General features: G+C 42.1%; 1 protein-coding gene across 3 annotated transcripts; it reads left to right on the top strand.

The window, feature by feature from the left end:
- The first annotated feature begins 31,982 nt into the window (after nucleotides 1-31,982).
- Nucleotides 31,983-134,312, top strand: LOC140185576 (ectonucleoside triphosphate diphosphohydrolase 4-like). Of its 3 annotated transcripts, none has more exons than XM_072238931.1 (13): nucleotides 31,983-32,062; nucleotides 36,047-36,215; nucleotides 40,755-40,934; nucleotides 75,856-76,061; nucleotides 84,554-84,704; nucleotides 94,017-94,120; nucleotides 99,861-99,920; nucleotides 102,371-102,489; nucleotides 115,594-115,760; nucleotides 120,687-121,011; nucleotides 122,157-122,242; nucleotides 126,714-126,875; nucleotides 129,386-134,311. In XM_072238931.1, the coding sequence occupies exons 2-13, from the start codon at nucleotides 36,208-36,210 to the stop codon at nucleotides 129,591-129,593; spliced, it is 1,776 nt and encodes a 591-aa protein (XP_072095032.1). In that variant the 5' UTR covers nucleotides 31,983-32,062; nucleotides 36,047-36,207; the 3' UTR covers nucleotides 129,594-134,311. The 3 variants fall into 3 exon arrangements, with proteins under 3 accessions (XP_072095032.1, XP_072095031.1, XP_072095033.1); XM_072238930.1 differs by having other exon boundaries at nucleotides 102,371-102,525; XM_072238932.1 differs by lacking the exons at nucleotides 31,983-32,062; nucleotides 36,047-36,215 and adding an exon at nucleotides 47,583-47,661 and having other exon boundaries at nucleotides 40,855-40,934; nucleotides 102,371-102,525; nucleotides 129,386-134,312.
- Nucleotides 134,313-144,179: the final 9,867 nt, after the last annotated feature.

Genomic DNA, 144,179 nt, shown 5'->3' with positions numbered 1-144,179 from the left:
TGTGTAGGGATTAGCACAATCGCTTTACAGTGCTAGCGATCATTGGCCAGGGTTCAATTCCTGCTGCAGTCCGTAAAAAGTTTGTATGTTCTCCTTGTGACCATGTGGGTCTCCTCCAGGTGCTTTGGCTTCCTTCAACATTCCTAAAGATGCATGGTGAGGGTTAGAGTTAGTAAGTTGTGACACGCTATGTTGGCACCAGAAGCATGGTGACACTTGCAATCTGCCTCCGGCACATCTTTGGACTACGTTGGTCATTAATGCAACACGACACATTTCACTGTATGTTTTGATGTCTCAATGTATGTGTGACAAATAAAAACAATTTTGTCTCCTCATTCTGCAAGCCTATTTATGTCTTCTGATCAGCTACGTGTGTCACCCCTCTATTTGCCAGACTTCAAAGATCTGTGTCAACCACAAGCTTGGAAATATTATCCCAAAGCAGACTCAAGTCTGTAATAAACGTAATAAAAACAGTGGACCCAACTCTGACCCCAGGAGAATACTGCCGCCTCGTATCTGCCGCTCTAAAAGTTCCCATCCTTTGTTGCTCTTTGCTTTCCACTTTTTAAGCCAATTTCCTCTTCATGCTGCTGTGATTTTTTAAATTCCCAAGATCTCAGTATTGCTACAACACACAAGATGCTGGAACCCAGGGGATCAGGCAGCATCTATCGAGGGAACTGAATGGTAAACATTTCAGGTCGAAACCCTTCAGCTGGACAGCTGATTTACTCTAGCATCCTGTGTGCTGTTTCAGAGTCTTGTATCTGCAATGCCGTGCGTCTCAGTACAGCTAACCAGCATCTGTGACATTATCAAGTGCATTCTGAATTGCCTTTTGGACTCTCTGTAACTGGTAGTGAATGAACTCATTGGGAGCACACAGAAACTCAGTGTAAATGGCAGTTGGATGACACCACCTCCCAAACTCGTCATTCACCCACCCCTTCTAATACGTCCTGTGGTACAAATAACAGTGTAACAGTCGGTCCCATGTCAAAATCATTGGTCACTTCACAATCCACAGTACCGCATGTCACCAAACATCCTAACAAACTTCTACAGATGTTCTGTTGGAAGTATTCTAACTGGCTTCATCAAGGTCTAGTACGGCAATTCAAATGTGCTAGCTGTAGAGAGTGGTGGACTCAGCCCAATACAACACAGGCACATCTCTCCCTACCATTAGAAGTATCAACATGAGACACTGCCTCAAGAAGGCAACTTCCATTATCAAAGATCCCGCCATCCGGGCCATGCCATCTTCTGGCAGCTACCATTGGACAGGAAGTACAGAAGCCCGAAGTCCCACACCATCAGCTACTTCTCTTCAACCATTCTGTTCTTCAATTAATCTTCACAATCCTAATCACTATCTCAGTATAGCAACACTATGATCAAGTTGACTACTTTGTACAACAATGGACTTTGTTTTATTTTGTTCTAATTGTAAAAATAACCCTCAAAATCTCCAGCATCTGAAGGGCGTCTTGTGTTTGAAAAGTGTATACTTTATGTTTAATTTTTTTTCTTGCCTCTGATGCTGTGTTCCTGTGATGCTGCTGTAATCAGGTTTTTCATTGCACCAGTTCTTTAATGTGCTTGTGCATTTGGCAATAAACTCAACTTTAATTTTAACATTGACATGGGAATGAGAGTGTGCCATTACCGGCCCGAAAGGATTTCTAAGAAAGGCTTACTGTACAAAGAAGTGATGAGGGCAGTGGGTACAGATGAAGACCCTGTTGTCTCTGTTGGGTAAAGGAGGAGGCACAAGAGCCCTGAGCTGGAGAAATGGAGGGTTAGCGTTGGTTTGAGGTCCGCTCAGCGTGAGTGTATATAGTGCTCCCTACCTACAGTGTGTGCACTTATCAGACCGTCAAAACCAATGCTGTAAAGAAAATATTCAGTTCCTAACCTTTTTAATGAAACCAGAAAATTGATTACATAGTGTCAATTAGAAAAGAAACATAAACTTTGAGCGGTTTGGCCCAGAAATTGAGAAAATAAATATTGGATTTTAACACATACAGTCCAAAGGAAGAAAGTAAAAGTATTTGAAATTTACTACATGCAGTAAATTTCATGGTGGGCTGAAGAATATGGCTTTTATTCATCGCACAGGGCTATCTTAGACTCACAGAGAATCCATCAAAAAATACACAAGATGGTTCACTTGTTGACCCAACTACACAAACAAATATATGCTTCAGACTATTGTGAAGGGTCTCTGACTATTTTCCAATCAGTTGACTGGATTCTTCCTTTCTGAGACTCAGGAGTTAGTTCCTACATTCAGCAAGATGTTTAACAAATCATTGCTTTATTGAGTCATGTTGGTCATATTTTAACCAGCCTGTTCAAAGGGTTCCTTCCAGCTTCTTTCTTTCTCTTTTTGAAGAGTTGACTTAGAAAATAAAACTTCCACTTATATACTGTCTCACATGAATCAGGATGTCTCAACATGTTTTACACCAACAAAGCATTTTTTAAAAATATAGTCACAGTTGTAATGGAGAAAATAGTACAGCAAGCTTACAGTAGGTCTAGCGAGCTTCTATAATAGGGCAGCATGATTATTATTAGGGCAGTATTTCAGTCATCAAAAAAAATGGAGATGCTGAAAGAACTGATGTAAGAGCTGAAAATGCTGGAGGAACTCAGCAGGTCAGACAGCATCTATGATAATGAATACACAGTCGATGTTTCGGGCCGAGACCCTTCATCAGGACTGGAAGGGGGAAGAAGCCAAAAAGCGTCGGTGGAAGGGGAGGGAGTACATACTGGCAGGTGACAGGTAAAACCGGGTGAGGAGAAAGATGGCATTTGGGTGGTTTCAGCAACATATACCAGGACTTAGGATCTGCTCATGTAAACCTTTGATAAATTATGGAGGAGCAATTTTCAGGTGCAGCACATCTTTGCCCAGATGAGTGGCTTGTCAATGGACAGCACTACACTTATTCCGGTGGTTGCCTGAGTTACTGTGCTAAGTCCCCAATTTTCCTTACCAAGCATCTTTCCATAAAAATTAGTTTCTTAGTGCACATAAATGTTGTCCTAAGTGTTTCGATTTCTATTTTTGTTGTCCCAGGTGTTGCAAACTCAGCTTTTTGTGTAAGGTCCTAAATACATTGACACGGATGGGCGGTTTTGTCTTGGCTGGTCTGAAAGTTCAAAGTTCAAAGTAAGTTTATTATCAAAGCACATATATGTCACCATATATGACCCTGAGATTCATTTTCTTGCAGGCATTCACAATAGAACAAAGAAATACTACAGAATCAGTGATAAGCTCCACACAAAAACTGAACAACCAATCTGCAAAAGAAGACAAACTATGCAAATGCAAAACAAAACATAATAAATAAGTAAATAAATAATACTGAAAACATGAGTTGTATCCTTATAGACTTATGGAGCTTGCTGCTTTCTGAACTTATTCCTCAGTTTGTACACTCAGCGGCCACTTCATTGCATACGCCTGTTCATTAATGCAAATATCTAATCAGCCAATCATGTGGCAGCAACTCAATGCGTAAAAGCATGCAGACATGGTCAAGAGGTTCAGCTGTTTGTTCAGACCAGACATCAGAATGGAGAAGAAATGTGATCTAAGTGACTTTGACTGTGCAATAATTGTTGGTGTCAGACAGGGTGCTTTGAGTATCTCAGGAACTGCCGATCCCCTGGGATTTTCACACACAACAGTCTCTAGAGATAACAGCGAATGTTGTGAGAACAGAAACATCCAGTAACAGAAATACCTTATTAGTGAAATAGGTCAGAGGAGTGTGGCCAGACTGGTTAAGCTGAGAGGGCGGCAATAGCAACTCAAGTAACCATGTGTTACAATAGCGGTGTGCAGGAGAACAGCTCTGATTGCACACCATGTTGACCCTTGAAGTGGATGGGCTACAGGAGCAGAAGACCACGAACATACACTCAATGGCTACTTTATTAAGTACAGGAGGTACCTAATAAAGCGGCCACTGAGTTTAGCCTAGCATCATAAGGATTCAAGAATCCAACTATTGCAATGCCAGGATCACTGCTCAGCTTAGCCAACTAGACACTTGGCAACTGAACTATCAGAAAGAGCATCTTGCCACCTTTATTTACCCCTTTCACTCAGGATTTTATTAAACTGCTCTTGCTATGATTAGGAATTAAAAGGAGAGAGATCCTTTCATAATCATTTTCCATCACCCCTCTGAGCAAAGGAGTCTGCCTGTCAATTTAAAGTTAAAATACAAAACTTTTATAAGTCTATTGTACATCATAAAAAAGACATAAATTAAGAGTCAATGGCAGTTTGTGAATATAGGCTGTTCCAGGAATATCATGTGTAGGCGAAGATCTATAATAGGTCAAATATACAATGTTTCCTGTCATAATAAATTCATATTAAACAAATATTTTCATATTCCAACTTTCCAGATTTATCCAGATCACTATAAAGACACAGCAGTGTTAAAATGGGAACTTTCACAGTCCTGCCTCTGCCAATTATGGCAGGGATGGAAGTGCTGGTGTGAGCATTTAAAGTGACAAGTGACGTCGGCCCTTGTCCAAAGCTTTTCACTGACAAAGGGCTAGCTTCCCTCTTTCTTTAAATAGTGGGGCTGAGGAGAGTACTATGGTAGGGATTGGCTTGTCTCACTAATATTCATTGGCCTCTCCACAAAATAGGCAATGAATTTGTCCATAGGAGGGGAGGGCAGCAGAGATTTGCAGTTAGTTCTCCTCCTGTGTTTTTCAATGAATGAAACAAAGGGAGTGAAAACCCCATTTGTCGGAAACTCTCTACTCAGATTCTTTTTGAGAGCCACTGCACTCGGCTGCCTGGCATTACAGGAAACAGCTCGCTGAATGTGATGCTAAAGACCCGGTTACTGATGGTCGTATTGATCAGGAGTCGGGTTGCAGTTAGAAAGGCTTACAGTTCTATAGTTGCACTCGGGCGTGAGCCTCATCCTAACAAGCAGCCAGATTTCCCAGCACAGTATTGGAACCAGTGATCTGAGACGCAGAGAGAGGAAAATAAAGAGCAAACTTACTTGGAACGAAGATCTAAATGTTGCCTTGGTTGGAAGAAACACATCAGAAGGAGACAGAAAAATGTCAGAGATTTGACCAGATGTTGACTTTAGACTCTGCACTTTACAGTTCTGATTTCAGTATATTATTACATTGATTAATTCATTTTCTATTCACCCCGGATAGATCCTTTATCCAAACATAACAAATGTGTTGTGTCATCCCCGTCCAAGTGTTGAAATAAGTTCTCCCAATTATTTACGTTCCATTCCCACGTACACTGAAAGAATACTGTCAACTCCTTGTCTAATCCCACGCAGACTCACCACTTGCTTTGCCTGGTTAATTTTTCCCACATTGATACTTCCCTCTAAGGGACTGTTTTGTTGAAAGCATCCTGTTAAAAGGCCACTCTGTTAATGTTATTCATGCCCAGGGTGTGGGCGTCATTGGTGAAGTTGGCATTTGAGGACAGGTCCGACTCCATTGTCCTCAATATGGTGGTGAGACACCATCTTAAACCACTGTGGTCAGTGTGGTCAACATACTCAAGCAAAGTGTGGCACTTTATATAAGGGAATGGCTTGCCGACCCACTTAGCAGGGCAATTAACAATAATTTCTTTGGCTCTGGAACTGGAAGTCACATACAGGCTATCCAGGTAATCACAGATTTCCTTCTCTGAAGGATATGAGCATCAGAGGTTGATTGAAGTTTATAATCTGATAAAAAGTATAGATAGGGTACAGAGTCAGAATCTTTTTTTCTCAGAGTAGAATAGTCAAATACTAGAGGACATTATTTTAGGGTGAGAGAGGACAAGTTCTTTACACGGGGAATGGTAGGTGCATGGAATGGGCTGCCAGGGTTAGTGATGAAAAACAGATACTGTATAACAGTTCTGTTTAAGAGGCTGTTAGATAGGCACATGAATATGTAGGGAATGGAGGAATATGGATTATGTACTGCAGACACAGCTATGGGTACTTCAGTAAAATACATCATTTTAAGACATTTATAAAATCTATTTATATTGAAAATCAACAAACTCAGATAGCAGACTTGGGTCACAAGTGCAATTCCCTTTTATGAAAATAAATGCAGGGATGCCGTGCTGGTTGAAGCTTCAGATGCTCACTGCTGACCATCCTGCTGGAAAATGTACAAACTCTGGAAAATAAAACTGAAGGCCTTAGAGCAAAATTGCTCTACCAGAGGGACATCAGGGTCTGCTGTGTATTTTGCTTCACAGAAACGTGGCTACCCCACCCTCAGCTATTTTGGACAAAGAACTGCAGCCTGATGATTTCACCATTCTCTGCAAAGACAGAACAGCTAATGCCTTCCCTATCATTGTGGGAGATTTCAACCAGGCCAACTTGAAGAAATCATTGAACAATTACCGCCAACATACCTATGGAACCAAAGGAGCCAACACACTTGACCACCAGTACACCACCATCAAGAGTGTTTTGGAAAGCCCAATTACCAGGCTATACTTCTACTCCTAGCACATAGGCAGAGACTAAAAACTGCAGCACCATGGTGAGGACCAAGAAGATATGGTCAAGGGAGGCAGAGGAGCACTTACAGGACTGATTTGAGTCCGTATTCTGAACAATATTCAGGAATTCACATCTTCAAATATGAATAAATATGCTACAGTTGTCATCGACTTCATCAAGACCTGTGTGGATGTGTGTGTGCCTTTGATATCATACCAGTCATACCCAAACCAAAAGCTATGGATGAACCAGGAGATTCGTAGTCTGCTGGGAGCTATGTCTGTGGCATTCAAGACCGTTGATCTATAACTGTACAAGAAGTCCAGATACGACCTATGTAAGGCTGTTTTAAAGGTGAAAGATCAATTCTATTTGAGGTTAGAGACAGAATTGGATGCATGTCAGCTCTGGCAAGATTCTTGCAAGCCATTACTAGCTGCGAAGCAAAACCTGATTTTATGAATGGCTGTGATGCTTCATTCCCAGATGAACTCAATGCCTTTTACGAGCTCTTTGAAAGAGAGAATAAAACTACACCTGCGCAAATTCCTGCAGCATCTGGTGACCCTGTGCTCTCTGTCTTGGAGACCAACATCAAAAACATCTTTCAAGATGGTGTACCCTCGCAAGTCATCAGGCACTGATGGTGTACCGGGTAGGGTTCTGAAAACCTGTGCCAATCAACTGGCAGGGGTGTCCAAGGACATCTTCTTCAGTCTCTCACTGCTGAAGTCAGAGGTTCTCACCTGCTTCAAAATCATACCAGAGCCTATGAAGAACAGGCTGAGCTGCCACAATGACTATCACCCAGTGGCACTCACATCTCCTGCGATGAATTGTTTTGAGAGGTTGGTCATGGCCAGAATCAACTCCTGCCCAAGTAAGGACCTGGACCCATTGCAATTTGTCTATCACCACAATAAATCTACAGTGGATACAATCTCACTAGCTCTCCACTTGGCGTGGATCACCTGGACAATAGTTATACTTACATCAGGCTGCCATTTATTGAGGACAATTCAGCGTTCAACACAATCATATCCTCAGTTCTAATCAACAAGCTCCAAAACCTGGGTCTCTGTATCGCCGTCTGCAGATGGATCCTTGACTTCCTCATTGGGAGATCACAGACCATGCAGATTGGAAATCACTGACAATCAACACTGGCACACCTCAAGATTGTGTGCTTAGCCCACTGCTCTACTCTCTCTACACCCACGAGTGTGTGGCTAGGCACAGCTCAAACTCCATCTATATATTTGCAGACATCTCAAATATTGTTGGCAGAATTTCAGTTGATGATGCCAAAATGTATGGGAAGGAAATGGATCTGTTGGTTGAGTGGTGTTACAACACCAACCTTGCACTCAATGTCAGTAAGACCAAAAATTTGATTATGGACCGGGAAGGGGAAGTTGAGGGAACAAACACTAGTCCTCATTCAGAGAACAGAAGTAGAAAAGGTGAGCAGTTTCAAGTTCCTGAGTGTCAACATCTCTGAGGATCTATCCTGAGCCAAAATGTTAATGCAAGTACAAAGAAGGCACACCAGCTCATATTTCATGATGAGTTTGAGCAGAATTGCTATGTCACCAAAGACACTCACATATTTCTACAGATGTACCATGAAGAGCATTCCAACTGGTTGCATCAGCGTCTGGTATGGAAGGGCCACTGCACAGGATCAGAAAAAGCTGCAGAAGGATGTGAACTCAGCCAGCTGCATCATGGACACCAGCCTCTCCAGCGCTGAGGATATCTTCAAAAGGCCACGTCTCAAAAAGGCGGCATCCATCATTAAGGACCCCCATCACCCAGGACATGCCCTCTTCTCATTGCTGCCATTAAGGAGGAGATACAGGAGCCTGAAGCCATGTGCTTAATGTTTCAGGAACAGCTTCTTCTCCTCCACCATCAGATTTCTGAATGGGAAATGAACCCATAAATATTACCTCAGTATTTTTGTCCTCTCCTTTTGCACTACTTATTTAATTTAATTTTCTTTTTTATATATATATTTCTGTTTGTAATTTATAGTTTTTATTATGTATTGCAATGTACCACTGCTGCAAAACAACATATTTCATGACATATGTCAGTGATACTAAACCTGACTCTAAACATACAATATAACATGGGCCGATGATGTTGTGCTAACTTTTTAACCTACTCCACAATCAATCTAACCTTTCCCTCCTACAAAGCCCATAAACCTCAATTTTTCTTTCATGTTTGTGCCTATCTAAGAGTCTTTAAATTTTCCTGATGTATCTGCCTCTATCACTACTCTTAGAAGTGTGTGCCAGGTTTATTGCTCTCTGACTACCTCTGATATCTCCCCTGAACTTTCCTCCACTCACTTTATAAGGATGTCCTCTGGTATTAGCCATTGCCACCCTGGGGAAAAGGGCACTGGCTGTCAACTCTATCGATGCCTTTAATAATCTTACACACCTCCATCAAGCTGCCTCTCATTGGCATAGTGGCATCAGTGCTGGACTCTGGGGCGAGAGGTCCCGAGTTCGAATCTGGCCAGCTCCCTTGCACGCTTTCCATTCGTGCTGGGTTAAGAGCTGGTGATCTCTTTAAAGAAAACTCACCTGGCAGAAGGCAATGGCAAACCGCTGCTGTAACTTGCCACGTACACGATTTCCCAATATGTCAGAGCGGCGTGGAAGGAAATCGTCCGCCAACTGGAAATTCCAGGTGCGACATACCAACGACGACCAAAGAGAAAAGCCCTAGCTCACTCAGCCTATCCTCACAAAACACATTCTCTAATCCAGGCAGACTCCTGGTAAAACTCTTCTGCACCTTCTCTGAAGTTTCCATATTTTCCTAAATTGAACACAATACTCCAAATTTAGTCTAACCAGAGTTTTATAGATTTTGCGGATCTTGAATTCAATCATCTGATGGATGAAGGCCAACACACCATATGCCTTTTTAACCACCTAAAGGTCTGTCTCTGTGCTGTATAGTTCTATGTTCTATATCTGTGCTCTATGTTCAACAAGATGAGGTTTTAACATTCATCCATTAGTTCTATCCTCCAAGAGGACCACAGCCTTGCTGTGGTTTGGAGGCTTGTGTGCCTCAGTGACCCAGAGAGCAATGTTGGCTGGAGTCAGGGCTTTATGCTTTTGCTCTTGGAATGATCACCCATAACAAACAGATCAAAGAGTAGAGGACAGAACAAGAGTGGTCCACTGATCCTCCAGGTTCAGAGGTTCAGCTCATTACTAACTTTACTTTACTTTATACTGTACTGTCGCCGAACAATTGATACTAGAACGTACAATCATCACAGCGATATTTGTTTCTGCGCTTCCCACTTCCTGGATTACAAATATTAAATATTAAAAATAGTAAAAATTAGTAAATATTAAAAAATTAAATTATAAATCATAAATAGAAAATAGAAAAATGGAAAGTAAGGTAGTGCAAAAAAACCGAGAGGCAGGTCCGGATATTTGGAGGGTACGGTCCAGATCTGGGTCAGGATCCATTCAGCAGTCTTACCACAGTTGGAGAGAAGCTGTTCCCAAATCTGGCTGTATGAGTCTTCAAGCTCCTGAGCCTTCTCCCGGAGGGAAGAGGGATGAAAAGTGTGTTGGCTGGCTGGGTCGTGTCCTTGATTATCCTGGCAGCACTGCTCCGACAGTGTGCAGTGTAAAGTGAGTCCAAGGACGGAAGATTGGTTTGTGTGATGTGCTGTGCCATGTTCACGATCTTCTGCAGCTTCTTCCGGTCTTGGACAGGACAACTTCCATACCAGGTTGTGATGCACCCTAGAAGAATGCTTTCTATGGTGCATCTATAAAAATTAGTGAGGGTTTTAGGGGACAGGCCAAATGTCTTTAGTTTTCTCAGGAAGTAAAGGCGCTGGTGGGCCTTCTTGGCAGTGAACTCTGCTTGGTTGGACCAAGTCAGGTCATTTGTGATATTTACCCCGAGGAACTTCAAGCTTTTGACCTGTTCCACTTGCGCACCACCGATGTAAATTGGGTCGTGTGGTCTGCTACTGCTTCTGAAGTCAACAACCAATTCCTTCATCTTGCTGACGTGGAGGGATAGGTTATTGTCTTCGCACCATGCCACCAGGTTCTTAATTTCCTCTCTGTACTCAAACTCATCATTACCCGAGATGCGGCCTAACAACTCTGACTGGTAAACAAAATTGTTATGCAAACAGCAAAGAAGAACTCTTCTACATCTGAGTGTGACGTTATTCCTGAGTCTCCACCCGGGACTTGCATGACTGATGGTAGTGAAAACCGAGAGGAAGCTACTGACATGATGAAGGAAGCCCTGAACACCACCAGAGATGGAGGACCTTCATTGCTGCCCTAAACACCAGTGGTGTAATGGACAGTAGGTATGTAAGTAGTTCCATGACAGCAATCCTTAGACATGCTTTCTTATTAAAATTCCAGCTTTGTTTAATTAAATTCAAGTTCCTTGGCTGTTACGTTAGAATTTGAACATATTTCCATGTTAACCAGTAATCTAATCATTATAGTACCATAACCAATATATATGACTTGTCATGGTCCAGTCCATGAAGTCCACATTCCGGTTCACGATCTGGTTCATTGACCCTTGTTCCAGGTTTTCCTGTTTATCCCGTTTCTGTTGAGCACTCTAATTGAACCACATGATTCAAGTTTGGGCAGATTCATAAATACCTCCAGAGACCAGGGCTGGGTTGCTGGATTGTTCCTGTATGAATCCCTTCCCTTCCTTTCCTTCTCTCGCCTCGCCTCGCCTCGCCTCGCCTTGCCTTGCCTGTGACCCTTGCTTGCACCTTGTCAGTCTCGCCTTGGAGCAACCCACCGGTGGAAGGCTAGTGCAGCCTTCGAGATATGGATTTGGCTGTTCTGTAGCCTGCTGAGGTTACCGGCCGCCTTGAGTCCTATAGCCACCCAGGACCCAGCTCCTTTCCTGTCCCCTGCCTCCGTCGGGTAAGCAGGTTGTTTGCCGTTACCCTGCAGTTGGCTCTGTCCCTCCCTGTCCATTGCCTCTGTCGGGTAAGCCAGGCCGTTTGCTGTTATCCTGTGATTGGTTCTGTCCTTTCCTGTCCCTTGCCTCTGTCAGGTAAGCCAGGCCATTTGCCATTACCCTGTGGTGGGTTCTGTCCCTTCCTGTCCCTTGCCTCCGTCGCCCAGGAGTCCCGCGTCCTGCCCAGGAGTCACCTCGAAGTACCCTTGCCCCGTCATGTCCTCATCTGGCCTTCAAGACCCCAGCCTGTCTCCTAGCCTCTAGCCTCTAGCCTCTAGCCTCAAGACCCAGACCCCAAGCCTGTCCCCTAGCCTCTAGCCTCAAGACCCCAGCCTCCAGTCCTGCAGTCATGTCATGTCCTTGCCTGGTTCTGGGGCCCAAGCCCGAGGCAAGACCCAGGTTCTGGGTCTTTGTCCAGTCTCTGGCTCGGGGTTCAAGCCCAGGCTCCTAGTTCATAGTTCCTTGTCCAGTTTCCCTGTCTAGTCCATGTCCTGCGTTCTTGTCCCTGCTCGTTGTCTGTATCCTGTCATGTCCCTACTCTAGTCAAGTCCTGTTCCTTGTACTTCAGTGTCTGTGTCTTGCATTTGGGTCCGTTCCAAAACGGCCCAATTGTGACACCACTAGGTTTTCGATTTGATATCTTGGAGATGGAGCTGGTGATGTGAAAAAGAAGAGTTTCCATTTTACCTTGTAGTTTTTTGCATAACAAAAAGAGGCAGATCAATATTTGAAATCTGAAGATTCTGCCTCTGATCCCTCCAGGTGCTTGTCAGAGGATTACCAGTGTTAGTACCAGAACTTGCAATAATCGCCTCCTTCAGCTGGCACATCACTTCAGAGTATACCAGTAGCCATCCCAGCAGAAGCCAGCAAAAAAAGGCCACTTTAACACCCTACCTATCTATGTCTCCCCTCTACACAACCTCTCGGTCCTCACAACCTAGTATACTATATTCTGACTATAGACCCAGGTACCTTACTCAGGGTGAGTATGATGCTTCAAATTTGGAATAAGTCTTCCTGTCTTCCTCTGAATCTTTTCCAAGTGCTCCCTATCCCTTCCAATGTGAGGAGATCAAATTAGACATTGTATTCCAAATGAGACATCACACTGCCTCAGGAAAGCAGTTAACATAATCAAGAACATCACCTACTCCAGAGATTCTCTCTTCTCCCCATCCCATCAGATAGAAGATACAAATGCCTGAAAGCATGTACCACCAGGCTCAAGGACAGCTTTTATCTCACAGTTATACTGAATGGACCTCACCTCACAGTCTACCTCATCATAGCATTGCACCTTATAGGTCCCTGGGTAAGATAAGATGGCCTCTTGACCTCACAATCTACCCTGTTGTAGCCACAGATTTTATTTTCCGTGTGCAGAAACTCTTGAGCTCGTAATACACAATTCAAGCAGAATGGAGACCTGTAGGTTGTCAGAGGGGAGATGACGCTGATAGGCAGAGATATCCTGATGCTGATTCGAGTGGGACTGAAGGAAAGATTTATAGGCATTGGGGGATCAGTGGTTGCTTTGTTGCACTCCAGAGAAAGAACAGCTAGACTATGCCAAACAACCACAGTGAAAGAAAGAAAAAAATTATCCTATTCTTCATATGCTGTAAGTGATAGTTTGCACTGAGTAAGGGATTATGTTTTGGGCAGCAGTTAATTATTACTCACAGACAATGAACAGAAGCTGAGCTGAGCTCTGTCACTGTTTTATGTACTGAGACATAGAAGAAAACTTCCTCTATATAATGTTTTATCAAACACACCCTTTAGGCAGGGACAGCATGGGAATTCTCCTGCATGGCTTCTCTTATACATTCTCCACTTCCTCGCCCTCTATCAACCAAACATGCCATGGTGATCCATTCTGACATCAGGCAGCAGTGGGGTCCCAGTGGAGTCTTTCCCTTTTATATCGGGGACCACGGGTAGTGAATATTCCTCAGAGCAGTGACGTGCAAAGGAGGCTCACAATTTCCAGGTTATTTCTGAGGCATGGAGAAGTCTGTCTCCTATGTATATATAAAGTGTGAGAGGCTGCAACTGCTTCCTTGATCATTTGAAGTGGCTGCTCCTTAAGTTCTGGTTTCAGATTTCAACAGGTACGTTCAACAGATTCATTTAGTTATCACATATTGATCAAAACACACAGCGAAATGTGTCATTTGCATGCACCTCAACCAACCAATACAAATTAAGGATGTGCTGGGAGCAGTCTGCAAACGTCGTCACACTTTTGCCACACCCTGCTGAATTTTGGGCATTTGCAATAGGAGTGTGAGGAGGACCAAGTCGGTTAGGGGACCTTCTTGTCAATTTGCTCTTGGCACTGGCCAAGGTGGCTATTCACGGATCCAGGCACACGGCCTTCAAGGGTTCAGCCCATGTCAACTGCCTGATTATCTTGCGAAGATATGGACATGGTGTAGGTAGGAGGGATTAGTGTTTGGGTGCTTTTGATTTGCTTTTAGCTGGTTTGGCACAACATTGTGGGCTGAATGGCCTGTTCCTGTGCTGTACTGTTCTATGTAATACAGAATATAGTCATTCAGACAGTTTCAATGGAAGGAAATAAAAAGCCAACGTTTTGGGTTGAGAAGAGTTCCTCCAACATCATGTGTGTGTTGATCAAGATTTCCACCATCTGTAGAATCTCTTGTGTTGTCGAAGATCAAGTCGGCGTGGCCTAGATGGGCTGAAGGGCCTGCTTCTGTGCTGTCCTTCTCTGTGACTTTAAAACTAATTATGTACAGTAGGTAATGATGTAATATAGCTTTTTTGTAGATTTTTAGCTCCAAACTAATTGGCCACCTTCTGCAGTATTGAAAAGTTGTTTGGGTTGTAGTCTGCCTTACGAACTTTCCTCTACCCAGTTGTTTATACAGGGAAATTACTGATACGGTATAATGAAGTCCTGAAACAACTGGGTAGAGGAAAGTTCATAAGGCAGACTACAACCCGACTGTTTCCATAGATGCTGCCTGGCCTGTTGAGTTCCTCCAGCATTTTGTGTGTGTTGATATAATGAAGGTGATCTGTAAAAAAGCATTTCAATTCCATGTCAATTTTGCCTCACAGTTTCAACTTTTGAACTCTTCACCACCATAGCAAGCATAAAGCTCAAGAAAGTGGTGTGAGAATTGCTGGATTTGAAGACATCAGATTTTCATAGGAGATAAACTGCATATACAACAGGCAGTGTGTACAACCATCTGCCCTCTGCTGGGCAAGTATTTATGTGCAATTAGAGGGTCAAATAATATAACTGATGAACAGCACAATGCTACTCTCTGGAGGCCAACTCTAGTATGAATGGTATGCGCTCCACATACACGTGACACATAGGAGAAATTTTAACCCAAGCCATCCAAGAAGAAACTGAAAGGCTCGTTCCACGTTTTCCATTCCTGCCTCATTTTAGTAACTGGACAGTTAGTTTCCTGCTGAGCACGCTAAGTTAAAATTAGTTTCCTATTCAAGAAGATATTGGCTTGAATTCTGAAGGAAAATACTGGTAACGTAACACTGAACTGGCATTTCTCTGCATCAATGACACGATGTCTATGGTTTCTGTTAATGCACACAGAAATGTAAGGTCTCAAACTTGCTTGCAGCTCGTATCCCAAATGCAATCTGAAGTTAGCTTCCTCATGGAGTCCCTTGGTGGATTGCATAGCTGCAACAATTCCTCATCGCTTACACTGGGGAATCTGCTTTTTTTTAACATTCAGGATCCAGCCTTGTCCATGCTCTCCCACCACATGGTGAATGTTTATTCCTCTTTCTTAAGTGCCCTGGAGAAGGTGGTGATAAACTGCCTTGTTAAATTGTTGCAGTCCTTCAGGTGAAGTTATTTTGGCAGTGCTGTTGGGCACGTAATTTCAAGTGATGATGATGCAAAGGTGAGTGAAACTCCCCAGGTCGGCAGGTTCCACTGGGTATGCAAGCCAGTGAATCTGGATTTCGAGGTCTGGAGTTTGGAATTCTGCCATCAGCAAGTCCTAAGGTTGAAAAATTGAAGATTGAAGGTCAATCGGAAGTCCAAAAGGCAGAACCCCAATGGCTGAAACCTTGGGTCTGCGAGTCTGCAAAGCCACTGAGAAAGTCAGAGGCATCCAATATCTGCAAGTCCACTGGAGGTCCTGGAGCAGCTAGCCCTGGGGATGGAGGAGTGTGTGAGTGAGTGAGTGTGTGTGTGTGTGTGTGTGTAGGGAAGTGGAATACTTCGCTGCTGTTACTATGTTGCTGTCATTCTGTTGTTGTTCTTGCTTGTGTTGTTCTGCTGAACATGGTGAGCATGCTATTTTGGTGCCAGAATGTGAGCTGACATTTGTGGTCAGCCCCAACACATCCTTGGTTGTTAATATGAATTATACATTTCACTGTATATTTCAATGTACATGTGACAAATAAATTAATCTGAGTGACTGGCAATAAACGTTTGTATTTCTAAGCCAGATTAGAATGGGATTTGGAGGGGAGCCGGCAGAAAGAAGTGCTCCTTATGGACAGAGGTCATGGGTTTACAAGGAATTGCAATGGAGCAGTTGGAACAGCCTGAGTGAGTATCTCACACGATGAGCCTTGCCATCATTGTAGATGGGCATATTACTGGAACTTGTTCTTTTCCCTAGCTCTCCACTGCTCTCATATGGATGTGGTAGAACTGCAGATCTTTGATCTGATCCACTGGTTGTGAGATTTATGGATGCTGTTTCTGTTGTTTTGTTGTCTCATACTGTAGCATCAGTAGCCAAGCCATACATCCATGTTGTACAATGAGAGGCGGCACGATAGTGTAGCAGTTAGCATAACGAGATTATAGTGCCAGCAACCCGTGCTCAATTCCCGCCACTCTTTGTGAGGAGTTTGTACATTCTCCCCATGACCGCATGGGTTTCCTCTCACAGTCTAAAGACATAGCAGTTCGGGTTAGTCCGTTGTGGGCATGTTCTGTTAGCGTGGAAGCATGGCATCACCTGGTGCTTCTTATTGGTCATTAATACAAATGACGCATTTCACGGTATGATTCTATGTTTTCATATGGTGTGACAAATAGAGCTAATGTTTATCATTTAGAGGTATTCCTGGTATTGCTCCTAGCATGTCCTTTCTCCCTCTACATTGAACCAGGTCTGCTCCCCTGGTTTGATTACAACAGTGAAATGAGGAACATGCCAAATTATGAGTTTGCTGATTGTGGCAGTGTACATTTGTGGTGCTTATGATGACCCATACTGTTCCATAGATCCTGGTTTTAAACTACCAAAGCTGTTCTGAGCGATCCCATTTAGCACATTTACAAACGTTTGTATATACAAGAGAAAATCTGCATATGCTGGAAATCCAAGCAACACACATAAAATGCTGGAGGAACTCAGCAGGCCAGATAGCATCTATGGAAAAAAGTACAGTTGACTTTTCAGCCGAGACATTTATATTGTCACATGACATGCTGGAGTGTGTCCTTCGGTGTGAAACAGAACTTTTGCTCCATTACAATAAGTGCAGTGGTCACTTCTACCAATGTTGTCATTGATAGATGTAAATCCCCACATAGACTGGTGAAGGTGAGGTCTTAACATTCTGAGCTGCATTTGATCTGAATTTAACCTGCATTAGTTTGACTGGAAAGGAATCACTGCTTGGAAAAGGCAAGCTTTAGGAAAATACATTTATTTGTGACAATTGATAGATAGATTAGTTTTATTTTTCACATGTACAGTATATCAAAACATACAGTGAATTGCATCATTTGCATCAACATCTAACACAGTCTGCGGATGTTCTTGAGGCAGCACAGAAGTGTCACAAAGACAGCATGCCCCAAACTCACTAACCCTTACTAACCAGTACATCTTTGGAATGTGGGAAGAAACCAGATCTCCATATGGTCATGGGGAGAACGCAGAACCTCCTTACAGACAGTAGCAGGTCCGCTTAAATATCTTCAATTGCTTTAAGTGTACTTAAATTATTCAGTTACTTGGCTTTCATTAATGTTTTAAAGTTTAAAATTGCTTGACTAATTTTCAACAGATTTTGAATGGCTGTGAAAATCACAATCACAAAACATTCTTAGGTATTCAAAGCTTTTGACAGATTTGAAAGCCGGCTACACCAAGGGATGTGACTTAGCCAGCTGTTATATTTTTTTCAGCCGTTTGGTAGTTGAGGCTTGACAAAGATCTCTTCTTGTTAGCACAATTATGTCATTAGGCCTTTGCATTCAAAGCCTCACTAGTGTGAAAACTAAGGACTGCTTTCAGCCAATTCAAACTATCAGAAACAAATTAGCCAGTCTGTTTGTTATACAGAGACTTATTGCAAATATAGGTTATTTGTCACTTTCTAGGTTTTTATTTCACCAAGCAGTTTTTATCTCATCACCTCATAGATCCAGTGATCCCAGGACACGCCCTCTTCTCATTGTTACTGTAAGGAGGTAGGTACAGAAGCCTGAAGCCACACACTCAGTAATTCAGGAACAGCTTCTTTCCCTCTGCCATCTGATTATTTCTGTTTTTGCACTATTTTTAATTTAACTATTTAATATACATACATATTTACTGTAATTGATTTACTTACATTTTTCTTATTTATCATGTGTTGCATTGTACTGCTGCTGCAAAGTTAACAAATTTCACAACATATGCCAGCTATGCTAAACCTGATTCTGATTCAATCCTGACTTCCAGAGTTGTCTGTGTGGAATTTTGCATGCTCTCCCGGTGACTGCATGGATTTTCTTCTCATAATCCATTTTCTTCCAACTTTTTAATCCACCAGATTAGTAGGTTAAGTGACCACTGTAAACCGCCCTTAGTGTGTGTAGCTGAGTTGTGGAATCTGGGGGCAGGGGAAGTTGATGTGAATGTGCAAAGAATAAAATCAGTGAATGAAGGGTGAGCATAAATAGGTAGCTGATGATCAGCATGGAATGGGCTTGTTTCCTTGCTGTACCTTTCTAAGAATATACATAAAAAAAACTATTTTACAGGCTATTAAAGTTATTATTTGTGACTGAATTCAGTGATACCTGCACTTAATCTGTACTTTATGGCCTCAACAATGCTTCATTTGCTACACCCTCGCACACCATAACACTTCAACAGCCCAAGGTTCCTACGCTTCTGACTTCACGCACATCTGTGATTTCCATCACTCTAACACTGGCAGCTGTGCCTTCAGCTGCCAAGGTCAAAGCTCTACAATTCCCTCCCTAGGTCTCTTCAGTTCTTCTCTTATAACAAGCTCCTTAAAACCTTACTCATGTCAGAGTAACAAAAACAGGCAATAATGGAATCACTCAGCAGGTCAGGCAGCATCTGCGGAATGAAAAACATGCAAAACTTTTCAAGTTGAAGAACATTCCTCCTATTTCAAAGCAACACAAAATGCTGGAGGAACTCAGCAGGTCAGACAACATTTATGGAGGGATACAAACAGTCGCTGTTTCAGGTTAAGACCCTTCATCCAGACATTTAATTATTAGCATATTTAGATACTTAAGCACTCATTCATTTCCATAGATTCTGCATGACCTGCTGAGTTTCTCCAGCATATTGTGTGTGTTGCTCTGGATTTCCAGCATCTACAGAATCTCTTGTATTTACCCTATTTCAGTGACTTTAGGTTGTCTTCCTGGTGAAGAAACTCTGATGCGCTTTTCAATGTCAGAAGTGTTGTGGAAGCTGATCTTGGTGTTAAAAAGTAGCTTAAGTTCCTGCCCCAGTTTATGATAATGTATTTCCAATATCTTTTGTTTTACATAAATTTTTGGCTGTTATCCCAGCCAATGAAGCAGCAGGCACAGAATCACTAATAGAAGAAGATTAGCTTTATTTGCCATTGAAACATAGAAGAATCAAAACATACAGTGGAACACATCAGTTCTGTCAATGAGCAACACAGTCAGAGGATGTGCTGGGGGCAGCCCGCGAGTGTCGCCATGCTTCCAGTGGCAACATAGCAGCTCACAACTTATTAACCCTAACCTGTCCGTCCTTCAAATGTGGGAGGAAACTGGAGTACCCAGAGGAAACCCATGCGGCTACAGGGGGAAAGCACAAACTACTTACAGACAGTGGTGGGAATTGAACTTCTAACCGCTTCGCCACCTAACGAGCCAGATAGGTATTGGTTTTAGCATATCATCCAAAATAAGGCCTCTCTGACACCACTGCAGACTGCACTCTAAATTGGGTTCTGATGCAAGACTCTCTTCTTAAATTTGGTGCTATGGATGAAGTTTCCTCCTTTAATAATTGTTAATTGGCTTGTTATTGTCACATGTAGCAAGATGGAATAAGAAGCCTTTGTTTGCATATCATCTAGACAGTTCATTCCGTACATAAGTACATATAAAAAGGAGAAATAGAATGCAGCATATGATGTATAAGTTGCAGAAAAGTGCATTGCGGATAGACAAATAAAGTTCAAAGGTCATAATGAGGTAGACTAAGAGATCAACAATTCACCTTTAGTATTTGAGAGGTCCATTCAAGTGTTTGGAAACAGTGGGATAGGATCTGGTGGTATATGTTCTCAAGCTTTTTTATCTTTTCCCAAATTGAGGGGGGTTAGACCATGGTGTGAGGGGTCCTTGATGCTGTAGCCTGCTTTCCTGAGGCAGCAGGAAGTGTAGGATCCAGATTTGTGTTCATACCCTTCCCTAAAGTGTGAAATCTCAAGACTCCACACAACTCTCTTCAGCTCAGGTCACCTTCCTTGTAGGAGACTCAGACATTGAGTATGTCCTGTGTTCCAGCAGAGGTCAGATTTCATCATCCGTTACAACTGAGAAAATGGATGTACTGACAGATAAGGGTATTTGACCTTCCCATGTTTCTCTCAAACAATCGGGAGACTGGAAGCAGAAACACTTCGGACTTCAGTGAAGCTTGAGATTTCCCAGACCGCTGTTGGGCTGTGTCTGTTTGCACTAAGCTGAGTTGTCTTTTACTGCTATCTGGCTGTGCATCTGAAGTGTAAAATGAGATATTTCTTACATACTTTGAGAAATGCAGATACCAGGCTCACTTGTCGGGGAAATACGTGTCAAGTAACAGCTAGCTAAAACATTCAGCATTAACTTTCTTTAAATTTATTTTTACCTTTGGGATTAGGTAAGGTCGGAAAACATGCCGTCTGGTCACATAACCGTAGCACCGTGGAAGCAATAGAATTCATACTTTTCCTGATAAATGGAGAATCCGAAAGGATAATTCCTGTTCAAAGGCGTAAGGCTGAAGATATTTTCATAATTTAGTCTCAAACAAAAAAAACAGGAACAGGATGAGGACGTTCTTCTTTTTAGGGCAGTTAAATTGTCTGTTGGTTTTTACTACTCAGCTGACACTGAGTAATCCACCCAGGAGCCTGAAGCATTCTCTCAGTTTCAGTATCTCCAGTGAAATGCATTTTTAGCCCACCTTTCACATTCTCAGGATGTCTCCAGACAAATGTGTACGTTTGAAGTCCATTCGCCATTGGAATATATGACGTAAAGCAGCCAAGTTATGCACAGAAAGCTCTAACAATGAGATAGATCATCTGTGTCATATTATGTCAATAAACAACACAGTCCGAGTGTTGTGCTAGGGACAGCCTGAAGGAAGTTGCCACAATTCCTTCATTAACGTAGCCTGCCCACAACTCACTGACCCTAGCCATATGTGTTTGGAATGTGGGATGAAACAGGGGTACCTGTAGGAAACCCACATGATCACAGCGACAACATAGAAACTCCTTACAGATAGCAGTGGGAATTGAACCCTGATCGGTAATTGTCGGCACCGTGAAGCAATGCACCTACCACAATGCTAATAATAAACTAATTTACCCATTTACTTCACTAATAATTGGAAATAGACTGAATGAGCAGTGGAAGCTGGTTTGAATTTCTCCTGCTATTTGAGAACAGGACACAGCCCGACAATTTTCCATATTTTTATTTTACCTATTTGCTTAAATATAGATATAGCTCGGAATGGGCCTTTGCAGTCCATTGAGCCATGCCATCCGGCAGTCTCCCGATTTAATCTGAGCCTAATCACAGGACAATTTACAGTGACCAATTAACCTGCCAACCGGTACGTCTTTGGACTGTGGGAGGAAACCAGTATACCCGAAGGAAACTCACAGGAAGAATGTACAAACTCCTTACAGACAGCAGCAGGAATTGAACTCGGGTCTCCTGTGCTGTAAAGTGTTGTGCTAACCACTACACTACCATGCTGTCCTAATTATGCAGATGTCAGTTTTTATTCCTGAAGCAGCAGTATGCAACAGCTGGCCCGCAGGATGGTTGGTTCAGACTGTTACAGTAGTAAACTACTACTGAGATAGCTGTGCAGAATGTAGCAAGCTACACTCTGCACAGCCATCTCATTTCCTGAAATCAGACCCTGGCTGGGTTATTCCTGGGGAGCACACGGTCCTCCTGTCATAAAAACCAACTTAGAAATTGTTTGACAGTGAGTTAAGCCACACCCTGATTTACTGGCTGTCAATACTGTCAAAAGATTTTTAATCGTAGTTAAAATAACCAACAACATAGTTCATTTCAAAATAGGTAAATTCCTTGAAACTACCTACTTCCTTTGGAGTTGTTTCTCTTGGTTGAATAAATGGAGTCAGTGGATGCAATAATAGAGAATGGTGGAAATGCTTAGATCAGGCAGCATCTGTGGAGAAACATAGAACATAGAACATAGAACATAGAATAGTACAGCACAGTACAGGCCCTTCGGCCCACAATGTTGTGCCGACCCTCAAACCCTGCCTCCCATATAAGCCCCCACCTTAGATTCCTCCATCTGTGTCATATTATGTCTTCCTGTCTAGTAGTCTTTTAAACTTCACTAGTGTATCTGCTTCCACCACTGACTCAGGCAGTGCATTCCATGCACCAACCACTCTGAGTAAAAAACCTTCCTCTAATATCCCCCTTGAACTTCCCACCCCTTACCTTAAAGCTGTGTCCTCTTGTATTGAGCAGTGGTGCCTGGGGAAGAGGCGCTGGCTATCCACTCTATCTATTCCTCTTATTATCTTGTACACAAGAGTTAACATTTCTGTACTGTGATAAGTTAGGACTACGAGGGAAAGTGGCTGACAAAGAATTGATAATGGTGCAGTTTAGTGCTGAGATCTCCTTAATTTTTGCATATTTGACCTGACTGGTGGCATAGTGGCATCAACGTCGGACTTGGGGACGGAAGGTCCCGGGTTCGAATCCAGCCAGCCGGCTCCCCTGCACGCTTTCCATCCATGGTGGGTTGTGAGCTGGTGATCTCTTTGGAAGCTCAGCCAGCAGAAGGCAATGGCAAACCACTGCTGTAACTTGCCTCGTACACAATTCCCCACTACGTCAGAGCGGCATGGAGGGAAATCATCTGCTAACTGGAGAAACTCCGGATGCGACGTAATTTTCCTTTTTTCCTTACAACATTGAAGCAGGCCATTAGATCCATACCGACTCCCTGAGGAAATTTATTTCCACACTCAGATCCTCGTTATCTATCTTCTACACATTTTCATTAGCCCCCACATGATTTCCCCAGCAGTAACTTACACAAGGAGTAATTTTTAGCAGCTAATTGGGCTCCCAACCAACACACAAAATGCTGGAGGGACTCAGTAGGTTAAGCAACATCTATGGAAAGGAATAAGCAGTCGATGTTTCGGGCCGAGCCCCTTCTAAAGGACTGGAACAGAAGGGGACAGAAGCCAGAATACTACCAACAGAACATTTTGCAACGTGAAAGGAAACTGCAGTACCCGGGGCAAATCCACAGAGTCAAAGGGCAAGCATGTAAGCTCCTCAAAGATAGAGCTGGAATCCAATTGTAGAAAGCTATCAGACTTCATGAGGAGTCTAACTCTGGAATACGATCAGAATTATAGCAATGATGAAGTTTCAGGAAATCTGTGTGTTCTGCAAAAGCAAATGGCAATCTATCAAATGTCAATCCACTTTTCCTGCAAAAAAACTTGTCGTCACTGTGGTAGAACCTACTAGGGAAGTGTGGTAGAATCTCACCACTGAAAGACATTGCAGTTTTAATTTTATTGGTAACTATTTCTGTATCCTTTTAGAGGGGAAAAGAAACAGACCAGCAGATGAACTGTTCTGGCAATGCTTCTCGTTACAAAAGGCCAGGCATGCCATTATTCAGGAATCTTAAAGAGGAAGAGACTGACATGGAGCAGACAGAAAATGCCCAAGGCATATAGGTCACTTCCATTGGCGGTCATAGGAGGAGTCAGAAAATAACAAAGTAGTTGGGTTAAATCCTGCAGTCGCTCTCCCTGTCATCAGTGTCTGATGTTGTTTATATATCACTGGAATTCAGCCAATGGGAATTCATAATCTTCTATCAGCTTCAACACAGACATGACCAGATCAAGCCATTTGGAAAACACAATGTCAATCCAACATTTGAGACTATAGGTCTGTCACTGAGAGGATTGGCACCATCCTAATACAAAGCAGCTCACTTGACTGATGCCCATTCCACACCCTCAACATTTAGTCACCAGCACATCAATGCTGCAGTATGTACCATTTACAAAATGCACTGTAGCAGATGATCAAAGATCCTTTTAACAGCTCGTCACAAACCCACAGCCTCTACCACCTATGAAGATGAGGAATCAGATCCTCTTCACGTTACACAACATTAAATTGAATGGGCTCAGACTTTTTTTCTCTAGAATGCAGGAGAACGAGGGGAGATTTAATAGGTATAGAAAATTATGAGAAGCGTAGATAGAGTATTGTATAGCGAGTGTAAATTCAAGCACTGAGTTTGGGTGAGATTAGAACTAGATGTTATACAGTAGGTTAAAAGCAAAAGGTAATATATTTAAGGGGAACCTGAGGGTGAATTTCTTCACCCAGAGGATAGTGAGGGTGTGGAATGAGCCGCCAGAAGTAGAAAAACTGCTACAGTATTATGCAAAAGCCTTAGGCACCCTAGCTATATATATGCCAAGGACTTTAGCACAGTAATGTATTTACATACATTTCTCATTCTATAGTTTTTTAATGTATTGCACTGTAGTGCTGCTGCAAAACAACAATATTTCACAACATATGTCAGTGATATTAAACCTGATTCTTATTCGATAATTTCTCATATTATGATCTGCCCGCCTGTAATATACAAGGTCCTTGGAGTCTGTCTGCTCTCTGCCAGATGACTAGCTCTCTTTTCATGGTCTCCCTTCATAATTTTATTTCCTTGATATTTGATATTCAATTTTAACCAAGTAGTTCAGTAACTGTGGGTTGTTGTGTGCTCTGCAGACCTGGTGGGCATGCTATGTTGGCACCCGAATGTGTGGCAAAACTTGTGAACTTTCCCCAATTCATCCTTAGGTAGTGTTGGTTGTTAACACAAACAACACATTTCACTGTATGTTTCAATGTACAAGTGATAAATAAATGAATCTGAATCTGAATGTACAGTAAACCCAAATTAGATCATATTCTAGACCACAGGCTGTAGCTAAAACTTTGTAGGCTGATTTACAGTACTTGGGAAAATAGAAATATGGGAAAATTGAATCCTGAATATTGGATATCAACAGCAAGGGCAGCATTTATTGTCTATTCCCATTTTGACTGGGGCGGGGGCAGTCACATTTGTGGAGCTGAAGTTACATTGATGCAAGAATGGAGGATTCCCTTCTTCAAGGGGCATTAGCAATGTGCAGTGTGGAATCATTCAGGTATCACCAGGAATGAGGTAACACAGGACAACTTAAGAACTTACAGCTTTAAGACTATAAAGGGGTATAGCAAAAATTGAGAAAGACTCCTTATGGTGGTTGGTGGATGAGATATGGCAGCTACATTAGGGACACTTATGAAACTCACAGATAGGCACATGAATGATAGAAAGCTGGAGGGCTATGTAGGAGAGAACGAATAGATTGATGTTGGAGTAGGTTAAAAAGTTGGTACAAGTTCACGGACTGAAGGGCCTGCACTGCACTTTATTGAAACTAAAAGCACACATTTCCATAAAAATTTAAGGATAGTTTGGGAAAATATCCCCACATTGAGGGTGAATAGAATACATAACACATGTCTTAAACTTTTAACATCATTTTTAGCATCAGACTTTGAAAACATGAAGCAGCAATTAAACAATTGTGCACTGGAACACAGGTTAGATCAAGTGGGAAATCTCAAAGATCAAAGTAAATTTATTATCTAAGTACATATATGTCATCATATACTACCCAGAGATTCATTTTCTTGCAGGCATTAACAGTAGAACAGTAGAACATAGAATCAATGAAAAATTATACATTGACAAACAACCAATGTGCAAAAGAAAACAATCTATGGAAATATAAATAATAATAATAATTATTATAAATAAGTGAATACTACTGAGAACATGAGTTGTAAAGTCCTTTGAAGACAAGATGCTGAAAAAAATGGCACCAGAATGAATGAGTCAAACAGCATTTTTTATGTATTTCTACATATGGTGCCATAGTTCACTATTATTGTGCATCAGTTTGCTTAGAACTGTAGCATAAATATGGGCTCTTTCTTCTGCCACATATTGTTTATGTTTGCTGATTATGGGTGTCGTTATTCCATGCAACTTCCACATTGTGGCGCTACTCTTCATAATAGAAGAAAGCATTATTATATGCAGAAGGCTGGAGATTCATCCAGCTCATTCATGGGCTCAACCCTCCCAAACATCAAGGACATCTTCAAGAGGACGCAAGAATCCTCACTGAAGACCCTCACCATCTGGGACATGCTTTCCTCTTGTTACTACCATTAGAAAGGAGGTACAGTACAGTGAAGGCACACAATTAACGATTCCAGAAAAGCTTCTTCCTTCTCCTTTCCGCCCCGCCATTAGATTTCTGAATAGTCCATGAACCGAAAAACACTATTCCATGGTCCGTTTTCGCCCAATATATTTACTTTTGTGATTTATAGCAATTTATGTCTTTGCAGTGTTGCCAAAAGCAACAAATTTTATGCCATATAAATTAGTGATAATAACTCTGATTACCAAGCCTCCTACTATGACAACCACCATCTCTTTCATAATTTAAACACCTCTAACAAAATCTTCTATTAACCTTTTTTTGCATAAATCTTTAGGCAGATTCATTAGGGATATCTAAGAGACTCTTAGATAGTCACATGGATGAAAGAAAAATGGAGGGCTATGTGGGACGGAAGGGATAGATTGATCTTAGTGTAGGTTAGAGGGTTGGCACAACATCCTGGGCCAAAGAGCATATACTGTGCTGTCCTAGACTAGCGATTCCCAACCTTTTTTATGCCATGGACCCTTACAATGAACCCCTGTCCTAGACTTTTTTTTTCCTGAAAACACACACACATAGACATATATATATAGTTATATGTTAAATAAATAGTTCAAAAAAGTAGCGAGGTAGAGTACATGGGTTCAATGTCCATTCAGAAATCCGATGGCAGAGATGGGAAAGAAGCTGTTTCTGAATGATTGAGTGTGTGCCTTCAGGCTCCTGTATCTCATCCCTGATGGTAGCAATGAGCATGTCCTGGGTGATGGGGGTCCTTAATGATGGATGCTAACTTTTTGAACATAGAAAAGTACAGCACAGGAACAAGGCCATTCCGTTTATAATGTTGGGCCGAACCAACTAAAAAGCAAATCCCTCCTGCCTGCACCATGTCCATGTACATATCCCTCCATCTTCCTCATATTCATGTGCCTATCCAAAACTCTAATGTATTTGCCTCTACCGCAATACCAATACCAGCACATTCCAAACATCCACTGCTCTCTGAGTAAAAAACTTACCCCTCCCATTACCCTTGGACCTACCTCCTCTCACCTTCAATGCATGCCCTCTGGTATTGGACATTTCAACTCTTGGAAAAAGATACTCTCTGTAACCTTTATCTGTAACCTTGTAAACCTCTATCAGATCTTCCCTCAGCCTCCAACACTCCAAAGAAAACAACCCAAGTTTATCTAACCTCTCATGATAGCACATGCCCTCTACACCAGGCAGCATTATGGTAAACCTCTTCTGCTCCCTCTCCAAAGCCTCAACATCCTTCTTATAGTACGGCATCCAGAACTGTATGCAGTACTCCAGGTGTGGCTTAACCAGACTCTTATAAAATTGCAACATTACCTTCTGACTTTTGAACTCAATGCCTTGACTAATAAAGGTAAGGATTCCATTAAGCCTTCTTAACAAACTTATCGACCCATGTAGCCACTTTCAAGGAGCTATGAACTTGGATCTCTCTGCTCAATAACACTGTTAAGGATCTTGACCTTAACAGTGTACTGTCTCCTTGCATTTGCCCTATCAAGGTGCAACACCTCATATTTATTTGGGTTAAACTCCAACTGTCATTTCTCTGCCCATATCTGCAAATGATCTATATCACACTGTATTCTTTGCCAGTCTACTACTCTATCCACAACTCCACTAATCTTGGTATCATCCACAAATTCACAACTCACCCATCTACATTTTCATCCAGGACATTTATATACATTACAAACAGCAGAGGTCCCAGCACAGATTCCTGTGGAACACCACTAATTACAGACTTCCAGCTCGAATAAGTCCCTTCAGCCACTACCCTCTGTCTTCTATGCACAAGCCAGTAATGAATCAAAGCAAAGCAACGAATTCCTGTGGATCGCATGTATCTTACTCTTCTACATTATCCTCCCACAAAGGACTTTGTCAAATGCCTTACTAAAATCCATGTAGACAACATCCACTGCTCTACCCTCAACAATCTCCCTTGTCATATCAAAAAATTTAATCAAGTTGATAAGGCACGACCTACCGCAGACAAAGCCATGCTGGCTCTTCCTAATGAGGCAATAGGGCTTCCAAATACTCACTGAGGCATCGTGTTCTGAAGATGTCCTGGATGACGAGGAGGCTAGTGCCCATGATGGAGCTGACTGAGTTTACAACTTTCTGCAGCTTATTTCGATCCTGTGTAGTGCCTCCCTACTCCGTGCCAGATGGCAATATAGCCAGTTAGAATGCTCTTCACAGTACATCTGTAGAAATGTGTGAGTGTCTTTGGTGACAAACCAATTCTTCTCACACTCCAAATGAAACATAGCCACTGCTGTGCCTTCCTTATAACTGCATTGATATATTGGGCCCAGGATAGATCCAAGGAGATGTTGACACCCAGAAACTTGAAATTGCTCACCCTTTCCACTTCTGATCCCTCTTTGAGGACTAGTGTGTTGTCCCTTGTCTTAGTCTTTCTGAAGTTCACAATCAATTCTTTGGTTTTACTGCTGTGAAACTACTCAATTGGTTGATATATCTTGCCCCTGTACACCCTCTTGTCACCACCTGAAATTCTGCCAACCGTAGTTATCAAATGTCATCAGCAAATTTATATATGGCAGTTGAGCTTCTGCCTGGCTGTATAGTTATGGGTGTAGAGAGAGTAGAGCGTGGGCTAAGCACACATCCCTGAGGTACTAGTTTTGTGTCATTATCTAAAACCATTCCCACAATTTCTTACATACATCTTTTGAGTAACAGTATTGAGGAAATGTTCTCTCTACATCTACACTCTGGTTGGTACAGTAGCACTTTATCTGCATTACAAAAATGGTTTAAAAAGTGGTTTACAGCAACATTATCAAATATAACTTTTTGAAAATCCAAGTAGGTGATTGTTCCAGTCAAGTCTTATTTGCTCTGATACTCCCTTGCACTACGTTTCAAATATTATCTCCTGCAAACTAATTTAGATAAAACACTTCTATCTATTCCAACACAAATCCCAATTACCCGCTTCATTCTCAGTTACCAATGTCTCCACTTGTACATTTTTGGTTTCTGTGCTTGTCTCCATGGGTTCATCCCTCTTCTCCATCGCCGCAATTTCCTCCAGCTTCACAATGCTCAGAGGTTCCTCCATATCTGAGTCCCTGAACACTCATCACTGGATTCACCATCAGCAGCCATGCTATTTAGAAACATAGAAAATAGGTGCAGGAGTAGGCCATTTGGCCCTTCGAGCCTGCACCACCATTCAGTATGATCATGGCTGATCATCCAACTCAGAACCCTGTACCAGCCTTCCCTCCATACCCCCTGATCCCTTTAGCCACAAGGGCCATATCTAACTCCCTCTTAAATATAGCCAATGAACTGGCCTCAACTGTTTCCTGTGGCAGAGAATTCCACAGATTCACCAATCTCTGTGTGAAGAAGTTTTTCCTAATCTCAGTCCTAAAAGGCTTCCCCTTTATCCTCAAACTGTGACCCCTCGTTCTGGACTTCCCTAACATCGGGAACAATCTTCCTGCATCTAGCCTGTCCAATCCCTTTAGGATTTTATACGTTTCAATAAGATCCCCCCTCAATCTTCTAAATTCCAACGAGTATAAGCCTAGTTGATGCAGTCTTTCATCATATGAAAGTCCTGCCATCCCAGGAATCAATCTGGTGAACCTTCTTTGTACTCCCTCTATGGCAAGGATGTCATTCCTCAGATTAGGGGACCAAAACTGCACACAATACTCCAAACAACAGGAATTCTGCAGATGCTGGAAATTCAAGCAACACACATAAAAGTTGCTGGTGAACGCAGCAGGCCAGGCAGCATCTCTAGGAAGAGGTGCAGTCGATGTTTCAGGCCGAGACCCTTCGTCAGGACGAAGGGTCTCGGCCTGAAACGTCGACTGCACCTCTTCCTAGAGGCACAATACTCCAGGTGTGGTCTCACCAAGGCCTTGTACAACTGCAGTAGTACCTCCCTGCTACTGTACTCGAATCCTCTTGCTATGAATGCCAGCATACCATTCGCCTTTTTCACCGCCTGCTGTACCTGCATGCCCACTTTCAATGACTGGTGTATTTGATGATGAGGCCTCGAGATCTAAACTACCCTTCCTAAATCTCTCCAGCACTCCACCTCCCTTTAACTCATTAACCTACCATTTCTCCATGAGACTCGTATAGAACATGTAGCTTCAGCAAGAGAAACAATGCCATCAATCTATGGCCTATTTGGTGATGAAATCCTATCCAAGGTCACAGATCACCGCTAGACAATTCATGTCCTTGATAAACCTTTCTCATGCTTCCTATCTGGTGTTCAGCATTACACTATTTTGGACAATGTATACACTGGCATTTGAAGCAGATGTTCACACCATCCTACCTTTTCCTTTTGGTAAAGCAGTCAGTTTTGTCCTTGAATGCAACATTGAAGATACAGTATTGTGCAAAAGGTCTTAGGTACCCAAGATTTTTTTAATATGGTTCCAGATGATATGGCCTCCACAGAGCCCTGATCTCACCAACATCCAGGCTCTCTGGGATTACTTGGAGAAAAAGAAGCAAGCGACACAGCAAAGTCTGCAAAAGAACTATGGCAAGTTCTCCAAGATGCTTGGAACAACTGACTGGCCAATGTTCTAATAAACTGCACAGCAGTGTACCTAAAAGAATTGATGCAGTTTTAAAGGTGGTCATGCCAAAGATGATTTAGTTATTTTTATTGTTTACTGCTCTTTGAAGTACTTTTTTGATATTTAGAAACTTTTCATTTCATTATTTTTAAAAATATCTTCACTTAGCAGATTTTTGAAAAACATGTGCCTAAGCCTAAGACTTTTGCTGTACTTTTTGACCAGAAAATTAGTTTGTAAGGTCTGTCATCCAAGATACATAAAGTTCTTGCTGTGACCTTCCACCCACTCAGCTCTGCAACACATTTAAGACGTTGCTGCTTCAGGTCTTTGGTTATGTCTTCATTCCCATTTGATGTGCAGATGTTCCTCATAACGATTTTGCTAATTTTTTATCGACCTTTCTGTATGACTCCCATCTGATAATATTTATTTCTCAATGACATTGCTGTTGACCATGACAAAGTTAGTCAATTTGTCATCTAAGTTTCTTCAACGTTACTCATTTGAAGTCCAAAGGTTTTGAGCGATCTCTGTCAATGTTTTCCTTTTCACGTCTGTCAATTTGACAGTGGATTGAGGTCCGTCAAGCAACTGATTAACAATCTCTTTAAGGAAACATTTTTCACCTGATGTAGCTTGACTTCAGATTTTGTTTGATAACTGCAGGAGTCATTATTCAAAAAAAAAGATTGTCAATTGTTCCAATTTTATGAAGTGCGCAGTTTCCCCGCCGCGCATGCAAATCTATCAGAAATAAACAATTCCAAGCCCGAGTACGTGAAATGATGCAGTTAAACTAAAGATAAAGCGTTTGATTGGAGCCTGTCACTGCCATTCCGCTCTTAGGGTTTTCCTCAGCTGTTGCCCAGAGCAACCGCTGCCGGAAAGATCAGCTAGGGAGTTTGCGACATTTTATGGCAACAGGTTGAGCTGTCACCCTGGTTACGTGGCTGCCGTAGAGCGGATGTGGTTCTGGCGGCGTGGGACGGGGAAGTTCGAGTGCAGCGCTGTTACCTGTTAGGGGTCGGGCCCGAGGTAGGGAGGGGAGAGGCCGGGACGGAAACGGAGCCTGAATGGGGTCAGGCTTTGGGAGAATGAGAGAGAGGGTGGATAGGCTTTGGGGGAATGAGAGAGAGGGTGGATAGGCTTTGGGGGAATGAGAGAGAGGGTGGATAGGCTTTGGGGGAATGAGAGAGGGTGGTCAGGGTATGGGGGAATGACAGAGGGTGGATAGGGTCTGGGGGAACGGGAGAGAGGGTGGGCAGGGTCTGGGGGAACGGGAGAGAGGGTGGGCAGGGTCTGGGGGAACGGGAGAGGGGGTGGGCAGGGTCTGGGGGAACGGGAGAGAGGGTGGGCAGGGTCTGGGGGAACGGGAGAGAGGGTGGTCAGGGTCTGGGGGCACGGGAGAGAGGGTGGTCAGGGTCTGGGGGAACGGGAGAGAGGGTGGTCAGGGTATGGGGGAACGGGAGAGAGGGTGGTCAGGGTATGGGGGAACGGGAGAGAGGGTGGTCAGGGTATGGGGGAACGGGAGAGAGGGTGGTCAGGGTATGGGGGAACGGGAGAGAGGGTGGTCAGGGTCTGGGGGAACGGGAGAGAGGGTGGTCAGGGTCTGGGGGAACGGGAGAGAGGGTGGTCAGGGTCTGGGGGAACGGGAGAGAGGGTGGTCAGGGTCTGGGGGAACGGGAGAGGGGGTGGTCAGGGTCTGGGGGAACGGGAGGGGGTGGTCAGGGTCTGGGGGAACGGGAGAGAGGGTGGTCAGGGTATGGGGGAACGGGAGAGAAGGTGGTCAGGGTATGGGGGAACGAGAGAGAGGGAGAATTCAGGATCTGGGGGGAATGGGAGAGAGGGAGAATTCAGGGTCTGGTGGAACGGGAGAGAGGGTGAAGTTCTGGGGGAACGAGGGAGAGGGAGAATTCAGGGTCTGGGGGAACGAGAGAGAGGTTGAAGTCAGGGTCTGGGGGAACAGGAGAGGGTGAAGTCAGGGAGAGGTTAAGGCTTGGAATGAGAGAGAGAAGGTAAAGTCGGGAATTAGGGTTTGGGGGAATGAGAGGGTGAAGTCAGGAAGGGGTTAGGGTTTGGAATGAGAGAGGGTGAAGTCAGGGTTTGGGTTTTGGGAATGAGAGAGGGTGAAGTCAGGGTGAAGTTTGAGGATCAAGGACAGGTTTGGGAGGTCAGGAAGAGGTTAAGGAGGGGGAGAAATACAGGGCAAAGTGGCAGGGTTTGAAGTCAGGAGGAGGTTAAGGATGTGGAGATAGGATGGGGTTCAGGGTGCTGGCAACGGGGTTATGGAAGGCTAGGGCCAGTTTTGGGAGATCAAGAAGGGGAGGGGGGAGACAGAGATCGGATGAGAGCGTTAGGTAAGAGGAGTCTTGAAGAGGTTAAGTTGGACAGCATGAGTTTGGGGGTCAAGTTTAGGTAAAGGATCAGGGGCAGGGTTGGAGTAATGAAGAGGTTAGCCTAGGAGAAAGTAGACAGTCGGGGAGAGGGGTTAGGGGCATGGTTGGTGATCAGGAAGAAATTCGGGAGAAGGGTCAGGATGGGTTTGGTGGGCATTTCATGGCTCTGGCCCTGTAATCACTGAAGTTTAGGAGAATGGGCGGGCGGGAGGGTGGTGGTGGTTGCTGGAATCTCATTGAAACCTACTGAACCTGTCAGAGGCCTAGGTAGAGTGGATGTGGAGAGGATGTTTCCAATCATGGGAGAGTCCAGGATTGGAGGGCACAGCCCTTTAAGAACAGAGATGAGGATTTTTTTTTTAGCCAGAACGTGATGAATCTGTGGAATTATTGCCACAGTTAGTGGTGAGGCCAGGTCAGTGAGTATACTTAAAGTGGTTGTTAATAGGTTCCCAGTTAGTAATGTCAAAGGTTACTGGAAGAAGGCAGGAGAATGGCGTTCAGAGAGATAACAAATCGGCCATGATGGAATGGCGGAGCAGACTCAGTAGGCTGAATGGCCTAATCCCTAATAGTCTCTGTTTTATGATCTTCACCTCATCCAAAAACTGCTCCTGATACAGTCATGTGGAAATAATTTTGAATGCTATCAGCCTTATTTTGTAAACCTGCCAGACTTTTTACAGGTTTATTCCTGCTTGTGTGCAACATCCATGGTACCTAACCCATTCTCCCATTTGAGAGAGCACTGTTGTAGTGTTCAAAGACTGATGTGATAGTGTTGTCAAACTGTGGCTCAAAACCTGCTTATGTAGTATAGTGTATTGATTATGCAGTGTGTGTATACAGGCCTTTCTTTTATGTTTAGAGTCTGTAAGCCTGTGGTGATGATAGCACGATACACTGAACATCAATTCCAAAGGCTTAGGATGATTTTCTGAGCCCTGCCATTGTTTTTGCAACCTGGTTAAAGAAACAGACTTAGCTTGAATGTCTTAACTCATCTCAAGGAAAGCAGGTTTCAATCTAGTCTGTTGAGTAGGGATTGGTGGCAAGGTGATCCCTTGTATTTCTATTGATAAAGTGAAGAAAGCGGCTAGATTCCACAATGTCGCGAGCTGTGTTCACAACCCTCTGCAGTTTCTTGTGACCGCAGACTGAGCAGTTGCCATACCAATCCATTATGCATCTAGGTTGGGTGCTTTCTATGGCCCATCGATTAAAAAATGGCAAGGGCTGACAAGAACATGCCAAATGTCTTTACCCTCCTGGAAATAGTTACTGCGCTTTCTTGGCCGTGGCATCTATGTGGTTGGACTAGCACAAGCTGTTTTGTGATGTTCACATATGCAAACTTAAGGCTCTCCACCCCCTCAGCCTCAGCACTGTTGATGAGGACAGCAACTTGTGCACTGCCCCACTTTCTGAAGTCAATGACTTTTATGTTGTTATGATGCCATGTTACTAAGTGCTCTCTCTCTTTCCTGTACTCCTGACTTATGTGAGATTTGGCCCACTGTGGTGGTACAGTGGCATGCAAAAGTTTGGGTGCTCCTGGTCAAAATTTCTGTTACTGTGAATAGCTAAGTGTTTACAGGCTGTGATACTTGCCAAAGGGGGTGTTACTAAGTACTGCCATGCAGGGTGCCCAAACTTTTGCTTCAGGCCCTTTTCCTTTTTTGTTATTTTGAAACTGTAAAAGATAGAAATAAAAATTTTCTTGCTTAAAATATTAAAGAAATGTGTCATCTTTAACTTTATGCCTTTTGGAAATCAGTTCATCTCTTACTCGCTTAGCTATTCACAGTAACAGAAATTTTGACCGGGGCGCCCAAGCTTTTGCATGCCACTATATATACGGACCTATGGTCATGAGTGTAGAGGGCACAGAACGTAACTTTGTGGAGCACCAGTGTTTACAGCGATTGTTGAAGCGTTGCTACCTATCCTTACAGACTGCAGTTTGTCAGTTAGGAAGTTGAAGATCCAGAGGGAGGTGGGGACTCCCAGTTCTCAGAGTTTGGTGATAAGTTTACTTGGAATTATAGTTGAACAGTCAAACAAAAGTCTGACATGGAAGTTTTTACTATTCACATGGTCCAGAGATGAGTATAGGGCCAGGGAGATTGTGTCTGCCATTGACCTATTTTTAAGTAGTAGGTGAATTGCAGTGGGCTGAGGTTGTTTGGGAGGCTGGAGTTAATGTGTGTCATGACCAGCGTTTATGACTTATGCTGGGTGCTCTAAAATGAAAGGTTTTCATTCATAAATTTCCACATCGGTCATAAAATGCACACGCAAACACTTAAAGGCCATAAAAAGAGGAAAAGGGTATTAATAAACTTCCATGCCAAAGGCTGTATAGGCTGTAAAATGTGAGATATTCCTACAGGGAATGAAGTATTCTGAATAAGGTAATGGGAAATGGTGATTTGTTTTTGTCCGTAATTTAGCAGCACATCACTAGCCTGCGAAAGGTATTGGGAGGGAAGGAAAAAATATGGAAAAATCGTGCACCACTTCCATCGGATCAGTATGAGTTGCTGTAGATTCCGTGTGTTCTGTGGTTAATTTTTTGCTTTATTTCAACCTTTTCTCTCTCAATGTGTTTTCCTCTAATCAGTTAACCTATGGGCTGCGGATATAAAAAAAAGAGGCAGGTCTGATTTGTGCTATCAGCAATGTGTACCTGCCAACTCAAGATGTGACGTTCACTCACCAGGAGCCTAGTACAGAAGCCACGTGGTCAGGGTCTTTCCTCTCTACCAGCTGTGCCTTTACCATATGGCTAGGTAAGTAATGTAGCTCTTCAGTAGCCCAGTAAATCTTTCTGAGCTGTAGTTTTTACTGATTGTGAGACAAACTAAGTTTGACGACTGAAGATCGATGTTTCATTTGATATTTTCACTTAATGTGACATCACTTGAACTTTGGCTGTTCTGGACTTGGAACTCTCTCAACTTGAAAGAACAAAGTTCTTTAATTTTCAGTGCCTGTAAATAATCAGGGCCTTACTTGATCACAAGTTTTCAGTGATCTAGTAGCATGCCAATTATGTCTTGTGGAGAAGAGGGAATGTACAGGTGTGATGAAATGTCTTGAACAGAAATTAGTAAAGTTGAAAAGTCAAAGTAAATTTGTTATCAAAGTACAAATATTACCATGTACTACTTTGAAATTCATTTTCTTGTGGGCACTTACACAAAAAAGATATCTTGTGTTTTAGAAATGAATCGTTGGTTTTACGTTTTCACGAATGTAGTGACAAAGCAGCAGAACAGTAGCTACTGCAGTGTACAACGGTGTAACATGCCAGTTTCAGTCACCTATTGGTCTAGCTTGCTGACTGCTTTAAATAGCTTGTATTCCTCTGCAGGATCCTAATGCATCCAGTAAATTTTATCAATGTCATTAAACTACTTATTACATCTTTTTATAACTTTCAAAATGTCCAAGGTTTTGAAAGTGATCTGAGTTTCACATGCTTTTGGGGCTTACAGCCCTGCATCCTACTAGGGTAGGAATTTGGATGTATCTGCTTGTTCTGCTACCATTGAGAACTTGCTCTACAACGTGGGCTCTCCTTGCATGTTTCTGGCAGACACAATCACACTAACAAAAATTCTCTGCCGTGAAGTAATATAGAGAGTTAGATTTACAAAATGTTACTCAGAAACGGCTCAAAAGTTTTCTGTGTGCTAGTACTTCTAAATTCTGGTAATTTCTCTCCCCTCCTTTCTTTCTAAACCTCTTCAAAGGGTAATTTTGATTTGGCCACCTTTATGACTGCGGCATTCACATTCAGTGGCAAGATTCCAAGAAGGATTAAAATTAACTTTTTGGCATTGATAACCTTTGGATTGTATTTCTGTGATACGTGTCACAGCACACAAGCAGCATTTTGAGCAAAGTTTAGCATTGCTCTAACGCCTGCTTTGTGGTCATCAGAGGCACAGATAACGGAGATCAGTCTCTTGTAATTCTACATCAAGATGCTAATTGATAGTACTAATGAAAAAAAATCAAACTAATACAATTCCATTGCTTGTACGGTAGTGTAGCAGTTAGCACGATTGCTTTACAGTGCCAGTAATTACTGACTGGGGTTCAATTTCCGTAGCTTTGTACATTCTCTTCGTGAGCACATGGGTTTCCCCTGGATGCTCCAATTTCCTCACGCATTCCAATGATGTACATTACGGTAGTAAGTCACGAGCATGATCTGTTGGTGCAGGAAGCCCGGCAACACTTGTCGGCTGATCACAGAACAATCCTCACTGATTTGATTTGACAGAAGTGACACAGTTTACTGTGTGTTTTGATGTATGTCCACGTGTGTGCCAAATACAGTTAATCTTTAGCATCACGTTTTTTTTGTAAGACTAAATGAGAAGCAGATCATAGGCATTGATTCGTATTTGAATTCTTCCTACATTATCATCAACCCCCCCCCCCCCATCCTGAGGTTCTACATCAACCACTACTCTACACATTAGTAATAATTGATTATGGCCAATTAACTCACCAACCTGTATGACTTGGTAGCAAGTCATCTGGAAGAAAGCCATATCATCAACATGCGAACTCCACACAGAGGTCAGGATTAAATGTGTGCCACTGGAATTGTGAAGCAGTAGATCTACTGGCTGTGCTGGCGTGCTGTGGCATTTTTCCTCAGAAACCTGTTGTCTTTCTGGAAGTGCAACATTTTGTATCACTTTTCCCCTTCTAATGAACTGTTAGCAGCTGGAAGTTTCTCACTAGGAGCTACTGTTTATTCAGGTGTCTGCATTTGGTCAGCTTTGGGCATTAGAACCTCCTCGTGTAGTTGTACAAGTGCTGGGAGCATTGCAGCTTTGCTGTTTCATGTGTCTAATTCACAGAAGACTGGACAGTATTTTATAAAGTAGATCAGAAAGCATTTATAATTGTTGTCAGTTCAGGTGGTATCTGATGAAAGAGCAAATCAGTTATTTCAAGTTTGTGATCTTCCATCAGCTCACAGGCCTAAAATATTAAATGACAGTACAGAGGTAATAAATCCTCATTTCTCCTCAGCAACATTCTTCTCTTGCAGAAGACGGTGGGTGGGGGGAGGGGGTGGAAGTTCACCCTGGCACTTTATACCAATACGTGTATACTCTCTCCCAAGCATCAAAGTTGAAAGTAAATTTATTATCTAAGTATGTGCTGCATAATGTCATCATATTCAACCCTGAGATTCATTTCCTTGTGGGCATACTCGCTAAATCCAAGAACCATAATAGAATCAATGAAAGACCTCACCCATCAGACAAACAAACAATGTGCAGAAGAAAACAAACAGCAAATACAAAAGAAAAAATAAAAAGCAAATAAACAATAAATATTGGGAACATAGGGCGAAGAGTCCTTGAATGTGAATCCAGAGGTTATGGGAACAGTTCAGTGATGGGGCAAGTGATGTTGGATGAAGTTATCCCCACTGGTTCAAGAGCCTATGTTTGAGGAGTTAATAATTGTGCCTGGGCCTGGTAGTGTGAGTTCTGAGGCTTTTGATCTTCCTGATGGCAGCAGTAAGAAGAGAGCATGACGGGGATGGTGGGACCAATGAGATGGGATTGGTTTTATTTCAAGTTTATTGTCATTCAACCACACATGAATACAGCTAAGCAAAACATGGAGCCCAAATCTCTGGAGCCAAGGTGCAAAACACAATGCATATAGTCGCACACAACACATATAGATTCAATCCAGCATATATAGTCACAAAATAATATTAGCACAAGTCACTGAGTAACGTAAATTGGTGGTGCACGATCGTTGTCCTGGAGCCATGATTCTGCAAAAACAAACACGCAGCAGTTCCTCCTCATGGGGTTAATTATGCAATAATGTCCTGATGAGATTATAAGTTAACAGATCTCACTGTAGTGTGTAGAAATATGTTTGAATGAGACTTTGTTGCTGTCTTTGATAGTGTAGCAGTTAGCACAATGGTTTACAACACCAACTGCAAGATCAGGGTTCAATTCCTGGCGCTGAATAAATATTCTGTCTGTAGCTGTGTGCGTTTCCTCCAGGTGCTCCAGCTTCCTCCCACATTCCAAAGACGTGTCTAGAGTTAGTGAGTTGTGGGCATGATATGTTGGCAACACTTGTAGGCTGCTCAGCACAATCCTCACTGATTTATCTAATACAGTCAACATATTTCACTGTTAGGTTCAATGTACATGTGACAAATATTTTCCTAGATCCTTTTTTCTGCAAGATAATTTGATGCATACAATTAACATAAACTCTGTGTAACTCTGGAATGTTCTTATTCCCACATTCCTTAATAATAAAGGGAATTTGGGTGTCTTGGGGATGGATTCAACCCTGATCAGTTAGCAGGCACTTGCCTGCAGTCCTTCAGAAATGGTGCACAGCTTGCAGTGAAGTGTTTTAGATGGTATATTTTCCCAGGATTGAATTGTCTAATACTAAAAGGAAAACATTTAAATTGCGAGGGGTTAACACAGAAAATGCTGGAGGAACTCAGCAGATCAGCCAGCATCTATGAAAATGAATGAACAGTTGACATTTTGGATTCTCACTGGCAATGTATTCATTTTCATAGATGTTGCCTCATTGCTGAGTTCCTCTGGCATTTTGTGTGTTTGTTGCTCTGGATTTTCGGTATCTGCAGGATCTCTTGTGTTTCTGAGATGGGGTAAATTCAAAGGAGATAAGTGGGGCAAGTTTTTATTTTACGCAGAATGATGGGTGCCTGGACTGTGTTGTCAGGGATGGTATTGGAGTTAAAGACAATAGAGACATTTAAGAGGCTCTTAGGCACTAAATATGAAAAGAATAGAGGGTAATGGACTTAAGCAGGTAGAAGGGTCTAGTTTAGGCATTAATTACTTGTTTAATTAGTTCAGCACAACATCATGGATGCTTTACTGTTGTATGTTTGCCCGTGCCGCCCAATTACTCCGATGTGATCAATTAACCCACTAAACTGTATGTCTTTGGAATGTGGGAGGAAACTAGAGAACCCAGAGGAAACTCATGTGGTTACAGAGAGAGTATGCATATTCCTTACAGGCACTGGCAGGAATTGGACCCATTGCACTAAATGCTACCTACTGTGCCAGTCTTTGGTCAGAAATAAAAATTAGTAGAAGTCAATTAGCATCTAATTTCAATAGTGCTAGTTGGGAGTCTGTTGCTCAAAAATAATGTTCTGAGTTTCCTATATAACAATAATATATGAATGTGAAAGACAATATATACACCTTTATTTGACATTGTAATGTGGCGAGGATTAAAAATAATTCAAACATTGCTTTTTAATTTTCCTTCAGAGTTTGTGTCTCCTGTTTGCTTCCAGCATCGTGGCACTTCAGCGTGTCTCCGAAAAACACTACAACCAGGCAGAAAGTGACATTTGCTGGTGTCCTCTTCATATTTTGTCTGGTGTTCCTTCTTATTTTCATGGAATATCAGCATTGGAAGCCACAACTCAAGGACAAAGAGATGGAAAAGTAAGTCGAACAAAAGAACTTCATCAACATCATCACCATAAAACCATAAGATATAGGAGCAGAATTAGGCCATTCAGCCCATTGAGACTGCTCTGCCATTCCATCATGGCTTATCCCAGATCCCATTCAACCCCATACCCTTGCCTTCTTGCCATATCCTTTGATGTCCTAACCGATCAGGAAACCATCAACTTCCACCTTAAATGTGCACATGGTCTTGGCCTCCATCGTAGTCTGTGGAAGAACATTTCACAGATTTGCTACTGTCTGGCTAAAAAATGTCCTCATTACCTCAGTTCTAAAGGGTCGCTCCTCAATTTTGAGGCTGTGCCATAGGAAACATCCTCTCCATATCTACTCTATCTGGGCCCTTCAGCATTCAGTAGGTTTCAGTGAGATCCCCATGCTGTTTAAGTAACTAGAAATAATTATGAGCACTTTAACACTGTGTAAATTGTTAAGGGTGCAGCCTTTCAATTGAAATACATAAACAAGAACATTTTCGAGAAGGCACCATCTAAAGGTGAGCAGGACATGCCTGAATACCAAAGAAATGTTTGTGTGGGGCTGATAGCCCATTGACAAATTGTACTCATAAAATATTGAATGGCAAAATGTGATGTAGGTGTGCTAAACATTTATATAACAAGCATACCTTTGGTGTTACAAAATCTTTGGACTGTTCTGAATGGGTGATACAGCAGCTTAGCAGTTTGTGTAAAGCTATTGTCACGCCAGCATACGGGGTTCAATTCTCACCACTATCTATAAGGAATTTGCATGTTCTTCCCATGATCCCATGGGTTTCCTGTGGGTGCTCCGCTTCCTCCCTCATTCTAAAAACATATGGATTAGGGCTAGTCAGTTGTGGACATACTGTGTTTGCACTGAAAGCAGAGTAACTCTTGCATGAAGGCAGTCCATTGTCTGCACTAGGTGTCTGTACTGATTTTGTTCATTTACAGTCCATCCAAAGAACATGGCAGCATACACTGAATGAGTTCCTCCGTCGATAAGTATAAACTAATGCACAGTTTTATAGTATTGGTTGTGTTCTAATTTGATCCGTATTTCATTTAAATACATAATTCGTTATTCAGTTAAATGGTAGTTTGTCTTTTTTTTTTATACCTTTTTAACTATTTCCATGAAACTGGCTAATTGGGGCAGTTGCTTAATTGGGCGAAAATGTACAGGTCCTGATGTGTCCCAATTAACTGGAATCAACTGTATTTGCTTTGGTTGAACCCTTACTTTGACCTTAGAAGCTTTGAGAGGAATAAAGTTATAAATGACTTAATTTCAAAAAGTATTTGATAATTGTAAGAACCCAATAATGTAAAAATTGTCATCATGAGTATGGATTTAGAATATATTTTAGCAAAAGGTTAAAACACAAAATGTAACAAAATCCTATCAGCAAGAGTTTGATTGGACTCAGATTTAAGTATTGCAGTCGAGTACATGAGAATAATTTTAACTTGTCTGGTATAATAAGAGTTAAAATCCTGGCTAAAATTCAGGATTGCTGCCCATAAATTGTCATTAGAAGATTTATGGCAATCTTGCTCTATCTACAGCCCAGATGCAGCCTCCTGCCAAGTTGTTCAGTCATTGTTAGTTATTTTATTCCCATGAAAATCTTCCACTTTGCAGGAACTCAATCAGGCTTTTTATCACTTGTGGCAAGGCACAGCCATCCGATGAAAGTTTCAGTCAGTGATCGCTATCTAAACTTGCTGTTATTATTCCTTTTTCCTGTAAGGTCTTCCTCAAACTGCTGAGCCAGAAACAACATTTTAACTCTGTCATGATTTCTTAAAATCTCTTTCAAACTTGCTTTTCTTAAGGCTTGAGAACCAGAATGTGTTACTGTTTAGTTTGTGAAACAAGAATAGGTATGATGCCACTGATGTACCAACGGTCCTGCTTTATCTACAACTCTCCAGTTCCGTTGATAACTTGAATTAGATTTACTATCACTGACTTAAAATGAAGTGGAATTTGTTTTGCGGTAGCAGTACAATTCAAAGCCGTTAAATTACCATAAATTACAAAAGAGTGCAAAATGAAGGAATAATAAAGTAATGTTCATTGTCTGTTCATAAATCTGATGATGAAGGAGAAGAAGCTGTTTCTGAATCACTGAACGTGGCTGTTCAGGATCCTGTACCACCACCTCAATGATAGTAATGAGAATTGTATGTGTCCTCGATGGTGAGGGTCCTTAGTGATGGATGCTAACTTCTTGAAGGATGTCTTCCATTCCGAGAAGAGTTGTGCCAGTGATGGAGCTGGCTGAGTTTACAACATTTGCAGTCTGTTAAGATCCTGTGCATTGGAGCCTCTCCAATGGAGGCTGTGATGCTCTCCAGCATACATCTATATAAATTTGTAAGGTTCTTTGTGACATATAGTCTCTCAAACTCTTAAAGAAGTAGACCCACTGGCATGCCTTCTTTGTGGTTGCATTAATATGTTGGGCCCAGAATAGATCCTCTGAGATGTTTATGCACAGGAACTAGAAGCAGCTCACCCTTTCTGCTGCTCACCCCTTAAAGAGGACTGGTGTGCATTCTCCCAACCTTTCCCCTTCTGAAAGTCCACAATCATTTCCTTGGTCTGCTGATTTTATTTTATTTAGAGATACAGCACGGTAACATCAACTTCTAGCCCGATGAGTTTATGCTGCCCAATTACGCATGTGTCAAATTAACCTGCACAATAATTTAATTATTAATTTTAATGTAATGACACAATTAATTTTAACATAAACATGAGACCTTCTGCAGATGCTGGAAATCCTGAGTAACACACACACAATGCTGGAGGTTAAGCAGCATCTATGGAGAGTTTCTCCGGCATTTTGTGTGTGTGCTGCTGAGCTCCTCCCATATTTTCTGGGTGTGCTTACTCCTTTCCATAGATGCTGCTAACATGTACCTCTTTGGAATGTGGGAGGAAACCATAGCATCAGGAGGGAACCCACACAGTCATGAGGACATACATATTCCTTGCAGACAGCAGTTAAGTTAAACCCACATTGCTGATGCTGTAACAGCATTAAGCTAGCCTGTACGCTACTGTGCTGTCCCTCATTGATGTTGAGTGTGATTACCATTGTTTTATAAATCCTTGTCTTAAGGAATATTTATGTTCTTCCTGACACTGGATTACCTCTCATTTTCTTCCCAGACTTTTTTTTTCCCCCTTTAGCACAGTTCTCAGGACACTAGTTGACTTTCCACTCACTCGCCTCAAGTAGCCATCAGCAATGAATGAAGTTTGCCGGTGAATTCAATGACCCTTCCATTGGAGGTTGCATCATGGCCAATCCTGGTCCTGTGTTCTCTGAGTTTGCACACACATCTGTAGGAATAGATCTCAAGCATCTCCATATGGGTTGCTGGATGGAGATTTTAAAACGAATACTATAAGTTACTCTTCCCAGGTCCAGAAGGTCGCTGTCTTTTGCTTCTGTCTCAGTTGTAATCAGTCAATGGGATTTGAACTATGACAATCTTAATCTGTACATCTCAGCTTCAAAAAGAAATCCTTACATCTGTACTGGAGTCTTCCTGACATCAAGATGTCCTTAGTGTATTATCACTGTGTATGCACAGGAACTGTGTATGTTATCACTGACATGTCATGAAAATCATTGTTTTGCAGCACCAATACTGTGCAAGAGTTTTAAAAGACTAAGTTGTGGTAAGAAAATAAGTAGGCAAAAAGTTAGCAAAATAGCAAGGTAGTATTCATGGATTGATGGACCATTTAGAAATCTGATGGTGGAGGGGTAGGATCAATTCCTAAAATGTTGGGTGTCTCTTTTTAGGCTCCTGTACCACCTCCCTGTTGGTAGAAACGAGAAGTAGGCATGTCCTAGATGATTAAAGCCACCAATTTCCAAATGGCAAAACCATACACAGTAATAGAACAATGATCATAATTTGGTGTTGTTTTGTAGTGATTATTGGCCAGAACACGGAGTATGGTATAGTTTGAAATAGTTACTGACAGTACAAGAGCATTTTATATTATCCTAGCAGAATTGATGTTGAGGATATTGGGGAAACAAGGTGTTGAGGTGGGACCATAAGTACTTCTGAAATTAATAGGTCAGATTTGCCTTTACTGGGAAAGCATACTCAGTGTGAGAGTAAATGCAAATAAATCCTCCCTGAAGATTAGCCTTGTTTAAAGATGTAGCTCACTACTATAGCTGGGACAAGCGTCTTCATTGTCAGCTAACTTGAACATTTCTCTCCTGCATTAGGAGGTGTTTTGTACTGATACCCTTAGTTCTAATACTAATTAAGCAAGTAATTAAATTCCTAATTAAGTTTTTTTTTGCCCACATAATGTTTATATCACTCCAATTGCTTCATACTCGTGTGCCCATCTAAGAGCTCCTTAACTGCCTTTACTGTATTTGCCACAACCACATTCCAAGCACCTGCCACTCGGTGTAAAAAAAAATCTTGTCCCACACATATCCTTTGAACTTGCTCCTTCTCAACTTAGATCATGGTTTCCCAACCTCGGGCTCACGGACTCCTCGGTTAATGGTAGGGGTCCATGGCATAAAAAAGGTTGGGAATTCTTGCCTTGGCTGCATCCCTCTACTATTTAAACATTTTGACTTGATTCCACAAGCGATTAAAACAAATTATGTGAAATATTTAAATATGCTCAATTCTGTTTTTCATTAATCCATTGAATCAATATTTTGTTTCCAGCAACTGCCATCTGCAAATTCATTAGACATACTAACTTGTAGAATTGTAAAAAGTTGGAAATATAACTTGGTCTTAAGAACATTTTTCCCCATTCCTACCCTAAATTTAAAAAAGAGTGTATAGAAGGAAGTCATCTCTGACCTCTTCAGAGAATTGCATACACCGGGCTTATAGGTTTTCCTGGTGGAAGAGATGTAAGCACCAAGAGGCTGTACAAGATTAAATATTAACTATTATTAGTCCTTCTGCTCTTGCAAAAGGGATGGCCTATTTTTGGGTCTGTTAAATTTGTGTCTCAGAAAACATTTCCTCGTACAATCTAGAACATCTGCACACATTGTGTTCTGCCACTCATTTTCTTTGCAACTCTTGACAGTTTATGTAAAATCTCAATTTATAGCTCCATCTGACAGTGACCTTCTTGCATTGCCATGATGGGAATGGTTTCCTCCTATTGAAGGCAGCTCCATGCCCTGCGTAACACTGTAAGAAAGTACCATTTCAGTCTTAAGTACAGGACATGCTGCACTTCATATTCTCAGCAATGACTGATATCCAACTGTTTTGATAACAATCACCTTCCTATCTATTAACCTTCATTTTTTTTGTTCTATTTTAGGTTCTTTACCCGCTCATTCCTACCCTGTGCCCCAAACAATACACACTATTTAGTGCACTGGGTATCGCTCGACTTCAAAACCGTTCACTGGGCTGTGATGATGCTCATTCTGAATTATTATTTTCTCACAAGACAAATTTTCATGTTTGATACTACCCCGCTAAAGAAAAAAAAATGGTACTTTTCTAACTAGATCATGATTGAAGTCAACTTACTCAAGAATGGACTGGGAACAACTAATTGCCAGCATACCTACAGTCATGCCACACTATTTCAAAAAATTCGAAACTATATTTATCTAAGAACATATATGTCACTATATACTGCCCTAAGATTCATTTTCTTGTAACTTTCACAATACAAAGAAACACGATAGAATCAATGAAAGTTACAAAGACAGAGAAACAACCAATGTTCATAAGAAGAAAAACTGTAATTACAAAAATAAGAATAAATAGTAAATGTTGAAAGCATGAGTTGCGGAGTCCTTGATTGTCCATAGATTGTGGTGAAGTGAGTGAAGTTATCCACTCGGGTTCAGGAGCCTGATGGTTGCATGGTAATAACTTGTTCCTGAACCTGGTGGCTAGTGTACTTCCCTCCCAATGACAGCAGTGAGAGGAGAGCATAGCCTGGGTAATGGGGTGGGGAGGGGGAGTGTCCTTGATGGTGGGTGCTGCTTTCTTATGGGAGTACTACTTGTAGATGTGCTCAGTGGTGGGAAGGCTTCTTCTGTGATGGACTGGGTTACTCATCCAATTAATCAACAAAAGCTTCTCTATCTTCAGAGTTCTTTAAGGAAAGATTTTGATGGGCTGTGGCTAGTGTTGGTGAGGGTGGAATCTATTGCTTTGAGAAATGACATATAGTGGGGCGACCTTGATTCACTGCAAGCCTTTTGTGGAAATTAATTAGAGAGTTGTTAGATAAGTTTCAGAAATTAAACCCAATGATGAAAGAAAATCAGCTAATTTCCAAATCTGGATGGCTTGCAACTTAGTGAATATGATGTTGTGATTCACCTTTTTGTTGCTGTTAGAAAGGTTTAATTTGGAAAGTGCCCTCAAAGAAACTTTGGCAAGTAACTATATTGCTTTTTAAAATTATGCACTTTTTTTTATTTGCACAACTTGGTTGTTTTTGCTTTGGTTATTTATGTATGGTTTTTCATAAATTTTATTGTCTGTATTTATTTTTCTATAAATGCTTGCAAGAGAATGAATCTCAAGGTAATATACAATACAGTATATGTACTTTTGATAAATTTTACTTTGACTCTATCCACAGTTTGCCAGTGGTGAAGGGAGTCAATATTTGGGGTGATAGATTGGGTACCGAACAAGTGGACTTTGCATTTTGAGACATGGCAAGTATTTCATCACCCTCCTCTTGTGTGTTGGTAGAAGGTGAAGAAAGCACAGTGAAGTCAGGAATGAAATTACACTCCATAGGCACTGTTTTTAGGTACAGGATTGGAACCTTCTGCTGCTGTAGCCTGTCCACTTCAAGATTCAACTTGTGCATTAGGAGATGCTCTTCTGGACACCACTGTTGTAACATGTGGATATTTGGGTTGCTATCGCCTTCCTGTCAGCTTGAAGCAGTCTGGCCATTCTCCTCTGAAGTTTTCTCCCACAGACTTGCCGTTCACTGGATTTTTGTTTTGTTTTTCACACCATTCTAAACTCTAGAAACTGTTTTGTGTGAAAATCCCAGGAGATCAGCAGTTTCTGAAATATTCAAGCCCCTCTGTTTTGGCACCAACAATTATTCCATGGTCAAAGCCACTTAAATCACATTTTTTTCCCATTCTAATGTTTGGTTTGAACAACAACTGAACCTCTTGACCATGTCTGCATGCTTTTATGTATTGAGTTGCTGCCACAGGATTGGCTGATTAGATATTTGTGTTAACAAGCTGGTGTACCTAATAAATCGAGAAAATTGGCAGATGCTGGAAATCTGAGGCAACGCACACACACAAAATGCTGGAGGAATTTGAAGACCATGGAGGGTCTCAGCCCGAAACGTCGACTGTTTATTCTGTTCCATAGATGCTGCCTGACCTGCAAAGTTCCTCCAGCATTTTGTGTGTGGTACCTAATAAAGAGACCACCTAGTGTAGATGTTGCACAATACCCAGCCCCTGACTCTGTCTAAAACCCATAGTACTATCGTGAGTGGTACAATTGCAATCACGTTATTTGTGACCTACCGATGCTGTTAACAAGAGCCTCTGTAATCCCAGTTGTGTTGAATATTAAGTACTGGCTTTTGGACCCTCTCATCAGAGATTGCTATTGCTCATCCACTTGTGTGGCAATTACTTTCATGGCCAGTTAATCATCCCATGTGTGAGACCAGGTTTTTGTTTATGCTATACAGTGTCTACAAAAAGTACTCACCCCCACCTTGGAAGTCTTCATGTTTTATTGTTTTACAACAATGAATCACAGTGGATTTAATTTGGTTTCTTTGACACTGATCGACAGAAAAGACTCGTGTCAAAGTGAAAACAAATTTCTACAAAGTGGTCTAAATTTATTAGAATTATTAAGCACAAAATAATTAAACACTAGGTTACTGTTTGTGTGTCCCTGTGACCGCATGTGGGTTTCCTCCGGGTACTCCAGTTTCCTCCAACATCCCTAAGGTGTGTGGGTTGGTAGCTTAATCAAACACAATAGTAGGTAGGTAGCTGATGGAAACTGGGGGGCGGGTGGAGATGATGAGACTGTGGAGATTAAAAATGTGGTTAAATGTAGAATTAGTGTAAAGGGTGTTTGATGGTCAGTGTGGACACAGTGGGCTGAGTTTCTACTGTGCCTATAAAAAGTATGCCCCCCCCCCGGAAGTTTTCATGTTTTATTGTTTTACAACATTGAATCACAATGGATTTAATTTGACTTTTTTTATATTGATCAACAGAAAAAGGCTTTTTCATGTCAGTGAAAACAGATCTCAACAGTGATCTAATTACTTATATAAAACATTAAAAATAATTGCTTGCATAAGTATTCACCCCTTCAAGTCAGTATTTAGTAGATACACCTTTGGCAGAATTACAGCCTTGAGTCTGTGTGGATAGGTCTCTATCAGCTTTGCACATCTGGACACTGCAATTTTTCCCCATTCTTCACAAAACTGCTCAAGCTCTGTCAGATTGCAGGGGGATCATGAGTGAACAGCCTTTTTCAAGTCCAGCCACAAGTTCTCAATAGCATTGAGGTCTGGACTCCGACTTGGCCACTCCAGGACATTAACTTTGTTGTTTTTAAGCCATTCCTAAGTAGCTTTGGCTTTATGCTTAGGGTCATTGTCTTGCTAGAAAACAAATCTCCCAAGTTGCAGTTCTCTTACAGATTGCATCAGGTTTTCCTCCAGGATTTCCCTGTGTTTTGCTGCATTCATTTTGCCCTGTACCTTCACAAGCCTTCCAGCGCCTGCTGTAGTGAAGCATTCCGACAGCATGATGTAGCCACCACCACACTTCATGGTAGGGATGGTATGTTTTTGATGTGGAGTGTTTGGCTTATGCCAAACATAGTGTTTATTCTGATAGCCAAAAAGCGCAATTTTGATTTCATCAGACCATAGAACCTTCTTCCAGCTGGCTTCAGAGTCTCCCACATGCGATCTGACAAACTCTAGGTGAGATTTCATGCGTTTTTTTTCCAACAGCGGCTTTCTCTTTGCCAGTTTCCCATAAACCTGTGACTGGTGAAGCAGCTGGGCGACAGTTGTATGCACAGTCCCTCCCATCTCAGTCACTGAAGCTTGAAACTCCTCCAGAGGAGTTGTCGTAGGTCTCTTGGTGACCTCCTTCACTGGTCCCCTTCTTGCATGGTCACTCAGTTTTTGAGGACAGCCTGCACTAAGCAGATTTACAGCTGTGCCATTTCTTGCTGATTGACTTAACTGTACTGCAAGGGATATTCAGTGACTTGGAAATTTTCTTGTATCCATCTCCTGACTTGTGCTTTTCAGTAACCTTTTTGTGGAGTTGCTTGGAATGTTCTTTTGTCTTTCTGGTGGAAATTTTACCAAGATACTGACTCACCAGAAGTTGGATCTTCCAGATCCAGGTGTATTTTTACTACAATCAATTGAAACACCTAGACTGCACACAGGTGATCTCCATTTAACTAATTATGTGACTTCCAAAATTAATTGGTTGTACCAGTGATATTTGGTGTCTCATATTAAAGGGAGTGAATATTTAGGCAATCAATTATTTTGTTTTATATTTGTAATTAATTTAGATCACTATGTAGTATTTATATGTTGATCAGTGTCAAAAAAGCCAAATTAAATTCACTGTGATTCATTGTTGTAAAACAATAAAACATGAAAACTTCCGGGGGGGGGGGGTGAATACTTTTTATAGGCACTGTATGTGACATTGGATTGATTTAGTTTCTGAGAGTTTGGAATGAAGCAGGTTCTTGTGCATTAATCAGAAATGGTCCTTAGTTTTGACTTTGTGGAGGGAAGATAATTGAAAACGCTTGACATCCAACCTTCCTTAAATCTTTCATTCCATCATTGCTCCTTCTTTTCTAGTCCTGATGAAGGCTCTCAGTTCGAAACGTCAACTGTTAATTCATTTCTGTAACTGTTGCCTGACCTGTTGAGTTCCTCCAGCATTTTATGTGTGTTGCTCAACAAAATATCAATAATGTTCGTGCAACAACCTAGTCCTAACATATCGATGTAGTTATAAAGCAGGCAAGACAACGACTATACTTTATTAGGAGTTTGAAGAGATTTGGCATGTCAACCAATACACTCAAAAACTTCTATAGTTGTACCATGGAGAGCATTCTGACAGGCTGCATCACTGTCTGGTATGGAGGGGCTACTGCACAGGACCGAAAGAAGCTGCAGAAGGTTGTAAATCTAGTCAGCTCCATCTTAGGTACTAGCCTACAAAGTACCCAGGACATCTTTAGGGAGCAGTGTCTCAGAAAGGCAGTGTCCATTATTAAGGACCTCCAGCACCCCAGGGCATGCCCTTTTCTCACTGTTACCATCAGGTAGGAGGTATGGAAGCCTGAAGGCACACACTCAGCGATTCAGGAACAGCTTCTTCCCCCTCTGCCATCCGATTCTTAAATGGACATTCAAGTTTTGGACACTACCTCACTTTATTTTAATATACAGCATTTCTGTTTTTGCACATTTTAAAAAATCTATTCAATATATGTAATTGATTTACTTGTTATTATGTTTTATTTTATTATATTTTTTCTCTCTTCTAGATTATGTATTGCATTTAACTGTTGCTGCTAAGTTAACAAATTTCACATCACATACTGGTGATAATAAATCTGATTCTGACATATACTAGAGAGTTAGTAAATCCATTCCAGTACAGTCATAACACAGGCTTCTGGAAATTGCCTAGCATGCTACATTCTCAAGAAAAACCAGAACAAAATCAACTCCAATAATTGGCGCACCAATCCATTCACAATTCAGATTATGGTCATAGAATCACACAGCACTACAGCACAGATACAGGACCTTCAGCCAATTTACATCAGGTCTCACCAATATAAAGAAGGCGGCATCTGGAGCACCAGATACAGTAGATGACCCCAACAGCTTCATAGGTGAAGCGTTGCCTCACCTCGAAGGACTGTTTGGGGCCCTGAATGGAGATGAAGGAAGAGGTGAATGGGCAGTGTAGCACTTCTGCATCTTGCTAGTACATTATCTGGTCCCTTGGACCGTGCTGATTTACTTGTTATTATGTTTTATTTTATTATATTTTTTTCTCTCTTCTAGATTATGTATTGCATTTAACTGTTGCTGCTAAGTTAACAAATTTAACACCAAAAAAACATAAATTATTCACAATTTTTTTTTACAAGAAGAAGCACAATTAGAACAAAAATGTCTTTAATGCAAAATGATCACAGTGGTCCAGGCTTGTGACTTTTACTCCCCATTGTTCACTGTGAAGCCTCAGGGGTTTTACTGGTTGTGCTCTCATTAGGAATGGATTCTGACCAGGGAATATATTCAGATTACATTGTGTGAAGATTGTCATTCAGTTATTATTTTAAATTGAGACGCATTGATTTAAGTCCTGCAGTGGATGTCAGCTACCAAGATTGAAAGTAGTGAAGGTAAAAACATGTTAAGATGTTGCCAGCGTGGATTCAGAAAGTCAGTGACAGATTTTAGCAGCACGTGAAGACTGAATCAAATTTAAAAGTTTCAGGAAGCTTTGACCTTTGAAGAGGTAACTAAATATCCAGGAGTTCAGGGAGTTGTATTTAAAACATGATTACAGAAAGGTTAATTAGAGGCTAGGGGGTCGGGGCAGAGAAAAACCTTTATTTACAATCCAACATTTTGAAAGAATTGAAATCAGAAAAATGTTCCTTACATGGAAAGTCAGTCTCTGTACTATTTGAAAGATTTTTCTTTTGTTGTGCTTTTGTTTACTCATTCAAAATCTGAGCCCAGAAGCCAAATGACCAATTGAATTGATTATTTTTGGTTGTTTGCTAATGCAGGCCACACTTAACACTACTTTGCTCTTTAAGTGTTCTCTGATGGGCTAAGCACTTTGTAGTGAAGCTGTCCTTCAGTTCTCATGTGCAATAATTTGGCCAAATTGAAGGAAAATGTGCAGATAAGGTCAATCTCCATGCACTTAATGTGATTTGCTTGAATTCTGCACACCATCTTATGACCAGAGAGTATAGAATTTCCCATGCAACAACAGGAAAGTGAAATTTTTGCTTACAGAAACAAATTATGTTGAGGATAAACACTGTTACCAGTGAATACACACTCAATTTCTAATGATCTAATGAGAATAATCGGAAGCAATTCCTTCTCATTTTGCAGTCTGTTGGCAACAGATACTAATTAAGGTGGCGTTGAACTAACAACTTAGAAAGGCAAGATAGACTTTGGTTGAAATTTAATACAAGTAGCGCAGCAATTTAGTTGTTGAGAAAGAGCTCTGGACTGCTAGTCACCTTTTGACACCACTTTCTAATGCAAGCACAGTACATCTTTGGAGATTTAAACTTATTATCCCCATAAGCAATATTCAATATCAATTTTCTTCTAGTTAATACAAACCCTTCAGAAGCTGTTATCTTGAAGAGTTCTTCAGTGGGGACTCATTACTTACTGCTTTCTCAATTTCTGTGCCTAAGTGTTCCTCAGGGGAGATGTATTTGCAACACACACAAAATGCTGGAAGAACTCAGTAGGTCAATATTTATTCATTTTCATAGATGCTGTCTGACCCGAGTTCCTCCAGCATTTTGTGTGTTGCTTTGGATTTTCAACATCTGCAGAACCTCTTGTGTTTAAGATGTACTTGCAGCCACCATTTTCCAAGTACCTCGAGAGCAATGTTTCCACAGTCATAGAACAGTACAGCAAATGAACAGGCCACTCAGCCCACAATGTTGTGATAAACCAGCTAAAAAGCAAATCAAAAACACCTAAACACTAATCCTGCCAATACAATGTCCATATCCATCCATCTCCCGTACATCTGCGTGTTTCTTAAATGCCTCTAATATACCAGGTGGCGCATTCTCTCTGGGTAAAAAAACTTACCCCTCTCATCCCCCTTGAACCCACTCCTCCCCCTTCAATGCATGCTGTCTGGTATTAGACATTTCAAACCTGGGAAAACGATGCACTCTGTCTACTCTAGCTGTGCTTCTCATAATCTTATAAGCCTCTATCAGATCTCCCATCTCCCCTCAGCCTCTGCCTCTCCAGAGAAAACAACCCAAGTTTATCCTGCCTCTCATGATAGCACATGCCCTGTAAACCAGGCAGCATCCTAGTAAACCTCTTCTACTCCCTCTCCAAAGCCTCAACATCCTTCCTATAGTGGGGCAGCCAGAATTGTATGCAATAATCCAGATGTGGCCTAACCAGAATTTTATAAAATTGCAATACAATCTCGTGACTTTTGAACTCAACTAATAAAAGCAAGCATTCATAAGCTGTCTTAACCACCTTATTGACCTGTGTAGCTACTTTCAAGGAGCTATGAACTTGGATCCTAAAATCTCTGTGCTCAGCAACACTGTTAAGGATCTTGCCCATAAAGGATACTATCTTCTTGCCCTACCAAGGTGCAACACCTCACATTCATCTGGGTTAAACATCTGCCATTTCAATGCCCATGTCTGCAACTGATCATTATTGCACTGTATTCTTTGCCAGTCTTCTATACTATACACAACTCCACCAATCTTGTTATCATCTGTAAACTTACTAACCCAACCATCTACATTTTCATCTAGGTCATTTATATACATCACAAACAGCAGAGGTCCCAGCACTGATCCCTGTGGAACACCACTAATTACAGACCTCCAGCTAAAATAAATCCCTTTAATCATTACCTTCTGCCTTCTATACGCAAGTCAGTTCTGGATCCAAATAGCCAATTTACCGTAGATCCCATGCATCTTAATCTTTTGGATTAGCCTTCTATGAGGGACTTTGTCAAATACCTTATTAAAACATGTATACACCATTCACTGCCCTACCTCTATCATTCTCTCTCATCATCTTGTCAAAAAACTCAATCAAGTTGGTAAGACATGACCTGCCCTTCACAAAACCATGCTTGTTCGTCCTAATTAAGCCATGGGTTTCCAGATACTTGTATATCCTATCCCTGTGTATATATACAGACACTCCAATAATAAATTGACTTTGAGTTTTGTAACTCTTCTGCATGTACATGGCATTCTTCTGAGGAACCACATCTCTGCTGCATTGATTCCTTTTCCCATTGCATTTGTGATGGTCCATGACTCTCAGCCATACATCAATATAGGAAGAATGTAGCAGCTGAGAGTTCTAAGAGGGATGTCAATTGCTATTTTCTTGTTCATTAGGATGTTTCTCATTTCTGTAAATGCTGTTCTTGCCCTTGCTATTCTTTTATGTCTGTTTCGCATTTGCCATCAGATGCTACCCATGGTCTAAGGTACTTGAAGTTGTGAACTTGTTTCAGGATTTCATTTCCCAATATGATCCTACAGCTTGGGATGTCAGGTTTCTTTGATATTACCATTACTTCAGCTTTCTTTTTGTTTAAGGTTCGGCCAAGTCTTTCGCTCTCTGTGTTGATGGTAGATACTAGTTTCTGTAAATTTACTTCACTGTTTGCTGTCAGTACTGTATCATCCACATAGTGGAGGTTGTTGATATTGTATCATCCTATACTTATTCCAGGTAGGTCTTGTATGGTTCTCATGATGTAAAGCAAAACATTCATTACTTAAAATCAGAAAAAAGCAATCAAAATTCTTTGGACACATCATGCGAAGAGAGACATTAGAACATTTAGTTACAGCTGGAAAGCTGGAAGGAAAAAGAAGCAGAGGCAGACAGAGAATGAAAATAATAGATGGAATAACATCATAGTTAGAAACAGGGGAGACAACAACTACAGTTCGGAGGGTCAGGGACCGTGATGGATGGAGAGACACGATCGCCCACGCCGAACGGCAAGACATCTGAATGAATGAACGTATACATATTGCAACTAAAGGTGCCACCTATACAGTTCTCCAGCACTTCACTTCAATGGGCACCCTGCATAGCTGTCATTTGACCACTGGAAATATTGAAGCAAACCTAATACTGACTAGGTTCAAGGATTGTGCAGGTGGCTTGTGCAGAGTAGAGATTAACAACAGTACTGATGTTTGCAAGATTGTTTAATGTCATTAAACATGACATCAGACCTGCTGGAGCAGTTTGCTAGGTCCTTTGATAAAGAACTGAGCGCCCAGCTCCCTGGAAACTGTCTACAGTTCAGCCTTGGCCACCTTTGGGAAGATAACTTCGAAAACAGAATTCATCGTGATGATGCCCATTACTGAAGCCATCACTCAATGTCAGTAAGACCAAAGGACCAATTGTAGACTTCAGGAGAGGGAAACCAGAGGTACATAAGCCAGTGATCATTGGAGGATTGGGGGAAAGGGTCAATAACTTTAAATTCCTAGGTGGCACTATCTCAGCGGACCTGTTCTGGACCCATCATATAAATATAATTGCAAAGAAAACACTACAGTGCCTCTACTTCCTCAGGAGCCTGTGGAGATTTGGCATGACATCAAAAATCGTGGCAAACTTCTATAGTTGTGTGGTAGAAAGTGTACTGACTGGCTGCGTTATGGTCTGGTATGGAAACACCAATGTCTTTTGAGCAGAAAATCCTACGAGAAGTAGTGGATTTGGCCCAGTAAATCACAGGTAATGCCCTCCCAACTCATTGAACACATTAATATGAAACATTGCTGTAGAAAAGCAGCATCCATCATCAAAGATCCATCCTCACCACCCAAGACACACACTTTTCTCACTGCTTCCATCAGGTAGAAGGTACAAGAGCCTCTGGACTTGCATCACCAGGTTTAGGAACAGTGACTACCCCTCAACCATTGGCTCTTGAGCAACAGGGGTTAACTACACATTCTCTTTCTGGTGTTCCAACAACTGATGGCCTCACTTTAAGATTCTTGTTACTTATTGCTATTTACCCATATTTGTATTTGCACAGTTTGTTGTTCATTGATCCCATTTACAGTTACTTTTCTATAGATTTACTAAGTATGCCAGAAGGAAACAGAATCTCAGGGTTGTATATGATATATAAAAATTTTACTTTGACTTTTGAATGGGATTCCCTTAGCCGAGAATACGCACTTACCAACTCAGAGGATCCTATAGATCCTCAGGGCTGCTGGAAGTAAAGTTCAGCAGACTGCCAGCGCTGCACCAACAACTGGATGCAGGTCAGTGAGGGCATGCTCTGACAGACAATATCAGGGGTATGTATAATGGCATCAAGAAAGCTCTTGGCCCCTCTCAGAGCAAGATGGCTCCCCTCAAATCCATCATTGGGGAAAGTAATCACAGACAGGAACAAATAGATGGAGACGTGGATAGAACATTACTCTGATCTCTATTCCGGAGTGAATACTGTTACCACCTCAACCCTGGACACAACTGAGTGCCTACCGACAATGGAAGAACGGGATACAGAGCCGAGCCTAGAGGAGTTCAACAAGGCCATCAGTAGCTTGGCCTCAGGGAAGGTACCAGGCAATGATGGGAATCCCCCAGACTTGATCAAGCACTGAATGATTACCCTTTGGCACCTGCAAGATCAGGGGCCAAGATCATTACCCTCTACAAAAACTAAGGTGAGAGAAGTGACTGTAACAAACAAAGAGGAAGGGAGACCTTCCTCTTGAATGTTGCTGGCAAAGTCTTTGTCCAAGTCATCTTGGTCTACCTTCAGAAGTTGGTTGAATGTGTCTAGCAGGAGTCAGAGTGGCTTCTGTGCTGAAAGATCAACTGCGGACATGATTTCCCCTCTCTGCTAACTCCAGGAGAAGTGCAGACAACGAAAGAAGCCCTTCTACATTGTATATATTGACCTCACCAAGGCATTTGACTTGGTCATCACAGATGGGAACTTTCAGATCCTTTCTAAGATAGGCTGCCCACCAAGTCTACAGAGCATGGTCAAATCCACAACAGCATGAAGGGGATTATGCAATGCAACACAGCTCTTCGGAGCTCTTTGACATGAGCAGTGGCATTAAGAGAGGATATATTCTTGGACCAGCACTCTTTGGGATCTTCTTTTCCCTTCTCTGGAAGCACGCATTTGGCACAGCAACAGTATGTTCTGGTGTGGATCTACCTCCACACTAGAATAGATGCTAGGCTTTTTAACCTCACCTGCCATAGAGCCAAAACCAAAGTGTGCAAGGCTATGAACAGAGACCTATTGATTGCCGACGATGCAGCAGTCGCAACCCACACTCCAGAGCTTAACGGATCACTTCTCACAGGCCTGCAAGGAATTAGGTCAATCAGTCTGAAAAATACAAACGTCTTGGGACAAGATGTGGAAGTACCACCTGTCATTACCATTGATAACTACAAAGTGGACGTCATTCATTATTTCATGTATTTGGGTCCATCGTCAGTGAGAACCTCTCCTTGGATGCAGAAATCGGCACGCATATCAGGAAGGCTGCAACAACTCTTGCCTGCCTCACCACACGAGTCTGGGAGAACTCAAAACTGTCAGTCAAAACAAAGATGGCAGTGTACAACACTAGTGTCACCAGCACATTGTTGTTCTTCAGCAAGACCTGGATTGCTAAACACGAGAGAAGGCTCAGCACCTTCCACTTAAGTTGCCCTTGTTGTATCTCGAGTATCTCCTGGAGAGACAGAATACCCATGCTAAGGTTCTCTCTCATGCCAGCCTCCCTAGTGTGTACACCCTGCTCAGGCAGCCGTGCCAGCACTAGCTGGGCCATGTCTGCCACGTGCAGAGTGGCCACATCTGAAAAGACATCCTCTATGGTGAGCTGGAGAGAGCCGCTGGCCACCCATAATTGTGCTACAAGGATGCCTGCAAGAGAGACCTGAAAGTCCTGGGAGGAACTTGCAGTCAGCTGCACCAGGTGGGGAAGCACAAATAACACCTTAAGTCAGGCGAGGAAGTATTCCTGAAAATGGCAGAAGACAAACGGGCCCATAGAAAGCAACGCTGCAGTTCCAGTAGAGATGAGACCACGTATGGATGTGACCTTTACAACAGGAGGTCTCGCATTGGTCTTGTCAGCCGCCAACGCCACTGCTCCAACAACGTAGATAGCTAGGACGCAACATTCATGATCGACCTCGACCAAAGTAGGACCACACTTAATGTCATTTCCAGTACACAAGTGTAAAGCAGAGCAAAATAATTGTTACTCTGGATCCAATGCAGCACAAAAGAATACACAATAAGATGAAGGAAACAATTAAAAAAGACAGAATAAATATAAATAGATAAGATAACTTGTATAGATTAATTATATGTCCATAAAGTGACTCTAGACACAGGAGGGCCTGTACATAAGGTGATTGACAAGAAACGATAAAGTAGTGGTGGTGGGGCTTATGGAGGGATGGGTTAGTTGGGTAGAGGTGTTGATCAGCTTTACTTGGAGAAAGCAGCTGCTTTTGAATCTGGTGGTTCTGCCATGGGTGCTATGCAGCCTTCTCCTCGATGGTTGTGGGACAAACAGTCCTTAAGCAGGATGTGTGGGATCCTTCATGATGTTACTCGCCCTTTTCTGACACCTTTACGTATATACCTTAAGCTCTTGATGACGGGTAGATTGGTGCCTGTGATGCATTGGACAGTTTTGACTATCCATTGTAAAGTCCTCCTGTCTGTCACAGTAAGGCTTTCTTTCACTTTCTATTCCTACCATTAACTCTCTCAGCCTCCATCTATAGATGATATATAGTCTGTAAATGGAATCTTTTACCTTTCCCACCTATCACTTCCCTGCTTCTCAATTCATCCCACCCACCTACCTTCCCATCACCTGGTCTCATCTTTCATCTGTCAGCTTGTACTCCTTCCCTTCCCTCCCATCTTATTCTGATTTCTTTATCCTTCCTCACTAAAGATTGGCCCGAAATGTTTATTCTTCTTCGCAGATGCTGCTGACCTGCTGAGCTCCTCCACTATTTTGTGTGTGTTACAGTGGAATATTAGTTTTTCCTAATAAACCCAAAGAAAACTGGGCAAAATGATACTGATGTTTTCGAACTGTCTTACTGCTTTGTTGTTAAATTATGTCTTGTAGTTCTGCTTAGGGACTGTTTTGATGTTCTTTCATATATTTTCTTCCTTCTGTTCCCTCTAAAGAGCAGCTTAAGTGGCAAATAGTTCATCTTCTGCAGTGCTCATTCTTCTGTACTGGAGCAGAATGTGTTGGTAGGAAATATTTCTGCATGCTCTGACCTTAATATCTCCTGATAAGGATTTATCAAGAGTGGCATAAGGAACAAACTGGAACAGGAATTCAGACTAGGCTTCCTCTTGTGTCCAAATAGCAGAGCGTAGGCGAATCAGGGTTTTTCTTCCAAATTCATCCAGTATTAATATTAATGTGTACATCATTGTTTTTGAACATAAGCCTCAGCACATTACTTCTACCTGCAGCAAGGAGAGAGGTAACAGAATGAATTTTACACAAGGCACTAATGTGTGCTGTTCTGATTATTAGTCACATGTTAAGAGACCCAAATTTTCAGCTTTCAATGTGGCCAAAAAAGGGTTCAAAACCAAGTGGGCAAAACGTGAGAGAGAGTAATCCTGGACTGTGAATCACCACCACAACTGGACGTAGCTCACCCTACAGGCTGATTCTCAAGGACTCTTTGTAACTCGTGTTCTCAGTTTTTTTTTTATTGCAGAGTTTGTCTTTTGCACATTGAACGTTTGTCAGTCTTTGTTTCTGTGTACAGTCAGACCCTGCTTAACATTGAGGATGCGTAACTCAGAGGCAGAGCGCTGTGTAAATACGTGCTATGTAGGGTCATTATAACATTACGTAAATGAACATGTGTGCCTGATTTTTAAAAAATCAAACGAGTTGTAGGATGTATTATTTTGTGTATACACAGTAACTTGTGGAGTAACAAACACACAAATAGGCCTAATAGTACATCAGCGAAGCAGCAGCACATCGCAGCAGCAACGGAGGGAAACGAGTGGTGGTTGCATCTTAGAGGAGGGACCAGGCTAGGGGTCCTCTAAATATGTCGTCTTCTTCACATCGAGATTCGACTGCCTTTTCTTGAATTTCCTCTCATGAAGCAGTTCTTAGTAGCAGGAAATCATGTTGAGAACACCCCTCTTTGCTTTTTGCTTCACTCCCAGTCAGGGTCGTTATCGATGAACTGGTCCATGACTTGTGTGATCATGGTGATGCTAGTGCTGAGGAATTTTACGTTGAGGTTTCTTGCTGGTGTTTTTTCTTCTCTATCCGTGTCCTCATATTCACCCGGGATGCGTTGCTGTGCCAATTCTCAAAGCTCTTCGTTATTAAGGCTCTTGCTGCCTACACTAGCTGCTTCACTGGAGATACGTATGCTATGGAGGTTACTGCGCTATTTAAATCTATCAAACCAACCTCTGGCTGTGAATGTAATCAATGTATCTTTGAATATGATTGAAGATGCTTCTTGTCTTTACCATTATTATCAGCCGGATTAAGGACCTGTTTCATTGCATTTGGTCATCCACCCATATACTTAGTCTATTTAAAAACGCAAACAACAGGAATTCTGCAGATGCTGGAAATTCAAGCAACACACATAAAAGTTGCTGGTGAACGCAGCAGGCCAGGCAGCATCTCTAGGAAGAGGTGCAGTCAATGTTTCAGGGCGAGACCCTTCGTCCTGAAACGTCGACTGCACCTCTTCCTAGAGATGCTGCCTGGCCTGCTGCGTTCACCAGCAACTTTTATGTGTATTACTTAGTCTATTTTCCATTTTTTCAAGCAAATAGCTCATTGAACAGGTCACCTTCATTGATAACTGAGGTCATCATGGCAGAAGCTTTTATCTTGTCTGCATTTTTTTTATAATTGTTCTGATCTCTGATGTAGCCAATTTCAAAGAGGTGCCAGTAAAAACCTGACACTCACTAGTTTCCAAACACGGTATCACATCCATGCTGATGCTTTTCCAAGACATTGTGGATGTACTGTCCTTACTGGAAGTTGCAGGCTGTTTTCCAGACATTATGGGGTGAAAAAAATGGAATAAGTTGGCAAGGAAGGAAGAACATTTACACATGCGGGGAAGGCAGAGCATGATTGACTGTGAGTGGCTCAAAGCGTATGCAAAGCACTCTCATTGGTTGATTGAATGTTTATTGTAATAGCCATTCTTGAGAAGTTTTGTGTGTTCTTTAGATTTAATTTTTGTCATTTAAAAAAATTTCAATAGAGAATTGAATAACCATGTAACGAATCAGCGCTATGTGAGGTTTAGGTGTAGTTTATCATGTATTCTATTGTATTTCTTTATTTTCCTGTAAATGCCTGCAAGAAAATGAATCTCAAGGTAGTGTATGGTAACACATTATACTTTGTTTATTTGACTTTGACTTTGAATCCAGTCACCTGGTGTATAAGTAACTCTGGGTTCTGATTTGGTCACCTTCACTTGTGGTAAAGGATGTCCTGCTTTATACTGGCTCTAGCTCTCATGGTAGGCCAGGCTGCCTAGGTCCATTTGCTGAAGATGAGAAGAGTGGGAGAGTACTCGATTGCCATGTAGGATCTTGAAAGGTCTTGACAGGGTAGAAGTTCCAAGGATGTTTCCACTTGAAAGAGTGTTGAGAACTGTTTGGAAACAAGGGGTTACCTGTCTATTTAAGACAGATAGCGACAGTTTCATTTTAATATTTGTGATTTGTATGTATACTTGCTCAAAAGTCAAAAGCAGAGTCCTTGAATGTTTTAAGGTAGAGTTGGATAGATCCTTGATAAGCAAAGGGGTAAAAGGTTGCTGAGAGTAAACAGGAATGTGGATTTGAGGTTACAAGCACATTAGCCATGATAGCTTTCAACAGCATAGCAGCCTCGAATGGTCAAATGGCCTTTTACTGCTCCTAATCTGTGTTTCTCAGTTATTTGTCCTGGCGACATTGATGTCAAGCGTTAATGAAAGTTTTTTTTTCTTGGTTGGCTAGAGAGTCATACAATGGGGGGGGGGGGTGACTTAACTGTTTTTGAAAGAGCACTCTCTTCCACTGACCTACAAATTTTCCTTTGTCAAGTTTTCCCTTTTGAAAGTGCATTTCACCATCAGTTGAAATGCTTCTAGTGCTGATAATATTGGCAGTGTTTCCCAGTGTTGCCCTTGATCTTATGATGGCCGTCAGCATCTGCATTATTTTTAATTGTTAATTTTGAAGTCTGTTAACTAGATCGTTCCCATGAACTGTCAACCCTCCTTTTCAAGGCTGCTGGAAACTGGCAGCTGATCAAGGGCTCTTTTCATATTTAGCCTGACAGTGAGTGTTTGAATTCCTGATTATTCTATTTATATTGCTTAACTCAAATTGCTAGTATGTATAGATTAAATTTGTTGCTTCTCCATTTTTAAACTTTAGATAAGAAATAGCTGGTGAGGGTAGGATGAAGTTGTTTGAGTTTTGATTTCCACTTTATCTCAGACTTTGTCTTTGTGTTCCAATAACTTGCAGAATTTTCCTCCAAACCCTGAAAATGTCTTTTGTGCTTGTGCCCGTCTGATCAGACCCCTCTTCTCTTCCCACCACCCATCCTTCTCCCCTCGATTAAAGATTAGTTTTACCTATCATGTGTACCGTTTTTTGCATCAAATCGAAACAGTGAGGATGTGCTGGGAGCAGCCCGCACCAACATAGCATGTCCACAATTTACTGACCCTAATCCTGTTCTGAAGTCTTTGGAATGTAGAGGACACTGGAACACCCAGAGGAATCAGGATGGTCACGGATAATTTACAAACTCCTTGCAGACAGCAACAAAAGTGGAACCCCAATTGGTGACTACTGGCACTGTAAAGTGATTGCACTAATTACTAGGCTTTATTCCAAAATACTTCAGGCTATGGAATGATTTTGCCATCTTAAGGGGTACACCATAAACGTTTTCGATAACACTTCCTTTAGGGCAATGCTGACAGGAAAGTGATTTGCAGAAGCCTACATTGCCTCTATGTTAACTATTAGAACTGCTACCAACAGCATTAATTGATGGAGACATAAGAGATTACAGATGCTGGAATCTCACACAACAATCAATCTACTGGAATCTGGAGCAACAAACTGGTGGATGATATCAGTGAGTCGAGCAGGATGAAGAAATTTTGTTGATAGAGACATAGAAGACGACAGCACAAAAACAGGTCCTTCAGCCCATCTAGTGCATGCCAAAATATTTAAGCTGCCCAGTCCCATTGAGCTGCACCTGGACCATAGCTGTCTGTACCCCTCACATCCATGTACCTATCCATACTTAAACATTGACATTGAAATTGTATCCACCTCCTGTCCCAGCACCATCCTTGTAAATTTTCTCTGTACTCTTTCAAACTTATTTACATCTTTCCTGTAGGTAGGTGACCAAAACTGCATACAATATTCCAAATTAGGCCTCACCAACATTTTATACAACTTCAGCATAACATTCCAACTCCTGTACTAAGTCCTTTGAAGGATGGAGGTCACTGTGCCAAAAGCTTCCTTTACAATGTGCTGCCACTTGCAGAGAATTATAGATCTGTAATTCCAGATCCCTTCGTTCTACTGCAGTTCTCAGTGTCTTACCACTCTTATGTGTAAGACCGAGCCTGGCTGGTCCTCTCAAAGAATAACACCTCACAATTGTCTGCATTAGAATCCATCTGCCATTTTTCACCCCATTTTTCCACCTGGTCCAAATCCCACTGCAAGATTTGATAGTCTTCCTCACTGTCCACTACACCCCAAATCTTGGTGTCATCCACAAATTTGCTGATCCAGATTGTCGATATGGATGACAAACGATGGAACCAGCACCAATCCCTGTGGCACTGCACTAGTCCCAGGCTTCCAAACAGAGAAGCATTCATCTGCTACCACTGTTATGGCTTCTCCTGCAAAAGTAATGTCTAATCTAATTTACTACCTCATCTTGAATGTCAAGTGATGAACCTTCTTGACCAACCTCCCATGTGGGACCTTGTCAAATATCTTGAAGTCCATGCAAACAATGTTCACTGCCTTGCCTTCATCAACTTTCCTGATAACTTTCTCGAAAAACTCTATATTTTAGGCACCCACGAAGCCATGCTGACTATCCTTTATGAGTCCCAGTCTATCCAAATATTCATATCCAAGGGAACACCTTGTCAGGCTTGAGGATTTATCCACCCTGATTTGCCTCAAGACAACAAATGGCTCCTCTTCTGTAATCTGTATAGGGTCCATGACATTGATGCTGCTTTGCTTCACTTATCCATCTTCCAAGTAAATATAGATGTAAAAGATCCCTTTAGGATCTCCCACATCTCTTGGCTACATGCATAGATTACTATTCTGATCTTCCAGAGGAAGATCGTTTTGCTCTGGACGTATCTGTAGAACCCCTAGGATTCTCCTTCACCTTATCTGCTACAGCAACTTCATGCCGCCTTTTAGCCCTCCTGATTTCTTTCTTCAGTATTCTCTTGCATTTCTTATATTCTTCAAGTACCTCATTTGTTCCTATCTGCCTATACCTGCTATGCACCACTTTTTAAGCAGGGCAGCAATATCTCTCACACCAAGGTTCCATAAACTTGTTATCCTTGCCTTTTATTCTGACAGACACATGTAAGCTTTGTAGTCTCAAAATTTCTCTTTTGGAGCCCTCTCACTTACTAAGTCCACCTTTGCCATAAACAGCCTGTCCCAACCCACACTTGTCAGATCCTTTCTGATACCATCAAAATAGGCTTTTCCCTAATTTAGAATCTCAACCCAAGGACCAGACCTATCTTTTTCCTTAATTACCTTGAAACAAAGTGACATTATGATCACTAGTTGCTAAATGTTCCCCTGCACTAACTTCTGCCATCTGCTGTGTCTCATTCCCTAATAGGGGATCAAGTTTTTCCCACACACTTTCATTGAGACTTCCATGTACTGATTAAAGAAACTTTCCTGAACACGTTTGACAAAGACTACCCCATCGCATCCATTTATAGTACGGGAGTCCCAGTCAGTATGTGGGAAGTTAAAATTGCCTTCTATTTTAACCTTGTGTTTCTTGCAGCAGCCTGCAATCTCTCTACAAATTTGTTCCTGTAAATTCTATGGACTGTTGGCTGGTCTATAATTTAGCCTTGTTAATGTGGTCCTACCTTATTCCTCAGTTCCACCTATAAGGCCCCATTAGATGAATTCTCCTCTGTGTTGTGACTGAGCACAGCTGTGACATTTCCCCTGGCTAGTGATGCCACCTCTCCCACTCTATCATGCCTAAGATAGTGGAACCCTGGAATAATGAGCTGCTAGTCCTGCCCCTCCTGCAACCAAGTCTCACTAATGGCTACAATATCATAATTCCATATGCTGAGCTCATCTGACTTTCTCAGTACTATTTGGATTGAAATATATGTATCAAAGAAGATTAGTCCCACAATTTAATACTCACCTGTTTGAGCACCGTTGGAGGGACGGCCTTCCGGGGTGGGGGGGGGGGGGCGCGCGGGGAAGCAACAGTGGTCGCACCTCTGGCACAGAGTCTGGCCCTGTGGCTCAGAAGGGTAGGGAATGGAAGAAGGCAGCATTAATAGAGACTATAGTTAGGGGGTCAGACAGGCGATTCTGTGGACGTAGGAAAGAAACACGAATGGTAGTTTGCCTCCTAGGTGCCGGGGTCCGGGATGTTTCTATTCACGTCCACGTGGTACATATTGGTACCAACGACATAGGTAAGAAAAGGGAGGAGGTCCTGAAGACAGACTACAAGGAGTTAGGAAGGAAGTTGAGAAGTAGGACCTCAAAGGTAGTAATTTCGGGACAATGAGTTTAGGAATAGAGTGAGGTGGAGGATGAATGTGTGGCTGAGGGATTGGAGCAGGGGGCAGAGATCCAGATTTCTGATCATTGGGACCTCTTTTGGGGCAGGCGTGACCTGTACAAAAAGGACGGGTTGCACTTGAATCTGAGGGGAACTAATATCCTGGTAGGTAGTTTGCTAAGGCTATTGGGTGGGTTTAAGCTAGAATTGCTGGGGGGTGGGAACTGAACTGAAGAGACAGGAAGAGGCAGTTGGCTCACAAATAGCGAAAGCTTGGGGACAGTGCGAGAGGGAGGATAGGCAGGTGATAGAGAAGGGATACGCTCAGACCGATGGTTTGAGATGTGTCTATTTTAATACAGGAAGCATCATGAACAAAGCAGATGAGATTAGAGTGTGGATCGATACTTGGAGCTATGATGTTGTGGCCATTACAGAGACTTGGATAGCTCAGGGGCAGGAATGGTTGCTTAGAGTGCCAGGCTTTAGATGTTTCAGAAAGGACAGGGAGGGAGGCAAAAGAGGTGGGGGCGTGGCACTGCTGATCAGAGATAGTGTCATGGCTGCAGAAAAGGAGGAAGTCATGGAGGGATTGTCTACTGAATCTCTGTGGGTGGAAGTTAAGAACAGGAAGGGGTCAATAACTCTACTGGGTGTTTTTTTTATAGACCACCCAATAGTAACAGGGACATCAGGGAGCAGATAGGGATACAGATGTCTGGAAAGGTGTAATAATAGCAGGGTTGTCGTGGTGAGAAACTTTCCCAAATATTGATGGGCATCTCCCTAGATTAAGGGGTGTAGATTGGGTGGAGTTTGTTAGGTGTGTTCAGGAAGGTTTCCTGACACAATGTGTAGATAAGCCTACAAGAGGAGAGGCTGTACTTGATCTGGTATTGGGAAATGAACCTGGTCAGGTGTCAGGTCTCTCAGTAGGAGAGCATTTTGGATAGTGATCACAATTCTATCTCCTTTACCATAGCACTGGAGAAGGATAGGAACAGACAAGTTAGGAAAGCGTTTAATTGGAGTGAGGGGAAATATGAAGCTATCAAGCAGGAACTTGGAAGCATAAATTGGGAACAGATGTGCTCAGGGAAATGTATGGCAGAAATGTGGCAAATGTTCAGGGGATATTTGAGTGGCGTTCTGCATAGGTACATTTCAATGAGACAGGGAAAGGATGGTAGGGTACAGGAACCATGGTGTACAAAGGTTGTTGAAAATCTAGTCTAGAAGAAAAGCTTACAAAAGGTTAAAAAAAACAAGGTAATGATATAGATCTAGAAGATTATAAGGCTAGCAGGAAGGAGCTCAGGAATGAAGTTAGGAGAGCCAGAAGGGGCCATGAGAAGGCCTTGGCAAGCAGGATTAAAGAAAACCCCAAGGCATTCTACAAATATGTGAAGAGCAAGAGGATAAGATGTGAGAGAATAGGATCAATCAATTCGAAGAGTGTGTCTGAAACTGGAGGAGATAGCAGAGGTACTTAATGAAAATTCAGTACAGAAAAGGATCTTGGTGATTGTAGGGATGACTTACAGTGGACTGAAAAGCTTGAGCATATAGACATTAAGAAAGAGGATGTGCTGGAGCTTTTGGAAAGCATCAAGTTGGATAAGTCTCTGGGACCAGACGAGATGTACCCCAGGCTACTATGGGAGGCGAGGGAGGAGATTGCTGAGCCTCTCGCAATGATCTTTGCATCATCAATGTGGACGGGAGAGGTTCCGGAGGATTTGGAGGATTGCAGATGTTGTTCCCTTATTCAAGAAAGGGAGTAGAGATAGTCCAGGAAATTATAGACCAGTGAGTCTTACTTCTGTGGTTGGTAAGTTGATGGAAAAGATCTTGAGAGGCAGGATTTATGAACATTTAGAGAGGCATAATATGATTAGGAATAGTCAGCATGGCTTTGTCAAAGGCAGGTCGTACCTTATGAGCCTGATTGAATGTTTTGAGGATGTGACTAAACACGTTAATGAAGGTAGAGCAGTAGATGTAATGTATATGGATCTCAGCAATGCATTTGACAAGGTACCCTATGCAAGGCTTATTGAGAAAGTAAAGAGGCATGGGATCCAAGGGGACATTGCTTTGTGGATCCAGAACTGGCTTGCCCACAGAAAGCAAAGAGTAGTTTTAGATGGGTCATATTCTGCATGGAGGTCGGTGACCTCTGGTGTGCCTCAGGGATCTGTTCTGGGACCCCTTCTCTTCATGATTTTTATAAATGACCTGCATGCAGAAGTGGATGGATGGGTTAGTAAATTTGCTGATGACACAATGGTTGGAGGTGTTGTGGTTAGTGTGGAGGGTTGTCAGAGGTTACAGTGGGACATTGATAGGATGAAAAACTGGGCTGACAAGTTGCAGATGGACTTCAACCCAGCTAAGTGTGAGGTGGTTCATTTCAGTAGGTCAAATATGATGGCAGAATATAGTATTAATTGTAAGACTCTTGGCAGTGTGGAGGATCAGAGGGATCTTGGGGTCCGAGTCCATAGGACACTTAAAGCTGCTGCACAGGTTGTCTGTGTGGTTAAGAAGGCATACGGTGCATTGGGCTTCATTAACCATGGGATTAAGTTCAAGAGCTGAGAAGTAATGTTACAGCTATATAGGACCCTGGTCAGACCCCACTTGGAGTACTGTGCTCGGTTCTGGTCACTTCACTACAGGAAGGATGTGGAAACTATAGAAAGGGTGTAGAGGAGATTTACAAGAATGTTGCCTGGATTGAGGAGCATGCCTTATGAGAATAAGTTGAATGAACTTGGCCTTTTCTCCTTGGAGCGGCGGAGGATGAGAGGTGACCTGATTGAGGTGTACAAGATAATGAGAGGCATTGATCGTGTGGATAGTCAGAGGCTTTTTCCCCAGGGCTGAAATGGCTAGCACAAGGGGGCCCAGTTTTAAGGTGCTTGGAAGTAGGTACAGAGGAGATGTCAGGGGTAAGTTTTTTACGCAGAGAGTGGTGAGTGCGTGGAATAGGCTGCCAGTGACAGTGATGGAGGCGGATATGGAGAGGGTCTTTTCAGAGACTCCTGGATAGGTACACGGAGCTTAGAAAAATAGAGGGTTATGGGTAACCCTAGGTAATTTCTAAAGTCAGTACATGCTCGGCACAGCTTTGTGGGCTGAAGGGCCTGTAGTGTGCTGTAGGTTTTCTATGTTTCATGCTCAATCTTTTGATTCCTGAATTTGTCTGAGGTCTTAACATGTCTCCACAACCATTCACTATCAGTCTGTTCTGGCACTTAGGTTCCCATGCACTTGCAACTCTAGTTTAACCCCCCCACTATGCAGTACCAGTAAACCTTCCCTCTAGGATATTTGCTGACCCCCCCCCCCTCCAGTTTGGGTGCAATCTGTCTCTTCTATACAGGTCTCACCTTCCCTGAAAGAGAGCCCAGTGATCCAAACATCTGAAGCCCTCACTCCTACACCACTCCTTAGCCACATTAAACTGTGTGATCTTCCTACTTCTTCCTCGCCAGCACGTGGCACAGGTTGCAATCCTGAGATCACAGTCCTGGAGGTCCTATTCTTTAACTTAGCACCTAACTCGATGAACTCATTTTGCAGAACCTCGTTTCTCTTCCTACCTATACCGTTGGTACTATATGCACCATGACCTCTGACTGCTCACCTTCCAACTTAAGAATGCTGAGGATTAGATCTGAGATACCCTGGACCCTGGCATCCAAGAGGCAACACTCCCATCGTGGAATCTCATTCTTCTCCACAGAACCTCCTTTTTGTCCCCCTAACTAATGAATCCCTATCACCTCTTTTTCCCCCCTTCTTTTCTGAGCCACATAGCTGGACTCAGAGCCAGAGAACTGACCACTGTGGCTTTCCTTTGCTACATCATTCCCCACACCCCCCAACAATAGTATCCAAAATGGTATACAGTTATTAAGGGGGATGAATGCAAGGGTACCCTGCCCTGGCTTTTAACCCCTTTCATTCTCCTGACACCCCGTTTATTTTTTGTCCTGTAACTACCTCTCTATATGTCCTGTCTGTCACGCTGCTCAGCCTCCTGAATGATCCAGAATTCATCCAGTTCCAACTCCCAACTCCTTAACATGGAGTTTTAGAAGTGGCAGCTGTATGCACTTGCAGGTGAAGTCATCAGAGGCACTAGAGGTCTCTCTGCCTTCCCACACTCTACACGAGGAGCATCCCACTATTCTGGCCGGCATCCCAACTGTTTTAGTGGAGCAATTATAAAGGAGGAAACAATAAACTAAAACAGATCTACCTACAACTTTTTGCCTTCTCTCACTCAAGCTTCTCACTGAAGCCTCAAAGAGCTAAGGGCTCAAATCCTTCTCAAACTGTTCAGTCCAACAATTGCCACTCCCCTTTCTCCTGCCTTGTTTTTATTTACCCTTGTTAATGAATCCACATCTCGGATTGGCCGCTGTTCAAACACTGAAACTCCTGTGAAGGTCTGCTTTTTAATACACACTTGCTGACCTGTGCAAGTCCTCTCTTCCCTCACTGCCTGATTTCTGATGCTTTGATGTTGTCAATAAACCTACTGATAATTTTGTTCAAGAATATGCAGTGTGTTTTATCTATGAGGAAATAATGCAAGAAAGAAAGTCTGTTGTCATCCTGAGAGTTTAGAACCACTTAGACAAAAGTAAGTTACAACAATCAAAAATGTTTAACTCTGTTTCCATTGTCAGAAGCAAAGATATAATCCTTGTTATGTACTAGTTCCCTTGGGCACAGCTGAGGGAAAAAAAAGCCTGCTGCTTGGTCTTAAATTTTATGCTTGCTCTATCAAGGATGGAAAAGAAAGACTCAGTGCCTTGCACATCTTTTCAGGATACGCCAAAATGTGCTGTAGTCAAGGAAGAATGTCCGTCTGTTCATTATTGTAATGCAAGGATGACAGGAGCCAATGCACACAGAGAACTCCCACAGCCAGCAGTGTGTTAGTGGCCTGGTGATCAATGTTAGTGATCACTGAATCACAGAAATTTAAAGCACACTTGTCAAGTTCAAGTTTATTGCCTTCTGACTGTACTTACAGTGCAACCAAATGAAACAACATTCCTCTGGACCACGGTGCACCCACAAAACCCATATCACAGTGAATAAAACAAAGTATTACCATAAATAAGTAAAAAAAAATAGAATTGAAGAAAGCATGTAGTACATTGCACAGGTAAATGGTAAACAGCTCATTGTCCTAGTGACAAGACCATAATACATTGGAACAGAATTAGGCCATTTGGCCCATCAAGTCTGCTCTGCTATTTCATCAGGACTGATCCATTTCCCTCTCAACCCCATTCTCCTATCTTCTCCCTGTAACCTTTCACACACTGACTAATCAAGAAACTCTCAACCTCAACCTTAAGTACATTCAGTGACCAGGCATCTGCAGCCACCTGTGGCAATGAATTACACAGATTCATCACCCTCATCTGTAGAAGTACCTCCTCATCTCCATTCTAAATGGATGTCCCTCTATTCTGAGGTCCTGTTTGGTCCTAAATTCCCTCACTACAGGACACATCTTTCCCACAGCTACTCTCTGTAGGTCTTTCAACATTTGATAGGTGTCAATGAGATACCAACACACACACACACACACACACACACACACACTTCATTCTTCCAAATTTCAGCAAGTACAGGTTCGTACCAGTCAAATGCACCTCATGTGATAAGCCTTTCAATCCCAAATTCCTTCTTGTGAACCTCCTTTGCACCCTCTTCAATGTCAGGTCATCCTTTCTTAGATAAGGGGCCCAAAACTACTCTCAATATTCCAAGTGAAGCCTCGCTAATGCCTTATAAAGCCTCCACATTACATCCTTGTCTTTATATTCTAGTTCTCTCGAAATAAATACTAACATTACATTTACCTTCCTCGCCACTGACTTAAACTGTAAGTTAACCTTTAGGGAATCTTGCATGAGGACTCCCAAGACTCTTTGCACCTCAGATTTAAAATTTTCTCCCTATTTAGAAAATAGTCTACACTTTTATTCCTTCTACCAAAGTGCATGATCATACACTTCCAGACTCTGTATGCTATTTGCCACTTATTCTCTTAATCCAAGTCCTTCTGTAGCCTTTCTGCTTTCTCAACACTACCTGCTCCTCCGGCTATCTTTGTATCGTCCACAAATTTGGCCACAAATCCATCTATTCCGGCATCCAAATCAATGCGAAAAGAAGCAGTCCTAACACCAACTCCTGTCGAACACCAGTAGTCACCTACAGCCATTTAGAAAGGCTCCTTTTATTCCCACTCTTTTCCTTCTGCCAATTAGCCAATGCTCTATCCATGCTAGTTTAATTCCTGTAATACCCTGGGCTCTTATTTTGTTTAGCAGCCTCTTCTGTGGCACCTTGTTAAAGGCCTTCTGAAAATCCAAATACACAATATCCACTGATTCTCCTTTTTCTCCTGCATGTTATTTTCTCAAAGGATTCCAACAGTTTTGTCAGGCAAGGATTTCCCCTACAGAAGTCCTTGTTGACTTTGGCCTATTTTATCATGTGCCTCAAAGTACCCTGAAACCACATGCTTAACAATTGACTTCTAAAATCTTTCCAACCACTGAGGTTAGGCTAGTTAAAGTTAAAGTCTGTCCCGAGCCGTATAGGCTCATCAGGCCAGTGCTTATGCCGGTTTCCGTGGTGTGAAGGGACTGAGAGTACGAGATGGACTACATGACTACTGTGTAGTCCATCTAGTCAAGGTGACTTATCTACCTTCAGACCTTTTCATCTTCCCAAGCACCTTCTCTCTTGTAACAGCAACTGCACTCACTTCTGCACCCTGACAGATGTGAGAGCTCAGTGTTGGCAGGGTACTCATTAGTCTCACAACCTGAGGGAAGAAGCTGTTACCTAATCTGGCACTCCTAGTCTTGATGCTCCTATATCTCCTTCCTGACAGTAGTGGGTCAAAGAGATTGTAGAATGGGTGTTAAGCATCCTCAGCAATATTTTGGGCCCTTCATTTGCAGTGCTCCTGATAAATGTCACAACTAGGTGGAGGAGGGAGACACTGCAATCTTCTTGACAGTTCCCTTGTTGACTGAAGGATAGTTAATGGCTTGGATGCTGGTAATAACCTGCCCAAATTAATGAGACCAAACTCAGTTTAATGCCTTGTCCATTAGCTTGCTCGTAGAGTACAACACTTCCTTGCCCTGCTGAAAGACCCCATTGTGCTTGTCCCCTTCTCACAGACTAGGGACTGCTCCCCACTTAGCCACACCAGAAATCATAAAAATATCTGAAATTCAAAGAAAACTACTTTAGATGCTGGAAATCTATAATAAAAACACAAAACTTGAGGGGAAAACTCAGCCAGTCAATCAGCATCTTTTGAAGGAGAAACAGTTAATGTTCTGTGTCAAATAACTGCCTGCCCTGGGTGACAATTGCTTCACTCAACTTTAACTTCTCCCTCACCTGGTCTCACCTATCATTTGCCACCTTGTACTCCTGCCCCTCCTCTCACCTTCACATTCTGGCTTCTTACCCCCTTCCTCTCTACTTTTGATGAAGGGTTTTGGTCTGAAATATCGACTGCTTCTTCCTCTTCATAGATGCTGCCTGACCAGCTGAGGGTGGTGAATCTGGAATTCATTGCCACAGACTGCTGTGGAGGCCAAAGCATTGGGTATATATGAAGCAGGCAGTGATAAGTTCTTGATTATTAAGGGTGTTAAAGGGAGAAGGTGGGAGAATGGGGGGAAAGAATATCAACCAGGATTGAATGACAGAACAAACTTGATAGAATGTCCTAGTAACACACATCAAAGTCGCTGGTGAACACAGCAGGCTAGGCAGCATCCCTAGGAAGAGGTACAGTCGACGTTTTGGGCCGAGACCCTTCGTCAGGACTGAAACCTGAAATGTCGACTGTACCTCTTCCTGGAGATGCTGCCTGGCCTGCTGCGTTCACCAGCAACTTTGATGTGTGTTGCTTGAAATTTCAGCATCTGCAGAATTCCTCGTGTGTAAGAATATCCTAGTTCTGCTCTTGTCTTATAGCTATATGGTCTAATTGCTCATATTTCAAGCAAATTCTAATCCAATGCCTCCTTTGGACAGCCTTCCCAAGAATCAGAGAATAAAAATAATTTTTTTTATATTCTTGCTAAGACTGATACTGTTAACTTTGTTATTCTGATTATTTCATTGGAGAGTTTGTATCAATTGTTTATCTATTAATTTAAATGGCAATCAGCATCATATGAGTGTGTACAGACAGTGTTCTGCTTTTTATGGAATTACAGTAGATTCCAGTTAACTGGGCCATCGGTTAATTGGGACAGCTACTTATTTGGAACAATTCTTAAATAACAAAAACTAATCAAGAAAATAGGTAAGAATTTCCTTCGTTTATTTGGGAGACTATGCTGCTTAATTGGGGCAAGAGACTCTTTCTGAATAGTGTGCACACGTGTGGTCGTTAGACACAACACTGTGCTCAGAGTGAACAGTTTTCAACTTGCATTAGTTGTGTCTGTTTGTGTTCAAAAAGCAGTGATTTTAGTCACTGATAGTTGGCGAGAAATAAGCGGTAAGACAACTTAGAACTGTTTGCTCACTGCAGTTTCAAGCATTCAGGCTTAGAGATGCCAAAAATGGCTGGGAGTGAAAATGAAACAATTTCACTGCTTCAAGTTAGGAACTATGGAGAATTTGAATGTATTGATCATCATTGTGAATGTTACAGTGAAAATGATGAGTTGATGGGTGCATTCATCTTAAAAGCATTTTACAAAGGCAGTCCATTATCTGTACTAGATGTCTGTGTTGCTTTTGTTCATTTACAGTCAATCAGAAGAACACAGCAGCGTACTCCAGATGAATTTCTCCGTTGATAATTATTAGGAACTAATACAGTTTTACAGTACTGTAATAGTATTAGTGTTCTAGTTTGTGTATTTCATTTAATTACATAATTTGTTACTCAGTTTAACAGTAGTTTGTCTTTTCTATACCTTTCAACTATTTCCATGAAGCCAGCTAATTTGGGCAGCCGCTTAATTGAGCTAAAAAGTACTGGTCCTGATGTGTCTCAATTAACTGGACTCCATTGTATTTGGGCTAATTAATATCCTTCCATTGAATCCCTCACACAGGTTCATGGCCAGAATTGAAGACATGGAACCCACTGATATCAATGATGCTGAACTAAACTACGGTGTGGTGATAGACTGTGGAAGTAGTGGGTCCAGAGTGTTTGTATACTTTTGGCCACGGCACAATGGGAACCCTCACGATCTCCTCAATATCAGGCAGATGAAAGACAAGAACAGGAAGCCGGTGGTTAAGAAAATCAAACCAGGTAATTGCTGGGCTAGAAAGATCTGCAGAGTTCCTGGTTTGTGAGTGTAGTATGTATGTCACATTGTTATTCAGCATGGTGAAGTGTTCCCCTCTTTTCGGTAAACCTTGTACGGAGGGCTGACGTGGTGGCATAGCGACGATCATAATGCGATTACAGTGCCAGCGATCATCCATTGGATTTCAATCTCCACAGTTGTTTGTAATGAGTTTGTACATTCTTCCCATGACCACATGGGTTTCCTTCGAGAGTCTGAAAACCGTAAGACATGGGAGCAGAATTTAGACATTCAGCCTATCAAGTCTGCTCCGCCATTTCATCATGGCTGATTTATTTCCCTATTGACCCCAATCTCCTGTCCTCTCCCGTTTCTTCCCACATTCCAATGATGTACAAATTAGTAAGTTATAAACACAAATGATTCTGCATATGCTGGAAATCCAGAGCTATACACACAAAAACTCAACAGATCAGGCAGCATCTATGGAAATGAATAAGCAGTCGACACTTCAGACCAAGATCCTCCTTCGTGACTGGAAAGGAAGGGGGAAGTTGCCAGAATAAAAAGGTGGGGGAGGGGAAGGAGGACTAGCTAGAAGATGATAGGTGAATGGGTTAGTAAATTGTGGGCGTGCTACATTGGCATCGGAAGCATGGCAATGCTTGTGTCAAATAAAGCTAATCTTTTTTTACATTCCACGTGCTGGTCAGGTACAGTCCATGTAGCTTCTGAGTCAAAGGGTTGTGTGTTCAAATCCCACTCCAAAGACTTGAGCGCAAGATCACTGCTGACAGCCGAGTACAGCAATGAATGAGAGCTCCAATATTGAGGGTGGAGTAGCAGGATTGTTGCTATGTTAAGCAGAAGTACTCAGCTGTTAATTTTGGTTATTCAGATGAATGTTAAAAGCCCTATAGTACTAATTGAAAATTATCAGGACATACTTACTGGTGTCTCAAGCAACAATCTTCCCTCACTGAGTATCAGGAGACTTAACCCACAGAATGAGCTAGGCAAATGTTAAAATATACTAAAAAATTACAAATGCATATTCACAAGTGTAAGCTGCTGCACTTGGAAACTGAGACTAGTGTTTAGTAGTGGGTTTATGTCATAGTGTCCTAATGACCTAACAGTGGCTCCATCTAAGTAGACAATGGGTGCGCCCGGTTTTCTGGGGCACAGACCTGGGCGATGAATATGGAGATCCTGGGCTGCCCAGACATCAAGATCCCCCTCTTGGCCTCGTGGATGTGGTCCGAAAGAGTGCGAAGCAGTACATTTGGCATCAACTTGGCTGTAGGAGCTGCCGGGAGGTGACGTGACATGTTATCCAACTGCCTTAGGAGCTCCACTCATAGTGTCCATCCATAGCACATCAGAGCTCTACATACCTAGCATTAAACTACACAGCCAGTGCTGTGGAATACCTCCAGATCATAACCAAATTGTACGCTCTGTGCCTAGACCACACCTCGAATGTAGTTCTGGTCATCACCTCAAGCAATAGAGAGATTGCAAATGGATTGTTATTATTGGTAGTCCTGAGAAAAGGTATCAACTGTGCCACTAAGTCTAAGATTGTAAACTTCAATTAAATGTTTGGGAATGCTTTGTTAAATTGCAATCTTTTGGTGATAAACTATGTGGGGAAAGCTTCTGTTGTTTGAGTCTTAGAGCTGTTTTGGGAATATTGCTATATTTAAACAGCTTAGCTGAGCTTTGTTCAAAGTTTCTGTGGCACATTTGAGAGTTTGTGTAATATAAATACAGGCCTTGAAGTTTTGCTTAGCTCACACAGAAGCAAAGATACTTGAGTCTTCAATTTACTTCACAGCTCATCATTAACAGAATGTCAGGAACATGTTTCCTCTTCAGTGAATTACTTTTAATTCCATAAGACCATAAGGTATAGGGTTTCACCCAATATAGATAAATAGAAAGCAAATGTCCACAGTCAGAATTGATATGAAATAGAAAATGATGAAAGTGTGAGCTTTCGTTTCTGAAAAGAGGAGATGTTAATGACTCATTTCAGCAGTGTGACATTAAGGTATACTTGATGTTTACAGTTGTCATATGCAGTATGGCTGAAAATACATTGTCATAGTGCTACGCAGAACAGAAATGGGCCTTTCGGCCCATTAAACCTGCAGCAACATCAAGTACATGCTTACACAACTCTTCACTAATCTACTGTCCTATTAACTCACCCTGTCCCCCACCCCGCTGATTATACCACTCACCAACACATTAGGAGCAAACTACAATAGCGAATTAGCCTACCAATCTGCACAACCTTCCGATGTAGAATGAAACCAGGGGAGCTAGAGTAACTCACAGGGACAGGGCTAGAGATCATGATGAACAATGGTCTCTGGAGCCAGGAGGCAGCATTTTGAGTAGCTGTGCCACTCTACCACCCTAACCAAGCCATTGATATACATTTGCCCAGCTCATTCTGTGGGTTAAGTCTCCTGATACTCAGTGAGGGAAGATTGTTGCTTGAGACACCAGTAAGTATGTCCTGATAATTTTCAATTAGTACTATAGTTATAGGGTCATGTAGCATGCTTCAGCCCATCAAGTCTACACCAATCTTGTGACTCATCCATAAGGTCATAAGATACAGAAGCAAGAGCAGAATTAGACCATTTGGTCTGTCAAGTCTGCTTTACCATTTCATCATGTCTGATCCATTTTCCCTCTCAGCTCCAATGTCCTGCTTTCTCCCCGTATTCCTTCATGCCCTGACTAGCATCCCATTTGCCTGCATTAAAATTGTATCCAGGCCTTGTGTATTCAAGTGCCTGACTAAAAGCCTCTTAAACATACTAATGGTACCTGACTCTACGATCTCTTCTGGCAGTGATTTCCAGATGGCAACCACTCTATGTATTGAAAAACATCCCCCTCCAGATCCCCTATTAAAATGCTTCCCTCTTCCCCCTAAGCCTTTGCTTTCTTATTTTTGTTAACATTACGATATGAAAAGCATTTTGACCATCTACCCTGTCTGTCTCTCGTAATATTTTATACCTCAGACAGCTCCAGGGAAAACAAGCCCAGCCCAGCCAATTCAATCTTCACCCCCACCTCGCCCCCGCCACCATAACTTAAAGTCCTGCAAACCAGGTTGTACCCTGATGGATCTCTTCTGTGCTCCCTCAAGGCAAGCATACCCTCTGTCTAGTATGATGATGAGGGCTACACACAATACTCCAAGGGTAGTGTAACTATTTTTTTTTAAAGGTTGCAACATAATCTCTCAACTTTTATATTCTGTGTCCCAAACTGTGGGATCATGTGCGTCCTTTACCTTTGCTTCCACCTGTGTCAGTGAATAGTAAACTTTGAACCCCATGATCTCTTCACAAACCATATACCCCTTTGCACTAGATTCCCTGTTCTAAGTAGATGAAGACTGATCTTTACATTGACTCCACTTAACCTTGTTCTGCATACTTTGTACTTCAATCATTAAGATCTGCCATGGTTTTGAAAGCTCTAATTGACCCTGCACTCAATAGTCTAATTGGGTGAGGTACTTCCAGATGGTCATGACATTTTGTGAAGGACCAAGTTGAATTAATTTCCACTTTATCAGTGTGTATGTTATCCTGGAGCAGGCAAGTAGGTCCTTGTTTTGCCGTTTCAGCCAAAGGATTTTCTGTCCCAGTAATCCAGTTGTGGCTCAGCTCAAGTTGAAAAAGAAATTAGAAGATTAGCTTTATTTGTCAGAACTTCCAGTAAGATTGCGCTACCAAACATGTGCGACAGCTTCTGGTAGTCAAAAGCTAAGAAATCAGACTAAAAACATCACTAAGAACACCCTTTCTGAAGTAAATGGTGTTAAATTGTCGCCCCAAACAGTGAAGGGGTGAGTGTTAGAGTGGTGAGTTCGGGGGATGTACCAAGGTGGTGTGTTGCAGAATCCTTGCAGATGGAGTTCTGATACCTATACAGCAGTCCCAAGAGCCAAAAAGAGAAGTCAAGGCCCAGTTAGAGGAGGTTTGGTGCCCGTACAACTGGTCTAGGGGCAAGGTTGGATCGTTCTGGGTGCCAAGCTGGTTTGAGGAACTTGAGAGCCGCTTTAGGCTGGGAGACTGGCTCTCCACTTGGCCTTGGATACTGGGGTCATAGCAATAAGTCAGGCTGCTGTTAGCACAATCATACCTTAAGTACTAATCAACGAGTTCCAAAACCTGGGCTTCTGTACCTCCCTCTCCAAGCAGATCCTTGACTCCCTTCACCAGGAGATCACAACTCATGTGGGTCAGAAATAAAATCTTGCTGACAATCAGCACTGACACACTGACACAAGGATGCATGCTTAGGACCCTGTTCTACTCTCTCTGCACTCATGACTGTGTGGCTAGACACAGCTCAAACACCATCTATAAATTTGCTGACGACACTATTGGAAGAGTTCCAGATGTGACGAGGAGGTGTGCTGGAGGTATTACAGCAGCAACCTTGCACTCAGGGTCAGTAAGACGAAGGAATTGATTGTGGGCTTCAGAAGGGGGAAGGCGAGGGAAGACGCACCAGTCCTCATTGAGGGATTAGCAGTAGAAAAGGTGAGCAGTGTCAAGTTCCTGGGTGTCCACATCTCTGGAGATCTATCCTGAGCCCAACATATTGATGCAGCTACAAGGAAGGCACAATAGTGCTGTATTTTATTAGGAATTTGAAGAGACTTGGTATGTCACTGAAGACTCTCACAAATTTCTACGGATACACTGTGGAGAGCATTCTAACTGGTTGCATCTCTGTCTGGTATGGAGGGGCCATGGCACAGGATTGGAAAAAGCTGGGTAAGATTGTAAACTCAGCCAGCTCCTTCATGTGCACTAGTCTCCTAGCATTGATGACATCTTCAAAAGGCAATGCCTCAAAAATACAGCACCCGTCATTAGAGGCCTCCATCACTCTGGACATGCCCCCTTCTCATTGTCACCATCAAGGAGGTGGTACAGGAGCAGATATACACTCAACATTTTAGGAGCAGCTTCTTCCCCTCCTGCATTCACCCCTATACCTCTACTGGGCCCTCTATGCACCTATCCAAGTGCAGCTTAAATGATACTGTAACTTTTCTGAATGGACAATGAACCCATCAAAACTAGCTCACTACTTTTCTTGTTTGCTATCTTTTTGCACTACTAATTTAATATATCTATTTTTATTGTCATTTATAGTTTTTAAAAATATGCATTGCATCATACTGCTACCACAAAATAGCATATTGCACAACATATGCCAATGATTTTGATTCGCTCTCATTCTTCTACATATTAGGAATAAACGCCTAGCCTAGCCAACCTCTCCCTATAAATCAGGCCCCCTAGTCCTGGCAGCATCCTCATTAATCTCCTCTACACTCTTCGCAGTTTAATCACACCTTTCCTATAACTGAGTGATCAAAACTGTGCAGTACTCCAAGTGCAGCTTCACCTACACAACCACAACATAATGTCTCAGTTCCTTCTGATGTCATGAAGTGATTAAGGTCTAAAAGAGGTGATGTACAAGTGCATCTTCCTTTCTTATTTCAGACTCTGATTAATGTATCACATATATTGAAACATACAGTGAAATGCATCGTTTGTGTCAACAATCACACATCCTCAGGATGTGCTGAGTGTGGCCTGCAGTGTTGCTAGACATTTTGCCAATATAGCGTGCCCAGAATGTTCAATAGAACAACACAAGCAGCAGCAACAACAACAAAAACACTCGCACATACACCTCCCAACCCAGGACGGGCTGCTAGTGGACTCGCAAATTCTCAGACATCGGGCCTCCAACTTACTCAGTGGGCTTGCAGACCCGGGTCTTTGTTCTTCCAGACTTCTGATCGTCGTTTAGGCTTTGATCTCATGTGTATCATCCCTAGGAGTTTTCAATGATGGAACTCCAATCTCTAGGCCTCAAACTCCGTAGTCACCTACCTAGGGGGTCACTAGTCTTTGTGCATCCTGTGCACACCGACCCCTGTTCCCAATATCCATCTGCATCTGTCCGTTTAGAATACATCCATGCCTCTGGACTTCGAACTCACCCTCATCCCTGTCCCTAAACGTCCTGGCCCCTAATTCCCGTCTCTGTCTCCAAAACAAACTGTTGCACAGTCTCTGGAGTAGGATTTGAACCCACAATCGATTGATTCAGAAAGTACATGGATAGTGCCTCACTGAGCTCATTCAACTTCCCCCAGGTCGTGAGATTACTAAACTCCCTGACATCACCCGAGTCTCAACATGTTTGAAGTGCCAGTAGTGTTATACTCCTTACTTTTTAGCTTGTGTCCTAATGCAATTAATTTATTTGTGGCAATATTACTTTGTGAGTTACAGTATAAATGCTGTGTTGTGCACTTTAGTTTAGAGAAACGTTGTTTCATTTGACTGTATACATGTGTACGGTTGAATGATAATAAACTTGAACTCTCTGGTATGGAGGGGGGTGCTACTGCACAGGACCAAAAGAAGCTACAGAAAGTTGTCAAATTAGTCAGCTCCATCATGGGTACTAGCCTCCGTAGTATCCAGGACATCTTAAAGGAGTGGTGCCTCAGAAAGGTGGTATCCATTATTAATGACCCTCACCCAGGACATGCCCTCTTATCATTGCAACTATCAGGAAGGAAGTACAGAAACCTCAAGGCACACACTCAGCGATTCAGGACAGCTTCTTCCCCTCTGCCATGTGATCCCTAAATGGACACTGAACCCTTGGACACTACCCTACTTTTTTATATTTTATATTATTTATGTTTTGCACTATTTTTGATCTAACCATTTAATATACATATACTTATTTAGTCAATACTTAATGTAATTGATATACTTATTTACTTATTTTTCTATATTATCATATTGTATAGTATTGTACTGCTGTGCTAATTTCACAACACACACCAGTGATAATAAACCTGATTCTGAATATAGAATACAAAGAAAAACATCAGCTTTATTTCTCACACGTACATCAAATCATCAAAACAACTCCAAGACTCTACAAAGGAACAGATCAGTTACAGCAAGTTGAATTCAACTGCATTCTCTTCCAGTAAATGCCTTTACTTTGTTAGGGAGCTGAAGAAAGCTGGGCTATGCACATCCTTACTCACATCATTCTACAGATGTGCAGTAGAGGGCATCCTAACAAGCTGCATTGCTGTATGTTATGGAAACTGCACTGTGGCAGACAGGAAGGCTAGCCGAAAACTACCCAACACATCGCCAGCACCAGCCTATCCACCAGTAAGGACATATATACAGAAAGGTGCCAGAAAAGGCCAGTAACATCATGAAGGATCCCAACACCTTGCTCATGGACTGTTTGACCCATTCCCATCAAGGTGGAGGTGACGTAGCATCTACGACAGGATCACCAGACTTGAAAACAGCTACTTTCCCCAAGCAGTGAGGCTGGTCAACACTTCCACCCACTAACCCACCCCTCCGCACCCGTAACCACCACTACTTTGCTAGTTCCTGTCAACGCTACTTTATGGACATACATTTTATTGTGTTTTTTATCATTATTATTGTGTTCTTTCTCCTGTGCTTTTTTGTGCTGTAACAATTATTTTATTCTCCTTTACACTTGTGTGCAGGAAATTAGAAAATGTTGAATCCTGTTTAACTTGTAATTAATAACCTTTTTGTAGAACTCTGCTGCCACCCTCTGGTTTTGAATCTGTATTGCACCTTAACATTCATACAGTTTTAATGCAGTCATAAAACAAACTGCTGAACAACCTCAGCAGGTATGACACCATCTGTAGAGGGATACCAACAGCCAGATGCATGTTAAGCCTAATGAACATGAAGCAGTATTAAACATCTCTGAAGATCTACCCTGGGCCTGTTGTATTGATGGAGTTATGAAGAAGGCACACCAGTGACTCTATTTCATTAGGAGTTTGAGGAAATACACTGGCAAATTTCTACAGATATATCGTGGAGAGCGTTCTGACTGGTTGCATTACTGTCTTGTATGGAGGTGCCAATGCACAAGATCAGATAAAACTGCAGAGGATTTTAAACTCATCCAGCTCCATCATTGGATTCTAACCTCCCCACCACCATGGACATCTTCAAAAGGCAATGCCTCAAGAAGGCGCATCCATCACTAAGAACCTCCACTATCTAGGACGTGCCCCCTTCTCGTTACTACCATCAGGAAGGAGGAACAGGAGCCTAAAGACCCACACTTAAATGTTTTCGGTGCAGCTTCTTCCCCTGCACCATCAGATTTCTGAATACTTATGAGCCTGTGAACTCTACCTCACTGTTTTGCTCTAATTTTGCATTATTTATCTTTTAATATTTATTATAACAGAATTTTTTAATGTATTACACTGTACTGCCACAATAGAAATTTCATGACTTGTATCAGTGACAATAAACCTAATAGTTAGAAGTAATTATGTGTTGTCATCTGAAAATATTTGACCGCTATCTATCTAATTGCTTTCCAGGTATCTCGACGCTGGCCTCCTCCCCTAGTAAGGCTATAGATTATCTCCGTCCTCTTCTGCGCTACGCAGCCGACTACGTCCCTGTCACGAAGCACAAAGAAACACCATTGTACATCCTTTGCACAGCAGGCATGAGGCTTCTACCAGAAAGGTACAGGGATTGAATTTGGCAGGATTTCGCTGCACTGCACGATGAGGGGGATGCCAGGAGGTTTGGGGGGATATAGGAAGATTGAGTGATTGGACGGGGCAGATGGAATACTATCCACCTTGGAGTTTAAAACACATTGAAGAGGAGTGTTTTTTATTGGTGAAAGAATAGATGGTTCTGGTGGTCAGAGGAATCTAGTTCTTGTGCAAGATTTCAGAAAGTTAACATGTAGTATCAGAAATCAGTTAGGAAGGAAAGTGGTTCAATGGCTGCTTTTGCAACGCAGTTTTAGTACAGGAGAGTCCTGCCTCACTTAGTGTTTGAGACTGCATCAGAGATAAATTGGCCTATTATCACGAACTAAAGTACAGTGAAAAATTTTGCATGTCACCCATACAGGTCATTTAATCATATCAGTATTGAAGTAGTACAAGGGAAACGCAGTACAGGTTGAGCACCCCTCATCCAAAATGCTTGGCGCTGGATTTAGGATTTTTTTCCGGACGCAAAACTCTTGCAGGGCTTTCTAGGGTAAATATAGAGTTAACATTTATCCTACCTTGTCAAAAACCATGTGTCACAGACTCATAAGGTTAGCCACTCATGACAGTTTAAATTCATCTACCCAGGAAACCATGGAACCCACCCCTTCTATTCTCCCCATGACCTACCCATCACCTCCCTCTGGTCCCCTCCACTTCCCTTACTTCCATGGTCCTCTGCCCTCTATTAGATCCCTCCTTCAGCCTTTAATCTTTTTCATTTATCACATCCCAGCTTCTCAATTCATCCCCCCTCCCTTGCCCACCCACCTTCCCGATTCACCTGGTCTTTCTTATCACCTGCCAACTTGTACTCCTCACCCTCCGCCCCCATCCCCACCATCTCATTCTGTCATCTGCCCCCTTCTTTTCTTGACCTAATGAAGGGTCTCAGCCTGAAACATCAACTGTTTATTCCTTTCCATAGATACTGCTGTGTTCCTCCAGCATTTTGTGTGTTAACCGTGGAAGCTCACCAGCTGAGTACATTCAGGTGGATCAATTGAATTGTTTGTGTTACTTAGGGAACTGAGGGAAATTTAGTGCAGGAGAGTGGAGCTAAGGTAAAAGGTCTGCCAGAATCTTGTTGGAAAGCAAAATTTCTTGTTAGAGAAACAAGAAATTTCACAACATACACTCAATGGCCAGTTTATTAGGTACAGGAGTGATGCCTGGTGTGGTCTTCTCCTATTGTAGCCCATCTCCTTCAAGGTTCGACATATTGTGCATTCAGAGATGCTCTTCTGCACAGCATTGTAACAGGAGATTATTTGAGTTAATGCCAGCTTGAACCAGCCTGGACATTCTCCTCTGACCTCTTTCATTAACAAGGCGCTTTTGCCCAAAGAACTGCCGCTCACTGGATTTCATTTGTTTCCCGCACCATTCTCCATAAATTCTAGAAACTGTTGTGTGTGAAAACTGCAGGAGATCAGCAGTTTCTGAGATACTCAAACCACCCTGTCTGGCACCAACAATCATTCCACAGTCAAAGTTACTTGGATCACATATCTTTCACATTCTGATGCTTGGTTTCAGCAACAACTAAACCTCTTGACCATACCTGCGTGCTTTTATGCATTGAGTTGTTGCCACGTGAGTGGCAGATTAGATATTTGCATTACCAAGCAAACGGAGAGATGTACCTAATAAAGTGACCACTGAGTGCATGTCGCTGATAATAAACCTGATTCTGATGCTGGAGAGGAGGCACAAGATGAAATATTCTACTCCTCGCCTTTCCTGTGCTTCCAGTGTTTTGTTTGTTTTTGTGCTCTCATTTCCCTTCCAATGACACAAAAATAAGTGGAAAGGCACATTAGAGTGATCATATTGTGACCCAGCAATGAGATATATGTGGACATGCTTGCTAGAACTGTAGGGGAGGGTTTAAAGTCATTTTTGTCAAGGGAATGTGAAACTGAGTGATAGGGCTGACAATAGGGCAGTTGGTATGTAAGCAGAGGCGGTGTGCAGTGAGGCTGTCAGGAAGGACAGGCAAATAGGGCAAAATTTTAGTCAATGGGATGAGTTGCAGTGTAACAAAGGGACAAAATTGAAAAGGGTGATAAATACAGGACCGAGGTTATTGTATTTGAATGCATGCATTATATGCAATAAGGTAGATAATCTTGTGCAGTTAGATATTGATATGTATGACATTGTGGGCATCACTGAGTCATGGCTGAAAGAAGATTATAGATGGGAGCTTAATATCCAAGGCTACCCATTGTGTTGAAAGGGCAGGCAGAGGGGGTGGTGTGGCTCTATTGGTTTAAAAAAAAAATAAATCAAATCCTTAGAGGTGACACAGGATCGGAAGATGTAGAATCCTTGTAGGTAAAGTTAAGAAGCTGCAAGGGTAAAAAGACCATGATAGGAATGATATATAGGCATCTGAACTGTAACCAAGATGTGAGCTACAAATTACAGCAGGATATAGAAAATGCATGTGAAAAAGCAAAATGTTAAGATAGTTATGGGGAGTTTCAATATGCAGATAGATTGAGAAAATCAGGTTGGTGCTGATTTTCATCCCAAGAAAGAATTTATTGAATACATTTGAGATGACTTTTTCGAGCAGCCTGTGGTTGAGCCCACTATGGGATCAGCTATGGTGGGTTGAGTGTTGCATAATGAGCCAGGTTTGATGAAGGAGCTTAAGGTAAAGGAACCCTTTGGAGGCAGTGATCATAATATGATAGAATTCACCCTGTAATTTGAGAGGGAGAAGCTAAAGTCAAATGTATTAGTATTACAGTGGAGTAAAGGGAATTACAGAGGCATGGAGAGGAGCTGGCCAAAATTGATTGGCAGGGGGTTCTAGCAGGAATGACAGCAGAGCAGCAATGGCTGGCATATCTGGGATCAATTTGTAAGGCATAGGATAGATATGTCCCAAAGAAGGAGTATTGTAAAGTCAAAATGACAGAACCATGGCTGACAAGGGAAGTCAAAGCCAACATAAAAGTAAAAGAGAGGACTTATAATAGAGCAAAAATTAGTGAGAAGTTAGAGAGTTGGGAAGATTTTAAAAACCACAGTAGTGAACAAAGAAAAGCCATAAAGAGGAAAAAGATGAAATATGAAGGTAAACTAGCCAATAATATTAAAAATGATACCAAAAGTTTCTTCAAATATATAAAGAGTAAAAGAGAGGCGAGAGTAAATATTGAACCGCTGGCACCGGGGAAGTTGTACTGGGGGACAAGGAAATGGCGGACGAACTGAATATGAATTTTGCATCAGTCTTAACTGTGGAAGACACTAACAGTATGCCAGAAGTTTGAGTGTGTCAGGAAGCAGAATGAGTGTTGTTGCTATTACAAGCGAGAAGATGCTTGGAGGAAGGCAATAAGTCTGAAGATAGATAACTCATCTGGACAAGGCAGTTGAGACTCCAGCATTCTAAAAGAGGTAACTGGAGATGGTGGAGGCCTTAGTAATGATCTTTTAAGAATCAATAGATTCTGGAATGGTTCCTGAGGACTAGAGAACTGAAAATGTCCTTCTACTTTTCAAGAATGAAGGAAGGCAGAATAAAGGAAATTATAGACCAGTTAACTCAGTAGTTGAGAAGATATTGGAGTGGATTGTTAAGGATGAGGTTTCGGGGTACTTGGAAGCACATGGTAAAATAGGCCTAAGTCAGCATGGTTTCCTAATTCGAAGAAGGAAGTCTGAGAGTCGGAGCGGGAGTGCGGAGGAAGCCATTTTTGAATTTTTTGGGTTTTTTTTCCATCGGCGTTCAGAGAGGCGGGACTGCGCAGGCGTGTGACGTCGGGCAGTGAAGCGCGGAAGATTTAAAAGGAACAGAGCCTTATACAGTGGGTAGCATAGTTTGCAGGCGGCGGAGTGAGCCGGGAGCAGAGCGAAGCCTTAAGGGCTTTGGCTCAACAGGCTTAGGCGGAGACGGGCGAGGCGAGGAAAGTTTGGTATTCATTTTTTGTTGTTATTTGAGGAGAGAGGTAGTATGAGTGTGAGGGCAGTTTGTTGTTCTCTGTGCTGGATGTGGGAGGCCCTGGAGTCTCCAAGCCTACTGGACGTCCACATCTGCGCCAGGTGCGCCGAGATGCAGCTCCTAAGGGACCGTGTTAGGGAACTGGAGCTGCAGCTCGATGACCTTCGTCTGGTCAGGGAGAGTGAGGAGTTGATAGAGAGGAGTGACAGGCAGGTGGTCACACCAGGGCCACGGGAGGCAGACAAGTAGGTCACGGTTAGGAGGGGGAAGGGGCAGAGTCAAGTAATAGAGAGTACCCCGGTGGCTGTGCCCCTTAACAACAGGTACTCCTGTTTGAGTACTGTTGGGGGGGACAGCTTACCCGGGGGAAGCGACAGTGGCCGTGCCTCCGGCACAGAGTCTGGCCCTGTAGCTCAGAAGGGTAGGGCAAGGAAGAGGAGGGCAGTTGTGATAGGGGACTCGATAGTAAGGGGGTCAGATAGGCGATTCTGTGGACGCAGTCCAGAGACCCGGATGGTAGTTTGCCTCCCTGGTGCCAGGGTCCGGGATATTTCTGATCGTGTCCAAGATATCCTGAAGTGGGAGGGTGAGGAGCCAGATGTCGTGGTACATATAGGTACCAATGACATAGGTAGAACAAGGGAAGAGGTCCTGAAAGGAGAATATAGGGAGTTAGGAAGGGAGTTGAGAAAAAGGACCGCAAAGGTAATAATCTCGGTATTATTGCCTGTGCCACGCGACAGTGAGAGTAAGAATGCAATGAGGTGGAGGATAAATGTGTGGCTGAGGGATTGGAGCAGGGGGCAGGGATTCAAGTTTTTGGATCATTGGCACCTCTTTTGGCACAGGTGTGACCTGTACAAAAAGGACGGGTTACACTTGAATCCTAGGGGGACCAATATCCTGGCGGGGAGATTTGCGAGGGCTACTGAGGTGACTTTAAACTAGAATGGTTGGGAGGTGGAATCAAATTAAAGAGACTAGGAGAGAGGAGGTTACTTCACAACAGGGGGATGGGAACCAGTGCAGAGAGACAGAGGGGTGTAAAATGAGGGTAGAAGCAAAAAGTAGTAAGGTGAAAAGTAAAAGTGGCAGGCCGGCAAATCCAGGGCAAAAATCAAAAAGGGCCACTTTTCAACATAATTGTATAAGGGCTAAAGAGTGTTGTAAAAGTGAGCCTGAAGGCCTTGTGTGTCATTGCAAGGAGCATTCATAACAAGGTGGATGAATTAAAAGTGCAGATTGTTATTAATGAATATGATATAGTTGGGATCACAGAGACATGGCTCCAGGGTGACCAGGGATGGGAGCTCAACATTCAGGGATATTCAATATTCAGGAGGGATAGACATGAACGAAAAGGAGGTGGGGTAGCATTGCTGGTTACAGAGGAGATTAACGCAATAGAAAGGAAGGACATTAGCCAGGAGGATGTGGGATCGATGTGGGTAGAGCTGCATAACACTCAAGGGCAGAAAACACTGTTGGGAGTTGTGTACAGGCCACCTAACAGTAGTAGTGAGGTTGGGGATGGTATTAAACAGGAAATTAGAAATGTGTGCAATAAAGGAACAGCAGTTATAATGGGTGACTTCAATCTACATATAGATTGAGTGAATCAAATTGGTAAGGGTGCTGAGGAAGAGGATTTCTTAGAATGTATGCGGGATGGTTTTTTGAACCAACATGTCGAGGAACCAACTAGAGAGCAGGCTATTCTAGACTGGGTATTGAGCAATGAGGAAGGGTTAATTAGCAATCTTGTCTTGAGAGGCCCCTTGGGTAAGAGTGACCATAATATGGTGGAATTCTTCATTAAGATGGAGAGTGACTCAGTTAATTCAGAAACAAAGGTTCTGAACTTAAAGAAGGGTAACTTTGAAGGTATGAGACATGAATTAGCTAAGATAGACTGGCAAATGACACTTAAAGGGTTGATGGTGGATATGCGATGGCATGGATGAGCTACAACAATTCATCCCAGTTTGGCAAAAGAATAAATTATGGAAGGTAGTGCACCTGTGGCTGACAAGGGAAATTAGGGATAGTATCAATTCCAAAGAAGAAGCATACAAATTAGCCAGAAAAAGTGGTTCGCCTGAGGACTGGGAGAAATTCAGAGTCCAGCAGTGGAGGGCAAAGGGCTTAATTAGGAAAGGAAAAAAAGATTATGAGAGAAAACTGGCAGGGAACATAAAAACTGACTGTAAAAGCGTTTATAGATATGTGAAAAGAAAAAGATTGGTTAAGACAAATGTAGGTCCCCTACAGACAGAAACAGGTGAATTGATTATGGGGAGCAAGGACATGGCAGACCAATTGAATAACTACTTTATTTCTATCTTCGCTAAGGAGGACATAAATAATCTTCCGGAAATAGTAGAGGACAGAGGGTCCAGTGAGATGGAGGAACTGAGGGAAATACATGTTAGTAGGGAAGTGGTGTTAGGTAAATTGAAGGGATTAAAGACAGGTAAATCCCCAGGGCCAGATGGTTTGCATCCCAGAGTGCTTAAGGAAGTAGCCCAAGAAATAGTGGATGGATTAGTGATAATTTTTCAAAACTCTTTAGATTCTGGACTAGTTCCTGAGGATTGGAGGGTGGCTAATGTAACCCCACTTTTTAAAAAAGGAGGGAGAGAGAAACCGGGGAATTATAGACCGGTTAGCCTAATATCGGTGGTGGGGAAATTGCTAGAGTCAGTTATCAAAGATGTGATAACAGCACATTTGGAAAGTGGTGAAATCATCGGACAAAGTCAGCATGGATTTGTGAAAGGAAAATCATGTCTGATGAATCTCATAGAGTTTTTTGAGGATGTAACTGGTAGAGTGGATAGGGGAGAACCAGTGGATATGGTATATTTGGATTTTCAAAAGGCTTTTGACAAGGTCCCACACAGGAGATTAGTGTGCAAACTTAAAGCACATGGTACTGGAGGTAAGGTATTGATGTGGGTAGAGAATTGGTTGGCAGACAGGAAGCAAAGAGTGGGAATAAACGGGACCTTTTCAGAATGGCAGGCAGTGACAAGTGGGGTATCGCAAGGCTCAGTGCTGGGACCCCAGTAGTTTACAATATATATTAATGACTTAGATAAAGGAATTAAAAGGTGAGTGGGCAAATTCATGGCAGATGCAATTTAATGTGGATAAATGTGAGGTTATCCACTTTGGTGGCAAAAACAGGAAAACAGTTTATTATCTGAATGGTGGCCGATTAGGAAAAGGGGAGGTGCAATGAGACCTGGGTGTCATTATACACCAGTCATTGAAAGTGTGCATGTAGGTACAGCAGGCTGTGAAAAAGGCAAATGGTATGCTGGCATTCATAGCAAGAGGATTTGAGTACAGGAGCAGGGAGGTACTACTGCAGTTGTACAAGGCCTTGGTGAGACCACACCTGGAGTATTGTGTGCAGTTTTGGTCCCCTAATCTGAGGAAAGAAATCCTTGCCATAGAGGGAGTACAAAGAAGGTTCACCAGATTGATTCCTGGGATGGCAGGACTTTCATATGATGAAAGACTGGATCAACTAGGCTTATACTCGTTGGAATTTAGAAGATTGAGGGGGGATCTTATTGAAACGTATAAAATCCTAAAGGGATTGGACAGGCTAGATGCAGGAAGATTGTTCCCAATGTTGGGGAAGTCCAGAACGAGGGGTCACAGTTTGAGGATAAAGGGGAAGCCTTTTAGGACTGAGATGAGAAAAACTTCTTCACACAGAGAGTGGTGAATCTGTGGAATTCTCTGCCACGAAACAGTTGAGGCCAGTTAATTGGCTATATTTGAGAGGGAGTTAGATATGGCCCTTGTGGCTAAAGGGATCAGGGGGTATGGAGGAAAGGCTGGTACAGGGTTCTGAGTTGGATGATCAGCCATGATCATACTGAATGGCGGTGCAGGCTCGAAGGGCCAAATGGCCTACTCCTGCACCTGTTTTCTATGTTTCTATGTAAAGGAAAATCTTGCCTAACAAATCTGTTGGAATTCCTTGAGGAAATAACAAGCAAGATAGACAATGGAGACTGGTGGAAGTTATGTACTTGGATTTTCAGAAGGCCTTTGAAAACATGATGTGCATGAGGCTGCTTAACAAATAAGAGCCCATAGTATTACAGGGAAGATACCAGCATGGTTGGAGCATTGGCTTATCGGCAGGAGGCGGAGAGGGTACAAAGGGAGCCCTTTTCTGATTTGCTGCTGGTGACTGGTGGTGTTCCACAGGGGTCGGTGTTGGGACTGACTTTTTTTTACATTGTATGTCAACGACTTGGATGAAGGAATTGATGGCTTTGTGGCCAGGTTTGCAGACGATGGGTGGAGGAGGAGGTAGTGTTGAAGAAGCAGGGAGGCTGCAGAAGGATTTGGCTGGATTAGAAGAATGGGCAAAGACATGTGAGATGGGGTACTGTGTCAGGAAGTGTATTGTCATGCACTTTGGTAGAAGGAATAAAAGCATAGTCTATTTTCTAAAGAGGGAGAAAATTCAAAAATCGGAAGTGCAAAGTGTCTTGGGAGCCCACCTGCAGGATTCCCTAAAAGGTTGAGTTGGTGATGAGGAAGGCAAATACAACATTTGCATTCATTTCGAGAGGACTAGAATATAAGAGCAAAGATGTAATGTTGAGGCTTTATAAAGCACTGCTGAGGCCTCATTTGGAGTATTGTGTGTAGTTTGGGCCCCGATCTGTGAAAGCATGTGCTGACACTGGAGAGGGTTCAAAGGAGGTTCACAAAAATGATTCAGGGAATGAAAGATGTATTGAATGAGGAGCGCTTGATAACTCTGGGGCAGTACTCGCTGGAATTCAGAAGAATGAGGGGTGACCTTATTGAAACCTATCAAATTTGAATGGTCTGAAAATCTATAGTGGGACAGATTTCAATGCACATGTCAAGCTGTGATCATGGATACCCTCCTCAGGACATTCTGCACTCAAGGCAGCTGTGGGTTTGCACACCACCAGGCAGTTCCAAGTGCAGTGTGGGTGGGTGTGTACACCAGCAGGGAATTCGAGGAGCAATCAAACTGAGAAAACGGTAAAGTCCAGAGTACAAATCCTGCTCAAGAGTGAGTGTTGTCTTCTGCAGCAGTCAAAGCCACCCATAGCCTTCATCCAGTGTTAAAACATTTACCTGTAAAATCTCTTTGAGAGTGTAAGATCCCAGACTTATCCCAGTGTCAGCTGCAGGAGATTTGGTTCTAAGTTATAAAGGGAGAATTTGCCAAGAGGGCTCATTGGTTTCCATGGTTGCTGTTGAAGGGAAATCATATTGGAATTCAAATGTCTTGCATCTCTTCAGCCAACAGGGCGCCATTCTCCAGAACCTTTATGTTAATGTGCCAGTGGAATTTGACTTCCTGTTCTCAGAGTCGCATGCAGAAGTGATATCTGGTAAACAAGAAGGTGTGTATCATACATTCATATCTATAGAGCACAGAAACAGTTCTTTTGCCCCAATTCACCCATACCCACTAAGGTGCCTTGCTTGAGTTAATCCGGTTTGCATTTGGCCCATATCCCTCAAAACTTTGCCAACCATTAACCATAAACACTGTGCTACCCTGTGCCACTTTCACCAGCAGCTAGTTCCTTTTGCCCACCACCCTCTGTGTGGGAAGGTTTCCCTCTCATGTCCCCTTTAAATCTTCCCCCTCTCCTCTTAAATCCATGCCCTGTAGTTTTATACTCCTCGACCCTGTGGCTATCCACCTTATCTGCACCAATTCGTGCTAAACAAAGGAGTGCAGATGTTAGAAATCTGAAATAAAAAATAGACGATGCTTGTAGCCCTCAGTAGATTGAGCATAATCTCTAGAAGGGAAAATAGTTAATATTTCTGGTCGAAGACCCTTCGGAACAGGTATGTGTAACAAAGCACTAACAACACAGTTTCTGCTCCCTATCTTAGCAGTTTCTGTCTGTCCGCAGTATCGTGCATTCTATATCCAAGTTTCTCATCAGAATAACCCAAAAGAGCAATTGACTACTTCAGAATTAGAATCAGAATCAGTTTACTATCACTGACATGTCATGGAATTTGTTGTTTTGCAGCAGTGGTACAGTGCAATATGTAAAATATACTATAATTTAAGAAATATGAAAAGTGTATATATAAATGAACTTAGAAATCTTTCAAGTCTTTGACTAATCTTGTACATCATATTTTTAGGGTAACTTTTTATATTTTTTTTCATATATATATTTGTAATGCTACTGTATCACTGTAATTTCCTTTGGGATCAATAAAGTATGTATGTATCTATCTAAATACAAGGAGAGGTCGGTAATGCGGGAAAGAGTAGAATCAATCAAAGTGAGCCAGCTGAACCACAACAATAAAGGCTGGTAAATAGCAAAAGATGTGTGTGCGGGAGTTGTGCACTGGAACAGCTATGTGAAGAGAGAGAGAAATAATGTGAATACTGGAAATAGAGGCTGGAGGCCCAGAAGTAGCCAGTCCTGGGTTGAGGGAACTGTCTGTATGTGTGAATGGATGGGTGAGTACAGGTTTCCCCCGCCATCCGAAGGTAGAGCATTCCTATGAAACAGTTCGTAAGCCAGAAGGTCGTAAAGCGAAGAAGCAATTACCATTTATTTATATGGGAAAAATTTGTGAGCGTTCGCAGACCCAAAAATAACCTACCAAATCATGCCAAATAACACATAAAACCTAAAATAACAGTAACATATAGTAAAAGCAGGAATGATATGATAAATACACAGCCTATATGAAATAGAAATACTTCTCTACAATCATTTCCACACTGTTCTCGGTAGCGAAAATCTCACACAAGCGCTCTCGGCAGAAACACTCTCTCCAGTAATCTTTAAGCTATGAAGCTGCCAAATCATACCAAATAACACCTAAAAATACACAACCTATATAAAGTAGAAATAATGTATGTACAGTGTAGTATCACTTACGGGAATCAGGAAGACATCGAGCACACTGATGATGATGTGTTAGGCTGAGTCGTCGGAGGTTGGGGTGGTGCAGTGGCCCCCACCCTCCGAGCCACCGACCAATACCGATCTGTGAAGTATGCAGCGGTCCAGCGGTAGCCGGGATGCACCCAGCACATCTTTAAGAAAAAAGTCAAAATAAACAAGCTAATTAATTAGGTGCTGCCCGGCACGTAAATGTCGGCCCAGATCAGAGGCGACGCAGTCGGCAAAAGCCTCTGATCTGGGCCGAAATTTACATGCCAGGCGGCACCTAATTAATTAGCTTGTCTATTTCGGCTTTTTTCTTAAAGATGTGCTGGATGTGTCCCGGCTACCGCTGCATTCTCTGCAGCCCGGAGATTGGGGTGGCGGGACACTGGGGTGTCATCTCATCATCGATCAGGGCAGGCAGGTCATCTTCTTCTATGTCTGCCTGCCTCGATGTCGAAGTTCGAGGTTCGTCATCTGCTGAAGGCTTGCTTGACTGCTAGCCTCGCGCATTTTTCTATCATACAGTTCTTTGTAAACACTCAAATCATCTTGCAAATATGCCCTAAACCGACATACACATTCAAAATTAAAGTCGTACTTTATCATTGCAGCGAAAATCTCAAGCAGTTGCATCACGTTCAGTTCCTGGACGACTTCACTTTCGGTCTGTTTGCTACTACATTCGGTTTCGATTGTTATCCTTTCCTCTTCCAGTTGCATCAGCTCTTCATCTATTAGTTCTTGGTCATGGGATCCCAAAACCTCTTCAACATCACCTTCGTCAACTTCCACAAGCCAAACTCACTTTGTCCTTACTTCGTTCACCATGATCGAAACGCTTAATTATGTCTAGTTTTACACTAAGTGTAACACCCTTACGAGCTCTTTTAGGCTTTTCCGATACCTCAGAACTCATCTTGCTAACAGATGCTCACAGGCACGTGTTTAAGCAATGCTGGTGAGAATGCCGTTCCGAATCCGGGGAGGAGTGGCTGCTCGGGGTGCGTGCTGCTTTTTTCACATGCTGCCTTTTTTCGTAACAGTAAAAACACCTTCTGTTAGCGAAAACAGGGAACTAATGTAGGTCTTTCGTAACAGTGAGGTTTTGTAAAGTGAATGTTCGAAAAGCGGGTGACACCTGTACTTGGGAAGGAGTAAAGGGACTTGTTTTCCTGTTGTTGTTTTGTTGCTGTTCTGCTGAACATTGTGGGCATGCTATGTTGGCGCCAGAATGTGTGGCAACACTTGCGGACTGCCCCCAACCCATCCTTTGGTTATGTTGGTTCACTGTATGTTTTGATGTGCATGTGATTAAATGGGTAAATCTGAGTTACAAGGCTAGATTAGCTCACTTATCGAAAAGATCTTGAGATGTATAATGTTGAGATGGAAGGCGTGGTGCTCGTTCTCGAACTTATATTGAGCCTTTTTGGACTAGTTCATGCAGAAAGGAGAAATAAAGTGACGTTGAGGGGTTACCGATACCAATTGAACAGAGGTGTTACACAAAATAGTTGCCAATGAAACCATCACTGTAAATGACATGTACGCCTGTTACACAACTGCTGATGTGTCCTGTGTCTATTTCATTGGCCAATGATGAAGTCACAGTATTTTATTGTCGTTGGCTTGGTCAATTGCATCAATCACAAGCAAATGTGGAGGATGAAATCAGGTTGGTTTATCTCCCATATTGCCTCCTCCCCTACCTACTGGAATCCCAGTTTTATTCTTCATTGCTTAGACAGCAGAGTCAGATTGATGGTGCCCCAAAGTTAGTGCAGGTGATGGGCTGACAGAACTGCATCCACTTGTTATTCAGCATTGATCAGCTAAGGTTGTACATTAGGTAGTAATGTGGAGGATGATTCCTTGCCCATGAGAGTCCTGGTGATCATGCTAATGGGACAGGATGTTCTCAGGGATTATGATGCAGGAATCTGGCATGGTGTTTGTCTGTGAGTTCTGCTTCCACAGTGAGGGACACTAGTTCCGAGATATTTGTAACTATAAGGTCCGCCAGACATAAGAGATTTCATCTCATCCAATGTTGTTCCTACGATGATAACAAGTCCACTCTGCTCGCTTATCAGATTCCTCCACCTTCAGTCTGTCACCTCCCAGCTTCTCGCTTCATTGCTCCACCTTCACCCACCTACCTTTCCCCTCAACTGGCTTTATCTATCACCTTCTTGTTTGTATTGCTTCCTCTTTCCTCTCCCCCCCCACCCCCCCCAACTTTCCACTCCTGAAAAAGTAGCTTGGCCCAAAATGTCACCTAATTATTCATTTCCGTAGATGTTGCCTGACATGCTGAGTTCCTCAAGCAGTTTGTATGTTGCTGTCAAGTTGTCTACTGTTTTATCCCTTTTCTGCCTCAGTTGAATAATTTGGCAAACTATAACTAATGGCTTTCTTGGCCAATTCAGAGGGTAGCCAAGTATCATCTCTCTTCCAATAGATCGGGACTGATATGCTAGGCAGACCATATTAAGAAACTTAATTAAATATAATCAGATTAATAAATTAGATATTGATGACCTACTCCTTAGTCTGCTCTTGCCCTCTTGTGAAGCATTCCCACCATTGGGACATCCCATGCACCACTAATCTTCAGGCCATGCCACTCAGGAACTTGTACTAATACTTTTGTAACTGTACGTGCCATCGTTACTGTGTGTGACGGTATGTACTGTGTTATACACTTCAGCTCCAGAGGAACATTGTTTCGTTTACTGTATATATGCATATGGTTGAATGACAATTAAACCTGAACATGACTAATTTCTGCATTGCCCCAAGAGAGCTGGTGGCGTATCTCCATTAACAGGGTGAGGTGTGGTTTGGAGGGGAGGAACTCAAGATGTGGCTCTATCAGAGTGTCTCCCCTTCATACCTGTTAACTTGAGTTGTACTCGTGTTTCTTGATGCTGCACTCCATCACATGTTGCCGTGATGTAAGGGGCAGTCACGTTCACCTCACCTCTGGAGTTCAGCTTCTGTGACAGCTTGGTAGTTTATGGTCACTTTTGCTGGAGTTTCATCTCCAGTTCTGTTTTACTTAATTCACTGCATGATTTTAGCTGCGTGCAGGTAGAGAGGGAAGGAGACAATGCCAGGATACCCTGCTATTGTCACTCAGGGTTCGCGTGCTTCCAGTTCGGAATATTCCTGAACTAATCAGCTTATCAAATTGTTTGTGGATGACGAAGGTTAATAATTAACTCGTGGAACTTAATAAAACAGCAGCAATTTCTCTCACATTTTATTTCAGTTTAATCTCTCTCGGTATCTTTGTACCAAGATGATGACTCAATGTTATTTGATCAATAAGCCCTTGACTATCTAGCTTGCTCATATATGGGAATTCTACAACTAGAGTCAGCATGTTGTTCAAACGATTTTTGTCAGTGCATCAAATCCTTACTTTACCATTTAGTTCAGTCTTAAAATACATGTGAATGTTTAGAAACATCTGTGTCTTCAAAATGCTGGAAGACCTCAGCAGGTCTAGGCAGCATCAATCAGAATGGATGTATAGTCGGTGTTTCGGGCCGAGACCCTTCATCAGGACTGAAGAATGGTCTGAGCCCAAAACATCGACTATCTATTCATTTCCACAGATGCTGCCTGTCTTGCTGATTTCCAGCATCTTCAGACTTCCTTGTGTTTCTAACTCTTCAAAATTCAGTTAATGATATCTTTTTGATATCCAGCTATAAATTATTCTTCAAAAGACAGTGCCTCAAGGAAGTGGCATCCATGATCTGCCCTCTTTTCATTGCTGCCATCAGAAAAGAGGTACAGGAGCCTGAAGACCCACACTCAATATTTTAAGAACAGCTTCTTCCCCTCTGTCATCTGATTTCTGAATGGTCAATGAACACTACCTCAGTATTTTGCTCTCTTATTGCACTGTATATTTGTTTTTATTATTTCTTGTAATAAATGCAGCAGATTCAATAGGCTGAATGGCCTAATTCTGCTCCATTCTTTATGATCTTTTTTGTAACGGAATATTTTTTAATGTATTGCACTGTACTACTGCAGCAAAACAACAATTTTGACGACATGTCAGTGATAATAAACCTGATTCGGATTCTCTCCTTGAAATTTGATCTGCTTGTCTAAACCTGATGTTTATATTCTGAAATGCTGCTATTTTTGTACCATGTTTCAAGCTTGTAATGTAGAAATATTTTGACAGGGGTCTATGCCTGGATTGGAATCAACTTTGTTCTTGGACGGTTTGACCATATTGAAGATAGTAAGTCTGCCTGTTCATACTGCTGTGTTTACAATTCTACCCAATCACTCTGATATTGCGTGCAATCTTTATTTCTCTGTCCACTGAGGTGTTCACAGCCTGCCCTATTTTACTCACCATGAGTAATAATTTTCATTATCATTGACCTCCACCTCTTTACCTCACGCCCTAAGCACAATAATACATGTCTTTAGAATAACTAAAAGCAAATATTCCAGATATTTTAAATCTGAAAAAAGAACAAAAACTTGATCAGGCAGCATCTTTGAAGAGGAAAGAAGAAATAGCTTTTAAGTCATTCACTTCTCCATTGCTTCCCCTCCATAGACTCTGTCTACACTTCGTACTGTCTCAGGAAAAAAGCCAACATAACCCCTCTTACCTCATATACTCTGTCTCCTCCACCCCCACTTTTCCATCAGGAAGATGCAATAGCTTGAGAAGACATCCCTTGATGCACAAGAACAGCTGTTATAAGACTCTCGATTTCTCATTGTATCCTTCCGTGGCTCTTGCATTTTATTTGTCTGACTGCATTTCCTCTGTAACTGTAACACTATTCTGCATTCTTACTGTCTTCTTTCTGTGCTACATCGATTTACGTCTGTATAGAATGATCTGCCTGGGTGGTTTTCATTCTTTCTCTGTACATATAACAATAATAAACAAAATCGAGTTCTGTCTACTGATGCTGTGCTGAATGAGTCCTACACTGCCAGAGTGGCTGCCTTTTAAATGGAATCTGCAGTATGTATGGTTCTTCTCTCAACCTTTCTTTGTTTTATTCTTGTCAGCATATCTTTCAAGTAAATGTAAATTTTGCTTCCTCCCTTGGATTTAGACACTTTCTGTTTGATGCTTACTTCGTTTAAGTACCAGAAAGCTTTCCGTAGCAGCATTAGCATGACCTGTGGCTTTAAACTCAACAGTTCCTTCAGGAAATAAGTCAAGCAGAAGCAAACAAAGGTAACATGCATGCACATGCACACACACAGAACTCAGCAGGTCAGGCAGGGAAATGAGCAGTCAATGTTTTGAGCTGAGACCCTTCATCATGACTGGCAAACAAAATTCATTATCATTGAGATAATGGTAAATCTTCATCTTAATTCTCTTTCTCTCCCCTGCCATATCTATCAATGTTCTTAGCTGTCAAAATTGGTGGAGCTCAGATTTAAAATTAATTGCTTCCACTATTTTGTTTGAGAGAGTTCTAAGTTTCCAGCGCCCCTTATGAGAAGAAAGGTTTCACAATTTCTGTCTTAGCTGTTGACTTTGCCAGCATTCCCCATATCCCCAAAATGAATATGGAGAGAAAGAAAATGGCCTGCCTTAATACATAAAACCAAAACAGAAATTACTAGAGATATTCAGATGAAAACAGTTAACGTTTCTAGTTAAAGGCTCTGCATTCATGGACTATGCTGTTGGTGACACCCTTGCATCTTTCTCTGGAGATTTCCCCACTGACCTCTGTTTTGTGAGGGATGTCATCTTCCTTATCCATTGCCCTGGACAATACTCACAAAATAGATGATCTATTCATCATCACAGTGCTGTTTATAGGAGATTACTGTGTATTTACTAGCTCTTTTTAAAATACTTGTGAGAATAAATGCTCTTCAGAAATTTCTTCATTAACTGTGAAGTGCTTTAGGTCTTCCAGGGCTTGTGATAGCCAGTACAAAAATGTAATCTTTCTCTTATTTCATCTATCTGTTGGGTTTAATTCAGCCAGCATCCTCTCCATGGACCTTGTCTGTGCTTCTCAGTGCCTCAATAAAGCAGCCAGCATAATCAAAGACCCCACTCTCTCTTATCTCCTGTCCCATTGGGGAGAAGATGCAAAAGCCTGAACCTCAAGGACAGCTTCTACCCCACCGTTATAAGACTATTAAATAGTTCACTGGCATGATCATTTGGACTCCTGACCTTGCAATCTATGACGTTATGATTTTGTATCTTATTGTCTACCTGCACTGTACTTTTTCGTGTATGTATTACTGACTTGTGTAACCTTGGTCTACCTCAATACATTGTGTAATGATCTAATCTGTATGAACAGATTCAGGTTCATTTATTTATCACATGTACATCAAAGCATACAGTGAAACACATTGTTCATGATAACAACCAACACAACCTAAGGATCTGCTGGGGGTAGCCTGCAAGTGTTGTCACACATTCCGGCACCAGCATAGCATGCCTACGATGTTCAGCAGAACAACATAAGCAACAACAACAGAACAGCAAAGCAAGCCCCTTTCATCCCTCCCAACTATCCACTCATGCACACAATGTCCTCCAACCCCAGGGCAGGCTGTATGCCACAGAATGGAAGACAAGCTTTTCACTATCACCGTATACGAGACAATAATAAACCAATTCCAATTCGGCTACCGATCTAATTTCAGCTGTTTCCTTTACCGGTTCTCTCTGATTGGTTTCAGGTGATGATGCATTGGTTGCTGTGACCGTGTCCAGCAATCCCAATCAAGGTTCTGTGATCCGCAAACGTACTGTTGGCATATTGGACATGGGTGGTGCTTCTCTTCAAATTGCTTATGAGGTGACAAATCCTGTAGTCTTTGACTCACTGAAGCAGGTCAGCGTCAAAATTTAATTGTTTTTAACATTATTTATTCAGGGTACAATCTATACTACAAGCAACCCCTGTTTTACCTGTGTTTGGTTTATGAAAACTTGTCCTTATGGTGGTTGTCTCTCAGGGTCCGAGGAAGACTAAATATTGTGCAGTCATCTGTGGATACGCATGTGGCTTTGGAGGCCGAAGGCCGAAGCACACGTGCGGTTGCAGGTTGGACATGGAATGGCGATTGTTAGAACGGGTGCATACACAGCTTTGTGGCGTCGGACTTGTGCTGCTGCAAGGCGCTGATTTCGGTCATCCTCACTCAGCTGCAGGTTTTCTGGTCAGGGCGCACCACGTAGCCCTGTTGGCTGCAGACTCCTCAAGTTGTCGAGGCTGGAGGTCTGCCCATTTGATGTACGATTTCAGATTGTCTTTGAATCTTTTTTTGGGGCGGCCCTGATTGCAATTGCCATGCTCAAGCACACCGTAGAGCAGCTGCCTGGGGATTCTTGTTTCACCCATGGCCAGCCCAGCATAGTTGGGCCTGGAGGAACCTTGCCCCAATGCTTGTGCTGTTGGCTCTGTCAAGGACTTCCTGGTTGGTGATTCGGTCCTGCCATCGAATCCTCATGATCGACCGCAGAGAGCGCATGTCAAACTGCTCCAGCTGTTTGATGTGCTTGCAGTACAGGGTCCAGGTTTTGCAGCCGTACAGGAGAGAGGTGAGGACCACGGCCTTGTACACCTTGAGCTTGGTTGAAAGCTGAATGTCCTTGTGCTCCAGAACTTTGACACGGAGTTTCCCGAGTGCCTAGCTGGCTTTCTCAATCCTTGCTATGATCTCTTTGTCAAGGGATCTGTCACTGGAGATGGTACTTCCTAGATACTTGAAGCTCTCCACATTCTTCAGGACAGTGCGGTCGATGGTGATGCATGGCTGAGGAGGGTGACTGTTTGGTGCAGGTTGTAGGAGAACTTCTGTCTTACCGAGGCTGATTGTCAGGCTAAACAGTTTTGAGGCTGTGGAGAACTTGTCGACAATCATCTGCAGGTGGTTCTCCTGGTGGGCCATGAGGGCACGGTCATCAGCAAACAGGGCTTCAGTGATGAGCCTCCTCAACATTTTGGCCTTTGCAGCAAGGCATCTCAGTCAAACATCGATCCGTCTAGGCGATATCTTATGTAAGTACCCAGGTCTAAGTCCTTAACAGCATTCTTCAGCATTTGGGTGAAGAAGAAATTGAAGAGCACTGGTGTTAGAATGCACCCTTGCTTCACGCCATTTGAGATGTTGGAAGTCTCAGATGGGGAACCATCTGAGAACACGTCTCCTGTCGTGCCATCGTGGAGCAGACGGATGAGTATAGTGAATTTCTGTGGGCAGCCAAGCTTTCTCAGGATGATCCACAGCGAGTTTCTGTTGACCGTGTCAAACGCCTTCGTCAGATCAACGAAGACAGAGTATAATGTCAAGTTCTGTTCCAGGCACTTCTCCTGTATCTGTCTCACTGTGAAGATCATGTCGACAGTGCTGCGTTCGGGATGAAAGCCGCATTGCGACTCGAAGGTTCTCTTGTGACACTGTTGCAATCAGTCTGTTGAGGATGATGCGGGCTGGATTGTTCCGGCAATGGAAAGTAGCGAGATGCCTCTGTAGCTCCCGCAGTCGGTCCTTGAACCTTTATTTTTGTAGAGGGCGATTATCATCGTGTCTCTGAGGTCAGGGGGCATCTCTTCTTCTTCCCAAATGCTAGTCAGGGTGCTGTGGAAAGCCTCAAGTGACTCCTTGCTGAGTGTCTTGCACAGTTCAGCAAGTATTTCGTCCTTGCCGGGCGTCTTGCCACTGCTCAGCTGCATGATAGCCTTCTTGACTTCATCTATCGAGGGAGGATCATCTAGTTCCTCGTGAATAGGCTGTTGGGGGATTTGGTCCAGAGCAGACTGGTTGACCGATGAAGGGCGGTTCAGGAGCTGGCTGAAATGCTCTTTCCATCTGTGTTGGATGCTCTCTTTGTCCTTTAGTAGTGTGGTTCCATCAGCACACAACAGTGGAGATGAACCAGATCTTGAGGAGCCGAAGATCATCTTGATGGAGTTGAAGAGCAGCTTCAAGTTGTTGATGTCAGCGAAGTGTTGCACCTCTGCAGTCCAGTTCTGGTCACCTCACTATAGGAAGGATGTGGAAGCATTGGAAAGGGTACAGAGGAGATTTACCAGGATGCTGCTTGGTTTAGAAAGTATGCATTATGATCAGAGATTAAGGGAGCTAGGGCTTTACTCTTTGGAGAGAAGATGAGAGGAGACATGATAGAGGTGTACAAGATATTAAGAGGAATAGATAGAGTGGATAGCCAGCGCCTCTTCCCCAGGGCACCACTGCTCAATACAAGAGGACATGGCTTTAAGGTAAGGGGTGGGAAGTTCAAGGGGGATATTAGAGGACGGTTTTTCACTCAGAGAGTGGTTGGTGCGTGGAATGCACTGCCTGAGTCAGTGGTGGAGGCAGATACACTAGTGAAGTTTAAGAGACTACTAGACAGGTATATGGAGGAATCTAAGGTAGGGGGCTTATATGGGAGGCAGGGTTTGAGGGTCGGCCCATCATAGTGGGCCGAAGGGCCTGTACTGTGCTGCACTATTCTATGTATGTTCAGCTTTCCTATCCCACCACAGGTCATGCATCTTGTGAATTTCCCATTGGGCATGGGCCTGAAGGGACTTGAACCACTCTTTTTTGGGAATGGAGCCTGAGTCGTTTTGCCATCCATGAATGCTTTGTTCTTCCTGGCTAGGAGATCTTTGATGGCACTGTCATTTTTGTCGAACCAATCTTGGTGGTTCCGGTCCTTGGGACCGAGGACTGATTTTGCTGTCTCCATCACCGTCTGTCTAAAGTGATTCCACTTCTGGGTTGGTCCACTGGCAGACAGCTTCACATCAAGGGTGGTCTGGAGCTTGTGAAGATACAGCGGCTCTTGGAGTCTGGCGGTGTTAAAAGCTGTTCTGATGAACTTAGGGCGCTTGGGATGGTGGGGAGCAATACATAGCTTCAGTGTGGTGCGGACAAGCCTGTGGTCAGTCCAGCACTCCGCTCCTTGCATGGCTCTGGTGATGAGGACATCCCGGATGTCTTGGCGACGTACTATAACGTAGTTGATCATGTGCCAATGCTTGGATCTTGGGTGCATCCATGTTGTCTTGTACTTGTTCGCCAGCCTGAGCACTGTGTTTGTGATGAGGAGGTCATATTCTGCACATTTGCTAAGGAGCAAGAGGCCGTTGCTGTTCATATTGCCAATACTATGTTTGCCTAGAACCCCTTCCCAGCGACTGTGATCGCAGCCTATTGAAGTCACTGAGCAGGATTAGTTTGTCGTTGGCAGGGACTGAGCACAGAACAGAGCTAAGGTCAGCATAGAACTGTTCAATGGTCTTGTATTTGCTGGTCATGGTGGGGGCATAAGCGCTGATGACTGTTGAGTGACGTTTGTGGCTGAAGGGCAGAAGTAGCCACATAAACCTTTTGTTGATTCCCACAGGCAGGTCGGAGAGTTATTTCAGGAAGCTGGATTTGACTGCAAATCCAACTCCATGAATCCTCTCTTCATCTTGCACTTCTTTCCAAAAGAAAGTGTAGCCACTGGTGGTTTCAGTCAGGGATCCTTCCTCTGCAGCCTGGTTTCAATTAGGGCTGCGATGTCAATATTGTATCGTGAAAGTTCCTTGGCAACAAGGGCTGTTCTTCTTTGGGGTCTTGCTGAGTTCTCTCTGTCCACGAGTGTGTGGACATTCCATGATCCTAACAGAAGTTTCTTTCTTCTCCTTTGAGTGTAACCATGTTGGCGGATGAACTGCCAGCTGCAGCAAGCTGAACAGTTATCTGTCTGCAGGTTATGTTTAGGCCAACTTTTCTCGGCCCCTCCCTGTCAAAGGATGAGCAGTGCTGTCCTGATAAGGGCTGCTCAGTTGTTATTGCTGCTGCCGGACTCCGCTGCTGCCCTGGGTACAGGGAAGAACGATCACTTGCCCAAAGGCCGCCTACATGCCTTTGTCCTTGTGGAAATCACAAATTCACAGAATTTGTCCTTATAGAATACAGGTTTCCCCCTCCATCCGAAGGTAGAGCGTTCCTATGAAATGGCTTGTAAGCCGGAATGTCGTAAAGCAAAGAAGCAATTACCATTTATTTATATGGGGAAAAATTTGTGAGCATTTGCAGACCCAAAAATAACCTACCAAATCATGCCAAATAACACATAAAACCTAAAATAACAGTAACATATAGTAAAAGCAGGAATGATACGATAAATGCACAGCCTATATAAAGTAGAAATACTTATCTACAATCATTGCCTGCGGGACCGCCCCTGTCTGCCAATGGAGTAGCAGTATTTTTCTGCTGCTCTTAGTTTTCTTTCTTTCCCCCTAGTGTAAGCTTTGAATTTAAAATTTTTACTTGTTGATTCTTGAGGGGGATCAATATGTCTATGTTTACAAGAAGTGGGAAGAATTTACCTGAACCTAGTGATAAAGGTAATGGGAAAGGAAAGGTGCAAAAGGAAAGATCTGATGAAATGCCATCCGTGGGCTGAAGATATCGTTGGGACACTGAATTCAATTAAGGATCAGAATGGATCAATTAAAGACCAACTAGAAAAGAATGATAATAAAATGAAGTCATTTCTGGGAAAACATGAAGACCTGGAAACTCAAGTTATTTCACACCAAGAGGAATTGAAGATAACTAAGCAAAAGTTGTCTGAAGCTACAACTCGTTTGGAAAGATATCAAAATAAGATTATAGACCTGGAAGCTAGGTCTTGACGAAGGAATATAAGAATTGTTTGGCTGCAGGAAGGAGCTGAAGATGGAGATCTAACGGCTTACTTTGGTAAGCTTTTCCACACTTTATTTCCTACCATTCTATCAAAGCTGCCTGCTATAGAAAGGGTACACAGGGCGTTTATCTCAAAATCGAAGGATTCTAATAAACCAAGATCTGTTCTGGTTTGCTTTCATCACTTTAAAATTAAAGATCAAATAATGCGACAGGCAAGAAAACAGAGAGTTTTTAGATTTATGGAATCTGAGCTCCGCTTCTACGAAGATTATCCAAGAGAGATAATGGAACAAAGATCAAAATTTGCCCTGGTAATGAAACAAGCATATGATAAAAACCTTTTCCCGTCTTTGAGGTATCCGACAAGAATTAAAATTTTCCATGCTAATTCTCCTTCTCGTACTTTTTCTGATCCAAAAGCTGCTTTGGATTTTGTTCAGGCTTTACCTGCCGCTGTCACCGACGCTGCTGTTGAATGATCCATCTGAAATGCTGTTTGGCTATTTGTATATTATTCGCATCTTGGAAAGAAGATTTATGAAGGTCACTTGTATATTTCATCGAAAGACTAATTAAACAAGACGGAGTGTTGTTTTTTATTGCATATTATTGGTTTTCCTTTGGAAAGATTTATGGTTTAAGTATCTCTGTTCAAATGATCTCTGGACATTCTATGACTGAGGGAAGAAGATAAGGCAATTTGTTCCTTTAATTTAATACTTGGTAGCTAATTGGTAGTTTTTTTCCTACTAATAGGGCTTTTTATATATTTTTTTCTGTTCTATTATAACATTTTATAATTGAATTTAAAGCTTTTTTTAGGGGATTAATATTAAACTTAAAGATGGCACTGGTTTTTCTCTCTATAAGAGATAACATTATTTTGGTTCTTTCTTGTTTATTAGTCGATGGAATGTAAATACTTTTTTTTTGCTGAGACTTTATTGTCTTTTTCACAAGGTCACTCTACTTTTTTACTAACTGGGGGGAGGGAAGGAAAACAGACAGAGCAGTCAGCAGCTTTGAATTCTATCGTAGATCGTTTGCCTCTTTTGGGTTTCTGGGTGTGGGTGGGTGGGTTTTTTTCCCATTGGGTGGTTCTGGAGCATGCGTGTTTTTTTATTTGGTTGTATTCTTCATCACCGCCATCTTTGATCATCCTGTATTGGTATGTGCTCTGTGCATGTATAAAGTAGAATGAAATTATAGTATGCTGCTCAAACAGATTAATATAATAAGTTGGAATGTACGTGGTTGGAATCATCCTATTAAACGAAAGAAGACTTTTAAAATTATTAACCGATTCCATCCTGATGTAATTTTTGCTCAAGAGACACCTATCAGGGCGGGAGATCAAAATAGATTTTTTAGATGGTGGAATGGTTTGCAATTCCACTCTACCTCTCAGAGTAAAACAAAAGGCGTGTCTATTTTCATTAAACCTAATATATTTATGCAAGAGGATATTGAATCAGATTCTAATGGTGGATTTTTAATTGTTAAAGGAACAATCTGTAACAGAAAAGTTGTTTTGGTTAATTTGTCTGGCCCTAACTTAGATGATCCTTTTTTTAAAAAGGTATTTGCTTTACTGCCTGACTTAAATGAATATATGCTCATAATGTGTGGAGATTTTAATTGCTGTTTAAATCCTATGATTGATAAGAGCTCAACCAATCAGCGACTACCAAATCGATCCGCGTCATATAATTCCTTTTTGATTGATTTTGGGTTGATTGATTTGTGGAGGTATCTTCATCCCGATAATAGAAAATATTCTTTCTTCTCATATGTTTATAAAAAATATTGGAGGATCGTTTATATTATAATCGATCCCCGCTTCTTGCCTAGTGTTAAAACTTGTGAATATGACGCTATTGCTATATCTGATCTTGTGCCTCTGAGTTTGTCTTTTGAATTTGATGATGTCATTCTTGCCCGCCCGCCTTGGCGCATGTCTCAGACATTATTGCAAAACTCTGACTTTGTCAGTTTCATTGAAATCCAGATAAAAGAATTTTTTCTTTTTAATGATATGGGGGGTATGTCTAAATTAGTTATATGGGATACACTTAAAGCATATTTACGTGGTCAGATTATTTCTTATTCAGTTAAACTTAAAAAAACTAACTAAAGCAGAATTAGATAGAATTTCAAAACAAATTAAAGATTTAGATAATATTTATGCAATTTCCCCCAATACTGATTTATTTAAACAAAGGGTGGAACTTCAATCACAATATAACCTGTTATTAACTCATCCCATTGAAGGTTATTTGCTTAAGTTAAAGAGCCAATTTTATATGTCTGGAGATAAAAATAATAAGCTGCTTACTTCTCAATTAAAAATAGCTGCAGCCAAAAGGCAAATCATGAAAATTCGTAGGAAAGATGGTACCTTAGCTCAGGAATATGAAGAAATTAATAAGATTTTTCAAGATTTTTATGCTGAGCTGTATAAATCTCAATGTCCATTAGATTCCTCTAAAATGAATGCTTTTTTTTTACAAAAGATTGTTTTCCCTAAAATCTCAGCTGAGGATCAAAAGGTTCTCGATGCTCAAATTACTGAAGCCGAAATTCATAAAGCTATTTTTTCAATGCAATCTGGTAAGTCCCCAGGACTTGATGGCTATCCTGTAGAATTTTATAAAAAATTTGGAAAGTTGCTCTCTCCGTATATGTTGGAAATGTTTAAGGATTCTTTTGTGAAAGGTGACTTACCCTCTACTTTTTATGAGGCCTCTATTTCTTTAATTGTTAAAAAAGAGAAAGATCCTACTGACTGTGCTTCACATAGACCTATTTCATTACTGAATGTTGATGCGAAGATTTTGTCAAAGATAATGGCCAATCGGTTGGAGAATATTTTGGATAAAATTATTTGTAAAGATCAAACAGGCTTTCTAAAGGGTCGCTATTCCTTTTCAAATGTTCGGAGACTATTTAACATTATATATTCATCCTCTTCTAGATTTCCACAATGTGTTGTATCTTTGGATGCTGAAAAAGCGTTCGACCGAGTCGAATGGAAATATTTATTCAATGTTTTAGAGAAATTTGGCTTTGGTGTTAATTTTAATAATCGGATTAAAATTATATATAAAGCCCCTATTGCTACTATTGTCACTAACAATCGTAGGTTTTTTTTCAGCTTTCACTGGGGACAAGGCAAGGCTGTCCATTAAGTCCTTTGTTGTTTAATTTAATATTAGAACCCCTTGCTATTGCTCTTCGTGAGGCTAAAAATATCCATGGGATCTTTGTGAATGAGACCATGCATAAGGTCTCTCTTTATGCTGATTTATTGGTTTATATATCTAACCCTGACGAATCCATTCCTGCCTTGCTAAAATTATTTAATGAATTTGGAGGTTTCTCAGGATATAAAATAAATTTTAGTATAAGTGAATTGTTTCCTTTAAATGATTGTCTCTATATATGATAATACTCCTTTTAAAGTTTCAGACTCTTTTAGATATTTAGGTATTATAATTACTAAAAAAATATGAGGATCTTTATAAAGCTAATTTTGTTCCCTTAGTAGACTCTATGAAGTAGTTATTTAGTAGATGGAGTCCACTTACATTTTCACTTGTTGGTCGTATTCATATAGTTAAAATGATGATTTTACCGATATTTTTATATTTATTTCAGAATATTCCTGTTTTTTTGACTAGGAAGTTTTTTGATCGGATTGATTCTATTATTTTATCTTTTATTTGGAATAATAAAAGACCAAGAATTAGTAAATGTCATTTACAAAAATTGAAAAAGGATGGAGGTCTTGCTTTGCCTAATTTTAGAATGTATTATTGGGCTGTTAATCTGCGATATATGTCTTTTTGGTTATACTGGGTTGATAAGAGTGATTGGCCAATTTGGGTAGACCTGGAACTGAAAGTTGTAAAACAGTTTTATTTAACCTCGTTATTGGGAGCTCCTTTACCTATGCAATTAGGTAAAGTTGTTAATTTAAACCTATATCCTGTGATTAAGTATTCTTTACAAATTTGGCTCCATTTCTGCAATTTTTTTATTCTTAAAAAATTTAATCTTTGTAGTTTAATTTACCGAAATTACTTTTTTAAGCCTTCTTTAAGTGATCCAATTTTTTTACTTTGGAAAAATAAAGGTATTAATTCTTTTTTGGATTTATTTAAAGAAGATAGATTAATGTCCTTTGAGTAATTGATAAATTTTCTCTTTCATACTCACACTTTCTGCAATACCTTCAAGTTAGATATTTTTTACAAAAATATTTAAGTAATTTCCCTTACATATTGGAGGCTGACCTGTTAGATACTATTATGAGTATGAATCCTTTGATTAAGGGTTCTATTGGAAGAATTTATAATTTATTATTGCAATGGGATAAGCGTCCTTTATCTAAGATTAAACAGGATTGGGAAAAGGAACTTAATTTGACTTTTATGACGGAGGATTGGATGCGGATATTGAAGTTGGTTAACTCTTCTTCAATTTGTGCTAGCCATTCATTGATTCAATTTAAAATTGTACATCATTATCATTTGACAAAGGAGAGACTTTCTAAAATCTTTCCTAATGTTGATAGTCATTGTGATAGATGTAAAACTAAGATAGCTACACTGACACATATGTTTTGGTCTTGTTCTATATTGGAACAGTTCTGGAAGTCGGTTTTCTCAACAATTTCTAAAGCACTTAAAATTAATTTACAACCTAATAAATTAACTGTGCTTTTTGGAATAGTTCCTCAAAATATTCATGGTATTTCTGTGTCTGACCAACATGTTATTGCATTTATTACATTGATAGCTAGGAGGGCCATTTTGTTGAAGTGGAAGGATACATCAGCTCCCACTTTGTCACAATGGTTCTCTCAAGTGATGCTACGTCTTAGTTTGGAGAAAATTAGAAGCCGAACCTCTGAACCTTTATTTGATTTTGAGAAAAGATGGGGCTCATTTGCTTGTTATTATCACTTGAGTTAATTGATATAATTTTTCCACGATCTAATTGTAAATTCTTTTAGTATATTTTCTTTTCTTGCTGGTGGTTTATTTTTAGAAGCTTTTTGTATGACGCATGGCTCTGGGGTTGTACACCTAATGGGTTCTTTTTTCTTCTCAATTCTCTGCTCAGTAGGTTTTTTTCGTTATCACAAAATTTTGTTTTCAATCTTTAAGATAATGGTTTTTTTGTGAGGCATTTTAAGTGTTATCACTTTGATGTACTCATGTTATTTTTCCTATATATACAATAAAAAGATTTGAAAAGAAAAGAATCATTGCCTGCACTGTTCTCCATAGCGAAAATCTCACGCAAGCGTCCTCGGCAAAAACACTCTCTCCAGTAACCTTTAAGCTATGAAGCTGCCAAATCATACCAAATAACGCATAAAAATACGCAGTCTATATAAAGTAGAAATAATGTATGTACAGTGTAGTATCACTTACTGGAATTGGGAAGACAACGCAGAGCACACTGATGATGGTGTGTTAGGCTGAGTCATCGGAGATTGGGGTGGTGCAGTAGTCCCCACCCTCCAGGCTGCCGACCGATACCAATCCGCGGAGAATGCAGCGGTGGCCAGGAGGCACCCAACACACCTTTAAGAAAAAAGCCAAAATAAACAAGCTAATTAATTAGATGCCGGCTGGCAATGTATCTGTCCGCAGTTCGGAGGCTGGGGTGGTGGGACACTGGGGTGTCGTCTGTTTCCATCAGGGCAGGCAGATCATCTTCTTCTATGTCTGCCTGCCTCGATATTGAAGGCCGAGCTTCGTCGTCTGCTGTGGCTGATGTGGAAGGCTTGAAAAACGACAGTATGCTTGACTGCTAGCCTCATGCATTTTTCTATCATACAGTTCTTTGTAAGCACTCAAACCATCTTGCAAATATGCCCTAAACCTACAAACCCTTTCAAAATTAAAGTTGTACTTTATCACTGCAGTGAAAATCTCAGGCAGTTGCTTCACGTTCAGTTCCTGGACGACTTCACTTTCGGTCCGTTCGCTACTGCATTCGGTTTCGATTGTTATCCTTTCCTCTTTCAATTGCATCAGCTCTTCTATCAGTTCTTGCTCATGGGATGCCAAAACCTCTTCAACATCATCTTCGCCAGCTTCCACAAGCCAAACTTACTTTGTCCTTGCTTCGTTCACCACCATCGAAATGCTTAATTATGTCTAGTTTTACACTAAGTGTAACACCCTTACGAGCTCTTTTAGGCTTTTCCGATGCCTTAGAACTCATCTTGCAAATGGATGCTCACAGGCACGTGTTTAAGCAATGCCAGCTAGAATGCCGTTCCGAATCCGGGGGGGAGCGGCTGCTCGGGGCGCACGCTCCCTTTTTTCACGCGCTGCTTTTTTCGCACGTTGCCTTTTTTCGTAACAGTGAGAACACCTTCTGTTAGCGTAAACAGGTATCTAATGTAGGTCTTTCGTAACAGTGAGGTTTCGTAAAGTGAACATTCGAAAAGCAGGGGACACCTGTAACCCAAAAACTGAAGATGTAGAATAAAACTTCCTCTCATAGAATTTGTGTATGGGAAAATAAGTAAATAAATCTCATTTTTTTTAAAGTTTAGATTTTGTTTCAGCTTCATGTTACTGAAATTATAATGCAACCCATTTCCTAGGAATAGAGCGCCCATACAATTTGCCTATAATTACGATCTGAGCATCCTAAGCCAGGAGGATTTTATGAAACAATTTTCTCCAGACAATTTCAGCATAAATATAGACTCAGGAATTTATGATAGAAATGTGCTACAGTCGGCCTTCCTTCTCCGCGAGGGATTGGTTCCGGGACCCCTCGCGGATACCAAAAAACGCAGATACTCAAATCCCTTATTCAACCTGTCTAAATGCGGTGGACCTTAGGACCCAGCGAACCCCAGACTTTATTTAACCCGTCTCAGTGCGTTGGATATTAGGACCCGGCGGCGGACCTCCGAATCCACAGTGTTTCTGTTCACGAAAATATTCACGATCACGATTTAAAATAAAGTGGAAATAATAATGCGATCGGAAAGAGGTGAAACGCCATCGGTCATTGGAAAAGGATTAGGCAACAGTCGGTCAACGATTGGAACAATTTTAAAGGATAAAGTGAGAAAGGCCCTGCCCCAATGAAAGCTACAATTATTATTAAGCAACGCAGTGGTTTAATTATTGGGTTTTGGGTTTTTGATCCTCCACATCAACCCACATGGATGGAGAGCGTGCTCAGGAGCAGTCTGTTACCGGATCGAACTCGGGAATTTCTGTTCCCGAGCCTGGCGCTGAAACATACCTTTCTTAAGTGTTTTATATGCATAAAAAGGTAAAATATATACTATGTACTAAGACAAATGTCTTACTGACGGTAAATAATACCAGATGTACCCGTTCCGACTTGCTTAGTAAGAGAAGTTACGGTTTTTTTCCATCCCAATCCACGATAACCTACACACATCCTCCTGTATACATTAAATCATCTCTAGATTACTTATAATACCTAATACAATGTAAATGCTATGTAAAATAGTTGTAATACTGCATTGTTTAGGGAATAGTGACAAGGAAAAAAAAGTCTGTACATGTTTGAACAACAAGTGCTGAAAGAGCACTTACGGGTTTTCTCGATTCGCGGTTGGTTGAGTTTGTGCATGCGGAACTCGCGGATAAGGAGGGTTGACTGTAATTACTGTGACCTTGATTGTTCATTTCCTGCCACTGTCGCTCAGGATGTTCTCCCCTTGACTGCATGGGTTTCCTGTCTGTCAGGAGTTTGTAAATTCTCCCTGTGACTGCATGGTATTCCTGTCTACGAGGAGTTTGTATGTTCTCCCTGTGACTGCATGGGTTTCGTACGGGTCCCTGAATTTCCTCCCACATTCCAAAGACTTACGAGGTTAGTTGGTTAATTGATCACATTAGGTGTAATTGGACAACACGGGCTCATTAGACAGAAAAGGCCTGTAAGCATCCCCCATTTCTAAAAGAGTAGCTCTTAAATCATGTCGTGATATTTTTAGTTGGCCAATAAATGTTTGTGATGCTGGTTTCTAAGACTGGAAAGTCATCCTGACCTAAACTCTTAATAGACTCCTCTGAAAACCAAGTTCATCTGAAATATAAAACAGAAAATATTGTTTTCAGTTTCATTTAATAGGAAAGAAGTGGTGTTCAGTTTCTGTGTGGCTTCCACTGCAATGCACTTGCATACCTTATCATTTTTCATTCTAAGTTACAGATTTGTCGTTACAGGAAGAAGCTGCTAAGAGTTTACTGGCTGAATTCAACCTTGGTTGTGATGTTCTTCATACCGAGCATGTGTACAGGGTTTACGTAACTACCTTCCTAGGATTTGGAGGAAATTACGCTCGCCAGCGGTATGAGGATCTAATCTTTAACAATGCCACAGCTGCCAACAGGTATATTGACACAGGACAATATTACTCTGTAATGTACAGCAAACATTGCATGGTTGAACTCGGGTTTTGGGATGACTGGATGTTGTCTGTACTCAATGGAAGGAAACAGAATTACATGGGACCTGTTTTGTTCTTGATCCTTATCTAGGAATCATTGGCATGAGCCAACCTTAGTTGAAAACAGGTTCAGTCCCCTCTGCAACCAACCAGGCATCATCTGCACAATACTGTTTGGTTGACATACAAGAAAAATCAGAATCAGGTTTATTATCATCACTAACACTGTGAAATTTGTTGTTTTGCGGCAACAGTGCATTACATAAAATATACTATAAATTACAATAAGAAATAAATATTAAAACAAGTAATTCAAAAATAGAGAAAAATAGTGAGTAGTGTTCATGGGTTCATTGTCCATTCAGAAATGTGATGGCGGAGGGAAGAAGCTGTTCTGAAACATTAAGTGTGTGTCTTCAGACTCCTGTGCCACCTTTCTGATGGTAGTTGTGATTGTGATCAAAGTTAACTGAGAGTCACTGAAGCTGGTGAAAAACGTCGTTATTCCAGGCATCATTCTGGAAACACTCCCGACAGAAGCTCACAAACCAGAAAATACATCACATTTTTATACCTTTTAAGATTAAAGGTGATTCAATACAATTTCATTAGTTACAGTGACATTGTTTACTTTAATATTTTGGGCTGACATTGCTTCCTTTGAATTGCATATCTACAGTGGGGGACATCTCTGAATATTCAGCTACCTTTGCTAATAGCAAATTTCCCTGAATTCATTTACAATGATGCAAATTACTTAAACCCGTTGTTGCCTACATTGCTGCAGTGCAATTAACAGAATAGCATTGTCTAATGTGTATGCAAACATCTCATGGTCACCGTTTTTCATGTCATGTTTCTTGGTCTGTGTGCCAGTTTAATTTCAATTTACTGTTTGTAATTTCAAAGATTGAAAGTGCATTTATTTTCAAAGAATATATCAATTGAGGAGAGTCATGTGGGCGCCGGGCAAGATGGCCGCAGGTTAGCGAAGCTCTGACAACCCGCCATGAAATTCTAATAATTAGAGCATATTTATCCCACCTTGTCTGGATACAGCTGTCCCGCAGTTAGAAACCATTTGTTTTCTTCACTAAAAGTGCTAATAACAGCTTTGTGAGATAACTCTACGATGTTAAGACCTTCTAAGAGCACTACAACGGGCCGCGTGGCTACAAGACAGAGCCTACAATCCGAAGTTCAAGCCACACTAACGACACAGACGGACCAAGGCTCCAACATGGAGAATTCATTGGCTGAGGTTAGTCGTATGAGTTCCTGTCTACTCGTGATGGCTGATGGCTGCTGATGTATCTATGATTAAGGAAACGACAACGGAGTCAATGCCATTCAAGAGAGGCTGACGGAAGCCGAGGGCCGCCTCTCTAGTGTGGAAGACACCACTGTGCAACTGGTGGGTGCCAGCGAGCAGAATAATAAACGCTTGGACCTGCTGTGGAACCGTGTTGAGGAGCTTGAGAACAGGAGCAGACGCAACAACGTCAAGCTGATCGGTCTAAAGGAGGGTGTGGAAACGGGCGGTCTAATTTAAGTGTGTGCAAGGAATCATGTCCAAAGGATTTGGCATCGAACTGAAGGCAGAGTTTGAGATTGAGAGGGCGCATCGGGCCCTGACTCCTAGGCCGGGCGAGTGTTACCACCCCCCCCCCAGGCAGGTCCTAATATGATTCTTGTGCTCTTCGGCCAGAGAGAAAGTGATGCAAGCAGCCAAAGCAAAGAGAGGAGTTGAGTAGTTGGGATGCAAAGTTTTCTTCTTTCCAGATACGTCCAGAGAATTGGCTGAGAAATGGAGAGCATTTGCTACAGCTCGGAAAATTCTGCAAAAAGTTAGCATGAGGTATGCACTCGCTTATCCAGTATCTGCTCTATGATATGCTGTGCTGCGTTGTTAAATAAGAATAAATAAAAATTTGAATTACAAAGAAAATGTATCAATTAAACAACCTTGAGATTTGTTTGCTTAGTAGGCAGTATGGTCACACAACACACAAAGTAATAATTACACAATAATATAACAAATAATAGGATGCATATAAATACAGGTTTAAAAAGTAAACAGTAATAAGGCACTTCATATGTGATGAAACTTGGATGGTGGCAGGGAGTTCAGAATCGGGTTTAATATCACCAGCATATGTTGTGAAATTTGTTATCTTTGCAGCAGCAGTACATGTAATACATGATAATATAGGAAAAAACTGAATTACAGTAAGTATGTATATGTATATCAGATAGTTAAATAAGTACTGCAAAAACAGAAATAAAATGGTAGTGAGGTAATGCTCATGGTGTCAATGTCCATTCAGAAATTGGATGGCAGGGGGAAAGAAGCTCTTCCTGAATCACTGGGTGTGTGCCTTCAGGCTTCTGTACCTCCTTCCTGATGGTAACAATGAGAAAAGTGCATGCCTTGGACGCTGAAGGTCCTAAATAATGGACACATAATAGAGGGCATGTGTTGGGGGTGGGGGTCCTTAATAATGGGCACAAACTTTTTGAGGCACCACTCCTTGAAGATGTCCTGGATACTATGGAGGCTAGTGCCCATGATGGAACTGAATAAATTTACAACTCTTACAGCCTGTTTCCCATCCGAGCAGTTATTATCCTAATGCTACAGTCCCTCCTGCTTGATGGTAGGGGATCAAAGAGATTCCAGTCCTGACAAAGAGTCTCAGCTCAAAACATTGACTGTTTATTCATTTCCATAGATGCTTCCTGACCTGCTGAGCTCTTCCAACATTTTGTGTGAGTTGCTTTGGATTTTCAGCATCTGCAGTCTTGCTCTTGTTTATGATCAAAGAGATTGTTGGATGAATGGGAGGGATCATTGACAATGCTAAGGGCCTTGTGTACACAGTGCTCCTGATAAAAAATCCTTTGTAGGGACTTGCATTCAATTGCCATGCAATTCCTAGTCAAGACAGGCTTGATGGGCTCCTGTAACAGTTGTTTAAAATAGGGGGAGCAGGGAGAGAGCCACGCTCACCTCAATCTCCTCAGGAACTGGAGACACTGCTGTGCTTTTTTGACCAAAGAGATGGTGTTGAAGGACGAGATGAGATCGCCTGTTATGTGCATTCCCAGACACTTGGTACTCCTGACTCTCTCCATGGAGGAGCCATGTATGTGAGTGATGAGTGGTCAACCTGCATCTTAAAGTCCACAATCATCTCTTTGCTGCTGTCTACTTTGAGACTCAAGATGTTCACGCTATTCTAGCAACTGTTCTTCCTCCTCCCTGTACGTTGTTTTGTCTCCATTGTTGATGAGGCCAGCCCCTGTTGTGTCATCAGTGAACTTGATTGGGTTTGAGCTGGATCTAGCAACGCAGCCATGCGTCAGCAGCGGTCTGAATGCGCAGCTCTGGTTGAGCTCCGGAAGCAAAGATGTTTCTGCCAACGGGGACTGGCTGTGGCCTTTCTGTCAAGGATCCAGTTATAGAGAGGGGCATTAAGACCGAAGAGGACAGATTACCCACCAGCTTCCAGAGTATGATTGTATTGAAAGCCGGGCTGAAGTCATCATTTTCCAGGTGAGACAAGATGGACTGGAGTGCAGGGGCTATGGCATCATCAGTGGACCAGTTAGACTGCTAAGTGAACTGGAAAAGGTCCAATGTAGTAGGAAGATGGGATTTAATGTGATCTGTAAACAGCTGCTCAAAGCAATTTGTATAGATGAAGTCACTGCCATTGGACGATAGTCATTTAAGCAAGTTATTGTCGCCCTCTTGGGCACTGGGATGATGGTGGCCATCTTGAAACCTGACAGGACAGTATATTGTACCAGAGAGATGTTGAAGGTGTATGATCGGGCCTCAGATAACTGGGCTGCACAGACCCTCAGCACCCGACCAGCTAGATTATTAGGCCCCGCAGCTTTACGTGTCTTGTCCCTAGCTAATGTCTTCCTCACATAAGGTGCTGCCAGACAGAGTGCCTGCCCCTTGAGAGTGGAGGAGCCTTCCACATGTCAAACTGAGCATAAAAGACGTTCAGCTACCTGGAAGAAAAGCATCACTGTCGTTGATGTGCAGAGTGGACGTACTCTGTTGTAGTCTGACTCTCTGCTGCATGTGGTCCTTGTCTCTGATGTCACAGAAATGTCTGTATATTTAATGTGAACAATCCTGTTTTGCCTTTATAAGATTAGCTTTATTTGTCACATGTATATTGAAAGATAGAGTGAAATTTGTTTTTGCAATGCACTGGGGGCGGCTTGCAAGTGACGCCGTACTTCCGGTGCCTGCTCACTAAAACCCTAACTCGTACATCCTTGGGAATGTGGGAGGAAACCCACACATTCACAGGGAGAACATACAAGCTCCTTGCAGACGGGCAGGAATCACTGCCTGTAAAGCGGTTGTGCTAACTGTTATGCCACTGTGCTGCCGTGCCAACCATGCCAACTGTGGTCCTAACTGGAGTCATTGACTTCAGACCCACATGATCTGCATGTAGCAGCAGTACAAGCATGTCCTTCTTGAACAACATGTGCCAAGTAAAGGCATACTAGCACCTGTAGTAAATGATGCATAGAAAAACAGCAACAAGTTACTGGCTGGTGTCTATGCAAGGAATTCAAGCTTTTTAGAATGGATGCTTACAAATAATATCAAAAACACACTGTAGTTAAAGGTCAGGAGGCTTGGTTTTATTAATGGTTAGTTATCTGTATGCGATCAGGACTAGTTGCATTCAAATAAAATTTATCCCAATAGTTGGGTTTTAAATATCTAATTGTAATTTAGGCAGTACTTTTGAGCATAGACTGTAACACATTGAAAGGAGAAGGAAGGAAAGTGAAGAGCATTCAGGATTATAAAACTGTTGTCTTTTTTAACAGATTACCTGGGCAGCACATGGGTGTCAATGAGGAGAAACCCTACCTCGATCCCTGCTTGTCCCTTGAAACAACTGACACCATTCAGAAGGATGAACAGACATTGCACTTGAAAGGAGTTGGGAATTTTGACGAGTGTTGCAAGCAAATCAGACCATTCCTGAACAAAGGGAATGAGACCAGCATGTCCTTCAATGGGGCTTATCAGCCACCGATTGATTTCTATAACAGTGAATTCTATGGATTCTCTGAGTTCTATTACTGTACTGAAGACGTCTTGCGCATGGGAGGTCAATATGATGGTATTGTGTACAAAAAAGCAGCCAAGGTATGGAAGCCCAGTACTAGGATACAACACATCGCACTGCATAGAGAACTACAGCATGGAAGTAGGCCCTTCAGCCCATTTAATCTGTGCCAAGCTATTACCTCGTCCCATTGACTTGCATTTGGACCGTAGCCTTCCATACATCTGCCATCTGTATACTTATCCAAACTTCTAAATGTTGAAATTGAACCCGCATCCAGCACTTCAGCTGGCAGCTCATTTTCCACTCTCGCTACCCTCTGTTACCCTTAATAAAGGGAATCAAGTCCTAACTATTCAACCTTTCCCTATAACTCAGATCCATAAGACCCAGCAACATTCTTGTAAATTTTCTGTGCACTCTTTCAATCTTATTGATATCTTTCCTGAGGTATGCGGTCGGAATTGCAAACAGTAATCCAAGTTAAGCTTCACCAAAGTCTTCTGCAACTTGAACGTAACATCCCTATTATTGTACTCAGTATTCTGATTTATGATAGCTAATGTGCCAAAAACTGTCTTTATGATCCTATCTTCCTGTGATGCCTCTTTCAAGAAATTATGGATCTGTTTTCCCGGATCCCTGTGTAACACAAGCTGGCTGTTAGCTCAACAGATCCTTGAAGGTATTTATTCCCCATTCTATTCTCCTCCCACTTCTCCGTCAGCATAATTTTATTCTTTTCTTGCTCCCTTTCAATATTCCCCAACAGAGCATCCATACACTTTATCTCAATCACTCCTTGTGGCAGCAAATTCTATGCTCCAGCCACCTTCCTTGACTACCGTTGGCTGACGTGTCACTGGTGCAAGTCCACCAAGTGACCCAGCAAGTAGAGGTTTCATCTCAACCTCTGCTTTGTGTGGACTTTGCGCATTCTCTTTCCAACTATGTGGGTTTTCCCCAGCTGCTCTGACATCCCAAAGATGTGCTGATCATTAGGTTAAATAACCAGTTATAAATTTCCTCTATTGTAGGTGGGTATCAGAGTGGACTGATGAGCAGCTGAGTGAGAACAAATTGGGCCCTGAGAGCCAGCATAGACTTGATGAACTAAGTCATTTCCTTCTTTATCTTAGAGAAATATAAGGCATAATAAGTGAAAACTTGAAGTATTGGCGGTACTTTCAAGCTGATTACTTTCCACTCCAACTTTCTTTTTCAGGATTATTGTGCTACCAAATGGGCAACATTAAAAGAACGTTTTGATCGCAACCTGTTTTCATCTCATGCTGACCTTTACAGATTGAAGTAAGTTTCCCAAGAATTAACCTTGATAAGCAGAACCATGAAAACAAGAGTTCTGAAGGGCACAGTGGTGGAGTGGTTATCGCAACGCTTTACAGTGTCAGCTGTAAGATTAGGATTCAATTCCCGCTGCTGTCTGTAAGGAGTTTGTACATTCTCCTTTAAACTCTGAACTCCAGTTTCCTCCCACATTCTAAAGGTGTACGGGTTAGGATTAGTGAGTCATAGGCAATCTATGTTGGAGCCTGAAGCATGGTGATACTTGTGGTCTCCCCAGCACAATCCTCGCGGATTTGATTTGCTGCAAAGGCACATTTCACTATATGGTTCACTGTACATGTAGCAAATAAATCCAATCTTAAAATCTTTGAACTTCGATACAAGTAAACTTTCAAAGATTCTTCATTAACTGACCAGTGTGGTATACATTGAAATGGTGCATTAAGTAATTTAATGTTTGTACATGTAAGATGCATAAATCTCATATGTGCACAAAATTAATGCAGTATTTCAACCCACACCACAGTGATCTTCACATGAAAAATCCATGAATAGTCACTTGGATAGAGGATCTGCCTGTTATAGAAAAGGTATATAGCTGAAAGAGTGCAGTGAAGATTTCCAAGTATGTTGCCAGAACTAGAAAGCATGAGTTACAACAATTAGATAGCCAGGCTGGTCTTTATTCCTTGGAATAATGGAGAATGAGGAGGGCGACATTATAGGAGTATTTAAAATTAATGAGGGCATAGATAAGGTCAATGATGACACTTTTCCCCAGGTTAGGGGAGGCCAAAACAAGGAAGCATAGGCTTAGGTATAGAATATATGAGCATTTGGAAACCCATGGCCTAATTATGCAGAGTGCCAAAGTTTTTGACAAAGTGACGAGAGAGATTGATGAGGGTAGAGCAGTGGATGTTGTATATATGAATTTTAGTAAGGCGTTTGACAAAATCTGTCATGGGAGGCTAATCCAGAAGATTAAGATGCATGGGATCCGCAGGAACTGGCTGTTTGGATTCAGAGCTGGCTTGTGCATAAAAGACAGAGGTTAGTGGTTGAAGGGACTTATTTGAGTTGGAGGTCTGTAATTAGTGGAGTTTTGCGGGGATCTGTGATAGGACCTCTGCTGTTTGTGATGTGTATAAATGACCTGGATGAAACTGTAGATGGGTTGGTTAATACATTTGCAGATGATGCCAATGTTGGTGGAGTTGTGGATAGTGTAGAAGACTGACAAAGAATACTGCATGTTATAGATCAGTTGCAGATGGCAGATGGAGTTTAACTCAGATAAATATGACGTATTGCACCTCGGTAGGGCAAATGCAAGGAGACACTACACTGTTAAGGGCAAAGTTGCTGAGCAGAGAGAGCTTGCGATCCAAATTCATAGCTCCTTGTAAGTGACTCCACAGGTTGATAAAGTGGTAAAGAAAGCTTATGGAATGCTTGCTCTTATTAGTTGAGGCATTGAGTTCAAAAGTCAAGATGTTGTGTTGCAACTTTATAAAACTCTGGTGAGGCCACAGCTGGAGTATTGCATACAGTTTTGGTTACTGCACTATAGGGACGATGTTGAAGCTTTGGAGAGGGTGCAGAAGAAGCTTACCAGGATGCTGCTTAGTTTAGAGTGGTTGTGCTATCATGAGAGACTGGATAAACTTGGGTTATTTTCTTTGGAGTGTCGAAGGCTGAGCGGAGATCTAATCAAGGTTTATAAGATTATGAGAGGCATAGATAGGGTGGATAGAGAGTATCTGTTTCCCAGGGTTGAAATGCCTAATACCAGAAGGCATGCATTGAAGATGAGAGGCAGTAGGTTCAAGGGGGATGTAAGGGGTAAATTTTTTTACTTAGAAAGTAGTGGATGCCTGGTATGGTGGTAGAAGTAAATACATTGGAGGCTTTTAAGTGACATTTGGATAAGTACATGGATGTAAGGAAGGTGGAGAGGATAGGGACATGGTGTACGCCAGAGGAATTAGTGTTTGTGTGTTTTTGATTTGCTTCTTAGCTGGCTCGGCACAACATTATGGGCTGAATGGCCTGTTCCTTTGCTGTACTTTTCTATGTTCTGTATTCTAAGGCAAGTGTTTCCAACTTGGTGTCCGCTCCACGGACCCATTGGTTAATGGTAAGGGTCCACTGGTTTATTATGGAGGGGGAGGGTAAGATTTAAGAATAACCCAAGGAGCAACACATCCATCTTGAGCGTGGTGAGTATGTGGAACGGGCTGCCAGAGGAAAAACTCAAGTGGGTTCACGGAGGTTGGTGGGGAGGGGGGGGAGGATTTTTGAGAGATTTGGGCATAGCAGAAAATCCAACATTAGCTTTATTGCCATTATAGTTGGCATGGAGTCATTGGGCTGAAGTGCCTGTATCCATGCTGCATTGCTCTATGACTCTATGTGATGTAGCTTTACTAACATAGTTTTTATGGATCATTTTCAAGAATTGGGTTAAGAACATAAGAAATGTAAACAAAATTAGGGCATCTGGCACTTCCAACCTGCCCTGGTTTTCATCAAGATCATGATTCATAAAGACATACTGCAGATGCTGGAATCTGGAGGAACAGTCTATTTCCCCCTCCCCTCCCTGATTCAATCAGCCCATCATCCATCATTCCTCCTTGGTCCACCAATCGCCTACAGTTCTCTGTCTTGCAGTGCCCCCTCTTTATTTCAGCTGTCTTCCCTCTCCACTGTCAGTCCTAATGAAACATTGATGGTCCCTTCCCCAACAGATGATGTTCAACCCACTGAGTACTTTCAGCAAATGTTTATTACTCTATGTTCTCACTAAATCCTTCCAATAAAGTTTGTCCAGAGGTGACCAAGAGGATTGACAAGGGAGGAGTAGTAGATGTTGGCTACAACTGCTTTAGCAAAGTCTTTAATGAGGTCCCACAAAGAAGACCGGTCTAGAAGGTTATAACGTTATGGGATCTACAGTGGGCTAGCAAACAGATACAAAATTGGCTCATTGTTAGGAGGTAGAGCATGGAACTGGAGTGTTTTGAAGCACTTGCCTTGATCAGGTAGTGTATGGTGGGTAACATGGTCGTTGGGTATTATTTTTATTATTATTAAAAACTGTAATCGGTTTCTGATCATGTTTTAAAAAACAATCTTACACATTCATTGTGAAAATTCTATAACCTTGGGCTGTTCTAGAGGAGTTCTCAGCAAGAAAATATGAGGGGTGATTGATAAGTTCGTGGCCTATGGTAGAAGGAGTCAATTTTAGAAAACCTAGCACATTTATTTTTCAACATAGTCTCCTCCTACATTTACACACTTAGACCAGCGGTCGTGGAGCATACGGATCTTGGACCTCCAGAAAGTGTCCTCAGCAGGGGTGATTGATAAGTTCGTGGCCTAAGGTCAGCAGGGGTGATTGATAAGTTCGTGGCCTAAGGTAGAAGGATATGATTTATACAGCTCTCATTATGTGCACACGCAGGTCATCTCTTTGAGTGATTATGCAGAAAGTTTGAAGTTAATAACTCATCGGGGTGATTGATAAGTTCATGGCCTAAGGTAGACCGAGACTAGGTTGAAAAATAGATGTGCTAGGTTTTCTAAAATTGACTCCTTCTACCTTAGGCCACAAACTTATCAATCACCCCTCGTATGTTTAAAGTATAGATCCTTTGTTTCATGTAAAATGTTCTGTTTCGTAGTACAGGAGAGTGAATGGAGATGTAGGAACACCAAAAAACACAGGAACAGCAGAAAATGGTGGAGATATCAGGCTGCATCTGTGGAGCGAACTCATATTTCAATAGACCCTCAAGTACACAGGGCAGTTCAGCACTGAACAGGGCATTCAGCCCACAATGTTATACTGATCTTGATGCCAATTTATACAAAATGTTCCCCTGCATATCATCCATAACCCTCCAATCCCTTCATGTTCATGTCTCTACCTAAAAGCCTGTTAAGCTCCACCAAACTTTCTTTGGAACTAATTAATATCACTGCTGAGTGTCTGATTTTGTTTCAGATTTCCAGCATCTGCAAGTTCTTTTCCAAAACAAAAATCACTAAGTTGCTAGAAATTTGGGGGAAAAAAATTAGAAAATACTGAAAGCACGCACCAGGTTAGCCTTTATCTGTGAAGAGGGAGGCAAATTTCATGTCTGAAGCCCTGTTGAAAGGAACTTCAGCGTGAAAGTCAACTGTAATTCTCCTTCCACAGATCCTGCCTGACTAGCTGAATGTTCCCTGCAAATTTCATTTTAATCATAAGATTCCCAAGCTGTTTGTGAAATGCTCTCTGTGAATTGTTGCTTGTTTATTATATCTTTATTTTGAGATGCTCCTTAAAATCTGCCTCTTATTAAAAATTGTCCTAGCATCTCAATCTTTTTTAAGTTACTACTATGAAGAGCAATGAGAGACTTTCCTGACATTGGGTGCAAGTTAGAGATTGGATTATGATAATTCTCTTCTGATCTTGCAGAGATCAGTGTTTTAAGTCTGCATGGATGCACGAGGTATTGCACAGTGGTTTTAACTTTCCAACGGACTATTCCAACTTGAAAACTGCCCAGTTGATCTATGACAAGGAAATACAGTGGACACTGGGAGCAATTCTTTACAAAACCCGTTTCCTACCTCTTCGGTATGTATCCTCATTGCATGAACAAAATAATATTTGGTGAAACTGAGCGGGACTTTGAGAAATATGCAATTGACAGGTACAAGCACAAAATGCTGGAGCTCAGCAGCTCGGGCAGCATCTATGGCGAGGATGAATAGTAGATGCTTTGGGCCAAAACCCTACATCAGTACTGGAAAGGAAGGGGAAAGAAGCCAGAATAAGAAGGTTGAGGGAGGGAAGAGGTACAAGCTGACAAGTGATAGGTGAAACCAGGTGAGGGGGAAGGTGGGTTGTAGGGGGGAGGGAGATGAGTAAGAAGCTGGAAAGTAATAGGTGGAAGAGGCAAAGTGCTGGAGAAGGAAGAATCTGATAGGAGAGAAGAGAGGACCATGGTAGAAAGTGAAGGAGGAGATTATTGGCGGTTGAGGAGAAGAGGAGTAAGAGGAGAGCCAGAATAGGGAATGTAATTGACAGTCAGGATGCTAAATTGGGACACTGTGAATTCCACAGTAGAACAGATTTTATTCCAGATTGTTACTATGGCAACAGTGACGGCATAGGTGCAGTTTGTCACAGAATTCATGAAGTTGTTGTTACAGGTTCTTCAGCATAATCTATTACAGTAAATAAGGTATCTCACCAAGGGATCTGCACATGAATTTCATAGGAGCCATGAAGCTGTATGCCATGAGGCTCAAAGTATGCTGAAAATAGTAAGGGCTTGTTTTCCATTATATAAATATTCTTCCAACCTCTCTGGCACTGAAAATGCAGACTTTGTTGATTTTTGTTACTAAAATTTGTTACATTCCATTATGTCCTTTGAAATAAAGTTCAAAGTAAATTTACTGTTCTCCATTTGTTACCCAGAGATTCATTTTCCTGCAGGCACTCATAATACAATAAAGAAATATAATAATCAGTGGAAAAACTACACACAAAGATTGACAAACAGCCAATGCGCAGAAGAAGACAAACTGCAAATACAAAATAAATATAGATAGTACTGAGAACATAAGTTGTAGTGTCCCTGAAATAAAAATGAAGGAATTGGGCTCCAGACTTTAACTTTTCAAAGAATATAATGAAATATATTTAATGAATACTGTGTAATGAATTTTAGTAAAAATTATCAACAAAATCTAAAAAAACTGAGATTTGAAGTTGAAGTTGTATACCTTAAAGTAGCTGTTTCAGAGAGCAGTTCAGAGAGGACCTGGGCCAGTCTCAGATAAAAGGAGGGCAGATTTCTATTTCAAAGTATCAGTGACCCTGTTGCTTTTTAGTAGTTTCCCAGATAATATAACTTCCATTCTAAACTTATTTAACTGATTCTGAATGCTCTAGTTGTGGTGATCACAAGTCACTGATCATCAGTAAAACCAGCCCAATAACACTGTTATGCTAATCATTTTTTGGATAGTTAGCTGGTGGGATCTCTTGGCATCCTCCTGTGCTCCTTCTGTCCATGTACAGGAGCGTGGCTATGCAGAGAAGGTTAAGGCGGCATGTTTACCTTAATCAGAATCAGGATTATGTATGATCACTGACTAGTATGAAGTAAAATTAGTTGCTTGCAGCAGCATTACAGCACAATACATAAAAATTACTATAAATTACAAAATATTGCACCAAAGAAGGAATATTGAAGTAGTGTTCATGGACCACCCTGATCGTGGAGGGTAAGAAGCTGTCCTAAATCATTGAAAGTAGGTCTTAAGTCTGCCGTGTCTACTCTATGATGATAATATCAAGAAGAGGGCATGTTCCAGATTGTAAGTCTTTAGTGATGGATGTTGCTACCTTGAAGCTCCGCCTCTTGAAGATGTTCTCGATGGTAGGGGTGATAGGTTAGGGCATAGAATATCAGAGCTGAGACGTTATTTTTCAACTTTACAAAATATTGGTTAGACAACTTGGAGTACTGTGTGTAGTTCTGGTCACCTCACTATATGAAGGATCTGGTTGCAATGGAGAATCGCCAGGAATTGGCTGGAAAGTTTTAGTTAGGAGGAGAGACTTGATAACCTCGGCTTTATTTGCTGGAGTGAAGGAGGCTAAGAGATGACCTAATGATACCAAATTATGAGAGACATGGGTAGGGTAAATCTTTTCCCCAATGATGGGAGCTACCAAAAACAATAGATCAGGGGGTTGAGGTGAGAGCAAGGAGTCTTGAAGGGGATAGCAAGCAAAAGTTCTTTTTACACGGTAGTTGCTATCTGAAATATGCTGCAGAAGAAGGTGGGAGGGGAATTGATCATGATGTGGAAGTAATATTTAACCAGGCACTTTATGTAGGCAATGCACAGAACAATACAGCCCTAATGCAGGTAAATGTGATCAGTGGAGATGGGTGCAGCGGTTAGCATGCATGAAGGGTTATTTCCTGTGTTGTGCAACTTCTGACGAAAGGCAAGAAATCTGCAGAATTCTGCACTGAGTGCAAGGGTATACTGTAAATCATACATTTATGTTTTTCTCTTCACTCTCCTTATTCTCCATAACCTTTATTCCACCAACAATAACAGAGATCTCCGGCAGGATGCCATCAGAACAAATCATTCCAGCTGGCTGCGGGTCTCGTTTGTCTATAACCACTACTTGTTCTTTGCCTGTTTCTTCGTGGTACTGCTGGCCATCATCCTTTATGTGCTGAGGCTCCGGCGGATTCACAGGAGGACGCAGCAGGAGCTGCAGTGGCTGGAAGAGGGAGAGTCATTGACTGAGGAAGCATGATCAGCACAAACCTTTCGAAGGTAGAGAATGGATGCGGCGGAACCAAAGGTTGGGCTGTAGCTTGAAATATTCCAATATCAGCCGGGTCGAATTACAAATAGACCATGGTTTGTATGAATGGGATAGATACACAAACCTTTGGGATATATCAGCTACGTGTTCGTTCTGATATGTGCAACTCCTTTTAGATGACTGCCTGGTTCTGAGACCTATTCTTAACTTCTCTATGAATTCGGAACCAATATCTGATGCAATCTGCACGTTTAATTTTGTGAACTACATTCAACTGAGGTGCTAAACTATTTTATCTGTCTTCTGATGTCTTGTACAGATTAACTGATCACAATTGTGCCCCTTCTGCATTGTCGTCCAATATGTGATGAGTCAGTGACAAACCACAATTTGGAAAATATTGTTTATTTTTGTGCACTCCTATCCACTTACTCAAATATACTCGTCCAATCCACCCTCAGAACTGCACTAAAATAACGTACGAGAATGTATGTTTGAGTCGGCAGAGAGTCCTACCGGCTGAGCCAAACCTACTTTCAAAGGTACTTCAGGTTAAATCATGAAGCTGTGATGCAAAAGCCACTTTGCATGGCTAAAATTGGGGAAAATCAAAGACGCGTTTCATTATTGGGACTGGTGAACACCAAGCAACTGAACTCCCCTATTTATAGTAATTCGAGGGGAGGAAGAACAAAAGACTGAATTGTGGCCAATGATACCAAACTACTGATGGACATCCTTGAAAACACCAGAATTGGTGATGACCAAAAAAAAAGGGGCGCGTTTACATGGATGATTTAAAATATTTTCAGTTGATCTTAAATTCCAACCAAGTGATTCATTTCAGGTGCCAACTTGTGTGCTCAGACTGTGGTTATGTCGCTTAACTAGCGTGTCTTTGCCCATGTTAATGTCCATATTTTGCAAACAATTGTCCTACCTCCAGTAAGTTTTGAACTTATTTTAATAATCAGTTACCTGCCAAATTACATCTGAAAGTGTGTATGTTACCCTGTTCAATGATTTATGTCATTCATTCTTATCTGCCTCAGATTAACTGCCTTTTTGCTCTTGATGACAGCAGAATTTATTTAATGATGTATATTGTACAGCATTTTAAAAGGAATAAAGTTCCAGATTGACATTGTGTTGGTTTCATCCCAGGTTACCGCTTAAAATATGGGTTGCGCATGGCAGGCACAAATAGCTGGGAGCTTCAGTACCCAAACCATACCAAGATGGCCACCCAATATCAGACTAGAAAGTGATCCTTGTGCACTCTTTTTGCTTTGAGTGCAGTGCAGCCTGAGTCAGCCCATCAATAGTTTTTTTTTTAACTAGTGCTGCACATCCGTTAGTGCTAAAGAAGTCAATGAAAAACTAATACATACCCAGCCCTGAGACACCAGGCAAGGTAATTTGATTCCAAACAATTGGTTTATTGATCATTACAGAATGTCTGTCTGGTACTTCCTACTCCCTTCCCTCTCCCTTCCCCTTTTCCCAAACATGATTCCCCTCTCCCTGCCCCTTCCCACACTCAGTCCACATTTGACACCCATATCAGAATCAGGTTTATCATCACTCACATATATCATGAGAAGTTGTTTTACATCAGTAGTACAGTGCAATACATAAAATTACTACAGTACTATGCAAAAGCCTTAGGCACCTAGTTATATATACTTTGATATTCAATTTCCTGCAGGCATTTAAAAGACAAATAAATACAATAGAATTTATGAAAACTAATAAAGACTAACAAACAACCAAAGTGCAAAAGTTGATAACTTGTGCAAATTAAATATATAGCACTGAGAACATGAGTTGTTGAGTCCTTGAAAGTGAGCTTGAAGGTTGTGGAATCGGTTCAGAGTTGAGATGAGAGAAGTTACCCATGCCAGTTCAGGAGTCTTATCGGATGAAGAGTAATTATTCTTCCTAAACCTGGTGGTGTGGGACCCAAGGTTCCTGTACCTCTTGCCTGACGATAGCATATATAGTGTACGTTTGCATATTTATGCTAGGAAGTTGCTATGGACGGACTGTACAAAGTAGTGGCAATACACATTCCCAGAAAGACTGAACAAAAGAGTTTGCCTCTTTCCTGGTCATGTTTAAGTACTGTGACAGGTTTTTAATCATCTCTTGTTCTGTGTCAATGACTTTCCACCAGTTACTGAAAAGCATGTGTCCTGCTACTGGGGTGAGGATCAACAGAGAACATATTTCAAATGCAGTGCCATCCTCTTTGGTCCTCTGAAGACAGAAAGGAGCTGAGGCTCTTCTGTAATACCAAGCATGATATTGGAGCAGTCATCACACATGGTGAATGCAGGTTAAAGAAAATCAATACTACATGTTGCTTTTGTGTACTGACATGGTGAGGTAAATTGTGCCTAAGCTAGCAGGAGGCATTAGACGTTATTTCTGGTATTATTTTCACAAATTCATCTTGGGGTGCATTTACAATTGCATCCGACCACAAACCCACTTTGGCCATTTTTGGGCCAGAGTTGGACATCTCAGGACTGCAAAGGTGTGTTGACCTATTGAGTCACTGGGGTTGTGTTAGGTATTGTCACTAGCTGATGATTCCCAGAACATCTCCCAATGCATGGGGTAGCATGGTAATATAACAATAATACAGCACCGGCAATTTGTGCTTAATTCTACTGCTGCCATTGTACTTTCCACCCATGACCTCATGGGTTTCTTCCAGTTGCTACAGTTTCTTCCCACATTCCAAAGATGTACAGGTCAGTAGGTTAATTGGTCACATAGGTGTAATTGGACAGCATGGACTCATTGGGCTGGAGCAACCATGCTGTATCTCTAAATGAAATAAAATTAAAGTTAAACTTTGGGAATATCCCACTCATCGTTACTCATATGAAGTGACTTGCTCATAGATTTGTTCACTGGATTAGGGATGACCAGGACATGGAACACACAGTCAACAGATTGGTATTAGTGTTGGTTTATTACTGTGCCATGTAGTGAGATACAGGGAAAAGCTTTTGTTTGTGTGCCATCCAGACACATCACTCCATATACAAGTACATTGTGGTTGTAAAAAGAAGAAGAATTCTACTGTTACAGACAAAGCGCAAAGGCCACAATGAGGCAGATTGGGAAATCCAGAATTCATCCTTTGGCATATGATTTTATTTATTTAGAGATACAGCACGCAATAGGCCCTTCGGGCTGTACTGCCCAGCAACCCTGACAATCCAGATTTAGCCACAACCTAATATTGGACAATTTACAGTGACCTATTAACCTTCCCAGTACATCTTTGGACTGTGGGAGGAAACCAGTGGATGCAGAGAAAGTCTATGCATTTCATGGGGCAGATATACAGAGACTTCATACGGAGGACACCAAACTCTAATGTCCTGAGCTGTAATAGTATCATGCTAGCTGTAGCACTACTGTGCTGCTCAGTTTTATCTGCTTTCCATGGTGCATCTGTCAAAACTGATAGTTATTGTGAACATGTTGAATTTCCTTCGGCTTCTGGGTAAGTGGAGGCATTGGTGTGGTTTTTGCCATTACATCCACGTGGCTGGAGCAGGACAAATTGTTGCTGAGGAACTTGAGGCTTTCAGCCACCTCCACCTCAGCTCCATTGCTGCAGACAGGTGTGTGACTTCCACCCTGATTCCTGCCGGCAATGAGCAGCGCCTTCATTTTGGTGATGTTGGTCTTTTGATGGCAATGGACGATAATCTTACTTGAGGTGTAGTTGTCCATCTTTATTAATTGCAGCCTGTTGGTCTGGAATTTGAGATCCAGTTGCAGAGGGGAGTACAGAGTCCTTGGTGTCAGTTGAGAAATGACTCCAGAATGTTGGCATTTTACTGCGTCTTTGCATCAACAGATATCAGGACAAGACCCAACCACCTAGAGCTCCCATTTGAACGTAGAAGTGCTTCAGAAGTCCATTCAGAGATCTAATTTTAAGCTAGTTGTGTCATTCTACACAGCTATAGGTAATACTACAAGGATCATACACATTTCTGGGGAAAACAGATAAATTGGGTATAATTTTGGCCACAGAAGAACTACCATTACCAAAGAATCATGTCTAAACCAATTGCTTCGAACTATGGAGACTCAACGTGTTTCTGTACTCTACACCTGTGACTATATGACTCAAATTCTCATCAAACATGATCAGAAGATTTTCATTTTCCATGTTGATGTACGGGGTCTTTCTTTTGTTACATTTAAAATGGCGATTTTTGTTATGTTAATCTGTGGAATGCGGCTTTGTTGTGTTTTAACGCTGCAGAGAGTTTGCGCTAGCAGTTTATTGTGGTTTAGAGGGTGATAAGAGGGTGCTATTAGCCAATGGGTGGTTATGTATCGTTTTGTTTTCGGATGCCATGCTGTATGATATGACTGTGGACTGAGTTTTGGCGGGGAGTCGGGAGGAGAGACGAGGAGGACGGCAGACGTGCGGAGAGGCTCCGGTCGATCACTTCGGGTGGTCCCGAGCCGTGGGTCGACGGAATTCGGGTGGTCGTCTGACGTCGAACTTGAGCTCCAACGGTAGCGCGCGAAGAACTTGGACTTTGAATAAGTGCTGGCGCCTTTTTTTTTCATTACTTTCCTCTCTGTATCAAATGTATATTAATGCCCTAGAATTAGTAATATCTATAAAGTGTATGTGTTAAAATTTACTGGGTGTGCTGGCTGATGATTGATGTTTGTGATTGATTCGGGCGACGATTGACCCTGAGGGGACTGCTGAAGCAGGTGCTGGGCGGGATTTCCCCTAGACATACACGAGCCAAAATAACGGAACGTTACATTGATATTAGCCTGTTTCTTCCATACAGTCCTGAAGTATAATGTTCTGACAGAACTAAAGATTTTGGAAGTTGGGGACCTGATGCAAAGAAATGGGATCAAAGTAGGGGGCGTACTTTGGGCAGCAGAAGAGCCTGTTCCTGTACTAAGGAGGAAAGATTGAGCATGCCAGGGCTTTTCTAGTTGGAGCAATAGAGGGTAACAGGCAACTTGGACATTATGAGAGGCATCAATAGAGTGGGCAGCTCCGGCCAATACCAGAAGATGCCCATTTATTTGAGTAGAGGCAAGTTTGAGGTGGGGATGGCAGAGGTAGGTTTTTTAAACTGGTGGGTGTGGTGATATGACGTGTAAGAACATGGTTGGAGAGAGTTCTGAGCATGCCCAGAAATGATAGAATGATCGCTAACATGGTACTGTAAAGATGTGGTTTGGCTGTTGCTGTAATTAAAGTTCTATTTCTTCCAGAACATGGTTCTTTATTAGTAAGCCACGGTACATATAAATATGAAGAACACAACATGGTGGCAGAAGGCGGTCTGGAAGAATAATATGTTTCCTAACACAGGAGAATCGAAGATAAAAAGGAGTTCAAACTGTTTTGGTGTTCGCCAACAATTTTACAAATGGAAGGTTTGCAGCCTCCACCGACACTTCAATCGTAAGGGAACGTAGCTGAGAACTGGAGAAGATTTAAGCAGCGTTTTGAATTTATCGGCGATCAAAGTGGATAGAAAACCGGAAAAAACAAAAGCTGCGCTTCTACTCCACGTATAGCTGACGACGCAATTGAGGTATATAATCATTTTATTTTTGAAAATAGAGATAATTTAAAGTTGGAATCGATAATGGACAAATTTGAAGCATTTTCTATATCGAAGCATAATGTGACTATGAAAGGCACAAATTTTTTACATGTACGCAGAGCTCTAATGAAACAATTGATCAATATGTTACTGAGTTGAGACACCGGGGTAAAACATGCGAGTTTGGAGAACTGACAGACTCTCTCAATAAAGACAGAATTGTTTGTGGCATTCGGGATAATGGTCTGAGATAACTGTTTAAGAGAATAAGACAAACTTGGAAAAAGCTTTGATGCTCTGCAAAGCTTCGGAAACTGTGACGTCACAGGCCAAAGACCTTTTCATTGAAAGCTACAACGTAAACGCTGTGCACGAACATATTAGAATAATAAAATGACAACAAAGCTGACAGAGCAAGACATCATCTGAGAGTAAAAAGCTATGTGATCGCTGTGGGCAGCAGCATCGGCCAAAACAGTTCCAGCGTATGGGAAAATGTGCAACGATTGCGGTAAGGGTAACCATTTTTCACGCTGTTGCAGAAGTAGGAAGAAAATGAAACAAGTGAATGCAGTGCTTGAAAATGAACTTGAGGAGTTTTATATAGATGTGCTTTGTGAAAACAAAGTAAGAATGACTGGACTATTCCATTGCAAGTGAACCAAAACAATATTCTGTTTAAACTTGATACTGGAGCACAAGTAAATGTTCTTGCAGAATCTGAGTTTAATGCATTAAAGCCAAGACCAAAGTTACCTAAGACAAATATAAGAGTGACTGGGTATTCAGGTGCAGACATTCCAGTTAAAGGAACACGTGTGGCAAAAGTATCACACAAAAATATTGTGCACACACTTTCATTTGTGGTGGTGCCAAAGAACGTACAGTCAGTACTGGGTTTATCTGCCTGTGAGAGACTGAATTTGGTGAAAAGAGTATTAGGCCTGGACAGTGACACAGAGTCAGAATACAGTGACTTGATAAGAGTATGAGGACTTGTTCAAAGGGCCTGGTTGTCTTCCAGGAGAGCACACAGTTAAAATTGACAACACAGTGCAACCCGTAGTACATCCATGTAGAAAAGTGCCTTTTGCATTACATCAGCAACTGAAAACAGAGCTTGACAGAATGGAACGGCTAGGAGTCCTAAAAAAAAAATTGAATGAACCGACTGAATGGGTCAATTCGCTTGTCATTGTTGATAAGAAAAATGGAAAACTAAGGATTTGCTTAGATCCAAGAGACTTGAATCGAGCCATTAAAAGAGAGCATTTCAAATTGCCTACTCGTGAAGAAATTATGTCACAGTTTGCTAATGCAAAGTATTTTAGTAAATTAGATCCATCCTCTGGATTCTGGCAACTTAAAGTAGATGAACCGAGTTCAAAGTTGTGTACCTTTAACACTCTTTTTGCCAGATACTGTTTTCTTCGGCTTCCGTTTGGAATTGCATCAGCTCCTGAAATGTACCATAAAATCATTCACATGCTATATGAGCACATTGACGGCGTGGATACATTCATGGGTGATATTATTGTTTGGGGATCATCTAAACAAGAGCATCACACCAGACTCAGACAAGTCATTAAGGCAACACGCAAGGCAAACCTGAAGTTTGATAAAGACAAATGTCAGCTAGAAGTGACTGAACTTACCTTTGTGGGTGATATCACCAGCAATGAGGGTGTACGTCCTGCTCCATTGAAGGTTTCTGCTATCGAGACCGCAATGTAAAAAGGATGTTCAAAGGTTTATGGGAATGATCAGCTACCTGGGAAAATCCATACCCAATCTTTCAGAACAACTTGCTCCATTGAGGCAGAAAAGAAAAACGAATGGAGCTGGAATCATGAACAGGAGAAGGCATAGCAAAATCTCAAGAAAGTGCTCACTAAAGAACCTGTGTTGCAATTCTATGATGCTGAGAGACCCACCAAAATCTCATGTGATGCATCTCAAGCAGACTTAGGGGCAGTATTACTCCAGAAACATGATCAGGAATGGCTACCAGTGGCATATGCACCTTGTTCATTGTCCGATCCAGAAACAGGGTATGCCCAAATTGAAAAAGAATTGCTCAGCATTATGTTTGCTTGCAGGAGATTTCATCACTTTGTGTCAGGGCAATCTATTGATGTTGAAACTGATCATAAGCCTCTGATTGCATTGTTTCAAAAAACGTTTAAGCAACTGTCCTTTGTGAATTCAGCGAATGATGATCAAATTGCAGATATGCATTGAATGTGTCATACACACCTGGAAAATTCATGTACACAGCTGACACACTTTCCAGAGTTGTGGATCCAACAACAAAAGACAGTCACAGGGATGCTGTTGATGTTCAGGCTTTTGTTGATGTGATCATAGAGACTGTACCTGTTGCTGCTGAAAAGTTGAAACTGCTGCATCTTGAGACAGAGAAGGACAAAATTCTCAGGTAATACAATTGGTGATGGATGGATGGCCAGATAATAAGCATGACTGTACCTCAGAAGTACAAGGTATTGGAACCACAGATCAGAACTTTCTGTTGTGGATGGGATATTGTACAAAGGTAGCAGAATTGTGATTCCTAAAAGTCTACGAAAAGAAATGCTGGGGAAAATTCATGAAGGACACCCAGGTATTGAAAAGTGTAAGAGAAGGGTGTGAGAAGTGATGTTTTGGCCCAGGATGGATCAAGAAACTGCAGAATTGGTGTCTTCTTGTCAAATATGCCTTAAATATCAACCTAGCAACCCTAAGGAGCCACTGCATCCACATCCTAGTCCTCAGAGACCTTATCAGAAGGTAGGCATTGATCTTTTTTGTAACTGACAACGAAGATTGTGTATTAGTAACAGATTACTATTCATTGTATCCTGAAGTGTGGTCTGAGTAGAACAACTGCACAGAATGTAATTACATGCATGAAATCAGTTTTTTTCAAGACATGGTGTACCTGATGAAGTTTTCACAGACAATGGTCCACAATTCAATAGTGAATGTATGAGACATTTTGCTCATGAATGGGGCTTTGTTCATACAACATCTAGTTCATTTTTCCCTCAGTCCAATGGATTAGTTGAGAAGTCAGTAGGAATTATCAAGAAACTGATGCACAAAGCAAAAGATAGTGGAAGTGATTTTTATAAAGCTTTGTTAGCCTATCGCAGTACTCCACTTGAATGTGGTTTTCACCTGCTCAGCTCTTGATGGGATGCCGTTTGAGATCCAATCTGCCAATAGATTAGAGCCTTCTGAGAAAAGAGGAAGGTGAACAAGTGAAAAGATGGAAAGATGAACACAAAGCAAAGCAGAAAACATACTTTGACAGATGTTCTCGTCCATTACTTGAACTACAGCAAGGAGACAAAATAAGGAATCAAGACAAAATGAACACATGGACACAGAAAGCTAAAGTACTTGAAGAAGTAGAACCCAGATCATACATGGTCCAAACAGAAGAAGGAGCAGTGTTAAGAAGAAATCGCAAAGACCTTAAGAAAGAGCCAACTTCAGGGTTTCAATTAACCGATGCAGACCAGACGAAACAAGGAAATAACAATGAAACACAAGAACTGTGTGAACCACTTAGAAGGTCTCCTCGTGTTCGTAAACCCCCAGAGAGACTGATAGAGACATGTTAAATTATGCATTTGCTTTGGTCAATGTTGCTAATTGTTTTTCTTTTTAAGGAAGGGGAGATGTGGTGATATGACGTGTAAGAATGTGATTGGAGAGAGTTCTGAGCATGCGCAGAAATGATAGGATGATCGAGAACATGGTATTGTAAAAACATGGTTTGGTTGTTAGTCATAGTCATACTTTATTGATCCCGGGGAAAATTGGTTTTTGTTACAGTTGCACCATAAATAATAAATAGTAATACTACTATTAGTAAATAGTAATAGTCATGGAAATAATAAATAGTAATAGAATAGTAATAGAGAAATAGTAATAAATAGTTAAGTAGTAATATGTAAATTATGCCAGTAAATTATGAAATAAGTCCAGGACCAGCCTATCGGCTCAGGGTGTCTGACCCTCCAAGGGAGCAGTTGTAAAGTTTGATGGCCACAGGCAGGAATGACTTTCTATGATGTTCTGTGCTGCATCTCGGAGGAATGATTCTCTGGCTGAATATACTCCTGTGCCCACCCAGTACATTATGTAGTGGATGGGAGACATTGACCAAGATGGCATGCAACTTAGACAGCATCCTCTTTTCAGACACCACCGTGAGAGAGTCCAGTTCCATCCCCACAACATCACTGACCTTACAAATGAGTTTGTTGACTCTGTTGGTGTCTGCTACCCTCAGCCTGCTGCCCCAACACACAACAGCAAACATGATAGCACTGGCCACCACGGACTCGTAGAACATCTTCAGCATCGTCCGGCAGATGTTAAAGGACCTCAGTCTTCTCAGGAAATGGAGACGGCTCTGACCCTTCTTGTAGACAGCCTCAGTGTTCTTAGACCAGTCCAGTTTATTGTCAATTCATGCTGTAAATAAAAGTTCTATTTCTTCCAGAACATGGTTCTTTATCAGTAACCCATGGTACGTATAAATATAAAGAACACAACAGTGGGAGCCAAGCTGCCGAGGGTAGTGATACAAGTGATACATGTACATATCTTAAGAACATGTTGGTTAAAAAGGGGGGATTATGGGTGTGTAGGAGGAAAGGATTTGTTTTATGTAGATCGGCACAACATTGTGGACCAAAGGGCCTGCTGTACTCTACTGAAAGCTAGCTTGTAAAGCACAACACACAGACAATGCTGAAGGAAAGCATTCCTGATGAACGGTCTCATAGAAACATAGAAAACACAATACAGGCCTTTCAGCCCACAAAGCTGTGCTGAACATGTCCTTACCTTAGAACTACCTGGGTTTACACATCGCCCTCTATATTTCTAAGCTCCATGTACCTATCCAGGAGCCTTTTAAAAGACCCTATCATTTCTGTCTCCACCACTGCCGCCGGCAGCCCATTCCACGCGCTCACCACTCTCTGCATAAAAAAAAAACTTACCCCTGACATCTCTGTACCTTCTTCCAAGCACCTTAAAACTATGTCCTCTCGTGCTAGCCATTTCAGCCCTGGGAAAAAAGCCTTTGGCTATCCACACTATCAATGCCTCTCATTATCTTGTACACCTCTATCAGGTCACCTCTCATCCTCCGCCGCTCCAAGGAGAAAAGGCTGAGTTCACTCAACCTATTCTCATAAGGCATGCTCCCCAATTCAGGCAACATCTTTGTAAATCTCCTCTGCACCCTTCCTGTGGTCTCGGCCCAAACGTCAACTGTACTCTTTTCCATTTTGTGCGTGTTGCTTGGATTTCTAGCATCTGCAGATTTTCTCTTGTTTGTGATTGTAAAGCACAACATTTGGTGTACAGAACAACACCTCCCTTCTTTTGTAGGTTCACCATGATTTTGAAAAGCTGCTAGGGAACAGTACAGAAGAGGACGTGTTTCCAGTCAGAGCATCACAGGCGTCCTAATGCAGGGACCAGTTCCGTCTAGCTCTCATTCTGCGGGGACCTTGAGAAAGAAAACTGCAGGGAATTTTAAACATGAACTGTTGGGTTCTTTGGGATCATTTGCCGCTCGTCCATAATATCTGAAGTCACAGGGTTGATGATAGGTACAAACGGCAGCAACGCTTGTGAAGCTGGAGAAACTCAGTGGGTCAGGCAGCGTCTAAGGAGGGAAATGAACGTTTGATGTTTCCGGCAGAGACCCTGCATTTGGACTGAAAGCCGCTGTAAAAGGCCTGGAACAAGAACTGGTGCGTGCTAGAATGATCCCGTTGAGGAGGGTTGATTTGCCTAATGGAGAAGGCAAGCGGAGCGGATTGCAACAGAGGCTGCAAGGAGGTAAGTGGAGGCGATAAAAGGCTGAGGGTTGGATCTGATAGGAGAGGGAGGTGGGGAGGCCAAACGGGAAGCAGGGGATGGAATCAGTAAGAGGAGTGTGCAGGTGATAGGCAGATGGAGTGGAGGAAGAGGGAAAAGAAAAAAGAGCTGGTACTACTAGAATAAGAGCTGGGTGTGTCAAGGACCTGATCCAGAACGTCGACTGGCCATTTCTCTCCACGGATGCTGCCCGCTGAGTTCCTCCAGCATTCCAGTAATACTCCAGATTCCTGCTGTCTCTTGTGCCTCACACGGCATCACCGTCTCTACAATCACATAGTATGTAGTTTCTGTAAGTACATTCACATTCGCACAGTGCAGCTATCAAACAAGGTGCCGGAAGAACTGAGCGAGTTTAACAGCTGCTGTGGGAGGAAAGGAATTAGTGCCGTTTCGGGTCGAAACCCGCATGTTTGCAGAGAACACCAGTGGACCATCAACCATATAATCTCCAAGACCAACAAACCAGCTCCACGCTGTAAATTAACCGGTGACAGCCCATGGAAAGCATAGGAGATGGGTGTCACGGGCAGGAAATATTCTCAGATACTCGGATCCATGTTTTTTTCCTGGGTGCTCGAGGCGACGCTTCGCGCTTGCTGTGGTCAATATGACTGGAGGTACTGCCCCCGGTACCAGTTACAGCCCAAACTCGGCTGAAGAATAGTGGCGGAGTTTCTGAGGCGAGCGCTGGGACAGAGATGAAGCTGTAATAACCCAGTTTATTTAGCTCCACCTTCTGCATTTTCAGCTTGGGAGTTTGCTTTCCAGATCTTCCGCAATTCCTCCGAGCACTGATCAAATTCTTTCCTCAATATGGGGTCGGACCTGCTGATATTTGGTTTTATGATCTCACAGTAAGTCAGGGGAGGGACTCCAGGAGGTACCGGGAATCCCGGGCATCCTCCGGGCAGGTGGAAAGCGATGCCGATGTGATCCCAAGGTCGGGAAATCGGAAAGTAGATAGTGGCTGGACCAATTGTCTGACCAGTCGAATCGGGTCTCCACGTCCAGCCCTGGTCTGATTTCGAAATGACCGCCTCGGGATCACTGGGGATGTCGGGGCAGTCATCGAACAGGGAGGTTCCCGGACAGGAGACCACCACAGCATGCATCACCTCTTGCTTGTATTTGAACGTACCCAACACCCGCACCTCGGGCGGCTGCCCAGCGCACACGGATCTCTGGTACATGTCCATCAGACTCGAAATATCGTAGGTGAACTTGAAATTGCCATATCGGGATCCACGCTGGAAAGCGGGAGAGCTGAAACAATGGAGCAATATGTCCGTGTTTTGAGCTTTGCGATCGATGATCTCTCGGTACTTGTTTCGCTCTCTCTCTATCTCAAGCTGGTCTATTTCAAAACTCCACCAGGAGAAACGTTCTATCACATTCTCTCCAATCTTCTTCCACTTTTGGCTGGTGAATCTCCCGCTGGAGAAGATTTCTTTGACAGCGCTGAAGGTGGTGACATGAGAGAGTTGTGTGGGCTGGAAGGTAGGTCGGTCTGACTCCCCGGTCGCTAATAAGAGGTGGTCTGGTATTGGATCGGACGTGAGGCCACCCCATTTCTCCCAGCGCAGATGGCGTTGGGGGTAGAAGTATTCTTCTCCAATTTTTGCCGTGCCAGTTGTATGCCATCCACCGACGTTGCACATGAACGCAGTCTGTCCAGCTGCCGCAGACTTTCCACAGGTTTTCCTCCAACTCCCGCAACCTGACGAGAAACCAATAAATATGCCGACGAAAGTGAAACCAGATAAAGTTGGCAAAATAAATATCGGACTGGGCGTGGAATGACGTGGACATTGTACTTCTTTTTTCTCCCGTGACGTTAGTATTGATAGTCCTTGACATTCAACCCTTCCGGTGAAGGCACAGAGCTGTACCTGACCGGTAGAAGCGGACCGATCCCGCTTCCAGCCCACAACATCTTCACCGCTGCCAGATATACCGACTCACCTCCCCTTCAAGCTCCGCCAATGCTGGCGTATGTGGACCCCACGATTCATCAGGCACTCGGATCATACACAGCTGGAGTGGAAGCAAGGCTTTGATCTGGGGGTTCTACCCAATAACAAGGAATGCATGGAGTGACATCCATCCACCTAAAAGCGCCCTGAAAACCATCTTCACTGCAACAATCCCAAGGAAAGCCCATGAAATTGAACCAGTCACTATATGTGCTCAATTTGGACCTAACAAAAGTGTTATTAAATGCAGACTAGTGGAACAGGAGCTCATATTTCTCCCTCGGTAGTCTACAACCCAATGGCAAGAAGACTGAGTTCGCCAATTTCAAATAACCTGTACCCCTACCCCCAAACATCCGTTTTCTCCTCCTGATGTGCAAAGTTCCTGCCACACCTATCTGAGCTACACCATCACCTTCTTTCTTTTCCTTCCTTCTTTTCCTTCCTTCACCCACCCACTCCTCCCAGTGATTCTCACCTACTGTTTCCATCTGTCCTCCCCACTTCCCTGACTGGATTCCATGCTCCACTATTCTCTACTAGCAGATTCCATCATCTGCTGCCCTTTGTCATGTCCAACTATCATCTCCCAGCCTCTGTAACTATTTGCACTTCCCTTCCTCTCAGCCTATCAACCCCCCCCTTACATGAATCCACCTATCACCTGCACGTTCTCCTCCCACTTTTGGTCCTTTTATACTGGCTATCTCCCCTTTATCCTTCAGTCCAGATGAAGAGACTCAACCCAAACACATTTTCTTCCACAGGCGCTGCCTGACTCATTGAGTTCCTTCAGCAGCTTGTTGCTTTGACTCCATTAGTTGAGATACTGTGGAATGTCCTCCTTAAATAATAGTTGTCAACAGGAATTCATCTACACCGTACACAAGCAAAATGAACTATGATATTATCCCAGTTTATGATAGGACCATTATCAATAAAGATCAGTATCAAACAAGGCTGCATCATTGCCCCAATGTTCTTCTCAATCTTTTTGTCAGTGTTGCACCTCATCTTCAATAAACTTTCTACCAGAGTGAACCAGACCTGGTTGATTTATAATG

Source organism: Mobula birostris, chromosome 21 (assembly GCF_030028105.1).
Source record: "Mobula birostris isolate sMobBir1 chromosome 21, sMobBir1.hap1, whole genome shotgun sequence".
In the NCBI taxonomy this organism is placed as follows: domain Eukaryota; kingdom Metazoa; phylum Chordata; class Chondrichthyes; order Myliobatiformes; family Myliobatidae; genus Mobula; species Mobula birostris.
The sequence above is the reverse complement of the archived record's forward strand: the minus strand, read 5'-3'. Positions and strand labels throughout refer to the sequence as shown.

Excerpts from the sequence above, each read along its gene's own strand:
- LOC140185576 (XM_072238930.1), top strand. Across the intron at positions 99,921-102,370 it reads GTTTGACCATATTGAAGATA|GTGATGATGCATTGGTTGCT; the intron begins GTAAGTCTGCCT and ends GATTGGTTTCAG. Across the intron at positions 121,012-122,156 it reads TGTACAAAAAAGCAGCCAAG|GATTATTGTGCTACCAAATG; the intron begins GTATGGAAGCCC and ends TTTCTTTTTCAG.